Source organism: Peromyscus leucopus, chromosome 13 (genome assembly GCF_004664715.2).
Source record: "Peromyscus leucopus breed LL Stock chromosome 13, UCI_PerLeu_2.1, whole genome shotgun sequence".
NCBI classification, from domain to species: domain Eukaryota; kingdom Metazoa; phylum Chordata; class Mammalia; order Rodentia; family Cricetidae; genus Peromyscus; species Peromyscus leucopus.
The window spans coordinates 9702505-9842246 of record NC_051074.1 but is presented as its reverse complement, the minus strand read 5'-3'; the positions used below and the strand labels follow the sequence as shown (position 1 = coordinate 9842246).

The 139742-nt window shown below is 52.4% G+C and overlaps 5 protein-coding genes across 9 annotated transcripts in view; 1 reads left to right on the top strand and 4 right to left on the bottom strand.

Moving 5' to 3' along the window:
- Positions 1-5590, bottom strand: part of Capn10 (calpain 10) — a 14762-nt gene extending 9172 nt beyond the window's left edge. Inside the window, exons 1-2 of one of the 2 annotated variants that reach the window (XR_005092634.1) lie at positions 4226-4541; positions 805-936 (exon numbers count right to left, since the gene is read on the bottom strand). Coding sequence is in view for 1 of the 2 variants with exons in the window: in XM_028890642.2 (XP_028746475.1) it covers positions 805-936; positions 4226-4366 (273 nt within the window). In the remaining variant the exon portion in view is untranslated. Of the gene's footprint in view, positions 1-804; positions 937-4225 lie in introns of both variants that reach the window. The other variant, XM_028890642.2, reaches the window with a different exon arrangement.
- Positions 5591-17039: 11449 nt separating this feature from the next.
- On the bottom strand, positions 17040-27235 carry Rnpepl1 (arginyl aminopeptidase like 1). 2 transcript variants are annotated; one of them, XM_028890637.2, is made up of 11 exons: positions 26607-27234; positions 22738-22878; positions 21998-22149; positions 21497-21613; positions 21021-21256; positions 20695-20808; positions 20215-20327; positions 19835-19943; positions 18803-19033; positions 18580-18722; positions 17040-18051 (listed from the first exon to the last, which is right to left on the bottom strand). In XM_028890637.2, the coding sequence occupies exons 1-11, from the start codon at positions 27117-27119 to the stop codon at positions 17758-17760; spliced, it is 2163 nt and encodes a 720-aa protein (XP_028746470.1). In that variant the 5' UTR covers positions 27120-27234; the 3' UTR covers positions 17040-17757. The 2 variants fall into 2 exon arrangements, with proteins under 2 accessions (XP_028746470.1, XP_028746471.1); XM_028890638.2 differs by lacking the exon at positions 20695-20808 and having other exon boundaries at positions 26607-27235.
- Positions 27236-29927: 2692 nt separating this feature from the next.
- Positions 29928-31548, bottom strand: Dusp28 (dual specificity phosphatase 28). Its single transcript, XM_028890632.2, has 2 exons — positions 30910-31548; positions 29928-30754 (listed from the first exon to the last, which is right to left on the bottom strand). The coding sequence occupies exons 1-2, from the start codon at positions 31276-31278 to the stop codon at positions 30632-30634; spliced, it is 492 nt and encodes a 163-aa protein (XP_028746465.1). The 5' UTR covers positions 31279-31548; the 3' UTR covers positions 29928-30631.
- A 4777-nt stretch (positions 31549-36325) lies between these two features.
- On the top strand, positions 36326-88925 carry Ankmy1 (ankyrin repeat and MYND domain containing 1). 3 transcript variants are annotated; one of them, XM_037210127.1, is made up of 18 exons: positions 36326-36396; positions 36649-36808; positions 41171-41360; positions 44547-44690; positions 51531-52003; positions 53938-54154; positions 54293-54451; positions 55285-55748; positions 56697-56868; positions 63181-63321; positions 63971-64111; positions 65736-65843; positions 66701-66832; positions 67932-68045; positions 68374-68539; positions 74874-74946; positions 75691-75851; positions 88303-88925. In XM_037210127.1, exons 2-18 carry the CDS (start codon positions 36666-36668, stop codon positions 88449-88451), a joined length of 3147 nt encoding a protein of 1048 aa, XP_037066022.1. In that variant the 5' UTR covers positions 36326-36396; positions 36649-36665; the 3' UTR covers positions 88452-88925. The 3 variants fall into 3 exon arrangements, with proteins under 3 accessions (XP_037066022.1, XP_028746466.1, XP_037066023.1); XM_028890633.2 differs by having other exon boundaries at positions 74871-74946; XM_037210128.1 differs by lacking the exon at positions 88303-88925 and adding an exon at positions 77022-77233 and having other exon boundaries at positions 74871-74946.
- Positions 88926-89496: 571 nt separating this feature from the next.
- On the bottom strand, positions 89497-118141 carry Gpc1 (glypican 1). The gene is made up of 9 exons (XM_028890630.2): positions 117689-118141; positions 96179-96337; positions 94329-94720; positions 93508-93673; positions 92562-92692; positions 92340-92459; positions 92106-92239; positions 91674-91849; positions 89497-91388 (listed from the first exon to the last, which is right to left on the bottom strand). Exons 1-9 carry the CDS (start codon positions 117852-117854, stop codon positions 91156-91158), a joined length of 1677 nt encoding a protein of 558 aa, XP_028746463.1. The 5' UTR covers positions 117855-118141; the 3' UTR covers positions 89497-91155.
- Between the last annotated feature and the right edge of the window lie 21601 nt (positions 118142-139742).

Below are 139742 nucleotides of genomic sequence, written 5' to 3'. Positions count from 1 at the left end.
TAAAGGCATGCACCACCACACCCCACTTCTGTAACCCAATTCTCAACAGACCTGGCTGTAACACAGGCCTAGCAGCCCTTCCTGCTTCTCAAAGCCAAGTGCCCCAAACTGGCCAGTCACTGGCCCAACCAGGCCTACTGGTCGCTTCTGTCAGCAGGCAAAAGCAGGCTCTGCACCTACGAGACTTAGTGTGGTGCTGGCTTCAACACTCAGCAAGTGAGGAGCGATGATGGCATCAGCATCCTCTTTTACAGAAAAGTTAGATGTCAACAAGGCTGTAGGGAGAGGTAACAACAGCGATGAGCTTAGCCCAGGCCCAGGACACAGAGAGGCCATACATGGGTTGCCCCTCAATGCTGTTGTCTTAACTGAAAACCCTGAGCTAAAAGCCAACCTAAACCAAGCAGCACTGTGAGGAAGGAAACCCACAAGGCCTTTCTATGGAGTCTCTCTGTATCAGAAGACAGTTCCAACGACATTTTCCCTATTGGTATTTAAAACCTACATATGAAAAAAGAAAGAAATCAATCCAGTAAAGAAAACAAATTCCAAACCAGAGACACAAGATGCCTCTGCTGACCCTGTTCTACTTGCCAGCTTGGCCTGTTTTTGTGTCCTAAATGTGTAGGTGGCTCTGGTCTGGTGGACAGGACACACTTGGGTCCCTGTCTTGGTGCCCTGACCTGTTCCCAGCACCCATGCTGCGCAGCCACAGATGTGCAGCAGCAGGCCCTGCTTCGGGAGTAACTTCCTGTACTGTGCAGGCAGAAGGAACTGAGTGGAGGAGCCCGAGGCGGCTTGTACCTGGTCCAGGAGGTGCTGACTCTTCTGCAGGGCAGCGCAGGCACACAGGAACCAGCAATCCCCCAGCAGCCCTTGCTTCACCTGTCCTTCCCATGGGTTATCTGGAAACAGCTGAGGTGTGGCACAAATTTCCTGAAATCAAGTTGTCCAGAGTTATCTCACGCCTGTGGTTACTCTTTAAGCTAAGAACCCATGAATCCAAGGCAGACACTGTCTCGTTATCTGAGCATGGGCACAAAACGGAAGAGGAAGCTACTCCCCCGTCACCCCTACCCTTCCGCATCTCCTTGGCGACAGTTCTCCCATGGAGCATCGCTACACACTTTCCTCAGTGGCAAGCCCTCAATTCTGGATGACCCTTTTTGAAACAGCTAAGTTTAGCAATCAGCTCTACTTTATAAATTCATGGTGACAAATATATCAAATGGGTCCTTGCACCGCTTCAGAGTCTACTGCGCCTCTACAAGGTTCAATTTCCCACATCCTCAGACAACCTCACGCCTTCCCCTTTATCTCTCTTCTCAAAACATTCTCATCCCCTTTCCTGCACACCTGAGCCACCAACCTGTCCTCCCGCTGCAGAGAAGCCACTGGGCATGCACCTTCTGCTACCCTGGAGTGGGACTCGTCCTGTTATACCCTCTCCTTTCTACATGTTCAGACATCCCACTCCTGGGGCAGACCACACCAGCATGCTACCAGGACAGAGCTCTCCCATTTTTAGTATCTGGCAGCACTGTACCCCCTTCCTAGGCTCCCTTTAATGACAGCTTCTCAGAGAAGCTGCCGAGCCTATTGCCCCTCCCCTTCACTCTCATCAAAGTCTGCTCCTCAGTCAACCATGCCCCTCCTCGCAAATGCCTCAATTTCACCTTCGCGATATGAACTACACTGGGCATGCCTTGTCATTGAGTAACGTTCAGAACTGCTGACTGTCCTCTAACCCTCAAGGACAAGAAAGCTCCCATCAGCTTCCATGGTCGCCGCTGCTCCTCTGGTACTCTCCCTCCCTGATGCATCTTGCCTGTTGCTGACTACCTGTTAGGGTGCTCACTTGCACACTTCTGCATTAAGGCTTCCCTCCAGGTCCTGAGTGGCTGGTCTAAGCTGGACTGAAAACCATCTATCCCATCTATCCCACTTATCCCGAACTTCTGCCCCATCTACCTGACAACTCCACCTGAACAAGGGAGGCAAACCAGGAGCTGCCGAGGACCGAGGACCACACCATCTATCACTCTGGCCAGGAATCAAGAAGCATTCTTTTTTTTTTTTTTTTTTTTTCATCTATCTATATAAATTATGCCTGTTTCCTTGTGACACAGCCTGAGTATGAAGGTCAGAGGCCAACTTATTGGAGTGTGTTCTCCTTCCATCATGTGGGTCCCAGAGATCAAACTTAGGCCCTTAGGTTTGGCAGTAAATGACTATCTGCTGAGCCGTTTCAATGGCCCAAGCACTCACTTCTGATTCATACTTTGGCTTTTACTTAGACAGGCAATCCTTCCGAAGTATTCTCAAAGCTGTCTACTGCAAAGTCCCCTCCACCCAGCTGTCAGGCTAACCCACACAAGACCAACTTCCAGCACTACTAAAGGGCAGCCTGCTTTCCAGCCCTGACAATCATCTCCCTCCCAGGAGTGAGTTTCTTTCCCACTGTTCTTTTTCTGTCCTGTTTACTACTGTTGGTACAATTATAAAGAGGCTACAACTCACATGGCTAAAATATAAAATACAAAAAGATATTATCCCTGTGTCCCTTAACTGAAAACCCTTTACAGGTCTCTCATGGCACCTGAGATCCATTTACTAATTTTTATTTTATGTGTAGGAGTGTTTCGCTTGAATCTGTGTCTGTGGACTCATGTGCATGCACTGCCTTCAGAGGCCATTAGGGACTGTTGGATTCCCTGGGACGGGACTTACAAAGGGTTGTGAGCCACCATGTAACACTCATTTTTTTTTTTTTAAGTAAAAAAGAACAACAAAAAACCCTCAAAACTCTCAGTGTTGCCCAAGAAAATTCAGGCTTCTTATCAACACCATTGAGCCAAGCAGTACAGGCTGCACAGGGGCAGGCATCCATCCAGTTGTCATGGATACAGCAGCACTAGATCCATGTGGGGCAGGCTGTTCCCTGGTCAGTCTTGGTTAACAGATAAGCCACATCAAAAAAACACCAACAAAAGCACTAGGCCCGGGCATCCATTTCAGCTGCAAGAAGTCCAAAACATCTACCACAGCTCTTTGTGGCCACAAGAGGGTAACACTGCTGTGAGGAGAAGATCTGAGCGGACACAACAAATGACCAAGACTGATGGAGGCTGGAGAGAGGCAAGAAAGTGGGGCTGTGCCTGTTATAATGACCAGGTGGTCTACCAGTTCTTATGCGACTCCACCTTCAGCTTCTGGATCAATCAAATAGATTTGCTCCTGCAAGTTCAATTGTTCAATTGAATACATCTGCAATAAACTGACCGGTCGATCCAGAAACTGCTGGTCGGTGACCAGAATTTTCCTGTCTATTTTACAATACGTAGTCCCACCTGCCTGTACCATTTAAGGGCGTCCTGAGAAGCCAACAGCAGCAGCCCCTTACGTTTTCCCAATATGCACTGGTTAACCACAAAGATCCCTCTATTCTGTGCCATCTCTTGGTGTTCATATCCCAACGCCAAGAGCTACTAAAATAAATGTAAGCAACGTACAAAGCCAAGAAAGATATGTCGGGGCTGAAGAAGTGGGTCAGAGGTTAAGAGCACTGGCTGCTCTTTCTAGAGAACCCAAGTTCAATTCCCAGCACCCACATGGCAGCTCACAACTGTCTATAACTGCAGTTCCAGGGGATCTGACACCCTCATACAGACATGAAAGCAGGCAAAACACCAATGCACTTTAAGAAAAAATAAGGCAGGCGGCAGGCAGTGATGCACACCTTTAATTCCAGCACTCGGAAGGCAGAGCCAGCCTGGTCTACAGAGCGAGATCCAGGACAGGCACCAAAACTACATGGAGAAACCCTGTCTCGAAAAACAAAAACAAAATAAATAAATAAATAAATAAAATAAAGAAATGCACATTGAAGAAGAAAGATTTGTCAAAGTATGCTGAATTACACCTGACCGAACTTAAGTGGTGGGACCTGGAATTACTGCTTCTAATCTTCAGAGTAGAACACTTTGGGTCGTAGCATATTTTAGTACAAATATTCCAAAACAACATCTAAAAGACAAACCGTCTAGTTGCTTCCAATCTCCTGACCTGGAGGAGCTACCTCATCTCAACCCTCAGGGTTAGCTAGTACCTTTCTGAATGGGCGTGAGGAACTACCGGAGTGGGCGGCGGGTCCTGCTAACCCCAGAGCCCACGTCTGTGGGAAACTCATCCGCAACACCCGCCCAGGCGAGAGACCCGGCTGCACCTGGGGCCGTCTCCAAGTGATGTCCTCCCGAAACTGGGCCAGGGGCGTGGACAAGTTGAAAAAGAGCGAGGAGTCCGAGGCGGGGAATGCGGCGTCCCGGAAGAGCTCCCGCGCCGCCGTCTCGGCCCGGACCGCCTGCATCTTCGGCGCCCTGGGCTCCCATCTGCGGCTTGTGGACTCGGTCGCCGCCCGGGAGCGAGTGCGTGACCGTCGCTGCTGCAAACCCGGTCAGCTTAGCCCGCGAGACCTCCTGGGGCTGACCCGCCCCGGCGCCGCAAGCTCCGTTGTCCCGGTAACCCGTCAGCGGCCAACCAGGCGCCGTTCCCGGGTCACGTGACACAGCCGCCTACTCGCGCACGCGCTTCAGCTCCGAGTCCGGGGGGGGGGGGGGGGGGAGAGACGGTCAGATTCTGCTCTCGCGAGAGTTCGTCGCCTCCGTTTCTTCCCCGCCGGCGCTACCCTGATAAATCTGTGTGAGTTATTCTCAGGACGGCGCCGCTGCAGTCGCGTGAGCTCGACGTCTAGGGGACCACAGGAAGCTTTGGTGTAGGTCGCTTGGCCCACTACCGAGCCCAGCATGCAGCTCCGTGCCCAGCATACTTCGCGGATCACGGGAGCCGCCTGCTTCCCAGCATGCGTTGCTCCTTCCGGTGTCCGCCGGGAACTTGGCGTGCCGCTGGTTTCCTCCCTGTGTTCTGAAAGATCCAGTGGGGACGAGGCTCGGGAAGGTCCGTTGTGACCCCTTCGCGGCCGACCCAGTGTCTGTGCCGTGGTGACTTACCCGGCTTGGGCTTCCGTCTCGAAACTTTTTGATATCGGACGCTGTGGATCCTAAAGAGGGTCACGGGATGCGTCTGGAGCATTCCTTGAACTCCCAAATGGCCGGGCATATGGTTTTGTTGGCTGGATGGTGACTACCTGGATTTGCGGCTCCATTCACGGTGCCGCGGGGAGACGAGGACAGTGACCTTTTGATCTGCTCGAGAATCCACTCTACTGCAGGGGCCGGCCTTTCAGTTCCCTGGAAGGACACACACCTGCCAGAGGATATTATTCTCTGTTGCTTCTCCAACCGTGCTTCGTCGAGGGTCGAGGGTTAAGGGAGGAGAAGCCGCCTCACACCTTCGTGTGACAGCTGCCTGCCACCCATTAGGGCTGCCCTGATTTTAGCCTCCGCGGGGCCCCTTTAACTCAGCATTGGATAAAGGGTAGTCCGGTTGAAATCTGTTTTGTGCACATAGGTAGACAAGTGTCCACTGCTGGAAGAGGAACAGCCTGCTCAAAGAGCTTCTGTCCTTAACCTGACGTTTCAGGGCCTAGACAGGTGCCCCTTCTTCCAGTGAAAGGCTGTGTAGCTCAGCAATTGTTGCTGGGGCAGGACACTGCTACCTTGACTCCACTAGGCCTCAGCACCTATGATTTGAGACAGGACACTCATCTCTTTGCTGAGGTTGTCAAAGGAGTAGCCACATAGTCCAGCACATCTTTGAAATGCTTTTTACTTTGTACTCATGGTGTTAACCCAGGTGATTCTGCCTCTGACCAGCTGAAAGCCGCAGCCCAGTTGAAAGGAATCATTAAGGGTCTGGGTTCTGTTTTATCAGGAAGTCTTGAATGATTGTGATAAATTATCCCCAACTGGGAGTCCTCTACAACTGGTTCACCCCAGAAGTCTCTTGAGGTGCAGGGGTTAGGTTAGCTCAGGGGAACAAGCAACTTCCTGAGGCCACATCCAAGTCCAGGGCTTGGCCATACCCAGAACCTGGAAGGAACAGTGTCTTAGGGTTACTAATACTGTGATGAAACACCATGACCAAAGCAACGTGGGGAGGAAAGGGTTTATTTCACCCACAGTTGCATATAAGTTCATCATCAGAAGCAGTGAGAGCAGGAACCTGGAGGCAGGAGCTGATGCAGAGGCCATGGAAGTGTGCTGTTTACTGGCTTGTTCAGCCTGCCTATAGAACCTAGGACCACCAACCCAGGGATGGCACTACCTACAATGGGCTGCACCCTCCCCATTGATCGCCAATTAAGAAAATGCTTTGCAGCTGGATCTTATGGAGGCATTTCCTCAACTGAGGTCCTCTTCTCTGATGACTCTAGCTTGTGTCAAGTTGACAGTAAGACACATGGGGCCGGCTAGGCAGTAGCCTAGGCCTGCAGATGCTTGTGCTTTAGTCAGAGATGGTGTTAGGGCAGCTTATCCATTGACTTGTTCTATTCCAGAGCCCTGTGGTCTGTTTGCTCCCACTGTAGCCATGCTCCCTCAGCCAATTTGGAGAGGGCTTTCTTTTCCCTCCTGGCCCATCTCCATTCCTGGGCTTGGATCCTAGGGTACCATGAAAGACTAGAAAGAAGTAGTCTAGGTGGACAGAAGAGGAGTGTGGAGGCAGCTGGCTCTTGGCATAAGTCCCTACAACTGAGGGACCTAAGCTGTGGCGGAACACCTACAATCCTAACACTCAGGAGGCAGAGTCAAGAGGATTGTCTCAAAAGCTCAAAAACCCATCAGCCGAAGGTTCTTCATGCAAGGGCCTGGCAGCTCATGTCACAGCATCATGTGGGAGTCCCTGACTACACTGATGTTCACGGTCACTCCAACTTCCAGTGGGAGGACTGGAACATACAAAACACTTTCTCTGCAAGTCCATGGATGTCTTGGGGGCCTTTGAAATCTTAACCCTTGTTGCTGCTTTCTTTCTGAACCCTTCTTTCTGCCTGCTCTGGTCTTTCAAGGGAGTATTCCCCGACTTGCTCAGGAGATCCTTTTCTGAACCCTATACGTCCACTGTTGAGTGGTAACAGCCAAGCACTTCTATGCTGGTCATTGCATTTCCATGGAGATACAGAGATAAAACATCTCGGTTAGCTTGCAGATTGCCCAGGTTAGACTGAGGGTAGTGGTGGGGAACAAGAGGCAAACTCCATCTTGGAGAGGGGACAGTTAAGGTGTCCTCAGTGAAGGTACAAATAATAACTGCCAGAGAAGACAGTGACTACTGAGCCAAGGGTATAGTCTTGGGCAGACTGCCATGTTTACTGTTTACTGGGGACCCACCATACAGTGTCTATCCTCTTAAATAACCTTGGTTTCAGTTCTTTGTTTTCTGGTAACTAGTGACATCTTCCTAGCTCTGAGGTCATAAATAGAAAGGAGGTGTGCCTCAGCTCTAGATGGACAGTACTTTGGGATAGATAGCTTCCAAGGTAAAGTGCTTGTTGGAGATGCACGAGAACCTGAGTTCCATCTCTAGCACCCACATAGAAAGCTGAACATGATTGCATGCTCTTATCATCCCTGTGCTGGAGAAACAGATTGGGAACCCTGTGCTTGATGCTAGTGCAGCCTAGCCTAATCAACAAAGCTCAGGTCCCAGAGAGAGAGATTAGATCTCAAACAAGGTGCATGGCATCTTAACCTATTCCCTAAAACCTTTCATCTAACTGCCCACACACAGAGCCCAGGGCCAATCACCTGTTCTGCACCCCATTTCTCAATCCTCAAAACTGCCTCTTAGGTACTACAATGAAGTTGTAGATAAGAAAGCAGCTGGACACACACACGATGTAGTCTGATGCCTGCTGAGGTCTTATCTATTGTGTGCAGAAGATACAAAGACTGTTCCAGCCTTCAAGTGCCAACATGTGCAGCTGGAGTGCTTCCAACCACAGCTGAAGTCAGCTTGTAATCACATGGTGACATGCCAGAAGACAAAGACCAAGGTACTGAGAACCTGGTGCAGACAGTAATACCGCTAAGTGCTCCTGTTGGTAAAGTCACCCCACTTTGCAGCTCACTGAGCTTGTGGTTACTTTAGACATAACTGTGCTGTTGAAAGCTTTGTGGTCTTTGTGGTAAGACATGCAAGAATTTTGTTTGCATCATCTACTACATAACAACTAACACTGTCTCACAGCTTTCTCAGGCTGGGAACTGGGAGCAAGTCATTTGTGGTTCTGATTTAGGATCTCTCTGAACATAAGGTCAAGATGTGTGACCAGGGCTGAACATGTCTGCAGGCTTGTCTGGGGCTGGAGGATCCACTTCAAATGAAAGTGAAGACTTACTTCCTCACCGTGTGGCCACCATGATTCATCTTTGCTGATTACCCCAAGGCAGTTTTTTGCCAGAGGAAATTTCAAGAGAAGGAAGAAGTGCAAGCCACTATGTTTTGTGACCCACCTCAGATGGCAAGGTCTGTCATCACAAAGAGAATAAGGACTCTAGTTGTCATTTAAGAATTATATATCACACTTGCCATTGGGATCAGAGACAAGCTCTTTCCAATATCTGAAGCGTCAGTGTAGGAGACCTGTTTCCTAGAAGGAGCATGCTGAGTCTTCACAAAGGGCGAAGTTGTAGCTGGGTGTGGTGGAGCATCCTGTAACTACAGCGCTGAGGAGAAAGCAAGAGGATCACAAATCCAGACCGGCCTGGACATCACAAGCTCAGGCCAGCAAATGTTAGAGGTTGGGTGTCAACAGAGAGAACCTGCCAGGTCCTGCAGGATTGGAAGACAAACACACCATCCGTTTAGGAAGCTTGTGAAACAGAACGGTGTAAAAGTATCGTGATGGGAACTTGGGTTAGGCACACGTACAGTTACTTGTACAGATCTGAAATGCTTTAGGCTTGTGAAGGAGTGGCAGTTGACACCCAGCATCCCATATGGGTCATCTGCGGAGCAGGCCTGGTGCCCTGTCTCTCTGAGAAAGGCCTTACCTCTGGGCCCTATAAGGGACTTAGTAGTAGTAGGCTGGTATGGATTTTGTGGGTTTCCCATGTTGTCAGGTCCTGAGCCACAGGTCCACATGTACATCCTAGAGCCCTCCAAGTATAAGAGGTGATTAGAGCATAGCACCCACTTCGGTGGACCTGAAGTGTGTCTAGAGAAGCACCCTGGAGTCCCAAATCCCCCAGCTTGTTTCAGGGTATAGGTAGTGAGGTGAGGTTCTTGGGTCTTGAGTAGTAGTGGAGGGTGACTGGCAACCAAATATGAATTGTTCTCCTGTGGAACGGTCTCATTTAGGGTTCAGTGGGGCTGAGGTCCTGGAAGCTTGGGCTTCTCCCCTTCCTCGGCAGACAGTTTCCAGCTAGAGGCATCCTCTGGTCAATACTGGGGCAGAGACATTATCTGTCTTTCCTGCAACCTTCCCTGGGGAGAATGAGGAGAGGCCCACCTGGGCAGATCCTAAGGCTTCAAGGGTCAAACCATGTCGACATGTTGAGATTCTGATCCGTATGAGCCCCAGATGCAGTTATTCCCCCATTTTATGAATGAAGAACCTGCACTTCAGACAAAGCAGTCGATGACTTGGGAGTGGCAGCTTTGGGGAGGGCAGCAAACCAGGCAAGCTGTCTTAGTTAGGTTTTCTGTTGCTATGATAAAACACCATGACCAAAAGCAACTTGAAGAGGAAAGGTTTTACTTCCTCTTACGCATCCAGGCAACCGGTCAAAAGTAGCCGCATATCAGCTGTGCACCTCAGGCAGGGGACATCACCTCTCCGAGCAAGTCTTCACATCCTTCAGATGAGTACAGTCTGGTTCCCCTATGTCTGTCCCTGAGGGAGGTTAGGGCAGGAACTCCAGCAGAGCAGGGATTGATGCAGAAACCGCAGGGGTGCTTCTTGCTAGCTTGCTCAACTTGCTAAATGTACAACAAAGGCCCACATGCCTAGTGAGCTGGGCTTTCCAACATCCATCAGTCAAGAAAGTACCCCTATGGACTTTCCTATGGAGGCGTTTTCTCAATCAAGATTCCCTCTTCTAAGATGACTGTAGCTTGTATCAGGCTGAGGAAAAAATCAACCAGGACAATTGACCCTTGTCAACTTGGCCCACAAACACATTACCATTTAACTGTAACCTTCCCTTTTTTGTTCATACCCAAGATCTTGTATTAATATTAATAGCACCATACAAAACATAAATAACTTTAAAAGTTCCACAGGCTTTAAAACCTTCCATCACGTGTAAGTCCAACATCTCTTTGAAATTTTAGGGAGACTGTGAATGTTTTAAAGTTTCTCTAAAATACCCAAGGTCTCATAACTGGGGGTCTCATAAGTGTCAAAAAATGAAAGCAAACTTTTTTTTTTTTTTTTTTTTCCTCTCACGGGGAAGAACCAGGTCACAGTTACAAATCATAGCAAAACCAAAGTGTAATGCTCAGTGTCTGACTTCCGTCATAACCTTCTGAGCTTTAAAGGACTTGGGGGCTCCACCTCTCTGGCTCTGCCATCTATAGCACACATAGCTTGTCTCAGAGACTCAAGCCAGCTCCACTCTACAGCTGCTGCTGTCCCTGGTGGTCATCCCATGACACGGGTATCTGGGTATCTTCAATATGCTGAGCTCTCCACTGTAACTAGGCTGCACCCTCACCAATAGCCTCTCCTGGGCTCTCTTCTGGGACTCTGACCCTACCACACAGTGCCAAACCTCAGCTGCTTTCCATGACCCCTTCATGCCTTCAGAACAAGCATCACCTGGGTGACTGTACACATTACCAAGTTCAGCTTCCAGCATGAGACAACAGCCTCAGCCTCCTCTGGACCACAGCTTCTGTGTGCTGAGGAAATACTCTCACAAGATTTCACCTCAATGATACTGGTCTCTTCTTAGTCACCACTAATTTCCCAGCTCTGGCTAACCAGCACCAATTGTCCCAGAGAAGCAAAGGTTTCCTTTTAGTCATTCTGGTCCCTTGTTAATCACAGCCATTTCTTCAGCACGAGCTGACCAGAAACACAGATTTTTAATTCAAGAATCACTTACTCGAACGGCCCTGGTAGTCTTTACTTCCCTCTGAAATGCCATAAGCCAGGTCCTGTCATCTGCACTGCTCTTAGTATTATCTTCCAAGATCCCACAGAAAGCCATTAAGCTCTGAGCACTCCAGTGAGGCCACGGAGGAGTACTGCCTACTGGCTTGCTCCCCATGGCTTTCCAGCCCAAACTTCAAATGCCACCACATGCCTTTCAAAAACACACAGTCAGATCTGTCACAGAAATACCCCACTTATGGTACCAATTTCTGCCTTAGTTAGGGTCTATTGCTGTGACAAAACTCCATGGCCACAAGCAACTTGAGGAGGAAAGGATTTACTTTGCTTACACCTCCACATCATAGTTTATCAATGAAGGAAGTCAGGGCAGAACTGAAGGCAGGAACCTAAAGACCTGATGCAGAGGCAATGGAGGAGTACTGCTAACCGGCTTGCTCCCCAGGGCTTGCTCAGTCTGCTTTCTGATACAGCCTAGGACCATCTGCCCAGGGTAGCACTTCCCATAGTGAGATGGACATCCATCTTTAATCAAGACAATACCCCACAAACTTGCCTTCAGGCCCATTATATGGAGGGGTTTTTCTTAGTTAAGATTCCCTCATCCCAGATATGTCTAGGTCTGTGTCAAAGTTGACAAAAACCAATTGGTATACTATCTATCACAGAGAATTCAGGACAGGAACTCAAGCACAGGAAAGGAAACTGGAAACAGGAACCAAAGCAGACACCACTGAGGAATGCTAGTCTTGCTAGTCCAGACCATGAGTCTTGTCACTGTGAGTATTCTAACAAATTTTTAGTTTAAAAAATTTCTATATGGCCCTAGAGCCAAAATGGCTGAAAGATTTAATGTAATTCCCATAAAAATTCCAAGGACATTCTTCACAAAATAGAGAAAATATATCCTCAAATTCATATCATAAAAGATCCTGAGGAGAAACAGCAAAGCTATTGGTATTACTGATTTTAAATTATACCACAGAGCCATAACAAAAACAGACTCATAGACCAGTAGAAAAGGATGGAGGACCCAGAAATAAACCCATTTAGTCATCTGATTAAAAACACAACTCACTCGCCGCCCCCCCCCCGCGTGTGTGTGTGTGTGTGTGTGTGTGTGTGTGTGTGTGTGTGTGTGTGTGATGCGCGCACGGCATGATATACACATAGGAAGGTCAGAAGACAACTCTGAAGTTGCTCCTCTCCTACCTGTAGAGGGGTTCTGGGGATTGAACCTAGGTTGCCTGGTTTGTATGGCAAACACTTTTGCCTGCTGAACCATCATGCCTGCTCAGACCTCTGATTTTTGACAAAGGTGCTCAAAACACATGCTAGAAAAGACAGCCTCTTCAACAAATGGTGCTGGGAAGGGGACATCCACATGTAACAAAATGAAATTAGATCACTGTCTCTTGTCTTCAACAAGAATCAGCTCAAAATGGATCAAAGACTGTAATACAAAACCTGAAAGTTTCATACTGCTGGAGAAGATCCTTCAAAATCTAGGCACAGGCAAAAACTTTCTGGAGGATTCCAATAGCCCATGAAATGACAAGAATGACAGATGGATTGTATGGAAATGGATTAATTTAAGCTATAAGAACAGTTAGCAAGAAGCCTGCCACGGCCATACAGTTTATATGCAATATAAGTCTCTGTGTTTACTTGGTTGGGTCTGAGCAGCTGTGGGACTGGCGGGTGACAAAGATTTGTCCTGACTGTGGGCAAGGCAGGAAAACTCTAGTTACAGGATTGCACAAAATTAAAAAGCTCCTGTGTAGCAAAAGAAAGTGAAGAGACAGCCTAGAGCAGAAGAAACCTTTGCCCACTGTACATCGGACAGGAGACTAATATCTAGCATCTATAAAGAACCCAATTGGATAGATACCAAAACCCCACCCCACACAAATCATTGAATCGTCAAATGAGCAAGTGAACTCAACAGACAGTTCTCGAAGGAATAAATACAAGAGCAGGGGAGATGACTTGATGGTAAAGGTGCTTTCCATCAAGTCTGAAAACGGAGTTTGATGTGTGGAACCCAGACAGAAGAAGGAGGGAGTCTATTCCTATAGATTATTCTGACCTCCACATGCACCCAATGCCACAAGTGCATCCACACACACAACAAGTGAATACATATAATAAAAATGCAAATGACCGATAAATAGATGAAAAATCTCAACACCTAAGCCATCAGGGAAATTCAAATTTAAAACTATATTGTCATATGTAGCTATCTAAAAACACACATGCCCACCACCCCACACCATACATTAAGATTTTATCAGCCAGAATAATTAATATAATCAACAAAACAAACAAAAATTGCTGGAGGTAATGTAAACTAGTGCAGCTACCATAGAAATCAATATGGAAGTTCTTTAAAAAAATTAAAACTATAACCACCAAGCTAAACCACTCATGGGTTTGTATCTGAAGGAATATGTCAGCCTACAACAGAGTTACCTGTGCATCTGTTTTTATTGTAGCACTGTTCACTACAGTCAAGATATGGTATTAGTTTAGATGTCCATCAACAGATGAATGAATAAGGGAAACATGGAAAGTAAATATAGTGCAGTATTATTCAGCCACAGAGAAGAATGAAACTATGTCCTTGGCAGGGAATTTGCTAGAACTAGAGATTATCATGTTAACAGAAAAAAGCTGGGGTTTGCTGGAGAGATGGTTCAGAGGTTAAGAACCCTGGCTGCTCTTGCAGATGACCTGTGTACATAGAGGCAAACACTCACATGCACAGAATAAAAAGAAGCCAGACTCAGAAAACTTGTTTTCTCTAATATGTAGAATAAAGAAAGGAGGGAAGAAGGGAGTGAGTGAAGAAGGGCATGGGAGGAAATTTGTTTGGTGGCAAAGTGGGGCATGAGAAAGTAGTGAGTACAATATACACACTATGAAAACACCATCATCAACCCCAGTGTTCCCATATAAATTATTAATGAAAAAGTCCAAGGTCTCTGGCATTTCTGTTACCACTGCCACTGTTTCCCAGGGCTTATTGCTATCTGTGTAGTCTATTCTACACCTTCTCCTGTTTATATCTGAGCCCTGTGTTCTCAAGTTCTCTGCCAGTGTTCCACAGCTGTGTCTCAAGTGCAAGCTTGATTTGTTCCATGTTGTCCTTTGCATTGTTGGCACTAACCAGTGGGTGACCTCAGTTGTGCCTTGTCTTTATGCCAGAAGTTCCCCAGAAAACTTTCCAAGTCTCTATGAAGGAGAGCGCTAATGGACATTCCAGACTGCACAGGACATGGCCTGAAAAAGGATCTCAGAAAACTTTATCTGGGCCCGAAGGACCCGAGTAAAGGCTCTAGGTAACACAGGGACTACATGCAGACCCACCATCTCCTCATACCACTGCCTCAGGCAGGCTTCAGGTCTCTGTGGATTTCAGTCATTTCCATCAGAAGCCTGGCCTCTGAAATGTTTTTAAAATTCATTTTACATTTATGGGTGTTTGGTTTACATAAACATCTGTGCACCATCTCTGAGCCTGGTACCCAGAGAGGCCAGAAGAGGGCGTCAGAACTCCTAGAACTGGAATTACAGTTGCAAGTAGCTATGTTGAGTGTTGGGAATGGAACCTGGGTCCTCAGGAAAAACAAGTCTGTGCTCTTAACCACTAAGCCATCACTGCAGGCCCTGGTCCATTTTTTTTTTTTTTTTATCCTTACACACAGCTTCATTGACACCACACTTTTGAGGTGAAATATCCCAACCTTTCAACCCCGGCTCCTTAACTGGTACTGCTAAATAATCCTATGCACAGGCCAGGGTGGGCTATGGGAGTACAAATGAGACATGACCCCCTCCCTCTATGGCACATTTTAATCCCTGGCACACTGCCTGGAAACACATGAAATCCTCTCCATCAGCACAGGTCCCTGTGCAGCCCCCGAGGGAGAGAAAGACAACCAACCACCACCATCCCTGTGTGGCTCTCACCATCATCTGTGGTTGGAGTATACGTTAGTCCTTTACGCAGAAGCCCTCTGGGAGGAGGGATGCTGGCCGACAGGACACTGGGCATGTGGTATTGACTGGGGTAGGCTGTGGATGGCAGCAAACATTGGGATTGAAAATGTTGGTTTGCGCCATGGGATGTGAGGGCAAAGCATCTGCTCAAGCCCGCCTGCGATGGATGACCCACAAGGCATAGTGTATGGAAGAGTGAGCTGGGCACAGCAGAGGAAGCCGGGAATACTGGTGTGAGTGACAGCTGCAGGCTGCCCTAGCCAGATATCACAGGGAAGAAACTCCAAGGCAGTCCAGCTCCGCCAGCTGGAGAAAGGGCACAGGGCACCCAGGAATTCGTGGATGTGGTTGAAAGCATGCTCCTCTGTACCTCTCATGGCAGGCACACAGAGCCACGGCAGATTGACATCAAGGATGGTATTCTAGTTCCATGGTTGTAACTGTGGGGAGCCATTTCTGATTTTGTACAGATCGAAGGAGTGTCTGGAGGACACGTGTGGATATAGCGGGGTGGGGGAGTGGGGGGGTGGCAGGGGGCGGGCACCTAGAGTTGGAATCCACGCTCTGGGAGACCACAAAGGTGTCAACTTGACGAAGAAATGAGACGCCTAGATGAGTCTGTGGTGACAGACTTGAAAGCCGTGCTAGCAGGAACAGGTTGAAAGCAATTGTGCCGTTGAAAAGGGCTGTGTGGACACCTTCAGGTGTGACCCCTCTGGATGGTGGCCCCTGGGCCAGGGAGAGCAAAGCGGAGTGGAATACCCAGGACTCTTGGCCATGCCACCGGATGAGGCTTGATATCAGAATACAGCCCCCAGCCCCCCATTATGTTTTAAATCTGAAAGTGCCCCCTGCCCGCAATCCAGGCTCAGATCTGGAACACCTGGCCATCAGTTTATGGCGCTGTTTTGGAGGCTCTGGAACCTTTAGGAGACAGGGCCCGGCTGGTGGAAACAGGTCCCCAGGGGCTGGCCTTCCGGTTCTGTTTGCCTGCAGCTCTGGATTGTCTCTGCTAGGTCGTACTGAGGAATCTCAACAAGCCCCCACTGCCACTGACAAGCTTCTGCCACCATTCCTTCCCTGCCACTAAGACCTGAAAAAAAACAGCCACAGCAAATTGTTCTTTGTTTCCACCAGATACATTGTCACAGCAGTGAGAACAGTAACACCTCTCTTCTGTGAGGCGGCCGTCACTGCGGGTGTCCCCTGTACCCCCTGCTGGTTGTGACGGGTAGAGCCTCAGGCCGTGCCGTGGTGGGCACCGTGCACATAAACTGCCCAAGGAGAGGTGGCCCTAACTCCTGGACTCGTTTGGGGTGTATGACTAGAGGACACTGGCTGCCTCTGCTGAGGGGATCCCTGAAAAGGAAGGAAGGGGAATGGGACATTTTGTGGCTGGGGGGTCACTGGACAGTGGGTGGAGGCTTCATTATTCATTTCACTTTTTCCTGGGACCACGTGTGGAGCTGGCTGTGACTGGGTCTGGCAGTGGGCCGGGACCAAAGACATGCTACAGCACACTGCCACCAGCTTGTCTTTGAGAAACCACGAGATGTGGCTCCACTTGACACCCCGTGAGCGCAGAGCTCCCCTTTGTCAATAGATCTCTAAGGCCACAGCTTGCCACGCTCGAGTTCAGTCTCGGCACTCCCGGTGAATCCCCGTCACTCACACCTCCCTTGCACCTCGGTTGTGGAGGTCTGGGTGCCCCAGTGCCACGCGGCAGAGGTGTGGTCAGAGTCACAGAGGTGAAGTCCAGAATGAGGGTGACAAACAGCCTCTTTAGGGCCCTGAAGAAGTCATGCTCAGCCAAGCTCTGAGCGAGGAGCTGAGAAGAACAAGGGGCCACCCACTGCTCCCCATCTCGGTCTCTGAGGTCGGTTCCCACCTCTTTCTTGATGTTTGTCTATTGGGGCAGGCTATGACCATGACTCCTGTGACCAGCTCTCAGCTCTTCCAGCCCTACCGCTGGGAGCTGGGTAGGTACAAGAGACAGGGTAGTGATAAACAGGAAGGGAGGTCAGGTCTGCAGAGTGGAGATTTAATGGGACAGTCATCATGATTCCCGCTGCAGTGGTCCCAGGCTGAAGCCCACAGCCTAGTGCCTCTCCCAGCAGGCAGGCACGGAGAGCACCAACGGTACCCAGGTAGCCACAAGGACAGGCCACTCCCTGTACCTCTGCGGCCTGGACTCCAGGTGCAGAGACTGAGGCCTGCTTGAGAGGTCCATCCTCTCCTTCTGTCCCCTGCCCCTACAGTGATGGGATGCCCGTGTCCTTGTCCCTCTGTCCTGTCCCTCAAACAAGTCTAGCCCAGGGGCCAGACACAGGCTCTGCAGGAAAGCACACTTCCAGGACCACGCACCCTGGGCCTCTGGCATGTGTAAGGCACATTGTGGTTGTTGCTGTGGGTCTGCTGGGGTCACCGTCCCCAGGGCAGTGTTTAGCAGATGCTGGCTTCCAGGGTGAGACATGGCTGTCAGTGTTGGGACAGGAGGCATGGTGGGTGTTGGCCAGCCCTGGGGCCTGCAGTGCAAGAGAGCAGGGACAGGGTGGGCCCTCGTCCACAGGCCTCAATGGTCACAAGATCCTTTCCCCACGCCCCTGGCCTGGAGCCAACGGGAGGGGCCTATGGTCCTGGGCAGAGCTCGTGGCCAGAGCCAAGGCGCAGTCATGGCGGCCCAGACCACAAAAAGGCACAATCGTGGTGTCTGAGAGGTCACGGGTCAGTCACCAAGGCTAGGCAGACACGTTGACGTCCCTGAGAGAGATGGTGCTACTGGGGGCCTCGTCCCCGAGCAGCAGGGCTGGCGAGTCTGGGTTCGTGTCTGCCTCAGCACGGCCCAGCTCCGCGCTGGTCTCTGCACTGGCCTCAGCACTGGGGCCTAGCCCCTGGGACAGGATCTGCTGGATGGTTCTGCGCAAGTTGGGATGCAGCCGGCCCTGTGTCTGGTAGAAGACCTCCAGTGCGAAGGACTTGAGGGCCCCAGTGCAGAGGTCCTCATACAGTGGGATGGTGTACATGCGCGACATCTGTGGAAAGCACCTGGTCACACCGGCCGGCTCCCTGGGCGCCTTCCACCACCCAGACCCAGATGTGCCCCAGCTGCTCAGGAGGACTTGGGCCTCGACTCACATGCTACAACGCCCTCATCAGGTTCACCCTCACCTCTCCCTCTAAGCTGTCTCCTGGAGTTTGGGGCTGGAAGGACTCGGCAAGGGATGGGGATGTTGGCATCTGCTTGACAAGCTTGGATGGCCCCTGCACCCAGACCTGGAAGGTGATAACCTACAGGCCTCAAGTCCAGCTAGTTCAAGGCTGATGCCAGTGGAGAGCCCTGGACTCTGGTACCCAACTTTTCCCTGTGGTGGAGTTCAGGCCACTCTGAACTAGTTTTGCATTCTTCTCCCACCTCACCTCTATTGGGACCTCTCTACTTTCACTCTGGGTCGGATGGCTTCCAGTCCCCTCTCCAGAACATGCCTGGCCTGCCCGAGTGGAGATCCGATGGGGGGAGATGCCCTCCTCCCCCCCGTCATGCCCCAGGCATGTAGCTGCACCTGGCTCTCCAGGAAGCGGCGGACCCTGTGGAGATCAGGATAGTAGTCATTGCGGACGACGATCTGCAGCCAGCGGATGCGGATCTCAGCATTCATGGAGTCCAGCAGGGATGAGTAGCATTTGGACAGGCTCATCACCACCTCTGTGGGGGCAGTGGGCAGGTCAGGGCTAGGGTGGAGCCACATCCCTTTCCCAGGCTACCCTACTGACTGTGGGACCCACCCTGGGGCAACGGGGATCCATCTAGCAGCCGGTCCAGGAAGAGTGCTGTCTGGAAGGTCCTCCACTTGGAGATGTCAATGGCACTGGCTGAAGCTGCTGCTTGCTCCAGGGGTTCTGCAGTCCACAGCTGGAAGAGGGTCTCTACAGGCCGGGTTAGGCTGGACCCCTGAGACAGGTCTGGCTCAGCCAGTGGTGGGCCTGTGGCATTTAGCCAGCGCTCGAACTCCAGCCCTGCAGGAAGACCAGGCCTGGGGTCCCTGCCTGGGCTTGGAGGGGCCACTGGAGCAGCCTGCCAGGGAGACTCCAAGCCCAGAGGGTGTCCCTGGGGAGGTGGTCTCTTCTAGGACCCAGAGCCCTCAAAGAATATGAGAGTTCTCCAGAAGTTTGTGCCTTCCCCCCGGAGCCACTAGAGGGGGCATGGGAGGCCGGGAAGCCTGGCTTGGTCACCAGAGGATTTCTGCCTGCTACATGGCTGTCCTGTACCCAGCACCAAGGCCAAGCAGGCTCTGTACTGTACTGTTCAGTAAAGCACACGGACTCTGAGGACCCTTACCAATCCCACACTGTACTTATATACCTTCCAAACTTAAGGTCACCATTCCTAAACCTTGAAATCCTCTAGCAAACATTAGTTTTCTCTGGATATCCAGCTCCTCCAGTGTCTCCCTTGGTCCTCAAGCTATCAGGCCCTAAGAGACCCCCTACTATGCCCAAGCAGGGTCAGCTAGTCCCAGGGTCAATCCCACCACCTTGCTGATCCTCCTCTAAGAACTTTGCATGCTCTTTCCATGGCCTTTTCCTACTGGCTGCTTAGCTTGGCCTGCTTCGCCTGGGGGTCATCTCTTCCAGGACGTCTCTGTCCCCTTCTCCTTGCCATGGTCCTTTAGACTAGGAGGTACAGACTCCTCTTTACTTTTATGGCATCCTGACCTAGAGCCTACACTGTGTGGTAGGGGCTGACAAGCTTTCCTCCAGTCATGGCTGCCATCTTGTTCCCGGCCCTTAGGCCTGCAGGAGGGTAGTTGGCCTCACCTGCCCGGCAGTCCACGCTCTGCTCCTTCAGTTCGGGAAAGAAGCTCAAGAAGGAATCCAGCAGGTCCTGGGCCACCACACTGGTGAATTTGTATTTCTCCACATAGGCCTGTGAGATGAGGGCATGGCCTTAGCAGGTGTGGAAGGCTGGGGATGTTTAGCTCTGGCAGAGCAGGGCTGGCCACTGGGACATCTTCTAAAGATGTGCATCACAGTCCAGGTGGCCCACAGGCCCTGCTGAAAGGGTAGGAGAGGGAGGGAACAGTGCCTCAGGAGGCCAGGTCCCAATCCAGTCCCCAGGCCCCTTCTTCCCAGAGAAGGGACAAGTCTGCCGGCTGGAAGAAGTTTGGGCCAGGAGGTGGTAGGGCCCACGTGCTTACTCGAAGAAAGTCGTCAAAGCGCTGGGGGTCTCCGCAGAGCTGGGACAGGTAGTAGACGAAGCAGTAGCCCTTCTCATAGGTGAACAGGTTCATCAGGTGGCTGGGATTCACTCCTGCAGGGAGACACCTTGTCTGGGATGCCACCTGATACCTGTGCCCTGCAAGGTGGGGCTGGGGCAGAAGTCTAGAACTGAGGCGTGGTTAAGTGCACAGTCCCTCAGATAAGTACCAACGTCCTGGGTACACAGCGACGGAGCTTGCTCTGCCCCCATGGCAAGCCCGCTCAGACCCTGTGGGGGTGTGGCAAGCCAAGGGCACCTGAGAAGTCTTCCCTGGGGCTAAGGGCACCCAGCCTGGCCTTGGAAGGAATTTAGGCATGGTGAGGTAGAGGAGCCCCAGCAGGGCAAGTGAACAGCAGGAAAGGAGGGCCTGGGGATGGTATGCATGGGTTCCCAGGAGTGAGCCTGGAGTAGAGAGTACCTGGTTCTAGCTTGACCTGCAACTTGCTAACTGGACTATCCTCCCCAAGAAGCCGCATCTGCCTATGCAGGGCGTCCAGGCGGAAGGCTGTCTCTAGGCAGGTGAAGGCAGCCCCTGAGTGAAGCCAGAGTAGAGAAAAGGTGGAAGTCAGGGGGGGCTGGAGCATCTACAGCAGGGTTTTCACTCTCTACCCGCCACCCAACCCCAGAGACTCTTAGATGCTGTCAAGCCAGAGGCTAGGCAGGCAGGGCTCTGCGCCCCTGGCAACTGGTGCCTAAGCCGACCCAAGGCTACTCCACCCTGGCCGTAGCCGCCCCAGACAGTACCATAGGTCTCCGTGGTGATGCGGCGCTGCGCATAGGTGGCCAGGCCCTCGCTCAGCCACATCTCCTCCCAAGTGGCGTTGGTGACGGCGTTGCCGAACCAGCTGTGGGCCACCTCGTGGATGACGTCAATCACCAGGAACTCGTCACTCTCGAGGATGGAGGAGATGATGAAGGTGAGGCACGGATTCTCCATGGCCACGATGGGGAAGGAGGGCGGCAGGAAAACGATGTCGTATCTGTGCCCGTGGGTGCAGGGTGAGGGATGGGAGGGCTCCGACCGCGACCCACCAGGCTCACAGCTATACTTCCCGCCTGGGACGGCAGCCCAGGCAGCCCAGCCCCCACAGGAGCACCTCCTTCCCAGGAGACAGAGGCCAGGGGGCCGGGGCTCAGACAAGGAGCGCCCAGTCTGGCCCTACCTCCTTCTCTACGGGGAAAGAGCGAGGCCAGCAGGGAAACCAGGGGACAGGACGTACCTGCCCCACATGTATGGCCCGTACAGTCGCTCTGCGGCACTCAGCCACTGTTCCACCACGCCCGACAGCTTGCTGGTCGCCGTGGGCAGGAGGCATGGCTCAGCCCACACACGGCTCCTGTCACGAGGCAGAGAAGGTGGGCTGAGGCGGAAAAGCCTGGACCTTACCTACCCCACTGGATCCCCCCTATGCCTTGTCTGGCCCTGGTCCCTGGATGTGGCCCTCCCCATAACAGGTAGGGGCACTGCATAGTAAACCCAAGGTCTATTCAGATCCTTTTGTCAGCGAACTGAAGGAACGGGTTACCCGGGAGGGTACGGCTGGTTGTGTGGTAGCCCCGGGAGTGATGACAGACTGCTAGGCAAGGCACTGGATGGATCAGTTAGCTGTATGTTTGAAGGGAGCCGGTGAAGGGGCATGGTAGTCACGCGCATGGGCTCTGGGCTCTTCCTGAGTCCCAGCTGCCCAGAACAGTACAGCAGGGTGCAGAGGGTGCCTTACCTGGGCCCAATGTCTGCTGGCTTGAGGTCTCCGGCCACAAGGGCCACGAGGTAGGCAGGTACAGGGTGCTCCATGTGGAAGTGGTAGACGCCCTCCTCCTCCATGTACACGCTCTGCGTCGCACTCATCAGCACCTGGACCCCTAACGGGGCCTGCAATGGGCTAGGCTGAGGATTGGTAGCCTACAGGACACAACCACCTCCCAGGGGACTCCACAACTCAGGTCAGAGGACCCCTTATCTGTGACAGGGAACCTTATGGCCCTATCAGGGAGCCCTCCACACCCCCAGAATGGACCACCACAACCCAGGTTGGGGAACTCCATGTCCATGAGGAAGCCCTCAAATCCTTATCAGATAGCCTCTCAGGTTGGGTCAAGGAACTATGTCCCCTTCAGAGGACCACACACAGGAACCCCAAATCTGCCTCACTTGGAGGCTGCCAACTATGCTTTGGCTATAACTCAAGAAACCTCATCAGGTTCCTGCGGATTTAGAGGTCCTGGAACCCAATTGTCAAGTACGTCCTCATCGGTGCTGCACCCTGGTCCCTGCTCCCGGCCTCCCTGAGGCTTCTCTGCATGACTGTCCCACTAGACAATGACCTTTAGCGGCTGGGATCCTAGTCTAGGCAGGCAGGAAGAGTCCGAGGCGGTGGGCCAGAACTCATCTGCCCGCTGTACGCGCTAGCCTCTTACAGTACCGAAAGGGGGCAGGAACAACGCCAGCCGTGATCCTGACCTTGACGACGGCTGAGTAGGTGCACTTGACGGCGGGCGTGTCGAAGCATGGGAAGAAGGAGCGGTTGCACACAGAGTGGCCCTGGGTGAAGACGAACGGCTTGGCATTGCCGTAGGTCAGCTCTGGGTCCAGCCACCAGATCTGCGGGCAAGGGGCAACATAAGCAGACGCTGTCACCTGGTCCAGGGCTCCAGGTCTGGAGCCCGGGGACAACGGGTGCTGGCAAGGGCCCTCGAGGTTTTTGTTACAGGCCCACGGCTGCCCCTGCAGTCTGCAGCCTGCACACCTGGTACACTCACTCCCCTCCCCCGGCAGGAACTGTCGATCCGGTTTGTGCATGCCAGACACCAACCGGCCCTGTTCCAGACAGGAGGCCACATGTCTGGAGCTGGCCCACGACATCTCCCAGCACTGCCCGGGGAAATGAGGAAAACTCCCACCATGGTATTAGCCGAACTTGCAAAGGGAAACTGAGGGACGGTCAGCACACATGGGTTCCAATTCCCATAGGCTGGTAGCTAATCTGATCTTAGGAGCAGGGAAGCATGGGAAACGAGTTCTTCCTTACATCGGCACAGAGGGAGTCAGCCCCAGTGCTGGCCAACCTGTGGGGCTAGAGTGGAGGCTAGACACGCAGCTCTGGAATGACGGGACAGTTAAAGGGAGGGTCTCCCAGGCCAGCGCCTTGAGGGAGGGGCTGCAGCAGAGAGCAATCCCAGTAACTGCTGTCCCCTCTGCCTGCCCTCTCAGGGCCAAGGTCGCTGGCCTAGCCCACCTGCTTCCAGCCATGGCTGTTGAGACATTCTGAATCTTCCGATGTCCAGACCAGGCCCCGCCCCCACGAAGGAGCTCCAGCTACAAAGCAATGTCTGCCCCCACACTACCCTCTGCTAGGACAACAGGAATGTTGAAACAAAGTGAATTTTTCATTTTGGTGATCAAGGGCACATGGGTCCTCTCAGGACAGGAAACACCCGCGACACTTCTCTCTGAGTGGACAAGCGTGCAGTCAAGGCTGACTGTCATCACGGGGAACAGAGTCCGGACTCAGCAGGGCCGACACCTCCCAGACCCCAGGTGAGGGATGGTGGTGGGGCTGCTTCTTCCACAGGCCTTGTGTGTGTGGGGGAGCCATCCATCCGACAGATCCCAGACCCAGAGAGAGAGAGATGCCTGCTTTCAGAGCCCAGAGCTGTGTGCGAATGAATGCCTGTGCCCAGAGGCCCCAGAACTGGGGCACTGCCTGCCTACAGACTCGCACTGGGGAAGGAGGTAAATGCTTGCCCACAGACCCCAGACTGAGGGCGGCGGTGGCAGTGGAAACTATGCTAGAGACCCTAGGATCTGGGGTGCTGTCTTCATAGAGACCCTAGATGTGCCTTTTGGTGGGAGCCCGTTCTCGGGTTCCTCATGGCTTTACCCAGCAGGTCCACATAGAGGATGATCAGGACCACGGGCCTTGAGTGCAGGTGTCTGAGATGGTCTGCACTTGGCTGTGCTGGGGGAGGTCGTCTTTTGCTCCACCCCTTGGCGTCTCTATAAATACCCTGGGGCAGAGACGGTCGGGGCCCATTGGAAAAGTTCCAGGCCCTCTCCAGGCTATCCTTTATTTTCTGTTTATCTCCACAATCTAAATCCTTCTATCTAATATTTCCTGCTGCTCGCACTCAAGAAAACTCTGGGGAACTGTGGGGTTGGTGGGTAAACGCCCCACACTTTTCCCAAAGTCCCAAGACCTGGGGAGTAATGCCTTGCTTCACGGGCCTGGGGGTATGCCTAATTCACAGACCCCAGACCTGGAAGAGATTCCTGCCCCTCTAGAGACAGATGCCTGCCCCACAGACTCCACACCCAGGAGCTGCCTGCCAATAGGTCACAGATTTGAGCGGGATGCTTGCCATGTAGACCTGGTCAGGCCTCTGCGAGCATTCGGGGACCTCTTCCAAAGTCTTTTTGACTGGCCCATCACTGTCTTCTCCCCAAAGCAAGTCTGCAGATGTATCTCTCTTTTCTGCTGGGGCGCTGGTTCCAAAATGTAGCCTCCAGAGGCTTGGGACCTGGGACCTGAATAGGAGACCGTCCCTGCGGTGGATCCTGTTGCCAATGGGTTGGTTCCTGATCCACTTTTGGAGGACAGACTCCCAAATGCTCTTCAATCTCTACCTTCTCCCCTTACACCAGCTAGGCTTCAGGGGCAGCACTTCCCACTCCTCGTCCATTGAACCCTCGGGCTCTGCCTTCCTCCTACCCTATGGTTCCAGCGGGCGGGCTGCCTTCTCCAGACACCAGCGATAACTACCTTAGAGGGATGAGCTGGACTGGGCCCCACCCCAGAGGTTGGAGCCTCCAGGGCCCAGCAGCTGATAATCTGGTAGATAAGGAATGGGCCAACCAACTTCAGATACTATAGGGCAAGAAAAAAAATCTGTTCTTGCTGGGGTGGGGATGAACGAACGGCTGGGGAGGGGATGAACGAACGGCTGGGGAGCAGAGGAGCCCTAGAATCCGCAGCACCTCCAATCTGCCCCCCCTGGAGTTGGAGCCCGCTGTCAGGGCTTCCTGGGAAACCTAGATGGCTCCTGCTACATCCTCACTAGGCACAGGGCAGACAGGGATGGAAGCCCTGAGCTGCTCCATGCTCCATTGCAACAAACAGCAGGTGCCTGAGGTTAGGAGCCAATGTGCTTCCACGGGTGTGGGTCAACTCTGGCGCTCTGGAGCCACGCAGTCCGTGAGGACCATGCAGTTCTTCCCTGTCTGGAGCCACCACAGCCCCATACATCAGGCCACCCTTGTCCACCGGCCTTGTATTGCAGCCCAGTGAGGGCTCTATTCCCACCACTCGGCTGTCAATGGGCAGAACAAGCACACACAGGACATATTCACAGGTAGAAACCGGGAAGCAGCTCGCCCCTCAGTTTTCACCTGGCATCTAATAATACCTGCAGAGGCCCTGCCCAGTAGGCAGAGGGCTGAGCCCTGAAGACCAGCCCATGGCAGGGACTCTGCAAAGAGGTGGCATGTCCCAATCAAGACTCCTGAGAAGCGTGCAGGAAGCCCACAGATGTAAATCCCATCTGGTCTTTTTCTGCCCAGAAGTCACCTTGCTCCTTTGTGGCTCCCCAGGCAGTGGCAGATGGACTTTCTAAGGGCCCTGCAGAGCTCTCTGTGTGCTATGTATCCATGGTAGATGTCACATGAGCACGCTACTACCTGGGGAGCTGGAGGGAGGCATCATACTTCTGGAGTCAAAGGTCCTGCTCCATTCTGCACTAGCCCTTTCCACCAGGGCCTGTGGGATGGTGGGCGCCTGTACAGAAAGCCTCAGCAGAGCCCTGTGTGTCTACCGGGAGGTGGGGCACACCTGCCCCAGCATGTCACAGTCCAGCTCAGGGAGCCCAAAGCCCAGGCACCACAGGCTACAAGGAAGGCCTCTCTGCCACCCACTGTCTCTCATTCCACCTCCAGAGAACAGAACCGGGTGTCCTCAAGCCATCTGAAGGTCCAGGTCATAAGTGGGCCCTTCTGTATCATGCACTCCCAGAACATCTCTCAAGGCTGGACTCTTACAGCTGGCTGAGCTGGGGCCCATCAGAAGCTGCTCTTGTATCCAGATAGGGGCGTAACGCCTGCCGGGAAGTCTCCCCCAGATAAGAAACATGCTATTGAGTATCTGGGGCTACACTCAAAGGTCCCAAGAACTTGCAGGCAACGTATTACCATGGGCACCAGGCTCCTCCTCGCTCTCTGTAGGTGTCCCAGAAGCAGGGTGCAGATTAACATCGCCTGACCCAGCAGTAAAGCGAAGGGTGCCTGCAGGGCCCCCCCTGACCACCCACAGACCTGGCGCCCACCCGGGCGGGACTCACTGCGGGGGCATCGGTCGAGGTGTAGCGCAGGATGACCTGAAAGGGCTGGTGCGCCTGCAGCTCGGGAGGCAGCGTGACGGTCAGCGAGGAGCCATAGTCGGTGAACGGGTCCAACCTGAAGGCCAGAGGGCAGCCGGCGGACTCGGCGCCGGGCGCATCGGCGAAGGCGGGCAGCGGGGGCCCCAAGCCGGGGACAGGGAAGGCGAAGGTGCAGGGGGACTCGGAGGCGGCAGGGGCGCGGCGGAACGAGACCGAGTGCAGGCGCAGGGCCGGGTGCGCGTCGAGCACGAGCGCGCGGGGCGCGGGCCGCAGCGCGCACAGCTCCAGCACCAGGCAGCCGGCCAGCTCGCGCGCCTCAGGCCGCAGCTCCAGGCCCAGCTGCAGGTGGCGGAGGCGGAAGAGCTGCGCGCTGGAGGCCGAGGCCACGTCCAGGGCGGGCGGCGGCTCGGGCGGCGGGCGAGCGGGCGCGGCTTCGGCACCGGGCGCCTTGCGGCAGCAGCACTGTGCCGCCATGGCCACCGGCGCTAAGTGAAATCCATGGGCGGCGGCCGCTGCAGGCCGCGGGTAGTGGGCGAGGGACCCCGGGCGACGGCGGCGGCGGTGGTGGCGGCGGCGGCGGGGCGCGGGCACAACAGGAAGTCGCTCCGGGAGCCGCCCGGCCGGCCCGCGCCGTGCGCCGCCCCGCTCGGGCTGGGCTCGGCCGCCGCCGGGGGCGCTGTGTACGGCCCCGCCGGGCCTGTGCGCCGGAGCGGCGCGGAGCGCGAGGCCGGACACCCGGGGAGGCTGCGCGTCCTCAGCCTGCGCCCTGCACTCGTTACGGCTCGGAGGACGGCCAGGGAGGCGGGACCGTCGCTTTCCCAGGGACGCCGGCGGCACCTCGGCCGTCGGTTCTCTTACTCCGAGAATGATTCTTGTGGTTCCCCTGACGCGATTCCCCCGTGGGTCCTCCTGTTGGCCTGGGCAGTGGCCATGTGGGTGCCAAGCGGCTCGGGGAGACGCAAGGCTGTCAGGTACTTAGCCCAGACAGGTGTGGCTATTTAGATTCAAATTAGGCATAATGAGAAGCTGTCAGGTGCCCTGGCCGTGTGTTAGGGTCGGCTTTTTTGTTGTCCGGGTGTGTGCCAAGTGGAGATATGCTGTTGAACACAGTTCCATCTCACGGCTCCAATGTAAGTAAGGGCTGCAGGCTCATTTTAGGCTAGCGCAGCAAGGCTGCTCAAAGGTTGAGCTGTCCAGTGCGAGGGCCAACACAGGGTGTGGACAGAGGTGTCCTGCTTTTCATCGGCAGGAGGCAGGCACAGATTCTGAGGGAGAGGGGCTTTTAGGGCTGGGGGAATATTCAGGAGAGACACACTTCTGTCTCCTGCTTTGATGATGGTGTGTTGCCGTGTCACTTCTGGGGAGTGCTCGGCTGTCTGGATCCAGTCTCCCCAAACGTAAGTCAAGTGGTCTGGCCTTCCTCCCGCCAGTGAGAGGCACAGCTAAGTGGAGAACAGGCCACTGGTGCAGCCCAAACGCTGAAACATGGTTTCCTCTCGGGTCTCATGTGATCTCTTAGCTGGCAGTACGTGGGATCCCTCCCCATTTCAGACTCTGGAAGAATTCCAAGGCTCATGCCATCATCCAGAGGCAAGGGCTAGAGGGAGGGAGGAAGACCGGGCTGGGAAAGCACTTGGCATTCCAGCAGCTGGGAAACAAAAGCATCAGTTCACAGTCATCCTTGGCTGTGTGTGGACTGTGGGAGGCCAACTTGCGTTACTGAGAGCCTGTCTTAAAGATAAAAATATTTTTGGTTGTGAGCCTCGGTGGTGGCGCACGCGGGAGGCAGAGGCAGGCGGATCTCTGTGAGTTCGAGGCCAGCCTGGTCTACAAAGCGAGTTCCAGGAAAGGCGCAAAGCTACACAGAGAAACCCTGTCTCGAAAAAAACAAAAAAATATAAATAAATAAAATAAAAAAATAATAAAATGAGTGAAGAGACCTGGAGTTAAGGTTATTGCTGCTTTCTGGTGTCCAGTGGCCTGTCTACCAGATTGTCTAAAAAGGCATTCCCAATTCATTTGCACTGTCCTGTAGGCCTGGGTTCCTTTTGTCCTTCTTGATGTAGATTGTAGGGGTCTCCCATCCCAGTCTCTCAGATTGTACCCCCAGAAGTTGGGGTTGTATCCATCCTGTTCTGGCGATACCCCCTTTTGCAAACAGAAGGGGTGATGTGGGGCAGCCTTGATCCAGCTATTCCACTTCTATAAGTGGGGTGGGTGTGCCTCCACCCCATATTTACAAAAGGACCTAACAGTTCTTTCAAGACCAACAGGACATTTTGCACGGTGGAGCCAAAGAACCTGTCCCCCAACACGGATAAGCTACTGGAGTGCCCCCTTGTGGTTACAGTCAGCGTTACATCCCCAGCCCCAGAGGAAAAGTGTGTGTGGGGGTGGGGTGGGTGGATGGGTGGGGGTGTCCTGTAGTCCCGGGGCAGAGGTTTGAGAGCTGGGCCAGGCCAAAGCTACAGTCGCATAGCTCCCAGAACTGAGCGGGTGGAAGAGAACGTACCCGATACACTCCACAGATATCCTTCAACCTGACCTGGGCATTATGTCGCTTGCATCTCTGTTGCCTCTAGCTGACTTGACTAGCCCAGTCAGCAGGTTAGGCGGTGTGCCCTGCCCTGACCGGAGGGCAGCGGCCTCTTGGAATGCGTTGTGAACAGGGATTGGCTACACACACAGGGGCCTGGAGCCCTGTTCTCTGCAAGCCACTGCAGCCTCCGTGGTTGAGTGGAGACAGCAGCACCGGCTCCTTTAAAGGGATGAACATAAGGGACCTGGTGGAGGAAGCTCAGAGGCCAGATTAGCCAGCTTGTGCAGCAGCCCTGGGACGGACAATGCCAGTTTGCCCACACCTGTAGGGCTGGGTGTTCCCTACAAAGTGTAGTGAGCATTTTGAATCAGTGCCCACTGAAGTGCTTGTTTATTACAGCCAGAAACCAGAAGTGCAGGGGCAGGTGGGGGAGATGGTGGTTATTAGCACCCCAATGCCTCGACCATGAGCCGTGTGCCTCATGCCCCCTCAACTTTGGGTTCTGTTAAGTGAGACGGTGTCATTCTTCATTCTAAGGGAGAACCCTCCACCTGGGGACCCAAGTGTGTCTCACTGCATAGAGGCAGGTATGACCAAACCCTTTAGTCTCTTCAGGGGCAAAATGGGGCTATTCTGTTGGGTGGTGACAGACCATGACCTTCAAGAAGAAGCTGGATGAAGCAATCTGATGACAGCCTACCCTGGCCCCAGAGACCATAAGCAGGGAGAAGGGAAGCCATACATACCAACTCTGGGATTTTATTCACTAACTCATATTTACTTGCAAATTAACCAGTGGCCACACATCTGTAATTCACACACATAGCCCAGGTTTTTCTTTGCTCTTCATTACTTCTTTAAATCGTGACTAAATTTCCAGGGCTCTTAAAGAAGCAGGATGCCTAAGAGTGGCTGAGTCTGAACTAGAAGAGCAAGCAACACAAGGTGGCAACCGGTGGGCCTACCTGCCGGCTGGGGAGGATGCTGCACAGGGAATAATGGCATTGATACAGGTTAAGTAAGGTGATGATGGGTGGTGGACGGATGCCTCTCTCCCACGGCACAGCAGCTGTAAGACTAAAGATGGTGGGCCCAGGACTAAGCTCAGGTCTCAGAAGGGACCAGAAAGAAGTCCAGGAGGCACAAAAAGGTTCTGCCTGCCATTCCCTTGGAGGAGGCAGCTAGCCAGGACTCTGGTCTGTCACTCCCTATCAACTGTCAGCTCCCCAGGCTCTTACAAATCCTTTACGCATTTTCTCTAAAACTTCGCTGGTTTGGATTTGGCCAAAGCCTGATGAATAAACGAAGTGCCCCTCCTCAGCAGACACTCCCGTACTGCCATCAAGAGGGGGCAACACCCGAGGCCAGTTGCCTTTTGTAAAGAGGAGGGAAGGAACACCTTCTTTCAGTGTACACGCTTGGCCACCCAGCTGCTGAACGATGCAGCTTACTCGGGATCGCCGGGGTCCCGGGGCAGGAGGGCCTGGGCTTGGAGGGTCTGTTCGTACTTCTGCAGCTGAGCCCAGAAACCCAGATTGGGCTCGGCTACCGGGCGAGCGCTCTTCACCATCTGTAACCAAGAGAGCTACAATGAGAGGGACCCAACAAGACAGTCCAGAGCGCGGAGGCTCCGCCCTAGGGTGAAGGGTGGGGCCCGCCCCGGAAGAGCCTCTCTCGAGGTGGGGCGGTGCCCGCCCCGGAAGACCCGCCCTCGGAAGCTCGGACCTGGAATGCGCGCTCCAGGCTCTGGCCGCGGTGCCGCATGAGATAGGCGGTGCAGACGGCGGCTGAGCGGCTGCGGCCGTTCTTGCAGTAGACGAGGCAGGAGCCGCCGTCGCGCACCGCGGCCTCCATGGCGGCGCAGGTGGGCTCCAGGTGCGTCAGCAGGTCTTCGGCCGGGTCGTCGAACACGGGTACGCGCAGCTCGGCCACTCCGGGCGCGCGCGGCCCGGGCTGCTGGCGGGAGACGTTGACGCACAGGGTGATGCCCGCGCGCCCCAGCAGCTCCGTCGCCCTCGCGGCTCGCGCATTCCCGATGAAGAGCGCGGGGGCGACGCGCGCGAACGCTGGCGGTGCCACCTCGGAGGTGCCCATGACCCCAGCGGCCCTAAGGTCAGCAGCGGGCCGCGGGCTGCGCAGTCCTTGCTCTGGCCGCTAGGAGGCGACCGCACCAGGTCGTGGGGCGGAGCCTGGGCTCGGCGTCGGCTGAATTGACAGTGGGCGGAGCCTGCAGTGTTGGTCTGGAGGGGACACAGCGGGCGGGCGACAGTGGCAGCTTTATTTCCTTTGGTTAAATGCTTTCTAGTAAAGTGCCCCTTGGCACTCCCGACGTTTCCTTTGTAAAACATGGTTCATATGCAATAAAACTACCACTATGAGTTCGTGTTTTTTTTTTCTTAATAAGTTGTTTAGGTCAGTACGTTGACTTCCCAAAGCTTATTTAGAATTATTTAATGAGGCCGTGGAGATGACTCAGTGGCTGAAGGCACCTGTTGCCAAGCTTGATGGCCTGGGCGCTATTCCTGGGACCCACATAGTTGGAAGGAGAGAACCGACTCTTGCAAGTTTTCCTCTGCCCTGCACATGAGTGCCCTTATATATACAAGCACTCACAAAATAATTTTTAAAATTAGAAATAGAGGTACTTAGTGTCTGATAGTCAATTTTATTTTTTTGGTGTCTAGAATTTTAGAGGAATAGTCTTTTGAGGCACCAGCATCTCACAGCCATAGACAGTTAATTTCAGTTTCAATTTTGTTACAATAATGAAGACTTTTGGTTTCATTTCCATGCTTAAGATTTTCAACCAGAAGTCAATTTCCATTACTCCTTACACCTGGAACTCGCTTTGTAAACCAGGCTGGCTTTGAACTCACAGAGATCTGCCTGCCTGTGCTTCCCAGGTGCTGGGATTAAAGACGTATGCCACCACTGCCCAGCAGAAAGTTTTTATTGTAGGTGTGAGGGAGAGCACAGCCAGAGGCATCTGGAAGAGTCTAGAGCAGAGAGAGAAAGCAGTAGACTGAACATGTCCAGCAGGCTGGACTTGGCCGTGAGAGGAGAGAAAGAGGGAGAGCAGGAGAGGAAGACGAGAGGATTATAAGGACGATGGGAAGCTGTGGGGAGGGAAGCCCATAGCTGGAGAAGCTTGGGGTAAGGGACAGCATGAGAAGAGCCAGGATGCCAGCATGGACTCTAAAATGTTTCACAGGTACTTGTGATACTGAGAGCCTAGAGGCCAGCATGAGCTTTGGTATACTACCAGGAACCACAGATAGCCATTTGTCCCTTCTGAGCGATAAGAAAACGGTTTCTTTGGTAGAGGGGAATTGGCTTCACGAGTTCTAGAGGAATGCTGGCCATTGTGAGGACCAGATGTGGGCAATGAATGGTCATTAGGATTCAAGAGAGCCCGCAATTGGTTAACTCTGGATTTGTGACTTTCCATCTCTCTACATAGTCTGTGTTCTAATTGTCCAGTCAGCCTTGTGTAATCTTTAGCTAAGTGTAGGTTTGTTTTTTTTCCCCCCTACTGATTCTACTCCCTCAATTTATAGGAACCGCTCACTCAGGTGTACATTCCTTTATCTCTAGCTCCATCTTATAGCAAGCTCCGGATGCTCCCCTGTGTCAGGGAAGCCTCACACCCTGTGATGGTGCCTTAGTTACTTTTCTATTGCTGTGCTAAGAAGCCATGATCAAGGCAGCTTACAAAATGAAACACTTAATTTGGGGCTCAGAGTCACAGAGGATAGAGGAGTCCATGGCCATTATGGAGGAGAGCGTGGAGCAGGCAGGCAAACACAGTTCTGAAACAGTAGCTGAGAGCTTCCATTTTGAGACAAAAATCACAGGAGGGGAGGAGCAAGTTCACTGGGAATGTGGAGGGCTTTTGAAAGAGCAGATCCCATCCCCAGTGACTCCTCCCCCAACAAGGCAACACTTCCTCATCCTTTCCAAACAGTCCCATCAACTGGCAATCAAGCATTCACCCATAGGAGTCTATAGGGACCATTTTTTTTTTAATTTTTATTTATTTTATTTTACAATACCATTCAGTTCTACATATCAGCCACGGGTTCGCCTATTCTCCCCCCTCCCACCCCCTCCCCTTACTCCAGCCCACCCCCCATTCCCACCTCCTCCAGGGCAAAGCCTCCCCCCAAGGACTGTGATCAACCTGGTAGACTCAGTCCAGGCAGGTTCAGTCCCTTCCTCCCAGACTGAGCCAAGTGTCCCTGCATAAGCTCCAGGTTTCAAACAGCCAACTCATGCAATGAGCACAGGACTTGGTATAGGGACCATTCTTACTCAGACCAGCACTGATGAAATAACGCTTTTTGTACACTATGAAGATGTGTCGTTGCCAAAGCGCCTTCTGATCAGTTTAATAAAAGGCTAAGTGGCTAATAGCTAGGCAGGTAGAGGATAGGCGGGACTTTCAGACAAAAAGAGAGCATGGGGATGAAGAAGGGCAGGGTTACCAGCCAGATGCAGAGGAAGCAGGAGATGAACATGCTGTGCTGAAAAAAGGTACTGCCACGTGGTAGAGTGTAGATAAGAAATATGGGTTAATTTAAGTTGTAAGAGCTAGTTAGTAACAAGTTTATTGACCAAGCATTTAGAATTAATAACAAGTCTCTGTGTGGTTATTTGGAGAGCTGGCTGCAGGGACAGAGGAAGTCCACCTACACATCACATATGGCCCCAGGGGTGGGGTTGGGCTAATGGGAATGAGGAGGGTTTTTTCTGTCCTATCCAGTGGTCAGCATGGAAGACAGCTTTGGGCAAAGGCGGTGGAGCTGGAGAAACTGAGTCACTGGTAGAGTTTGGCAGCACTGACTCAAACAAAACTTGGAGTCCTACTCTGGGGTTGCTTCTTGTACCTCCCTAGAGGGAATTTGAGGTGGACGTTGTTCCAAGGCTTCTGGCCTGCTATCTCGTGCTCAGCTCTACTGAGCTCATGAGATGCTTACCAAGTCTGTCTACCTCTGGGCTGTTCTTTCCTCTGGATAGCTGGAATATACTTTTTGAAGCTGGGCTTTCCTGGAGGTGAGTCGTGACTCTGGCAAGTTGTGCTGATTGACCATTAGTGTGAGTGGACAAATCAGTTTCATAGGTCATGACCAGCAATTTTTTTTTCAATAAAGATAGAAAAAAGAACAGACTACAGACTACTAAATAATTGGGTGTATGTATGTAGTGGATGAACTCTTTTTTCTTTTTTTTTTAAATCCTGGCATGATTGGACACAGGATGGCCTGGGAATTGAACCTGGTTCACCAGTCAGTGCTCTTAACCACTAAGCCATCTCTTTCCTCTGTGGATGAACTCTTTATGAACCTTTCTGAACTTTGTTTTTCCATAGTATAAAAGGGGTCTTGGCATACTGTCTTAAACATTCTTAATGTAGGCTGAAGACAAAAAGTTTAAGCCCCTGAGAGAACACACAAGACAGCATGCACTTAGAACTGTTCTGATGTTCCTCCTTTGGCCTGGATTTTGAGGTCCCTCCTGTACTTCATACCACTTAATAGTCCTGAGTGTGGACCACATTCCAGCAGCAGCAGCATGTGGGAACTGCCCACAGGTGCTGGTTGCCAGGCCTGCTGAAGATCTGTGAAATGAGAAACGCTGGGGTGGACCCAGAAAGCCTGCCTTGGTATGGCTTCATATGTGCTGACATCATTTTACCCATCATTTAGTTAATCTTAAGTTATTTAAGGTCAAAGAGCTAAAACAAGTGAAACACACACACACACACACACACACACACACACACGCACGCACGCACGCACGCACATACACACATCACAGCACACCTTAAACAATGGAATTTTTCACTTAGTACATGTCATTTATATTCATGAGCTTTTCTCTGATGACAGTTTTGAGCTAGGGCCAGGTGATGGGTAAGCATCCTTAGTGGCATCTAGTACTGTCTGTCTTCCAGTTTTGTGAGAATCTAGAATCACCTTCCAGACAATAGAGGGCGAGTCCTGTTAGAATTTCACTTTTCCCGCCATTGCTTCCAAATATCAAACTTGGGTTTAGTATGTGATTTCAAGTGATTTTCTTTGCTAATCTTTCAGTCTTAACAGTTTTAGTAGAGAAGGCCCCATTCACAGCAGCCTGTGACTCACTGGATTCCGTAGCAGCGGCTCAGTAGGCGCCTTCCTGTTTGCAGATACCCATTTTCGCAATGCAAGCCGCTAATTTGCTGAAAGCAAGTTGGCCGGAGATCAGTTTCCAAGTATCAGATCTGTGGAATCTGCTAAGTTTACCGATTCACCCAAATTTAAAAAGCTAATGTTACTAGGTTTTCTTAATGAATGTTACCATATTGTGAAAACATTCTTTTTGAGTAACTTGGGAAGGGTTGGGAGTTGAGAAGATGCAAGGTCTCTGTGATCCAGGCTAACCTCCAACTTGCAGTGATTTTTCCTGCCTCAGCCCCCTAAGTGTTGGGATGAGGGGCTTGTGCCACTGTGCCTGGTGGACGTATATGACAAACTGTGGAAATATAGCTTCTTGGCCTTTGTGTCCCTGTATATACATTTATGAATATAAACAAAATTTCAGCACATCATGTGTTTTGGCCCAGCATCACCACCTGCATCTCTTCCCATCACTCATGGCCCGGGCCACATTGGTACCCAGCCCCTCAATGTGGCTCTAGATTCGCACTCCAGTGCATCCCTTCTCCAACCCTGTTCTAGAAGCTCCTCCTTCTAGAGGTCATCCTCTCTGCCAAGACCAGGCTGCGGTCTAGGGCTTTGCTAACGACCACTGCATAAAATTGGGCGTGGCAGTCAGGCGGCCTTAATCAAGCCTTGGCCCCAGGCGGTCTTTCTCTTCAGGAATGCTGGCAGCTTCTGGCCCCAAAGCTAACTGGCAGCGTGGGGCTGACACACCGAGCCAGCTTTCACAGGAAGGCTCGTGGCGGTGGTGGAGCCAGCGTGGCCAGCTCAGGATTGGCGGTGGCTAGGAGGAGGCGTGGTAAACGCAGCTCGGTTCGTGTATTGGCCGAGGCTCGTTCAGGGGCGAGTCTGGGGCGGAGGGATGGGGGAGGGTCAGCGCAACCTGGCTCCGATTGGCTGGGGCTGGGAGCACACCGTGGGCGTGGCCGTCTCCAGGGCAACGTGACGCGCTCCTGTAGCGGGTCTACACCGCTTGGTGCGCCCTGAGATGCTTGGTTCAGTCTAGGCCAAGGTGCTTGTCTGGCTGAGGGTGACTGGAGGTCAGCGGGCTAGATTCCCATGTGGTCCCGACGGCCCTTGGTGACGACTGCTTTGGGAAGGCGAGGGAACCCCCCAGGAAGGCCAGTGAGCCCTCAGGAGCTAGAGGGGTCTACTTGGAGACTCCCAAGAGGGTCACCCAAGACGGGTGGGACTGCGGGCGGGTCCCCTAGCTGCCACTGTCCTCGGTCCTGAGGGCGAATCGTGAACACAGATTTGCTTCTAGGTTTAAAGAGGAGAGACATGGACGACGTTCGTTCCGTGGTCACTTTGGACTCCCAAGGCTCGAAAACAATCAGCTCCAGAGGTCTGGAGGGGCGAAGTGGTCAGTCTCCTGACACTGAGAGCCAGGACTCCGTGAGGAGCTACACCTTCTTCTCCAGAAGGTGCAGGGGACCCGCTGGCAGGAAGGTGCAATCAGCACCACAGGGCCATGTATCAGCTGGAATTCAATATTGGGGCAGGCCTTAAAGATCGCTAAAGGGAGCCTGGTGTGGTGGTACCCTCCTTTAATCCTAGCATTGGGGAGACGGCAGCTTGCAGATCTGTCTGTTCAAGGCCAGCTTGGCCTACACAAGGCAATCCAGGTCAGCTAGGGCTACTGACTCCAATACTACTACTACTACACTCCTCCTCCTCCTCCTCCTCCTCCTCCTCCTCCTCCTCCTCCTCCCCCTCCTACTGAATCTTTAAAGCCTCTTTTGCCCTCCCTAGCCTAGTCTCTGGAGAGAGAAAACTCTCAATTATACCAATCCAAGAGGAAAAAGGATGGGCAAGTAGTAGCAGGAATCCCATGTCTGTTCTTGAGGTTGTTAGCATAATCCTGTTCACTTCTAGGCGGCTGAAAAATGGCCCTGTTCCATCCTGTTACCAGCATGGCTCCTTCACTACTCAGTTGACAACAGTAGGGGCTGCTTGGGCCAGGAGCCTCAGCAGAACCTTTGTACTTGCCCCTGCTGTGGGTTGGGGTTGAATGCTTACGCACCTAAAAATTCATGTTGACACTCTAAATCCTAATGTGACGATGCTTGGAGGCTGGCTAGACTTGGGAAGGCCATTAAATTCAGAAGAGGTCATGAGGGTGGAGTCTCATGATAGGACTAGAGTTCTTCTAACAAGAGAAAGAGGGACCGGTCAGATCTCTGCTCTTTTTCTCTCCACCCTCTCTGCCAACCTGAGCTCACACCCACAAGGCTGTCGGAACCAAGCCCTTAGGAGCTCAAATACGCCGCTGTCTGAGCCTTGGACCTCGAGCCCCTAGGACCAGGGAAGTAAGCAAGCATGGGCGGTTTGCTGCTGCAGACTCATACAGTCCCCATCTCACAGATGAAGAATCGAAGTCATGAAGGGGCCCCGGAGCCCAGTTAGGAAAAGCAATAGGAAGTGGCAGAGCCAGGCGACTGTTTCTGCGCCAGCTGACCACCTCTGATGCCGTCACTGGGCTTATACTCACACAGCTGTGTTTTATTTCTTCTTTTCTTTCTTTCTTTCTTTCTTTCTTTCTTTCTTTCTTTCTTTCTTTCTTTCTTTCTTTCTTTCTTTCTTTCTTTCTCTCTCTCTCTCTCTCTCTCTCTCTCTCTTTCTTTCTTTCTTTCTCCTTCCTTCTTTCCTTCCTTCCTTCCTTCCTTCCTTCCTTCCTTCCTTCCTTCCTTCCTTCTCTCTCTCTCTCTCTCTCTCTTTTCAGGAAAATTTCCCCTTCTTTCTTCTTACTGGTGATAGCCTTTCCCAAAAGTTACCCAAGTGGCCCCTGAGCCATGTTGGAAAGAAGGAACTGCAGGCCAGGTCTCACTTTGCTAGGATCTCTGTAACAAAGTGTTAAGGCCAGATGGTGCAATACTGGTTCCATCCTCCCACCGTTCTGGAGGTAGATGCGCAAGATCAAAGGGCCTCAGGCTCGATGCCCTTTCTCCCTCCCGGCTTGAGTATTGACTCATTCCTTTGTCTGTTCACTTCATCTCCCCTGTGTATGGCTCTATGCCCAAATGAAGGTTTCCTTTGTATGAGGATACTAGTCACACTGGCCTGGAGCCCACCCTGATGACCTCGGTTATCTCTGTAAGGACATTTCTGAGCTACTGGTGTTTAGGACTCTAACGTGAGAATTTACATCTCAGGGCTGGGGATGTGGCTCAGCTGTCTGTCCTTCATGCACAAAGCCCTGGCTTCAACTCCCTACACTGCACATCCTGTCGTGGCCGTGCATGCCTGTGGTTGCACACCTGGGAGGTGGAGGCAGGAGGATTGGAAGTGCAAGATCATCAACGGCTGTATGTTAAGTCTGAGGCCAGCCTGTGCCACAGGAAGACCTGCTGGAGAGAAAAAAGGAAAGGAAAGAAAGAATTCAAAGCACCTACCACAGTGCCTTCAGCCTCACCAGGATAGTTTGGGTGTCTGTCCTTCTTCACTTCTTTCTGTCTGTGTGATTTACCAAATGTGGGTTCTGTCTTCTCAAAGTGGGATACTTTCTTTAGCAGGTAGATGCCGAGCTTAGATTTAGTGGCCCTTAACAGGTATTCAAGGGCTGGTTGGTGGATTGGGTTAGGGCTGTGTTAGTCAAGGTTCTTTAAAGAAACAACTGACAGAATATATGTGTGTATGTATGTGTATACACACAGGATCCAGACTCTGTGTATTTCCCATCTTTACGTGGCTTTTTTCTTTTATATTACTTTATTCCTTTTTTAAGGCCTCTCTCAACCCTTTTTCTCTTTTCTCCCAAGCCTATGTATATTTTTAAACACACTGTAACCCATTTATAGGTTTTTCCCATCTGAATCTGTCTTTACTGTGTACCTGTAAGCTTTTCTGTCTGCATGAGCAAAAGCCCTAAACCTGCCATGTAGCATGCTGGTGGGACTCTCAAGTCTACAGGCAGCAGCTGGGAGAAGCCTCTTTGTAGTGCGGCACATGAGAAAGACTTGGTGAACCCGCCATGCTGATTGGCTCATAGTGGTCGTAGCCAGCTCCTTCTTGCAGGCAGCTGTCGGTAGATGAGTCTCTACATTGTGCCTGGCGTGAGACTGTGAGACTAGGAAGCTGTGTCTGGCTCCATTTTTGTGTATTTAGAACATTTTTAAAGCTTTTTCATGTCTTATGTGGATCTACACTGGATGGTGGGCACCATTTGTAGGTAGATGTTTCCTGTCCTGACCGCCTGTTCCCAAATAACCAGCAGCCACTTTCCAAATAACTGATTCAGAGACTTAATATAAATTATAAATGCTTGGCCAATAGCTCGGGCTTGTTACTTCCTAACTCTTATGTATAAATTAACCTGTATTTCTTATCTATGCTTTGCCACATGGCTCATGGCTTGCTAACTGGTTTTCTACATCCTGCTTCCTCAGCAGTTGGCTGGCATCTCTTCTGACTCTGTCCTTCTACCCATCCTTCTCCTAGTTTGGTTGTCTCGCCTAAAATTCCTGCCCGGCTACCTACTGGCCAATCAGCATTTTATTAAACCAATCCACATGACAAATCTTCACAGTGTACAAAAGGATTATTCCACAGCAATATATAATAGTACAATGCATATACTATATACATATGATTTTTTTTTTTTTTGAGATAGGGTTTCTCTGTGTAGTTTTGGTGCCTATCCTGGATCTTGCTTTGTAGACCAGACTGGCCTCGAACTCACAGAGATCTGCCTGGCTTTGCCTCCCGAGTGCTGGTACCACCTCCCGGCATACATATGATTATTAAATGTACGTACAGGCTGTGATCTGAGTAGTCCAACAATTTGTCTTCTCAAAGAAAGGCCAAGAATCTTGTAGTTGTTGAGGCCACAAGGTTTAGCTGATCTTTGGTATTTGTTATAACACCAAAGAAGTGGGTTCTCATAACAGCAAAGATGCCTCAGCAAGCAGGATAGACGAGCTTGCCAGCATGAGTAAGGGCAAACAAGCAGACGCAAAAGCTTCCTCCTCCCATGTCCCGGCTGCTACCAGACAGTGTGGCCCAGATTTAGCATGAATCATCTCTCCTCAAACGATCCAATCCAAAAAATCCTTCACAGGCATGCCCAACTGCTTGGGTTTTAGTTGTTTTCGGATGAAGTCAGTTTGACACCCCAGGTTAATCATCACAAGGTCTGAGGGATCCCGTGTTGTATGTGTGCTGCCAATCTAGTCACCAGCCAGACATTGGGATTGGTCTCCAGAGCACAGGCATCAGCACACAGCATCCTGAGAGAGTTGAGAGGAGGCTGAGAGGGGGAGTGTCATGGACTTAGGCTGGGATCCTTGTCTAAGTCACAACTCATCCCTTCAGAACCCAAGGATGAGAGGAAGGCAACCTGCCTTGGACACACCTCTCCCTACTGTGGTTCATGCATCCTGCATCTGTCCATTTGTCCGTCAGTTTGCTGCCCCTCCAACTGCTCTCATACCTTTCCCGGGTCTACTTGTGTGTTCGAGTGCCTGTTTCTTGCCCATCCTGGGGCTGATGTTGCAGCTCAAGAGGAAGCACTGTGCTGTGGGCAATCTGTCTGGAAATAGCTAGAGGCACTGACTGGTCCTATCTCGGGGGGGGGGCACATTTACTCTTGTCAGTTTGTACCCTTCCTGTACAGTTCATTTCCTGTGCCACCCCACAATCACTGCATCTTCTGTGCCCCGGTTTCCCTTGGGGAAATCTGGAGCCTTGGGTTATCTGGAGGGTGACATGAAGTGGAGGGGTGGAACTCCACACATGGTCACTCTTACAGTGTTCCTGGTTGCTCTTTCTTTAGTTCTCTGTCTTCCTAGGAACACCTCAGTGGACCCCAAGGAGGACGAGGAGGAGTCTGAGAGCCCCCTGAGAGAGCCGGACCTGAAGGAGGCCTACATCGAGCTCGTTCAAGGGGTCCAGGAGTGGCAGGATGGCTGTGTCTACAGAGGGGAGTTCGGACTCAACATGAAGCTCGGATATGGCGAGTTCTCTTGGCCCACAGGCGAGGTAGGTGGCTTGAGCAGGGGTCCCTCTCCTGAGAGCAGGTGTCGGGAACCTTTGAAGCGACCCATAGGATAGGGTTAAGGCTTTCTGCAGGAGAATTCTAGAGGAGTTCTCTGCCCATTTCTGCTTCATGTCACCGTTTCCTGGGGGTCACGCATGGGGTTTGGGAAGCTGTGACTGAAGAAGATAATTTCTTACAATAATGTTTTATTATCTAAAATATTTTATTTATTATTCGACAATTTCATACGTGTATAGAATGTATCTGGAGCATATTTACCCCACTCTCCACTCCCTCCAACCCACCCAATGCCCCCTTCCCATCTTAATGTCCCCTCTCTCTGTTTTTAAAATAGTTTACTGAGTCCGATTAGTGTCCCTCACATTGGCATGGGTGGGGGGCCCTCCACTGGTACACAGGCAACCTACCAGCAGCCACACCCCCAGAGAAGACTGACTTTCTCATCCTCAGCAGCCATCAACTGCCAATAAATAGCTCCTCAGCTAAGGGTGGCACCCCGTGAGCCCTCCCCTCACCCGCTCCGGACTCTTAGGCAGGTCCTGTGCAGGTAGCCATAGGTGCTGTGGGTTCACGAGTGTCACAGCCATGTCATGTCCAGAGACCAATACTTTACAGCTCTCCCCATTAGCACATTCTCTCCCCACTTCTTCGACAACATCCTCTGCGCCTTGAGGGTGGGAGATAGATACAGACGTCCCATTAAGGGCCGAATACTTATGAATCACTTATCCCTAGCACTTTGACCAGTTATGAACCTGCACACTGACTGATGCCCACTGCAAAAAGAAGCTTCTCTGACAAGGTTGAGGGCAGCACTAATCAATGGGTACAAATATAAACATTTAGAAGGTAGCTTGACAACATACCGATTTGGCAAAGCAACAGAAGTAGGCTCCCCCCAGGTGGGCAAATATTTTAAAGTTTCAAATCACTGCAGAAACTCACATATTTGACCTTGTTGAAATTGCTTGCTGACTAAGATTAAAATGACGGCAAAGGATATTCTTAACTATAAAATGGAAATGCACCTAGGCCTCCCCTGCTAGGCTATGCCCAGGACCTAAGTGAAGATTTCTTGGAGGCAGGGACCCCAAACTGGGGCCCATGACCAAATCTGTTTGTGTTTCCTGGGTCACTGGTTGGGTACAACAGCTCAGTGTGCAGCAAAGCCAAGGGTATGCTTTGTCTGGAAGCCTGGCCAGGTCACCAGGGACGCAGCGCTATGGAGACTTCTGGAGGTTCTGTCTTCCTCTTCAGGTAGAGGACTCGGATAAAGTCTAGGACAGTGTCTTAGGGTTTCTGTTGCCGTGAAGAGACACCATTTCCACAGCAACTCTTTTTTTTTTTTTTTTTTGGTTTTTTGAGACAGGGTTTCTCTGTGTAGCTTTGCGCCTTTCCTGGAACTCACTTGGTAGACCAGGCTGGCCTCGAACTCACAGAGATCCGCCTGCCTCTGCCTCCCGAGTGCTGGGATTAAAGGCGTGCACCACCACCGCCCGACCACAGCAAATCTTATAAAGGAAAACATATAATTAGGGGGCTGGCTTTCAGTTTCAGAGGTTCAGTCCGTTATCATCACGGCTGGAGCGCACAGCAGCAGGCAGGCAGACATGGTGCTGGAGAAGTAGCTGAGAGTCCTACATCTTGCAGGCATGGCAGGAAATGGTCTGAGGGTCACACTGAGCAAAGCTTGAGCAAGAGACCTCAAGGCCCGCCCCCACAGTGACACACTTCCTCCAACAAAGCCACACCTAACAGTGCCACTCCCTGTGAGGTTATGGGGGCCAGTTACATTCAAACTGCCACAGGCAGTCTAAGAGCCCAGGTACTGGAGCCTTTCCAGTCTGGTGCTGCTCATGACATCTGGGGGTCATGGGCTCCTGTTCTGCTCCTTTGTTCCAAGTGTGCCTTTACCTCTGGCAAGGGCTTCTCTAACTTAGTGCCCACGGCTGGGGTTATCTGGTCCGGTCCTCCCTCTCACATCTAGTCCCTCTCATTTGTTCAAGAAACAGTAGAAGGGGCAGGACTTTCCCAGCCTCGTTTCTAAAGTCCCATGAGCCCAGCTCCAGTCAGGACCTGGCTGTGTTGACCCAGGCAGCTGTGGCCTGGGGCAGGACAGAGGTAGGCACGCTATGACCGTCTACTCTTTCTGGTGAGAGCATTTCAGAGCAGGGGTGTTACATGGGGTGGGGGTGGCTATGAGTCCCTGGAGGTACACTTGTCCAGAGGAGGGTAATGGTTGGGGGAGAGAGCCGCTGTTTAGGATGGGCTCTTAGGAGAAATGAGGTGTGGGGATGGGAAGAAAGGAGTCCTCTGAGACCATGAATGGGAGCAGCTGTGGGCAGAGCCTCTAGCCTAGTCCTAGAACTCAGGGATGTCAGGAGCCAGTGTGGGGCTCCATGATGATGGTTATACCCATGTGTTTGTGTCTCAAGTCTTCATCTGGTTTCTCATTTGCCCACTGTTCATGACTTCTTGAGAAATCATAGCTAAGAGCTCCTGGCCCAGCCTCTTCTGAGGAGGGAGATGCCACCTCACCGCATACAAGTCAAGTACAGTGCCTGGGGGATGGGTGACACCCTCCTTTCCTCTCCCACGCCCTTTGAAACACCCATCTGACGTTCTCACCTGAAGGTGAGCTCTGGACAAGGACACCGAGGCTCACAATGGACCCAGTATTGAGGAGCCATAAGTCAACCTTACCTTGTTCTCAACTAGGCCCAGGGTCCCCACCCACGAGCATCCTCCAGCCAGCCTGGCCTCTGCTATCTGATGGAGAGCTCATTAGGGTGGGGCCAGGACTCCTAAGAGGGGAGGGCTCATCCAAACCCAGGGTGGACGCTGGCCTGGCAGCAGCTCCAGGCAGTTCTGACAGCCGGCCCCCCAAGTCTGTACCAGAGCAGCGGGCAGGGAGGGTGTACTCATAAGGATGGCTGCCTGGAGGCCTCTCTGGGGATTTGGAGTGACCAACCCCAGTTATCACATTGGTCACCTGGACTGAAAGAAGCCTTGTGTCTGGGTACCCAAGAAGGCTATTGTAGTCCTGTGGTCCTCATTTTCTGCCAGCCAGGTGTGGTAGCCTGACTTAGCAGTTGCTGCAGGGTTGGGGTTCCAGAGGGAAGTGCCTTCTCCCAGAAGGGAGGTTCACTAGCCTCTCTACTCCACAGACCTACCGAGGGCAGTTTTACAGGGACCACTGCCATGGTGTGGGCACCTACAGATGGCCAGATGGCTCCAGCTTCACAGGCATGTTTTACCTCAGCCAACGAGAAGGCTACGGCACCATGTTCACGAAAACGAAGTTATTCCAGGTGAGGAGATCCTGTGATCATGTGATAGGCAGGATCACTCTGTGTGTTCATGAGGGGTCAGGCTGTTGTGTGTTCATGTGAAGGGCAGGGTTACTGTGTGTTTATATGAGGAGCTGCTATGTGTTCCTAAGGAGAGAGGCTACTGTGTGAAAACATGTGAGGGGTAGGTCTCTGTGTGTTTATGTCAGGTGGGGCCTGTGTGTGTTTGGATGAATAGTGGATACAGCCATTATCTAGACCACTGGAGAAAAAGATATTTAGGTTCTTGAAAAGTTTAAATAGAAGTAGCTTTCTTGGGTTGGGGATTTAGTTCAGTGGCAGAGTGCTTGCCTAGCAAGCACAAGGCCCTGGGTTCGGTCCTCAGCTCCAGAAAAAGAAAAAAAGACACACCCACAGAAGTAGCTTTCTTATTTTAGTGACTGTAATGTTACCAATAATAAGGATATAAATAAAAAATAAAAAATGAGCCGGGCGGTGGTGGCGCTCGCCTTTAATCCCAGCACTCGGGAGGCAGAGCCAGGCGGATCTCTGTGAGTTCGAGGCCAGCCTGGGCTACCAAGTGAGCTCCAGGAAAGGCGCAAAGCTACACAGAGAAACCCTGTCTCGAAAAACCAAAAAAAAAAAAAATAAATAAATAAAAATAAATAAATAAATAAATAAAAAATAAAAAAATAAAAAATGCATCTATCTATTCCCAGAAGGATGTTATCAAGATATGTATCTTTTGAATTAAAAATAAGATAAATGTTTATTTTTAATATATAAAATGGGTCTTTCTTATTCATATTATTTAAAACTTGCCTTTCTCCTACCCCCTCACCCCCGGAGGAAAAAAAAATACACATGACTTTCCACCCCTTCATTATTATATATCATTCACAATTATATACACTCTATTAATAGAAAGTTTTGAACGTTTCAACAAGCGAAGATTTGTGTGTTTGGGGTACAAAATGGCTCCCTTCCCTCACGTCGCTGCCCCGTGCCTTTGTGGTCAATGTTCAGTTCAGCCGTGGTAACCTAATGCCTGTAATCATGCTTTTGCAAGAGAGGGCCACACGGTGGAGCCCTGCAGAGCTTGGGTCCAGGGTCTTCCTCTTGGACCCGCAATGGCTGATCCCGCCCCACGGCTCAGTGTTCCTGTAGTTTCTTTGGTTACCGAAGTTTCCACGGTCTGAAGCCACCACAGCTTAACTGAACGTCCTTTAGACTGTTTCCTGTCTGGGGCAATTGTGAATGAAGCTGTGGCACACACACGTTTAGTTTGCTTTTGTGTGTGCACGTAAACATTAAATGCAGGTTTTCATTTCCCCGAGAAAACTTCTCAGTGTAGCCTGGGGGTCCACGTGTTTGAATGCTCCCTGTCTATGATGCTTTGTCCCTCGCCAATGGCTGCGAGATGCCAGTCTGCATGCCGTGAACACCCCGTGTTGCTAGTGATCCTTGCTAATAGCGGTCTGCGCCTCATTGTGGGTGGGGCTAGTGTCTTCCTAACGGAGAGCCAGCCTATCACGCAGTCCCCTCCCCTTGGCCAGGTGTTTATCAGTTTTGTTATATGTTTCCCTCAGAGAATCAGCTTTTGCTCCAGCTTACCTGTCCGTTTGGCTCTGTCAGTCTCTTCCTGTCCACCCTCTCTGTGCACCCCTGCCCCCAGTGGTTGTCTAAGCTTTTCTCACTTACCGGTTGCCTGCTTTTGTCCGATGTACACATTGGCTCTATGTTCCATAGTTTCGATTCCCTCATATTGTCACTTCCAGTCATTTCAAAGTGCATTTTAATTTATGCGCTGATTGCTTTTTTGACTCGTGGTTCCTTGTCATGAGTATTGTTTTTCACATTCAGATTTTGGCTTCTGCTGACCTTTTGCTACTGATTTCCTGTGTGCTTGCTTAATTTGCATGATTTTGGTTCTTTAACGGATACAGGCCTTTTTCACGGAGTCTACCCAGCATGGCTGACTTTGTAGTGTTTGTTTTTGTTTTTTAAATCTGTTTGTTCACATGAAGGTCAGAGGACAACTTTGTGGAGTTGGTTCCACATTGACATGGGTTCAGGGAATGGAATTCTGGCCACTCGGTTTGCATAGCAAGTCTCTATGGCTGTGACTTGTGTGATGACCTAGACCATGGTCAGTTTTTTTGTTCTTATTTTTGTGTTGCTAAAGATTAAACCCAGGGCCTTGTGCATGCAAGGCAAATGCTCTAATGCTGAGCTACATTCCTAGCTCCCTTTTTACTTATTGTGAGGCTGGCCTTGAATTCACTCTGTAACCCAGGCAGGTCTTGACTTTGTGGTTATCCTGCCCAGCTTCCTAAACAGCTGGGATACAGGCCTTTTTCACGGAGTCTACCCAGCATGGCTGACTTTGTAGTGTTTGTTTTTGTTTTTTAAATCTGTTTGTTCACATGAAGGTCAGAGGACAACTTTGTGGAGTTGGTTCCACATTGACATGGGTTCAGGGAATGGAATTCTGGCCACTCGGTTTGCATAGCAAGTCTCTCTACCTGATGAACCTCTCTGTGGCCCAAGGCCAACGTTTAAATGCATTTCAGCAGTTGTTGACCACAGTGTTTCCTGAGTCACATATTTTCACTTTGTGTTGCTTGAAGGTGAAAATAAAGTGGGTTTTCTTTTTTTGGTTTTGTTTTTTTTTACTGACCCTGCCAGTGTTTGAACATGGTGAGTTAGAATGTCTTACCAAAAAGGAAAAAATTTAAAATACTCCTTACAGTGCCACATTCAGCTTTATATTCTTTGAGACTATGTTACTCATTTAATGAGTAAAATTTTAGATATTTACTGGTATTCATCTTTTGCCCGCCCCTTTTATAATGAACTGATATATCCTCTTTAAAAACAATCTCTTCAGGCCAGGGTTAGTCCTAGCACTTGGGAGGCAGAGGCAGGTGGATATCTATGAATCAGAGGCTGGCCTGTTTGTATAGCAAACACCAGGATAGCCAGGACTATAGAGAGAGACTGTCTCAAATACAAACAAATGAAAAAGACAAAAAACCAAAACCAAAACCAAACCAAACAAAAACCCTCTTCAATATTTCATGACCCAAAGTTTAAATTTAATGTTAATAAAGTTATATATACATTTTGGGAAATTATTTTCACTGTGGTATATCTGTCACTATAATTTTAAATAATTATAGATATTTCTTCTCTTTATTTTTTGAAAATGTGTGTGTGCTTATTTAAATTTAGTTCAATAATGGTGACTGGACAGTTAGATCTGCCTTGTCCCATGCAGTGGCCCAAAGCCATCACTATGGTGTCTACTGAATGGGTGAGGTACGCTCTCCAAACTAAGGTGTTCTGTAAATGTGGAGCACACACCAAAGTTCTTTATTTTGGCAGTGCTAGGGTGGAGCCCAGGGCCTTACACATGCCTGGGAATGTGCTCTGCTGAGCTATACCTCAGCTCCTGCAGACCAGATCACCAAGACTTATTAAGAAAAAAAAAGTAAAATACCTGAAAAGTTTTCAACATTAGATATATTTAAAAGTGATAATTTGGAAAGGTTGAACTAAATGTAAATAGTACAGTAAAATGAATTCCACCCCAGGACAGGAGATGCAGCCCACTCAGCAGAGGGCTTTCTCAGCACTCACAAAACTTCGAGTGTGCTCGGCAGCACCACATAAACCAGATGTCAGAGTGCATGCCTGCAATCCAGGAGGTGGAATCAGGAGGGTCGGCAATTTAAGTCCATCCCTGGCTACTTAGCTCAAGACCAGCCTGGGATACATGAGACCCTGTCTTGAAAAATAAAAATAAAAATAGAATTGGACCCAGATTTTTACTTTTTGTGGTGTTGCTACTGGCAAATTTGGAATCACGTGTTTAGCCAATGGTTTCTCACCTGCCTCTGACCAGGCACATTGGGCATCAGTAGAAGGACATTCGGGATGAAGACTGTGCCTCGTGTGTGCTGTGCTGACCCCACCGTCAGCATTTCCCCTCTCTCTTCCAACCCTCATTTGGATTGACAGAAGATTTTTAAAACCAAAAGCATTATCTTATTTTCAGACTATTGGTTTAGAAGTTTTACACTCCTAATCCTTTTAGGACTCCATCCCCCGCCCCAACATCACAGGATAAGTTCTTGGTTTGAAAAAACGCTAAGAATGAGTTTAGACTATTTCAACTCCATTTTCCTGTTTTGATTTATATACTATTTTTAGATATATTAAAAGTACATATTTTCCAGCTGTTTTTTTTTTTTTTTTTTTGACGGCATGTCAGGAGATGCATAGTTTGTTTGTTTTTTGGTTTTTCAAGACAGAGTTTCTCTGTGTGGCCCTGGCTGTCTTGGAACTCACTTTGTAGACCAGGCTGACCTTGAACTCAGCGATCTGCCTGCCTCTGCCTCTCCAGTGCTGGGATTAAAGGCGTGCGCCACCACTGTCTGGCAAACACACACACACACACACACACACACACACACACACACACACACACACACACACAAGCTCTTGTTCTTTTTTTTTTTTTTATATCACTCTTTACACTCTTATAAATGGAATCATGCTGTGTGTAGTACTTCCTGTCTGCTTTCTTTTGTTTAGGGCATGATTCTTTTGAGACTCGTGTGTTTCTGTGTTCCACTTAGTTTTATTGTAGATAAGTATTTCACTGTGTGGCTATCTCTTGGTTTTGGTGTTGCTGTTGATGCTTGCTTGCTTGCTTCCCTTTAATTCACCAATAGATGTTGCATTTTGGTTACTTTGAACTGAGAGACAATTGCTAAGAACAGCTACCTCTCAGACTTCATGTAGACACACACGTTTGTTCTCACTTGCACAAATACCTAAGAGTGAGAATGCTAGTTACAACAGTAAGTGTGCAATTATTTTTCTTAGAACCCTCCAAAGTGCTTTGCAAAGTGGTCAGGCCATTTCAGCCATCAATAAACGTTTCAGTGACTCCATGCTGTCAGTCCATCTTTTTGACATTAGTATTCTTGTGGGCACATTGTGACATCTCCTTGTGGTGTGGCTGGGAGCGCATCGATGGCAGGCGATACTGATTCTGTCTCATTCCTGCTTGTTGTCTGTATATCTTTTGGGGTGAATTGTCTGTTTACATGTTTAGTTAGTGATATTAATGGGGTTATTTATGTTATTACAGTTAGAATGCTCTTTATGCTAATTCTGCCATATGAGTATTTATCAGTGATTCGATTTAAAAATATCCCTCAGCACTGGGGTGTCTTTTGAAGAATATGTTTAGTGCAATTAAGGTTAAACCTAGGAATTTGTGCACACTAGGCAGTGTTGTGCCAGAGAGCTACATCCCCAGCCCTCTTTTTAGCTTTTATTTGGAGAGAGGGTCTTACCTAGTCACCCAGGCTGACCTTGAACTCACCTGCAATCCAGCTTGGCCTTGGATTTGTAGTCTCCATGTCTCACACTGGAGTAGCTGGGAATACAAGTCTGTTTTGTCCTGAGGACGCAGCCTGTGTGGCTCTGCTGGTGTTCGGATGATCTTCTTGAGTTGTTTGCTATCAGGAAGCTGCTGGGTCTCGAACACAGGCACTGTGGACTCCACGCACACATGTGACAGCTTCTTTCCCCTGGGGCGCCTCTTTCCCTCTGGCCCTTGCCTTGCTTGGCTCCCTAGGGTCTCTTCTGACCCACTTGCTCTCATAGCTGCTACCCAAGCTGAGCTTTCCAGATTAGGGTGCTGCCTCTCTGCTGGGCCCATCGGGCCTGCGGACCACCGGGCTCCTCACTATGTCCCACGCCACCACCTCGGCCCCTCGCAGGGCCTTCTGGAAATGTGTCTGCCGCCCGCCCCATGCAACACCCCCGTAGAGTGAAGCCACCCTCAGACACTGTACTCCTCCTTCTCACAGTCCACTCTGTCAGGCCGCGGACCTTCACATCACCTAGGCCCACCTCAGACTGAAGCCGGGAAGCTGAGATGAGATCGTCTTATGGTGGATGAGGGCATGGCCGCCTTTGTTTCCGTATTTAAGGCCTATGGCTTTGACCTTTGACTTCCCCATGACCTCCAGACATCTTTTAACACTGCTTTAGAAGAGGCCCGTCTCGTGGGAAGGCAGGACTTTATGTTGACCCCTGCACCACACCACTGCTCACTGTGTCCTTGTCTGAGATCCTTTCTTCTCTGCACACCCAAGGCGGGTAGTGATGGAAGCATTTAGAACAGCCTAGAAACTGCACTCTCCCTTGGGGTCATGGAAAGCAAAGAGCAATTCCTCTCCTCTTCCTCTTCCTGTCCTCTTCCTCCCTCCTCCTCTTCTCTGCTCTGGAGTGAATCAGAGTGACAGATGGAATGGCGCTCGTTCCTAACAAGCGTCTCTGAAGGACCTTATCCGAAGTAAATAAATAATAAGACTTTGATGTTCAGTGAGTGCAATATCACAAGTTGTGGTTTCTCTGTCCTCCTAAGCATAGAAGCTTGTAGATAACATCGCCTGACTAGTAGCTGACTTGAGGCCTGCAGGAGTCTCTTGGGAGTGAACACACCCACACGTCTCCCTCACAGCTTCAGCTTGTAGCCCTTTGTCGTGTCCTTGCCTTAGAGAGGCCACTCCTAGCCTGGCCCTTTGTCTTCCAGCTTGGCCACAGCGCCCTCTCCATGCACCTACATTCTGTCTGAACATGATGGCCTTGTTCTGTCCTAGTGCCCAGCACACCTCATACTTCAGTGTGTGTGTGTGTGTGTGTGTGTGTGTGTGTGTGTGTGTGTGTGTGTGTAGTGAATGAGTAGGAGGGTATTTTCTTTTGCTGATTTTATGAAACTGCAACTAAGTAGAAAGCTCAACTGAGTGTCTCTCTTGGCCCTGTGGGCTTCCCCTATAGGGATTGTATAAAGAGGACCTACGGTTCGGACCAGGCATTGAGACCTACCCAGATGGCAGTCAGGATGTTGGACTGTGGTTCCGTGAGCACCTCCTTAAGCTGGGGACAGAGGTTCCCAACAGCTTCTCCTTGCTGAACTATCCAGAATTCTTAGACTTCCTCACAAGCTCAAGGGGGAGAATCAGTCTCTCAGACGAGGAGAAGGCGGAGTGGAGTCTTCCTGAGGAGCAGGACCCTTTCTTCTATGAATATAAACGGTTTCTCCTGAATGATGACCTGACGCTGCCTCCAGAGATGCATGTCTATTCGACTGACAATGACCACCTGCCCATGACAGGCTCCCTGCGCAGAGAGCTGGATGACCGCATCTTCATGAATGAGATCCCTCCATTCATTGAGGATGAAGAACCCTGGCTTATAACAAATGAGACTCCTCTGTTGGTCAAAATCCAGAAGCAAACTTACAAGTTCAGGTGACCAGCCTGGTCTTTCTCCCCGTCCTGTCCCCTCGTTGAATAGGGGTCCCCTTTGGGAAGGGTTCTGATGTTCCCCTTGGCTGGGCTGCGGCTAAGGGCCCGAGTACCTCTCTGCATTTCTTGTTGAATGAACGTGAGCACAGCATTTGCTTCAGTGACTCAGACAGCCCCCACTGTGCTGTGAGACTAGACAGGTACCCTGAGGGTAGGGAGCCAGGTAGAGCTGTGAGGCATCTGTGACCGTGTAGGGGAGCAGGGACTCCTGGCTTCCATTAGCCCACTCTCTGGGGGAGGAGTGTCCAGGAATAGCTCATCAGTGAGCAGCTGCTGCAGTCCCAGAACAGGGGCGGACCCCTGAAGGGGATGTGGCTTAGGATAAACTCCCGAGAAGACCCCTGAGGGCAAACCTTGGCTTTTGGACCTGTGTATATTCCCTCTTCTGTAAGCCAGAGCCTGGACACTTTAAGGCCAGGTTCGTGCCTGCCATTAGAGGCTCTGTGAGTGAAGTTGCTACACACTAACATAATAGAAGAGATCGCTATTACTATCCTTTGTTAATGAAGGGTCTGGCAGAGAACTAAGGGTTGGATTCGGGGGAGGGATGGGGGCTGCAAACTGATTAGACCTCTGACCTTTGCAAGGAAAGCCATGAACACTGGCACTGCTCTGCTGTCTCTGAAGATACCCTCTATCACCACAGCCCGGGGAAAGTCAGCACCCACCCAGGGAAAAACCGTTTACCTTAAAAGTTAAAATATTCAAGTACCTTCTACTATTCTTACATCCTTAAACATTGCCATCAGATATCAGTGAATATTTTAGAATGCATTTGATGGGCTCACATAACTACTTCCAATCCATCTACCCATCCATCTATTCTTCCTTCTGTCCATCCACCTACACACCCACTCCATTGATTAATTCACCCACCCACTCATCCATCCTTTTACCACTCTTACATCTACCCACCTATCTATCTGCCCTTCTATTGATTCGATCCACTTTTTTCCACTCCATCTTCATCCCCATATCCATCTTCCTGCCCATTCCATCCATGCATTCACCAATGCACCTATCTATCCATCCACTTACATGTATACTTTCATTCATACATGTATCTATTTACTCCATTCATCCACTCATGCACCATCCATCCATCCACCCATCCATCCACCCATCATCCATCCATCCATCCATCCATCCATCCATCCACCCATCCATCCACCCATCCACCCACCCATCCACACATCCATCCATCCATCCATCCATCCATCCATCCATCCATCCACCCACCCATCCACCCATCCACCCATCCATCTACCTTTGTCATCCATCCATTGTGTAACCATCAACTGATAAACACTGACAACTATTGAGTGAATAAAATCCATGGGTTCTTGATTGTGAATTGTGTTCTGTGCACATAAGAAGATTCAGTGTGGCCATGGGACACTGAAATTCTCTACTCTAGCAGAAAGCAAATGAACAGAAGGTGGGATGTGTTTGCTAGGCTCCAACACTGGAGCCACGTGTATGCCAGCTTTCTGCTCACTCATGGTCCTGCATTGAGAGCATATTTCCCCGTAAAACTGTAGTGATTCCAAGGAGCCAGACGTACAAGGCTGCAGTTCTTGCTGGGGCAGACCTAGCATGGGCACGTTACCTCTAGGTCACATGTCTCCCTCACTGGGTACTCCATCCTGATTGTAACTGGCAGGCAGTGCAGCCATTAGGGCTCAGGGTGAAAAAGAAGTGATGGACACTGAGGGAATGGAGCACCCAAGGCAGGAAGGGGAATTCTGAGGGATCAGAAGAGTGAGGGGTAGAGGAAGGCAGCTTCCTTCCAGCCCCCGCTTGGGCTCTTTCTTGTGGAAAGTATTGGGTCATCCAGATTCCAGTCTAATGCCAACGAAGCCTGTTTGGGTTGCCAGGAACAAGAGTGCTCATACCAGCTGGAACATAGCTGCCATCCTGGAGGGCAACCGCAGCTGCTTTGGGCCCACCGGCCCTAAGGAGGATATTTCCAGGGAGATGATCCTGAAGGCTGAGGAAGGGGACTATAACTGGATTTTTGGAATCCTGAGGGACAACCTTGCCTGTGCTGACGTGGCCGACTCCAAGGGCTACACTGTGCTTGCTGCTGCCGCGGTAAGTCCTTTCCCCAAGGCCAAGTGTCAGTGGTGTGTGTCCTGCTACGGTGCAGCCTTATGGGGGCAGCATGGATGCCGGGTGGTCCTCCTCATGTCCCGCTCCTGTATTCACAAGTCTGGCCTTGTCACTCTCTAGGTCAATTCTCACCGTGACATTGTCAACCTTCTCCTGGATTACGGGGCTGATGTGAACAAGCTCTCGGATGAGGGCCTCTCGCCCCTCAACATGTGCTTCCTCCACTATTACCCCAGCAAATTCTTCCAGCCCAACGTCGCTGAGAGGACCCTGCCCCAGGTCAGCCCCTGTTGGCCACCACACCCTCATCATCTGCCATGCCTCCCATTTACCTAAATGTCCACAGCCACCTCCCTGATGTGTGAACCAGGCCCAGATATGGCAAATGGAAAGAGAAGTCTCGTGAGGGAGGGGTCAGAAGAGAGAGCCTGGGAACTCCCAAAGGCATCCTGAGCCATGCCACATGTGCTAAGGGGTGTGTGCTCCCCATGAGCCACATGCACAGCAGCCTGGGGTCCTGAGACCTCCCCCAGCAACATGCTGGAAAGGGGGACCTTCTTGACAGCATGGCTAGGGAAGGGCCAGGGAATCTGCATTTCTAACAGGTTCCTAGGTGTGTGGTAGTCATCAGTGTAGGAACTTCTCTTTGAGAGTTCAGGTGCCTGAGGAGAGAGATGGGTAGCAGCACCACGGGGCAGAAATATAATTTAAGCTGCAACACGAGTGTATAATGAGAATTTTTGAGTGGTGAGAAAGTAGTGAAATTAATTGTAACGATGTAGTTTTAATTAGCATCAAGTATCCAGTACCAGCCCTGCCCCGTGTGAAATCAGTATGAAGAAGGAGAGCTATCCTCGGCTTGCACAGCGATGCTTGCTTCTAGGCAGGTCATGTTCCGTCAACTTAGGAGGCACAGGCAGTGTTGTGAGCCCTGAGCAGTGGCTGCTTACTTCTAGCTCTGGGCAGTGACTTCAGAGTTGTCCCTGACCCTGCAAGGGTGGGTAGACTGTGGAAGAAGTCTCAATCCACCACTCCAGTTCTTCCTGGGGCTGCTGTGGAGAGAAGAACCTTAGTTCTTTCCTCTAATGAGAACTTTTTGGTGCTTGCCATAGGAACCTTCCAAACCCTTTATCACCCACAAAATTTCATTCTTGTTTGGAGAGCAAAACATGGATTATTTCTATGATTTGGGCATGCCCACCCCACTTGGAGAGGACTATAAGTCATCGCCACCCCTCTCAAGCAGCCTGGATGATGCCCTGGTCCTGGGTCCTGTACAATCTCGAGATTCCATCATCTGGAAGAGCAATGTGGCTCACAAGCGAGACACCCCCTCCGTGAAGAGTCCCAGCAGTGACATAGAGAAAAAAACAGAGGACACAGCAGAAAATGTGGATGCCAGCACCATGTACAGCGTTGACACAAACTTTGATTCTAACGTGTGCATGCGAAACTACTCTATCCATGTCTCGAAGGACATCCTGGAGAAGAGTGCCCAGGCTTATAGCTCATTGCTAAACATCCCCTCCTGTTCAGACAAAGGGACTGTGAGGAAAATGGCACAGACCATGGCTGAGTGAGTCACTGATAACTCTGTGGTGGGGGTGGAGGACTGCTTCCAGGGTAAGTCATGTGTTCAGTGGGTACCCATCACGGCCCTGCACCACCACTAACGGCTGTCTCTGGAGACTATGCCCTGTTGTCTGGGGATCTGTGACGACTCGTTTCATATCAATTGGACACAAGCTAGAGTCATTTGGGAAGAGGGAAGCTCAAACTAAGAAAAATGCCCCACCGGATTGGACGGTGGGCAAACCTGTGAAAGGGCCCAGATCCTTGGGCTGGTGGTCCTGGGTTCTATAAGAAAGCAGGCTGAGCAAGCTATGAGGAGCAAGCCAGTAAGCAGCACCCTTCCATGGCCTCAGCATCAGCTCCTGCCTCTAGGTTCCTGCCATGCTTGAGTTCCTGCGCTTGCTTCCCTCAATGATGGACTGTTACCTGGAAGTGTAAGCCAACACAAACCCTTTCCTCTCCAAGTTGCTTTTTGTCATTGCGTTTTAGCACACAGAAAGGAACCCTCACTAGGACAGCATCCTTGCAAGGGCACCGTGGTGGGGCTGCATTTTCAGCACATGGGCAGTGGTGTGTGTGTGTGTGTGTGTGTGTGTGTACATCCACCTCACTGTCTGGTACCCACCTCAGTAGGGGCCTGTCCCCATCTCATGACAAATCTCAGTGAGGTTAAGGGACCCATGCTGGACTGAAGCCTGGCAGGACCACAGCTGAGGTTGGCTCGGGTGGCCCAGACAGGGAGGTCTGATGTTAACTATGTTTCCGAGCCTCCCAGGGCCTTGGAAGGGCTGACCTTGGGTATTTTCAAGAAAGGCTGGATACTGGGGTGCAGTGTGTCTATGCTGTCAGCACCCCCTGTCCCTTGTGTGGAGGATCCTGTCCAGATCATAGGAATGACAACCACCCTGTCCATTCCTTCCATCTTGTGACACTGTCCTTCTGGTACCTACAGACGTAGAAACCGCTGGCTGACCATCAAGTTACTGCTGCGTCGAGGTGCTGATCCCAACCTGTGTCAAGTGCCCATGCAGGCCCTGTTTTTTGCCGTGAAGGCTGGGGATGTGGATGGGGTGAGGCTGTTGCTGGAGAGCGGGGCCCGGACTGATATTCAGTATCCTCCACAGGTAGGTGTCAGTGGCCAGAGGGGCCTCTGCGGCACGATGGATGTGGGACACCCACAGACTCCCAGGTCCTCCTTCACAAACAAACGCCCACAGCTTCTCAGGGCCAGCCGTAGAACTGGCCCACCCTGCCTGTAAACACCTGGTCCGTGAGGCATTGGTGACATCATAGGAGGAAGGTGGCCTCCCGCTGAAGTTTCACGGGGTCATTAGATACAGTTATGAAGGGGTGTTATTTCTCACAGTGCGCCATGATGTGTGTAGTTTTCTTTCTTTCTTTTTTTTTAAAGGAAAGTATTATTATTTTTTTAAGATTTATTTATTTATTACATATACAGTGTTCTGCCTGCATGTATGCCTGCAGGCCAGAAGAGGGCACCAGATCTCATTATAGATGGTTGTGAGCCACCATGTGGTTGCCGGGAATTGAACTCAGGACCTTTGGAAGAGCAGCCAGTGCTCTTAACCGCTGAGCCATCTCTCCAGCCTGATGTGTGTAGTTTTCTAATGCATCCCCTTCCCTGTGTGTGAAACAAAGTAGGATGAGAGTTGTGAGGGGAAGCAAGGGCCAGACCTACCCTCTTTCGCAGTGGCATCAGCTTCATGGAGAGACAGGAGGAACTGAAGCAAACTGCCCCTGAAGCTCTTTAGCCCAGCAAATCCAGCCAGCTGAAAACCAACCTGGGTTTCCTGCCCCGTACCTGTTTCTGTGGCTCCCTTAGGCCATGCCCTGTGTCCCTTCTGCCTCGCTTACTCTGGCCCCTCCTGCAGGCTGAGCACTGTCGCTGCCCACACTAGAAGCCCTTGGTCTGGACAGCACTGCCAGGCGCCAGCCACTGCCCGTGCTGAACGGGGCTCACCTCTTGGGGAATGTGTTTGACAAGTGTGTTGCTCTTGATACATGAACCTGTGGGCAGTGCTGGGACTCCGAGGGTGAGAACTCGGGGCTGCCACGGAGTTTGTTGGTGGACGCTTGGCTTTCCGGGCTCCGTCTGTTGCTCACATCCAGTCCACCTGAGCAGTGGTAGCCATGCAGCCCTACCCGGTCCTTCCAGCCTTCCCCAGGCCACAGCTCTGGAAGCACCTTCCTCAGCACAGAACCTATACTACCTCAACTCCCAATGTCGCTGGAAGTCACCCAGGCTGTGTGCCCTAGGAAGCAGGTCAAAGTGAGGCTAGGTCTCCCGCGCAGTTCCAATCTGACCCCAGGGTCCCTCGTTGGGCTGCCCTATGAGACGGGGTAAAGACGATCACTGTTTTGTTCTCTTGTCTGAACTCTGTGGTTCAGACCTCAGCAAGTCAGAGAGGAACCTGGGTAGGTTGCCCGAGGACAGAACAGTCATACACAGTTGGGGAAGAAAAAGTTAAAAGCAGCCTCAGCTTAGTTCATGTGGTTAGAATAGTTTGTCCTAAAACTTGAAAAACACAAAACAAGAAACAGAAACACAAACCAAAGCTCTTGCCTCGAGAACTTGAAGATTCGAGCCCACAGCACAGTGCCTGGGTGGACACAAGGCTTTGGCTCCCTCCTCCTCCTCCCTCTGGGTGGCTTCACACTGTACACACTTTCCTGTATTATTATCATTTTGCCTCTAGTATTTGAGTCAGAGTATTGTGCAGCCCCAGCTGGCCTCAGACTGGATGTGTGGTGGAACTAGTTCTAACCTTGTGATCATCCTGCCTCAGCCTCCCAGGTAGCTGTGATCACAGTCATGTATCAGCGCATCCAGCTAAGGAGGTTGTGTTGAAAAATAACTTTTCAGAGAGCCTAGGCCAGTTCCCAGGCAAGCTCTCTGGTTGGCAGTTAGGTCTCTGTGAGCCCCTATGAGCCCAAGCTAGTTGATTCTGTGGGTTTTGACTGCCCTCTGCACACATATTACAGTTGTGTAGCCTGGTCTTCTTGTGGGGCTCCTAACAGTGGCATCAGGGGCTGTCTCTGACTCTGTTATCTGTTTTGGGGACCTTTCCTCCTACTGGGTTGCCTTATCTAGCCTTAATAGGAGAGGAGGTGCCTCATCTTACTGTAGCTTGATATGTCCTGGCTGACTGATAGACATGGGAGGCCTGCCCTTTTCTGAAGAGAAAGGAGGAGGAGTGGGTGGGGATGAGGGGGGGGAGACTTGTTCTGGTTTTAAGACAGGGTCACATGTAGTCTAGACTAGCCTCAGATTTCCTGTGTGGCCAAGGAGGCTCTGGACTCCTGATCCTCCAGCCTGAACCTCCCTGATTTCAGAGTTGTAGGGGTGAGCCATCATGCCTGGCTCTTCATTAATATAGTTGTGAACATGTGCTAAGTTGAGGGACCATGAATACATTGATGGAGACATGGTACATGCAGCTACTGCCAGAAGATGAAGCTCCCTATGGTGATCTTGCTCACTGTGTATCTGCAGTTAGGCCTCATGTGGTGAGAGCCCACTGTTTCCCACGAACTGGATGCTCACAATCCTTGCACTTCCATGGGCGGAAGGTGGCACCTCTGAGGTTTAATTTTGCATTTCTTCCGTTTTGGGTCAGATAGAACATTTGCTCATTGTGTTAGCAACTTTCGGTGATAGGAATGAAGTCTCTAGTGCAGTTAACTGTTAAGGCAGAAAGGTTCATGGGTTTAGAGATCCTGTACAGAATTCTGCAGCTTTATCACTTGGGGCCCGAGGCTAGTGCTGTGTGAGGGAGTACATGTTGAAGCAAACTGCTTATACCAAAACCCTGGAAGCAAAATGGAGAGAGGGTAGGCTGAGGCCTTGCTAGCCTCTTCCAGGGCATGTCCTCAGTGCCCTGAGACCCACTGCCACCCCCATTTCTGAAAGGTTCCACCCCCTTCCAGTAAAGCCACCCAGGGGACCAAGTCTCTTTAACACTAGAACCTCTGGGGGGTCACTTCCGTTTTCAAAGACAGCGTTTGTGCATTTAAAGCTGCCAGTGCCTCCTTATACGGCGGAGCGCCCAAACACTACCCATTTTGCTGTTAGGGGTGTGGAGACTCTTCGTCCCACAGCACACAACTGAGGCTCCTTGGAGACCTGGGCATGGGGACATCAGTGGCAACAGAGCAGTCACATGCAGAATGGCCAGGACTTCCAAAGAACTGCTGAATGTAAACACTGCTGTCAGCAACCTGAGCATAGAGCATCTCTAAGGGCCACACTTTCCCAAGGCTGACACCTGGAGTGAAGAACAGTTTTGGTCCCCAGAGATGGAATGCCTTAACACTGCACAGACTGCAAATAAAGCAGATGAGAAAATCCCATCGAGACTAGCTGGAGAACCTCAGATCCTGTATTTTGCCATCCTCTCCCACTACACGGGTGCATTCCTGGCATCAGCTACCAGCATGATCCCACCTGCTAATACATTTTAGGGTTTTGCTCTGCATTGGATTTTGCACCTGTAAGTCCCTCCTGGATTCCTTGTGTCCTTCAGATCCTGGCTGGTTCTCCAGCAGAGAACATCAGTAGCAGGAAAGAATTGCAGTATCCCTGGGAATCCTTTTTCTTCACCCTCTTGAACAGCATTCTGGGTTCCGAATTATCTGAGGACTTTTTTCTTTTGAGATGGGGTTTTATATATGGCCTGGAACTCCCTATGTAGCTGAGGATGACTTTGCATTAAAAAAAAAAACATTTATTTTATGTGTATGAGTGCTTGCCTGCATGTATGTACCACATATAGTGTACCACATGTATATATACCACATACATGCAGTGTTCATGGAAGCCAGAAGAAGGCATTGCATTCTCTGGAACTGGAGTTCCAAAACTGTTGTGAGCAGCTTACATGGGTGCTGGGAACCCAACCTGGGTCCTCTGCAAGAGCAACAAGTGCTCTTAACCATGGCGCCATCTCTCCAGTCCTGAATTTGATTTTTTGATCTTCTTGCTTTTATTTCTCCAGTCATGTGACTGCGGGCGCACGCACCACCGTGCCCAGTTTATATGGTGCTGAGGATGGAGCCCCGGGCTCTGAGTATGCTAGACTAACATTCTACCAACTGAGCCACATCTCCACCCAGTTCCCAAGAACTTGGAAGCAGCCCCTATTAGGGTTTGCTGAGGCCATGCTGCGGACAGAGGGTGAGCAAGACTACTGTGGGAGTTTAGTCCGCTAGCAGGAGTCGCTCGTGCCATGCCTCTATCATTGTATGCAAGGCATCTCATCTCAGCATGTCTCAGCACAGAACTTCTGTCGTCTAGTGAGAAGGGTGGACCACTTGTGCATTGCTGTGAGAGGCCCTGGCTCCTTCTGCAGCGGGTCTTCTTGTTTGGGGTGCTGGACGTTCCTTGGCTCATCGCGTGAGCGAATCTTTCCACCCTCGTCTCTCTGCTGTTCTGGGGCTCACCACTGGCTCTCATGTGTTTGCTAACTGGGGAGAGAGGAGCAGCCTGGTTTCTCCACCCCCCTGCCCCGTTATTTGGGATGCCCACACAGCCTCCTCCTCTCCTGACCTTCCCTCCACCTGTGTCTCTTCTGCCACTTGCTTCAGTGGCTAAGTCTGAAACGTTGGAGAACCTCAGTTGGCTGTCGATGTGATCTCCTGGGATCCACATCAGCAGGAAACTATACTCTCTGCTGTATCCACTCATGTGTGTCGGTAATGGCACCTACCCTCCTCTGTGTCAGTAGTCACTGACGATGTGCTGGGGCTGCTGGCTGTCGGTTGTGGGTACTGGCTGTAGGGGTAAGGCCCGGTTGTAGGTTTTTTTTTTCTTTTTTTTAACTCTTTGGGGGCCCACTACCCAGCGGCCAAATAAAGAAATACATGGAGACTTATTCTTACTTATGAATGCCCGGCCTTAGCTTGGCTTGTTTCTAGCCAGCTCTTCTAACTTAAATTATCTCATTTCTCTTTAACTACATTTTGCCTTTGGGCTTTTTTTTACCTTTCTTTATTCTAGATATCTTTCTTTCCTTCTTACTTTGTAGCTGGCTGGGTGGCTGGCCCCTGGCATCCTCCTCGCCTCCCCCCCCCCCGGGTCCTCATCCTCTTCTCTAGATTTGTCCTCTTATTTATTCTCTCTGTCCACCAGCCCCACCTATTTCTTTCTCCTGCCTAACTATTGGCTGTTCAGCTCTTTATTAGACCAATCGGGTGTTTTAGACAGGCAAAATAACACGTCTTTGCATCATTAAACAAATGTTTCACAGTATAAACAAATGTAACACATCTTCAGCTAACATTCCAGAGCAGCTGGCTGCTGTTGGCCTGTGGAGACCCCATGCCTGAGTCAGCGGCCGCAGGGGTGTGCCCCAGGTCATGTGCCATGTAGAACTAATGTTACCTCGCCACCTTCTGACTGTCGGACTATTCCCCTGCCTCATCACAGCCACTTACTGTGGGCTTTTTCTGCTTTCCAGGCTAATTACACCCCCACCTTCAGGGGGTTCTCGAGGTGCTTTTATTCAGGGACACCTTCCTGTTTGAGTGAGATCATACTGAGGGGAACTGGGCTGGGGACAAGTGGGGCATGTCTTCCTGGCCACAGCCTGGCTGCGCTGGCTGGGCTCTCTCAATTGCTGGTATTCACTCTGAGAGCAGGGTCCTCCCCGCCCCTCACAACCATGAGCTGCTGGAGTTCAGAGACAGTCCATCGGGGACCAACTTCAGACAATGGGGAGAGGTATAGCGAGAAATCCACCGAGTCTCTTTAAAGGGCAAAGGATTTATTAAGGGGAAAAATTCACTGTACAGAACAGAATTGACACAGGTTCTGGACCGCTGTTCCAGGTGCCTGGATCAATTCTGAATCCAAGTCCCCTGAGGGAGTGAAGAGAGAGCGAGGCCTAAGTGCATCTCAGGTTTCAAGGGTAGAGAGAGGCCACGCCCAGGGGCATGATAGACAGAACAGCCATCCACTACAGAGAGGAACACCATAGGGAGAGTCAGAAGGGTGATTAGGAGCTATATGGCTGTTAGATGGTGGTATCTGAACCAGAGCCTGGCAGAGACAGGAGGTGGTACTCATAGAAGAGAGTGTCAGACAGACAGCCTAAAACCAGCTGGGATCAAGCCAGTTGATTTTCATGCATTTACAGCTGTGACCCTGGATGGCCGTGGGTTACGTGGCATGTTGAGAGCATCCATCCAGTCCACCCTTTGATTGTGGGTATTTGTCTGCCTCTGCCCTCCTGGGCCTCCTTGTCCTGCACCCATTGGCCTCGTGAGAAGGCAATGGTGTTGTGGGGACCTGAAACGGTTGCAGTAAGATATGCATCCTCCCATCTGCTCAGGCAGCAAGGACCCCGACATAAGCCTGACCAGGGCCTCACCTGCCTGGCTGCAGATTGGGTTTCACCCCTGCCACACTCCCTCTGCAGCTGCAGTCTCTGACTCCGCTCCACATCGCAGCCTCACTTCCCGGGGAGGAGGGCGTCATGATCACGGAGCTGCTGCTCCATGCGGTGACTGACGTGGACGCCAAGGCAGCCGACCAGGACTACGTCTACAGAACCGGCAAGGTGTGGTTCTCTTTGGATCTGCAACTGTGCCTACTGACCGGGGGTGTGGGCGGGGCGGGGTGGGGTGGGGAGGGTGACAAAAAAGAGAGTCACATGCAGGCTCTGATCATTCTGCTGCTGACCATGGTCCCTCCTAGTGTGGGCAGGCCACGTGGATCAGCACCCAACAGTGGCCATGGGAGGAAGCAGGGTTGACACACTTGGGAGACGCCGGGTAAAAAGAATTGATGTAGCCAGGCACGATGGCCTTTAATTTCCCAGGAGGCAGAGGTGGGCCGATCTTTGTTGAGTTCCAGCACAGTCTAGTCTAAATAGCAAGTTCCACAGGGAGACCCTGTCTCAAAAAAGGGGAGGGGCTTTTCCTAGCATTCTTTGGTGCCACCATAACAAAAACTCCACCACCACCACCACCGCCATAACAAAAACTCCACCACCACTACCACCACCATAACAAAAACAGGCTTGGTGGTGCATGCCCGTGAGTCCAGCCCTCTAGAGGGCGTTGCTTGCTGTGGGAGTCACAGCGGGCTCTGGGAGGATTCAGAACAGTGTGTGGAGGGCTCTGTGGGGAGATAATGCCACACCTAGCATCTGTCGGCAGGCACTCTGGGACACGCAGGACCTGTCTCAAGCCTCGTGTTTACCGCAGATTGACCTCCTGCCCTCAAGTCTGAAGCTCAACAACGAGCCAGGCCCACCCAGCAGCTACTACACGGAGAGCACGTTCATCCCCGAGGAGGGCGGGCGCACGGCTCTGCATGTCGCCTGTGAACGAGAGGACAACAGGAAGGTGAATGGCCATGGGGCTCTGACCCGGGCTTGACTGTGTTGTCAGAGTGAGCAGTGGGACAGTGGGACAGGAAGGGGCTGAGCCCCGAGTCCTCGGGGCTGCTGCGTGAGGGACGTTAGGCCAGGCAAGGGCTGTGTTCAGATGTGATGCGTGTGCGTGCGTGCGTGTGTGCGTGTGTGTGCGTGTGTGTGCGTGCGTGTGTGTGCGTGTGTGTGCGTGTGTGTGTACGCGTGTGTGTGTGTGTGTGTGTGTGTGTGTGTGTGTGTGTGTGTGTCTATAAGCTTTCGCCTCTAAGTTGGGGTGTGTGTGTCCGTGTGGCTACAGAGGTGAGTACTAGCGTGTGCATGCTTGTGTGCTGCATCAGGCACATGCGTGTCTCCGTGGTAGGTCCAGGCAGGAGAGGGCAGCTCTGGTGTGAGTGGACACTCTTGCCATGCTGGCTTCTCAGTGTGGGAGTCCTGGCTGCTTCTGAAGCTGCTGTGGTGGGTTTTCCAAACTACCACAAAAAAAAAAAAATCCAGCATTTTCCAAATGGAGTTCAACGGTGTAGGTTAAAGTGAATGGAAAATACGAAAAAGGGTCCATGAGTACCCATGCCCCGAAGAACTCCCCAGCCATGCACGGACCCACATCTTGCTTGGCCTTGGGTGCCATGTGAAGTCGCTCTTGCACTTGGGTCAGACATGCTTGGGATCCAGGGGCTACCACCCCCCCCCAGTCATCCTCTTACCCCCGCCGCCTGAGTCCCCCCTAGCCTTGTAGCCACTTGGCTCCCATCTGCCTTGGAACTCAGTCTGGGCAAGGCTGGCATGGGAACTTCTCAGAAGAGCCTGAGTGGCCGGGGCAGGTCAGGGAATCGGGAGGCTGTGGGGAGGGGGTTTCTAGGGCCTAAGAGTGCAGGCTCCTAGGTCATGCTGGGGAGAATGGGGGGTTGATGGAGAGGTGAAAGGCAGCCACTGGGCCATCAGATCAGAGCTTCCTTAAGGGGAAGAGAAGGAGCTGGACTTTGGGTCTCACCCTTCTCTCCAGAACCCCAGAGGGCAGCAGGGAGCTCTAGAAACAGGGGCAGGGATGTTTCAGGAAGGCAGGCTGACCAAGGCTCTGGCCAGTGTGAGGCATGGGCCCGAGCAAACACTTTTCCGCTCACGTGTATTTCGGATTTGGAAGTTGTGGAAAAATAAGAGGCACCAATGTGGCACTGTCGCAAGGTCATGGAGACATCAGTGGTGAGGGCATGGAGGTCAGAGGCCATGGGTGAGGGCGTAGAGGCCGCAGTAGTCCAGCTACCACACCTGTATTATCCACTAAAGATGGAGAAGCTTTCCCAAGAGCGCCTCCGCCGATTTCGGGCATCTCATTGGCCAGTTGCTGAGGCTGCAGGGAAACAGGCTGGCAAAGGAGATTGGACCCCAGCTCCCAGGGTTTGGTACATCCTGAGGGTATAGTGTCGGCAAAGTGCAGTTGAGTGACCGGCTGGATTTTAAAGGTGGCAGTTGGGTTATTGGTGGTGTGTGTGTGTGCGTGTGTGTGTGTGTGTGTGTGTGTGTGTGTGTGTGTGTGTGTGTGGGTGCTTCTTGGGAATGGTGCCTCTGCTTTCATGTGCTTCTGCCTTTTCTTCCCACAGTGTGCCAGGGACATAGTCCGACTCCTTCTCTCACACAGAGCGAATCCAAACGTGCTGTGGAGTGGCCACTCGCCGCTCTCCCTGTCCATCGCCAGTGGGAATGACCTGGTGAGCCTGAGTCCTGTGCGCCTGGACACCCGGTGCCTGTCTCGGGCACCTGGCCTCTGTGTATTTGGCTCTCATGCACCCAGCCCCTGTGTACACGTGCACCGGAAAACTGGGCTGTTTCTGCCACCGTTGACTCCCTTCCTCCAGTCAGCTGCTGGGGCTCGCTGTGTCGTTCTCCCACGCCTCAGTCTACTGGTTGGTTGGTTCATCTACCCAGTCTCCCATTTACTAACCCATCCACCCACCTACCTGCCAATCTAGCCATATAGCTGCTTTCCCCCACCCACCCAGACATCCAGCTTCCTACCCACCTACTCATCCATCATCCACCCTCCCACCGGCCTACACAGCCTCTCCCCCATCCTTCCTCTTCACTTAACTTGTGCTGACTGAGCACCTTCCGTGGGAAGGCAGGCACCGCTGTGAGCAGCAGGTTTTGAACGGGGTGTCTGCGTTAAGGATCCCCCCTCCGCACATTATAGCTGGGGGGAATCGGGGCCCTATGTCGGCGTCCAGCACGGTTTTAGATACTGATGAGAGCTGTGAAAGAAAGAGGAGAGCCGAGGAGGAGCAGCCAAAGGGCCCGGGCAGGATGTGCTCCTGGCCAGTGCTGCGTGCATGCCCAAGAGCCGTGCTCTTTCCTGGGCTAGAAAGGGAGACAGGAGCAGCAGCACCTGTCAGAGCGGCTGCATTGGTACGCGCACCAACACAGCGTCAGAACCAGGCCCTGGCTAGAACTGCAACTCCTCCCTAAGGGGCTTGGCCACGCTCCTTCCCACCCCTCATGTTCCCTGTGGGGGGAACCTGTGGATAGTACCCAGGGTCGTGGTTGCTCAGGAGTCTGTCTGTGTGTCCAGGTTGTGAAGGAACTCCTGTCTCAGGGAGCTGACCCCAACTTGCCTCTGACCAAAGGCTTGGGCACTGCCCTGTGTGTTGTGTGTGACCTGGCCTATGAGCAACAGAGGAGCATCGAGAACAAGATTGCCCTGGTGAGGGGAAACACGGGAGGATGCTGGGGATGAGGCAGGGGGATGGAGAGTCCTGGCTGGGTTCAGGGTGGGATAGGCTGGGCCGTCCTAATACCATGTCTTGACTAAAACAGACGAAAGGACATAGCATCCAGCACCCAGCACCCACCTCCCACAGGGCTTGGGAAATGAGGTGGTGTTAATCTGTCGACAGTGTCTGGACCTGGCAGGTCTGCTTGTGCATTGTTGGCTTCGTGTGTGTGTGTGTGTGTGTGTGTGTGTGTGTGTGTGTGAGAGAGAGAGAGAGAGAGAGAGAGAGAGAGAGAGAGAGAGAGAAAGAGAGAGAGAAAGAGTCTTGTTCTGTAACGTCACCAGCTTCAAATTTGTAATCTTTTGCCTCAGCTTCCTAAGTGCTGGCATCACAGCTGTCTGCCGCCCCCCCCCAGCTGGAATTTATTGAGTGACAGCCACATCTAGTCCACAAGCTGCTGCTCGCCACGCCCCCCTCCTGATTTCACTTGTCAGTCCACTGCAGCTGTCACGGTTTCTTTATTTGTATTCCCGTCTTCATGGTGACCTTTGACAGCGCCCAGGTCACACATTGCACTTCACATAACACTATGTGCAGGCTACGCAGCGGCTCAGACACGGGTCTAGGAGGTTATACTGAAGCAGAGGCCGTTGTACTTCCTGGTGCTGACGGGGCCTCTGACTTGTGTACGCTGGATATGGCTTTTGAAGGCTCATGGGTGCTCCCCTGTGTGCTCATGCCACATTCTGTTTGTCCATTCACGACGTGACTGTGGCCACGAATGGAGTCGGGGAGGGCTCCCATCCAGGGAGTGGCGTTTTAGGATGGGGCTGGAAGGTCAGTCCTGTCTGTCGTATTGGTCTCTGATTTCCTCACACATCTGGGGGCAGGCCGCCACTGCGCTCTCCTGCTGGGCGGTGTCCTTCGGCCGCCTTTCAGCTGTCCAGCAAGTGTGTTCGCAGGACCCGAGAGCCATGCACGTCCTGGCGTGGTCACGTGTGGAACTGCCCCTGCACAGTCCAGGGCTGCAGGTGGCTCGTGTTGCCTCTCCAGCGGCCCTGTGCGCTCAACAGATTCTGTGTCCTGCAGATTGACCGGCTCATTAGCTACGGGGCTGATGTCCTGAAACCTGTGGTGCTTACGCAAGGGGAAAGGACGGCAGTGGGGACGGCCGTGGACTATGGCTACTTCAAATTCTACCAGGTGTGGCTTTGTTCTCTAAGCCAGGTCCCGCTGAGACCTGGCTTCTCTTGGGTAGATCTAGGAGTCCACAGCCAAGGCTGGTCTTCTAGGACAGAAGACCTCATGATGGTAAACATGTGTTTTGGGCACTTGTGAGCAAGTGTCCTGTGTTGAGCAAGTGTCCTCTGTGTCCTCACAGTCATCACCAAGGATGGAGAGGTGGCCTGCTCACTCAGTTACTCTGCAGTCTGGGCTGGGGGTGCTCGGAAGTTATTGGTGACCCTCGGGTGTGCCTGGCTGGCAAGTGGCAGCCCCCAAGGACTTGTAGTGACCCTGTGCTCTGTCGTAGGACCGGAAGATCGCCCACTGTCCCTTCCATGCTCTGATGCCCTCGGAGCGGGAGACGTTCTTAGCCCGGAAAAGGCTGTTAGAATATATGGGTTTGCAGTTACGGCGTGCTGTCCTCAGCAAAGAGAGTCAGCTGGACGTAAAGGCCCTGTACCTGAGCAAGAGAGGTAGGTGAGGCTCATCAGGCTGAGTGCCCTAGCCCTGTTCTGACCCCAACACCCTCATTCTCCAGACCTATATCTGCTCACCCACGTCCTTTCCACACCCACACCCCCCGACAATGTCCCTGATGGTTTCATTCTCAAAGTCACATCAGACTGTAACCCTCACTGTTACAACTTTCTCACACATGTCCACCTGTCCACCACTCTTCCCCAACACCCCAATTACCCACCGTGCACATACATCTTTATGCCCACAGATGCCTTCACTCACATTGTCCCTAGTGTACACCCATCCACCCACAGGAACCACCTGCCTCCACCATACACCTACATCCATATGCACCAATACCTGCCACAAAAACGTGTAGAATCCACGTATCCACACCCACCCCTGCATATATACCAACCTGTACACCCTCCTGATAGCCACAAATCCAGCCACAGTTAAATACAATCAGCTCTTTCCCCTGCAGAGTAACCCACACCGACCCCACAGCCACGTCTGCTGCACACATGCATGTCTACCCACCTGCACACTCACACGCCAACATCCTGAACCCCTACACATGCTTATCCTCCCAACTCCCATACCCATATCCACCTACCCCTGTTCTCCACAGATAGTTCCCAGCTACATGCCCACACTTACACACAGCCAAGTACACACCCAAACTTACACACTGGACTACCACCCTCTCTTACACACACAACCAGCGTCCCCCACGCACTATTCACAGTCCCACCCATAAACCTACTAGCACTCCACATTTATGCCCAGAACCTAATTATCATACACATACACATCTACACACACAGCCACTATTTCTGTCCCTTTGTCCTGCCCACACGTACTAACTTATCCTGACTCAAACTGCTGTCCCATTTGGAAAGGGATGAAGAATGTGGAGGCTGAGTGCTGGCTAGTGTTACTGGGAGGCGATGCCTCTATTCATGTGCATACTCTACCGTGGGCCACAGTCTCTGCCTCTGCTCTTAGATACCATTGAGGATGCTGGGCCTCTGATCTCTCCCAACAGCTCATAGGCAGGGGGCCTGGCCGAGGGAAGCTGGCTGGGATCTGACCACACAACCTCTCCTTTCCATCACTGAGTAGATCCTGAAGTGGGGCTCTCACCCATGGAGGGGTCTGCCTTCCACACTCTGTTTCCAGAGCCTTGTCACCATGCCGTAAATCACAGGGAGCTTTGACAAAGAAACAGACTCAGTTTCAACAGCACATGAACCAGTTCAGGCCTGGGGGTGACAGGCACCTGTGAGGGAGGTGATCCACTGGCACCCCAGGCTGAACTACAGCATGGCTTACTACTAGAAAGAACTAGAAGGAACCAGAGCAGGGGAGCAGTCCAGAGTTTGAACAAGCCTTCAGCACTGGCCTTGGAGACTTTCCCCTCAAATAGCTGCAGAGTGATCGACTCACTCTGAGGGTAATTTACGTTCCAGGAACACCTCTGGAGCCAGTGGAACGACCAGCCCAGCACTGGTGGAGCTGATAGCTAGGCAGTCATGACAGAGACAGAGAGGTTGACTGTGGTCATGCCCTAGGCTGCCCTCCATGTGGAGCAGTGTCAGGAGCTTCCTGCTGTGGAATGGGGACACCTCACAACTCAGATAGCCACTAAACCAATGACCAGCAGCAGCAAGCCTGGGCTGGGGTGTGGGATTAGAACCTACACAACACCAGGACCAACACAACAAGACATGCAAAGAAACGAGTGTGACCCATGTGCTGGGATGAACCACAGACACTCCTGGGGAGGGGCCCAGACGTTAGATTTAACATGTTCGAAGATCTAAAACACATGGCAAAGAAGTAGAGGAAGGGACCCTGGCAACACCTTGCCTAGTAGAGACTATCAGTAAAGAGTAGAAATTATCAAAGAGAACCAGGTGGGAATTTTGGTGTTGACAATCAGTCCAGCCCCCAAGTTAAACATTCACTTAGAGGGTCTTGGCTGTAACTGAAAAAGAAATCATCAAGCCAGAGGACAATATAGGGATGAGTTCAGTCTGAAGAAGAGAGAAGAAAAGTACCAAGGTAAATGAACGGAGCCCAGCAGATGGGTGGCACCGTGAGCTCGTCAGCACGTGTGTGATGGGACTCCAGAAGAGGAAGAGAAAGGAGCAAGAAGCAGCCAAAGATGTGTGAGCTTGCAGGGTCACAGGGACTCTGAAGGTGCTGATCACTGCATGTGAGAAGGTCAATCCCAGGAAATCTAAGTGCAAAGAAATCCAGAGACACTTTATAATGAAATGTCAGGAACCCGGAAGACCAGGAGAAAATCAGAGCATCAAGAAAAAGATGGCTTAGTATTTACAAGGGAGTACCAATAGTCAGCTTCTCATCAGATGTTACTCCTCTGTTTTAAAACTGTCATTAATTTTTTTATGTGTATGATTGTTTTGTCTGCACACATATATGTGCAACACCTGTGTGCCTGGTGCCCAGAGAGGCCGGAAGAAGGTGATGGCTCCCTTGGACCTGGAACTGCCATGTGGGTGCTGGCAACTGAATCAGGCTCTCTGAAGAGCAGCCAGTGCTCTTAACCACTAAGCCACAGAAATTACTCCTAACTAAGACTTTTTTTATAGCTAGCAAAACTATTTTTAAAAAAAAACAAAAAAACAAAAAAACAAACAAACAAAAAAGGCGAAACAAAAAACATTCCCAGATAACAGAAGCCAGGAGTTGTTAGCAGACCTGCTTAATGACGAGTGTGAGTAGTTCTGAAAGAAGGAAGGGAGCTGCTATACAAGGACACAGTTCCTCCTCCTCCTCTTACTGATTGATGTAGATCGCATAAAATAACAGGTCTAGTGTCCACCTTTGCCATGGTAGCGTGGAATCGTCTGCAGACCCAGCACACACACACACACACACACACACACACACACACACACACACACACACACACATACACACACACACACACACACACACACACACACACACACACACGCACACACACCCCAAAAATGCAACACCTGCCTATTTAAGGTTTCTGCAAGTGGCTCAAAGATTGATTATATAAGGTGGAAGGGAATGATTAGTCAACAAAATCCAGTAAGTTCCATGCAAACAGACCATAGTATTGAATATTAAACTGGGGTCCACTTTTCCTCTTCATGTTGCCAACTCAGGGAAGCAGGAAGTTCACTCCAGGCTGGCATAGCCAAGAAAGCCCCAGCAGGAGGCCTTTCCTTGCAGAAGTCACAGATGCCAGCAGTCTTCATGCTGTCTTTAGGTGCCTGCTTCAAAGGCTGGGCTCTAGATGGAGTGCACTTTCCACGTGGCTGAAGACAGACTCTACTGTTGCACCTAGCCTCCCTTGTGGGCCACAGAGAGGTACAATTTCAGTGTTGGTGGGCGTCCTGGGACTCTGACCACCTCATCCAGTTGGTAGGGCCGAATTCCATGCCAGGAGAGGCAAGCTGGGAAGACCTCCTTACTCAGCACTGGGTACTCAGTTCCTAATGTGAGGGTGTCACTAGAGAGATGTGTGCCATCGTCTCCACCAGCTCCAGGACCTTAGCTCAGAATTACTTGGAGGAAAAGCCGTTTAACAGAGAGCCCGAAATCTCTCTCAAGGATGTAACTTCAGAGACTGGCCTGATGGTGTCCTCCGAGCTCCTGGAGGTTTTGAGGGCTATTGTGAACAGAGTGACAGCCCCGCCGGAGGGACAAGATGGACAGCTGTGGCCAGCTGCTGGCGAGTGAGCGTGGGAGAAGTGGCTGAAAGAGCAAACAGCCAACACTGAGCTGGGGCTATTCCTGCTGCAAGCCCTGCCTTGACTGTCGGTCTTTTGAGTAAGTTCTGCCAGGAGGGAGCACTGTTGGAAACCAGGGGCAACCAATGAGCAATTCAAAGACTTGAACAGCCAGGTGTGGTCAGGGAAGAGCCCTGTTCAGGCCACCATCACCCTGTGGTGACCACGGAATCCTAAGGCTGCACCTTCCATGGAGCAGCCTAGTACGAGGAGCAGGGGAGAGTAGATACGTCGGTTACCTTTCTCGTCGCTGTGACCAAAATCCTGATGAAAGCAACTTAAAGGAGGAAGAGATTTAATTTGATTCATAGTTTAAAAGGGGAATATAATCCATCGTGATGGCAAGGCATGGTGGCAGGAGTCCTGTGAAGCAGCTGGTCACATGGCATCTGCAGTCAGGAAGTGGAGAGAGGTTAATGTTGGTGCTCTGCTTGTTTTCTCCTCTCTATCCATTGGTTATTCATTCATTTATTGACCACAGCCCAGGGGATGGCACCGCCCACATCAAGGGTGGGTCTTCTGGTGTCAGCTAAACCTGTCTGTCTCTTTGGTGATTCTAAATTCTGCTGCTTGCTTGTCAAGACTAACAATCATGAGTCAACTTGACCTCTAGACACATGACTCTTTATTTTAGTTTTATTCATTTTTTTATATTTAGAGAGAGTGTGTGCATGTGTGCATGTGTGTGTGTGTGTGTGTATGTGTGTGTGTGTGTGTGTGTGTGTGTGTGTGTTAGGGAGTGAATGTGGCACACATGTGGAAGTCAAGGCAGCTTGTAAGAATCAAGAATCAGTCCTCTCCTTTTACCATATGGGTTCCAGAGATTGAAGTCAGTTCTTGCCATCCCTAGAGACTCATTCTCATAGTGCATGGGATGAACATGCCCATTCTAAAAGGGAGGACCAAAGATAGTGTGGTGGTTTGGATGGCAGTGGCCCCCATAGGCTCATGGGTTTGAATGCTTGGCCCTCAGATGGTTGAACCTCTTGGGAAGGACTAGGGGGCGTGGCCTTGTTGGAGAAGGTATGGCACTGGGGCAGGCTTTGAGGTTTTCAAAAGTCCATGCCATTCCCAGTTAGCTGTCTCAGGCTTGTGATGTGAGCTCTCAGCTACTGCTCCATCACCATGCCTGCCTGCCTGATGCCATGCTCTCTGCCATGATGGCCACGAATCGAACCCTCTGGAACTGTGAGCCCCAAGTGAACTCTTCTGTAGGCTGCCTTGGTCATGTTGTCTTATCACAACGAAGGCAGACAGCAAGAGGGGGTCGGAGTAAAGAAGACCAAATCTCAACAAGACAAACACTAAGCCTACAGCCCCACGTCTAAACATCTGGGGATTTTCGAGAGTTATACAGATTCTGAAAGCGTTGGCTAGCCCCACCTCGAGTTCTGCTGCAGCTCACACGGCCTCTCTCCTGCCAGCTCCGCTTTCCCCACTGAACTTTCTGCTCTCTCCTCCTGTTGACCTGAATAAGAACAGAGACCACACCACAGCCCAAGTGCCATGCTGTCTTCTGCCAAAGAAATGTCTACGTTAGGCATTGAGCCTCCCCCACATTCTGAAGACACGGGAAGAATGAAGCTGGACTCTTTGCCAGAACGTAACCTGAATGGACTCACGTCCAAGTCTCAAGAGAGTCCTGATCTTCATGAGCGGAGTCGCCGCTGTCCATGTCTCTTTCTTTAGGCATTCTGGTTTTCCAAACTCCCACCAGGAGGCTCCGCTGAGCTCTGTTTGCAGCAGTTTAGGACTTGTCTGTCCTGCCGTTCCAGACTCTTCCACATTCCTCCCACACACCAGTTCCTCCGCATGACCAGATTTGTCGCAGCGACAGCCTCACCCCTGGGCACCAGTTTTCTGGCTTAGTTACTTTTCTTGTTACGACGACAAAACACGCAACACGTGCCACCTAAGGGAGAAAGCATTTATTTTGGTTTACAGTTCAAGAGGGAAGTTGTGCTGACGGAAGCCTGAAGCAACTGGTCACCTTAGAGCCTCAGTCCGGCAGCAGAGAGAGACCAATGCTGGCTCTCAGCTCATGTCTTCCTTTTTATTTAGTCTGGGCCCCTATCACACAGGATGATGCCACCTACATTCAGGGTTGGTCGAGCCACGTCGGTTAAACCTGTCTGGAAACGCCCTCACTGACATACTCGGAGGTCTGTCTCCTAGGTGATTTTTAAATCACCAAAGCTGACACGATTAACCACCGCTGTTGACTCCACACATTTAGGTTTCTGAGCAAGTGACAACTGGCCTCTGAAAGAGAGCAAGGGAAAGTAATCAGGGCTTCGGAGACAAATGGGAGGTCCCCAGGGCGACTCCTTCAGAGAGTCTGCGAACGGGGCGAGGCTGCCTGGTAGCCTTTAGTGGTGTATGTAGCAAGGCAAATCCTGAACAGAAGTGGACGACGAAGGTAAGATCTAGGCAGGGGCTGCAGGTGGGTAAGCTCTGTGCAGGGGCGGGTGACAGCCACATGTGATGGCTCCTCCCCGAGCTGCAGCACTCTCCTGGCCACCAGGCGCTAATTCAGACCTCTTTGCAGTAGAGCTGTCCCCCAGCCACAGGCTGAAGAAGAGGACCTCCAGCCTGCCCAAGAGCTCAGCCGCAGAAAAGCAGCCGTGAGTGCTATGGGCTCTGGCCCTGCCGGGCCGCCTTCTCTCTCTGCCCCGAGTAGCAGAGCCTTGGCCAGGCAGCCTAGCACCCAGACCCAGGCTCCAGGCAGAACAAGGCTCACAGATGGGGTCTCAGGACTCAGCGAGCTGGGTTATCTGGGTGGGGCACCCTTGAGCTCCGCATCCTCAGGAGGGTGGCCACCTCCCATGGCAGAGCACAGCCCAGCTCAACCACTGTTGTTCCAGGAAGTCCCTGCCATCCTCGTGCAGGGTGTTTCTGTGGCAGAGGCGGCCCTGTAGTCAGCTGTGTACCCTCTGGGAAGGACCCAGGCATATTCGTGGGAACATCTACACCGTTAATCCCAAGGGACGGGGCAGGGCTAGAGAGGGTGATGGGGAGCATCTCCCCGGAAATGGAGGAAGCTGGTGTTGAGTTTCATCCCAAACACAAGCTCTGAGGTCTCCCTTCCGGTAGCTGCCTCATCGCAGCAGCGGTACTCACAACCCATTTCCCCGAGCTTGTAAGCGCCCCTGGTCGCCATGTTGGATGCATAGCATTTGCTCCAGCAGCCTTTACAGAGTCTGTGGTGGGCCCAAAGGCAGTGTGTATTAACTGCTCAGAATAGCCACGTGGAGACCATTTTGGGTGAGGACATCAGCGGTGGCTGCTCTGCCTGGTGGGAAGTGCAGCCATGACTGTCTTAGGAGCTGGGGCGTGGGCACAGACCTGACCTTGGGGTTCCGTTACAGCCTTGCCTTTTACAAGTTTTGCTACCAGTGTGGTCGCTCCATTGGGGTCCGCCTCACCCCCTGTCCCCGCTGCTATGGGATCCTGACCTGCAGCAAGTACTGCAAGACAAAGGCCTGGACTGACTTCCATAAGAAGGACTGCAATGACATCATGATCATGAGTAGGTTGGGTGCCATGTTGGGATGGCCTGGCGAGGGGGTCTACTACCGATTCCCAGGACAAAGACGCAGGCCTGGGGAGTGGGTGGGGGAGAGAATCACCATCACCCTTGAAAGCTCTTCTGTTTCAGGATGCTTTCCCAGAATTTACAGCTGGGACTGAATGGGTTGTTGTGTATTTGTGTGTGTGTGTGTGTGTGTGTGTGTGTGTGTGTGTGTGTGGTGGTAGTGGTGATGATGGTGATGTGGGTGGGTGTATGTATGAGGGTGTTGTGTGTGTGTGTGTGTGCGCGCGCGGTGTGTGTGTGTGTGTGTGTGTGTGTGGTATGTGGTGTGTGTGTGTGTGTGTGTGTGTGTGTCTTGAGGGTGTAGAATGGGAAGGATAGAGCAGGGAGCCATCCTGGGTCTTCATCTGTGGTGACATCACTATACATGGTCACTTCCTGGAAAGTGGGCATGTAACTTCCTTGCAGAGCTGAGACATGGGTGCCAGGGGTTTGCTGTCACTGGGGCATCTGCTGGTCACATGTAGGACAAGATGGAACTTAACAGGAGTGTCACTTAGCAGTCCCCTTAGAACATCTAGCCATGTGGGTCTCAACAGGTGTCTGCTTCTATAGATGCCCTTCCTGTTCCTCCCCAGACTCCACGCCCATCCCCTCCATCCTCCTTCCCTCTGGCTCTCCTAAAGTGGTGAAAGGCACGGGGCTCTGGCTGTATTGCAGCTCTGGTATTTTAGGGGCATTACCCACTGTCCGGGGCTTGGTTCCTGCCAAGTGGTTGGGCTACTCTTGTATAAAACCAGGACTTGCGGTAACAGGTTCCCTCAGTGGGGTTTACCCAGAATCTGGCAATAGCCTTGGCCTTGCAGGTCTTGAGGGAGTTGTCTTTGAAGGGTGGCTGTGGCCGACACTTCCTTTTGCTGCAGGCAGCACTGGGCAAAGCACAGAGAAGTTGGTTGTAGGCCGCAGCTGAGCGAGCCGGGGGATCTCCTCACCCCCTGTAGAGCAGGGGAGGCCCAGGGAGAGAGACATTGTGGTCCAGGTAGCAAGGCTTAGTGGTCACAGCTCCTGGGCCTGGCCTCCTAGGGACAGTCAAGCTCATCTACCCCTTGAGTCTCTTGCTCACTTAGACTGCCATACTCCTCTCTCTGCCTCCTCTTATCCATCCAGTGCCCCGTTTGGAAGAAGAGTGTTGGAGGGAGGTAGAATCCCCGTGAGGGGACAGTGCTCGGTGCTGAGCCTGAGCAGGAGCCTAGGGTTGTGACCCCTGCTGGCCTCATGCAAGAAATGTCTGTGCTACTGCAACTGCACGTCACAAGCTGCATGTCACAGCAGTCTTGTCCTCCTGACTTGGCAATAAAGTGACCTATGGTGTGTTTTCACATCTGTGTCCTGGGTCAAGTCTCAGCGGGTTATGCCTACCTTGTTGGTCTCTCATAAGGCCTGTGCTGTACTGTGCTCAGTACTTCAGGAAAAGAGAAGGGCTAGTAGACAGGCAGGTCAAGGGTCAGAACTGCTAGAGAGCCGACTGCGGGACACTGGCTGCTCCCGGCTCGTGCTGGCCCTGACGTCCCCAGCTGCAGGCATCCCCTGGTCCCAAGGAAGAGCCATTCTCCGTTGTCCAGGTTCCTTCCATGGACCCTAACCCCCTGTGGGGTCCAGGGTGCTCTTGTAGCACATTAGTTGCCTGTCTGCCATGTGCTAGGCTTGTGCTGAGGCCACAGTGGAAGTCACAGGGACTGATGGGGGTAAAGGGACGGGACTAGAGCAAGGGGGGGTGGCCGGCTTCCAGGGTGAGGGAGAAGGCAGGCAGGTAGGCAGCGAGGGCTGCAGCATGGCCATTGCCTGAGGGGAGACAGGCCTAGGGGTGTCTGGGGGAGGGAGTGGAGCAGAGAACAGGCTGATCAAGCACAGGACTGGGGAAGGGGCGGGGAAGGGGCGGGGAAGGGACGGGGAAGGGGCTATAGAGCCCGGGAGGACTGGGGAAGACCACGGCTGGCCAGCCTTTCCCCTGGCAGCAACACAGCAATACTGCTGCCTGGGTTTTGATTTCTACTCCAAGGAGGAGGTTCATAGCGGTGGCGGGTAAGGCTTATATATGCAGGTGAGGACGACCATGGAGGAATGAGCTGTTCCTTCATGGAACTCCGCCACAGGTGGCTTTCTAAGAGCAGGGCGGCTCCTGACAGGCAGGGACTCAGTTGTCACCTGGGTGAGCTAGCTTCTTGTTCCAGAGTGCTAGTAATGGTGGGCCTGACGGGTTGGGGTGCCGGTGCCCATGTCAGCAGCTGGGTGCGTGGGCATCCCACGTCTACTCCGTCTATTAGCAAAGAAGCTTCTACACTCCCTATGTAAAGCAAATGTGACAGTTACCCCAACATGAGAAGGCCAAGGCCATCCCTTGTGTGCCCTCCCAAATGGGCCCACGCCTCTCCAGACACGCAGGGGCTAGCCAGGCATGCACACACATGCACACACACCCATGAATACACACGTAAGGGCATTCCGCTGTTCCAAACAAGGTCGTGGACACCTATATTTGTATTTTTCTACATTTCCTCCAAGTGAAGACCCTACCATGTTTTACTCTGTTGAAAATATGTGCTGTTTTTTATCTTGTATGTTTTGTCTGCATGAATTTATAAACACACACATATTTATGCATATACACCCCCCCCCCACATGCTTGACTGATAACTGTGGGGGCCAGAAGAGGGCACCTGATCTCCTGGAATTGGAGTTACAGATGGTTGTGAGCTGCTGTGTGGCCGCTGGGTATTGAACCTGGGTTTTCTGGAAGAGCAGAAAGTTGGCTCTTTAACTACTGAGTCAGTTTTCTAGTCACCCCTAATGCTTTGTTTAAAAGGAGATAATAGTGACAGCCATATTAATCCCAGTGTCCATTCCAAACATTTTGGAGAAGATATTTAGATTTTAATCTGTGGATGCACAAGGCACACAGCCATGCACACATGCACACACACTTCTCTACTGATTTTTGCCTTGAACAGTATGACAGTTAATGTGACCTAAAGCTTGGTTTCTAATGTGCTGGTCCCATAATTTCAAAATCAGTCTTGGAGATTGGCTGGAGTGCCAGACTGTAACTCAGGCCATTTGTCCTTCAGCCTACAAAGGGTCTCACACACACATGCCCACACTCACTGGGCTTTTAACCCTTCCGTTGGTTTCCAGGAAGCCTTCCCTGTGTTCCGAAGTGTGCTCTCAGAGGCTATGGTGGTCTGACAGAGATGAGGGCCACAGAGTGGCCTTGTGTGACATCTGTCCACGTTGGTGTGACGTTTGTGTCCTTTCGCCTCCTTTCTCACACCCTCTGACACGGAGCACTCGGTGGCACCGCGACTCCTCTTTCTGGCTCACCTGGAACGCAGCTTCTTGCAACCTGAGCTGAACCACACCAAAGCTTCTATTACTCTGTCAGATGCATCCGTCCCTGACAGGCCGAGGGAGCGGTCTCCCAATGAGACTGCAAGCAGGGGTGACTTAGCCCAGCTGTCCAGAGCTATTTGAGTATGTCACTGTGTGATCGACTCACGGTTCCATCATCTGCCTAGAACTGAAAGGTCCCAGGTCTTCCCTAAGATGGTCAGTGGTGGCTGGTTTTCATGTCTCTCCCTGTTGGGACCCTGTCTCTTGTTGGGACTCGGCAGTTGACTAGTTTTGGGGGAGACTGGGGGAACCTGGAGGTGCTGAGCCCCCCAGGTTTGATGTGAGGCTACCCTTCTGTTGTCTTCTTCACCTGGGATTCGTTGATGGCTCCTCTCTGGCTTCCACATCACATCTTACCTGCGGAAGTCAGCTTATCTCTGCCTTCAAGAGCAAAGCCCAGTGGAGTCCCGTCCCTCCCCTCCTCCCTACCCCGCACCGATGTTCCTGGCTTCTCTTGTCCCCTCCTGGCCTTACTGCGGAGGGGCCTTGTGACCTCTCTGCCATTCCAGCACACACCCACCCAGACGTGCTGGCCCCTCGTGGCTCCTCGCAGTGCCCACCTCCACAGGGTGGCTTTCACTGAGTCCCTGTCTGTGCCTTTTCTGCTAGCCACAGACTCAGAGATGTATGGTCTCTTCTGGATCAACTCTGCTGTGAGCCCACACCCTTTGGGTCATAGGCCGGGGTGGCCTGGTCCCTGTGCCTCAGGGGCCCACATTCCAGTACACCCGGTTACATTTGTCGTGTGTTGGTGGGAAGAAGGGTTGAGGGTGAAAGGGGGGGTAGGTGGGGCAGTGCCTACATGGATGGGGCTGCTCCTCAGAGCAAGGAGAGGCCATCTGGGCCTGGGCATATATTCTAGAAAAGCCCCTCTTAGCCGGGAAAGTTGTCTCTAGGAAGAAGAGGTGAGATACTAGGGGAGGGGTGGGGCTGGAAACCCAGGAGGGACTTGTACTTGTGCTCTTTCCAGGAGCGGCCCCTCCCTATCTTCTCAGGGCCTTGGCAATCCCTGCAGAACTGTTAACTTTCTCATGGGGCCAGGTGGCTTGTACTCCAGAGCAATTGGAGGCCTGAACTATGATGTCAGGGAACAGAGAACAAAGGGAGGACATTCCAAAGTGGTCATGTCCCATGCTGCCGCCTCTCCCGCCTGCAGAGACGAGAGGTGGCGCCCAAAGCTGTGTTGAGAGCAGAGCCTCCTTCCTCCTCCCCCTCGGCAGGGCTGCTGGCTCCAGTGCTGTTGGGCTGGTTGTGATCCAAGCGGTTATTCTGGGGCAGGTGGTCTGTGAGAGCCGTGGGTTGCTTGGAACACATAGGACAGGAGTTCACACATGGCCAGATGGAGGGTGGGCCTTCTCTACCAGATGCCTGCTGTCTACTGGAACCTCAACCCAGCCCTCTCTAAGGGAAGGCCAAGCACTTGTCCCAGCATCTCAGAATCCATCCTGTGGCTCGTGCCGATGGCGCTTTTTCTACCTTAGGGGCCTCCTGCATAGTACTGAGACCATTGGATGAGCCGTCTGCGCTATCCCAAGGTAGGGGCAGGACAGCAGAGGAAAGGGATGCTGCAGACCCCAGCAGATGCTCTGTTCTGTCTCTGGTGCTCTCTAGCTGCCTGTGCCTTGGCTACTCAGCTGCCGAGCCTCCACCTTGAAACTAAATTCCATCCCTGTTGGGACATGTGTTCCTTCTCTTGTTCTAGGGCTGGCACCCCCCCCACTCCCCCACCTGCCCAAAGTAACCTACTCAGGCAGGCAGCCCTAGGGTAGTCACAGCTCTCCTGGACCTGTCCTTCCTGGGGAACCCCAGTGGGCTGAAGCAGCATGGGCTCAGGATTCGGTTTAGGGTCCAGCTTGCTTACAGAGTACACGTGCCTCCATCAGGTACCCCAAAGTCAGGGAAGGTGCTGAGGATTCCCATGAGCAGAGTGGAGCCGATGGCTTGTCCCAATGGCTTCCAGTTGCTGCTAGGAACCTGGATGTGTAAGGACATAAGTGCATGTCCAAGTGCTCCCCACTCAGCAGCGGCCCATGTGCCCCTGTTCCTGGAGATTTGGGGACCAGCTGCTGAGATGAGGACGACAAAGGGGAGAGACTGATACACTTGACGAGGCAGAGGCACCTTGGGAGAGAGGAGGAACCCTTTCTCTGGAGGCCCATCTTCCCGGGAGGGCGGTGTCTTAGGTCATCCTGGAGGTGCCAATGTCTGTGGGACCCAGTATCTCCACCCCTGTGCCCCCAGAATCCCCTTCTCAGTGCTCACCTGGAATTTTGGGTTCTCTTTTGGGCTAGACTCAGCTGCACCGTCCTTTCTGTCTGGGTAAAGGTGCCCTGCCATCCACCTGAGCCCCCAGAGGCCCACAGAAAATGAGGCTGAGGCCAGGAGGCAGGATGGTGCGATGTGGGGTATGGCAAATGACCAGACAGTGCCTTTAGAGAAGACATAGACTCCGTGTGGGAAATGCAGACAGAGAGTTTTAGGGTGCAGAGCCAGGAAGTGATGTACGCAATGGCCCTGGCCAGTAAGCAGGATAGAGACAAGTGGTGTCTGAAGGGCTCTGAAGGAGGCAAGACCTGGCAGGCTCCGGACACAAAGGGATTTTTTGGCTCCACATAGACTAGGAAGTCGATAGGGAGCGGCAAGAGAGGACAGGATCTGGGAGAAGGGGCTAGCTAGAGTCTAGCTGTAGACCAGCAAGGATGGGCACCTCTTTTCAACACCCTCCCACATCTGGCCTTTTGGGAGAGTGGGCTGCTGCCAGAGTCCGTGGTCAGGTGACCATCCAGAACTTCGGAGGAGAGGCAAAGGAGCTGTGGATGAACCTGAGAGGGCCTCAGATAGCAACAAAGAGGGTAGCTTGAGTCGTGATGGAGATGGAAGCCTAGAACATGGGTGCCAGGGTTCCCTGTGGAAGTTTGGGGACCTCTGTGTTCTCTGGAGAGGGAGAAGTGGGAAGCTAGGGTCTGGGCTACAAGCGGTGTAGCTGAGGCCAGGGCTGTGGCTTCCCTTGCTGGTTCGTTCCCTTGAAGCCTGGGAAGGGCATCCAGTTCTCTTGGTCTTTCTGCAGGTCCTGGCTCCCCCACACTGTGAAGCCAGGAGACCATTTCCGGCCCCACTGCTTATGGGAGGGCATAATTTCCCTGCTGTATTCTCCTGGCCTTATTGAGTAGCTGGATGTGTATGCTTTTGCTAATTCCTGGGCTCTCCTGTGTTCTTACCCATGTCGGTTCTTACCTGGCTACGGCTACTGTTTTCATGACTTTAGTTTGTAACAGTTTTAAATAGAAAATGGGACACCTCCACATCTCAGCAGTCTTCGTTCTTAGACACAGCTTTGGCTCTCAGGGTCTTTTGTACTTCCATATGAATTTTAGGATTGTCCTATGAAAGATATTATTGGGATTTTGATGGGGATTACACTGAATCTGTAGATTGTTTTGGATGGTATCAATATTTTGGCAGTATTAATTTCCCCAATCCAGATCATGATATATTTACTTTATTTACTTATGGCTTTTTAAACTTGTTTGTCAATGTTTTCTAGTTTCTAGTTTTTCACCTCCTTGGTTATATTTATTTCTAAGTGTTTTAATGTTCACGTTATTACAGGTGTGGTTGTATCCTTAGCTCCTCCCCTTCCTCTTCCCTGCCTTCCCTTGTCCCACCCACCCCGCTTTCCTTCTTGGCTCTGAGAATCAAACCCAGAGCTTTGCATATATGAGACCAGCGCTCTACCTTTGTGCTGTATCCCTAGACAAAGCCTTGCTATGTTACCTAGTCTGGCCTTGAACGCTATCCTCCTGCCTCAGCTCCTGAGTGCTGGGATTGAAAGTGTGCACCACCACCTCTGGCCTTTTTAGTTTCTTTTCAGATGGTTCATTGTTTTCACGTAGAAAACCAATCGACTTTATGTCAGTTTTGTGTCTTAGTGCTGGGCTGGGGTTGCTTGCTAGCTCTGAGTTTTGGGTAAATCTGTAGGGAAAGACACATGGCGCCTGCAGGGAAGATAGTGCGACTTTTTCCTTTTTGAACTGGATTTCTTTATTTCCTTTTCTTGCCTTTGGCTCTGTCTAGGAGTTCCAAGAAATAAGTTAAGTGGAAGAGGTGAAACAGGATCCTCATCTTGTTCCTGATCTTAAAGAGAGGTGTCTTTGTTTGTTTTTTGTCCATCAAAAATGCTGTTCGCTGTGGATATATATGTGGATATCTATATGGATATATCCACATTTAGTATATATATAATGCCATCCCTCCTAATAGCCTAATTTTATTAATTGTGAAAGTATGTTAATTTTGTCAGAAATTTTTTTACATCTATTGTGATTACTGTGTGCTTTTTATCCTTTATTCTGTGACTGTATAACGTATCACACAGATTTGTGTGTGCTGAACCTCTCTGCAGCCCAGGGAGGTAGCCCGTCGGTAGTATTCCATGATCCCTTTAATGTGCTCGTGACACTGACTGTGACAAGTTCACAAGGACTTGTGGATTTTCTTATAGTCCCCCTTTCTAAAGTTGGTGTGAGGGAGATGACTGCCTTATAAAACGAGTTTGTAAGACTTCCTACCACCTTCCGTTCGGCTTTTGGAGGTGTTTAATCCTCCTTTAAATGGTTTGTAGAATTCATCCACAAAGTCCTCTTGTCCTCCTGTGCTTTCATGTGGGACTGCCTGTCACTGCTGATTCAGTATCTTCAGTTGTTAGAGATTTGTTCAAACTCTGTTTCTTCATGATTTAGTCTACAGAAGTTGTATATTTCTAGGACGTTCTCCATTTCTTCCAGGTTGTCCAAGGTGCAGGTATAAAGTTAGTACAGCAATCTTTTTATGATCCTTTCTATTCCTATAGCATCTGTTGTAATGGCTCCTCTTGGTGAGTAATTCTGAGATCTTTTTGTCTAACTAAAGGTTTGACAGTTTTATCACTTGAGAAAACCAAGTTTCATTAATCTTTCGTTTTTCTAGTTTCTGTTTCATTGATTTCTGCTCTGATCACTAGTTTATTTCTGTTTTATGTATAGTTTGTCCTTTTTTTGTTCCTTGAATGACGTTAGCTTGGCTGGGTTCTTTTTTCCTACTACAGACATTTGTCACTGTAGATACTTCGCTTAGAACTGCTTTTGGCGCACCCCATAAGTTTTGGTGTGTTTTAATTTTTTCATTTGTCTTAAATAGTTTTAAATTTCCTTTTTAATTTCTTTTTTGACCTGCTGGTTATAAAGGAGTATGTTATTTATTCTCATATACTTGTGGGAATTTTTATAAGTTCCTCAGAGTGTTGATATCATTTTATAACACTGTGGTTAAGAAAGACACTGATAAGATTTTAATCATGTGATCTGTCCTGGCGATGTCCATGTTCCCAAGACACACATGAACTCTGCTGTGGATGGAATCACCTGTGTGCATGTTAGCCACTTTAGTATTTTTCAAGTCTGTTGTTTTCTTGTTTTTCTGTCTGGATTATAAATCACCACCACATGTGGGATGCTAAAGTTACTGTTTACATTCCCCTCTGATCTGACAGAGTCTGCTTTGTGTATTTAGCACACATTTATCTACAATTGCTCTATCTGCTTGATGAACTGCCTTCTTTATGACCACACGGTGACCTTGTGATTTGGACTGGAAATCCATTTTGTCTGGTTGACAGAGACCCTTCTGTTGTCTTTCAGATACTGTTTGCAAGGGATATATCTTTAAACCCCTTCTCATTTGGCCCATTGGTTGTCCTAGTTACTTTTCTAATATCACAACAAAACACCACCACCAAAGCAACTTGTAGAAAAACATTTATGGGGGCTCGTAGTTTCAAAGTGTGAGTCCATGACCATCATGTCGGGGAGCATGGCGGCAGGCAGGCAGGCATGGTGCTAGAGCAGTAGCTGAGCGCTTACATCTGATCCATAAGCATCAGGCAGAGAAAAGAGCCAAATCTCAAAGGCCCCAGTGATCCACCTCTGCTAACAAGGCCACACCTCCTAATCCTTCCCAAACAGTTCTACCAGCTAGGGACCAACACATCCAACATGTGACTCTATACATGCCATTCTCCTTCAAGCCATCACAATGGTGAAATGAATTTCATATACAATGTATAATTGGATCCCTCTAGCCCAACCTCATAGACCTTGTGTGTTCCCTATGCTGGCTTCAGAACTCCCGGTCCTCCTGCCTTTGCCTCCCAAGTCCCAAGTACAGTTAAAATTTTTATGTAATTATTTTGTGGTTCATACCTGAGTACTGCATTTACATCATTTCCACCCCACCTTCTCCTTCTTCTAACTTCTTTCACATCCTTCCACCCCCTCTCAATTTCATGACCTCTTTTTTGTTATTGTTCTACAGACAGACATATACACATGTATGTATATAACATACAGCCTACTGAGTCCATTTAGCGCTGCTCATGTATATATGCATCTTGGGCTGACCACATGGGGTTAGATAATCTATCCCTTTCTCAGAGGCCATTGATTGCCTGTAGTTTTTAATCGAGGGGTGGGGCCTATTGAGATTCCCACCATCTATGTTAGCATGTCAACTGGTGTTGTCATTGTGCAGGTCTTGTTTCAGTGAGTATAATTTTGAATGTTCAATGGGTGCAGCTTCCCTGGCATGTCTAAAAGGCACTTTCTTAGCACATGTCTGGGTCCTCTGGCTCTTAAAAATCTTTCTGCTCTATGTTCCACAATGTTTCCTGAGCCTTAAATTCTATTTTAAATTGGTAGTAACTTTTTAGTTGCAAAAATTATATTGCTATTCCCCACCCCATTTTATGCTAGTCTTTTTTTATATTGCATATCCATTAACAAAACCATTGCAGCTACATAAAAAAATACATTTGTTTGTTTTCACTCCTGAAACACTACCGTTGTCAATGGTTTAAGCTCGGTGCACTTCCTTTGATGGAGAGTGGCATAGCTCCATGTTTTCACGTTGCCAGTTGGTATCATGTCAATGTGGAGAGTTCCCATTGGCATGTCTCATTAGGCAGGTATAGACATGATACCTGGGAATATCTTTATTTTGCATTCATTTCTAGGTGGCAGCTTTTCTAGGTATGTTCTTGGCTAGAAGTTATTCTTTCAGAACTTTGGTTTCATCATCTCATTTCCTTCTGCCCTCCAAGGTTTTAAAACTCTGACACACACACACACACACACACACACACACACACACACACACACAGAGAGAGAGAGGGGGGGGGAGGAGAGGGAAAGGAAAAGGAGAGAGGGAGAGGGAGAAAGAAAGGGAAAGAGAGAGGGAGAGGGAGAGAGGGAGAGAGGGAGAGAGGAAGAGAGGGAGGGGGAGGGAGGGAGGGAGGGAGAGAGAGAGAGAGAGAGAGAGAGAGAGAGAGAGAGAGAGAGAGAGGTTCCTTGTATGTGATGGATCTCCCACTGCCTTTACAAGTCCTCATCTCTGGCTTTTAGTTTGATTATGTCTCAGGCATCCATCTTCAGGTTGATCTTGCTTGGAATCCTTTCAGCTTCATGACTCTAGATAACCTACCAAGATTTGGATAATTCTCAGCTATTATATCTTTAAGCTTTCAGACTCATTCCCTCTTCTTCCGGGGCTTCTCTAGTTCCTTTTTTGTGAGCACCCACAAAGGCTTGTCCTAACCTTATAGCTTCGATTTCCCCCCTTTCTCTCTGATAGTACTTACAGTTTCAGTTTGCCTGTGATATGGTTCTCAGGGTGCTGGATTTGGTGGTAAACTGTTTTTTTTTTTTTTTTTTTTTTTTTTTTTGCCATGTTGTGATCTTACAAATCTCAGCTTACTTTACCAGGGTTTTTCTATTTTTCTTTCTCTGTGAGGATCTCGCTGCTTCTCTGTGGGTGACCCCAAGTCTTTCGTGTTTGCTCATTATACACTGTCATCAGCCACTGACTCTTTGTGGTGGACCCTGGGGACGAGCATATGCTTTCTTTGTCTCTCCTGAGAAGCAGGGCCTTGTGGCTCCAAGGTCTGTCACTTGGGGACTCATAAACCTTCCACCACAGGTTTATGTCTGAATCTGACACACTAATCTGCCTGTTTACTGTAGACTCTCAGTGCCCACCCCAACCCCGCCACAGAGTTTATCTGAAATCTCATAGAGGTTGTTGGCTGTGAAAATTCACGCCTCCCCTATGTTTTGATATATGTGAGGAAAGGGGTTCATCTTACAGTCTCCTGTGTTCCTGTAACCTGTTCGAATCCGTACTTCACAACACCTCAGCATGGCAGGGTGGTTGGGATGATTGCCTGGACCAGTGCTTCACATTCTGAGGACCTAACACGTTTGGCTGGCTCATTTCAGATTGAGCTTAGATGTAGGTCTGTGCTGAAAATGAGTGGTCCTACTCATCCTTTTGGGATGTATAAAAGGAAAGTGTTTAGTTACTGAAGTCTTGCTTTTAAGGGCAATTCATTTGTCCCCAAGTTGTGTGCACATGGGGTTGTCCTCATCTGAGAAGAGTTCCTGGCACAGAGGGAAAGCCTGCTGGGCAGTGACTGCCCCTATTCCTTACCACACAGTCATGGTGTCTCAGCAAAGCAGCTTGTGAACTGGGAAGCTTTGCTGCTAGGATTCCTAGCGCCCCACCCTCCCACCCACCCACCCACCTACCCAGTGTCACCTCGATGGCTCTCTAACCTCCTCCTCTAATGGCTTGGAATGTATGGGCATATGTATGGATGAGCATGGGTGAGTGCATATGTAAGGACTAAAAGCACCACATTAGTCTGCAGGATTGCCTGCAGGCATGTGGGATGCTCATGGGGGAGCTGGCTGCTCTGTTACAAGGCCGTTCAGGATGCCCAGTGGATGGCAGAGAAGGGACTACTCTTTAGCTAGCCTTGTTGGCAGCACTTAGATGCAAGGTGCTGACCTGGCATTTGTCTGGCACTCAAAGGGCAAGGCCATGGGAATCACTGAGCTAGTCCTGGCTTGGGCCTGGCTGCTGACTCCTGTGTTGGGTACTGGTCTCATATGTGTTTTCCTGTTCCTGACAGGGAGGGTGACCATCCCGCTCCTAACGGACCAAAAGCTGACATACAAGGCGCCCACTAGTGTCCAGCTCAAAAAGAACCTAAACCAGAACAAGGTGTCCAATACGAGACCTCGAAGCCGAACCAGGCGTCCACGAAGGCAGACAACCTAATGGACTGCTTGACACAATGTTCCAGCTGCACTCACCAGTGAGCACCTGACTGCCCAGCTCTCTCCACAGGGCTCCACTGAGTCTCTACCTCACTCCATGGCTGTCTATCCCGGCCAACTGAGGGGAGAGGACTATACACCCTCCCTCTCCCAGGGAGGAATCTGGGCCACCTGGCATCAGGGCTTCCCAGGACTTGCAAAGAGGCAGAAAGTGAGGATGCAGTTGCCACCCTGGCCCTGGGCACTGCAGGTATCCTTGGGTAGGATCTAATACCCAGCAGGAGCTTGCCCTTTGGAGAAGCCTCCCTTCTGGAAGCTGTTTGGAGGTCTCCTTGGGATTTCATGGCCAAGCAGCATTTGTGGGGTAGGGCTCTGTTCTGTTCCCTCATGCTTGAATAGTAACATTGTAAATGTATTCGGGCAGCAACGTGGGCCACAGCTCCCAGATAAAGCAGACATGCCACACCTGGCTGAGCAGGGCTTCTTTTGAGTCCTGCTACTGAGCAAGCTTCCTAGCCATGGAGGCTGGCACTGTGTGCTCAAAAAGGCACAGGTCAGCTCCTTGAAGTGAGGGTGAGCCAGCCCTAAATGCCTTAGGCTGTTTAGGGTCCGTCTGCAGCTGCAGGATACCCCAGAACAGACTGGAGTGGCAGGACATCCCTGGTCCGAACACTGTTCTCCTGGGTACCTCAGAGTACCTGGCAGGAATGAGAACCTTTCTATGGGGAAGACAATGATGTGCACTGAGGGGGCTTGGAGAGGTACGAGGTAGGCGGGGCCAGTGCAAGCTGGCATCCTTGCCCTGGTATTCTGGCTCCTTCCTCCCATGAACTTTGGCACATTCAGTTGGCACAGGCGGGCATCCTCCCAGGCAGGAATTGGAGATGTTCAATGGTCACCACCCCATGGAAACCCTAGGACCTTGCTACAGGTGCAAGCCACGCTCAAACCCCTTCCAACAAGCCCTGATCTGTGCCCTGCTGTTGTGCATGCCACGCTCACATACACACAAACGCAGTCTCACCAGAGTTACATGAGGTCACGTCCACTGTAGGTCTCCAGCCTTTAATTCATACAAGGACTCAAAGAACACACGTTACCCACTGGCACTGAGTGTCAGGGAGCCTCATGGAGGAAGGACACAGTAGCTTAGCCACCATCCTGGCTGCCCTGTACATCCCGGGTGCTGCTGTCCTGACATGTAGGCACTCACATCCCAGAGCCCAGATCTGGCTTCTGCCACCCCTGCCTGAGTGGCACTAGCAGAACTGTGGCAGGATGGGTGTGCTCAGGGAAAGGACCCAACACATCCACAGACCCCACTGCAGAGAATACCCATCCTGGGTCAGGGGACCGACTACCAGGCAGACCTTGGTTCACTGTGCTGGCAATAGCCTCCTTAACCCAGTGGCCAAAAAAACCAAAATAACAAAACCAAAAAAAAAACAAAAAAAACAAAACAAAACAAAAGGTTGGTAAGCAGCCTTTTCCAGGCCTTCTGCACGTCAGGACCACTGTCTTCCTAGCTACAGCAGCTCAGCATCCCCAAGGCCCTGGAAGAGAAGAAGCTGTGACAGCTTCGGTAAGCCAGGCGCCCCCAGGTCTCAAGGCCACAGGAGGATTACCAGGTTCCAAATGGTGCCCTGAGCCTCTCCAGTGCTGTCCAGGAAGACTGAGATGTCACGCTCAGTGGACAAGGACACCGAGAGTCTGAATGTGCATGTCTGTAAAAAGCCCTTCACTGTTGATGCTCCCCTAGTCCTACAGAGTTGCCTGGGTCAGGAAGGGGCCCAGGCATCCTCCTGACTTGCCGTACCAGGTCCCATTGACCCTGAGCTGAAGTTTCACCAGCCACCCAGCATCCCTGTGGCCAGGGGAACCTTTAGAAGTGGGATTGAGGCCTGATGTGGCTGGCTTATCCCCCTGAAGTGAGGTTCCTTGTGTGGACCTCCCCCCCCCACCCCAAGGCCAGACTTTGTGAACCCATGTGAGGGGACAGAACACACCCTCAAGCAGTGTGGCAGAGCTGAGCCTAGTGTGGCCATGCCAGCTGCCACCTACGTCACACTCAAGGAACCCCACAGAGGGTCTTCTTTGAGGACCACATTCCCTGGGCTCCACAGGGGCACAGGGTCCTGGCCTGGTATGTGTGGGGATCCTGGCTGCAGAGTTTCTTCTGAGTAGAAGGTTTCATGCATAAACGTGAAGGCCCTGCCAGAGCCTGGACAGCAACATACAGGCAGCCCCTGCGGGCTTCCCGGGAAGCTGCGGGATGGGCCTCAGTCTCTGACATCTGTGGCCCTTGGGGTCTGGTGGGGAGTCCCCAGTGGGAAGAGGCGGGAAAGGAAGGCACAGGCTCACTTGAGGTCTCCGATGGGCTGCAGCCAACAGCCGCCCTTCTGGTTGGCCTCACGAGCTTCTGGAGTGGTGCAGGAGGGTAAAGGAGAATATGTGCAGCCAGAGGTGCCCCTGAGGTCCCTGAAATACATGGCTTGTGGGGACACTGGCTCGCAGCTGACCTGATACGAAATTAAAAGCTAGGGTGACAGGCGCGGTCAGACCCAGAAGGCCAGCACCCCATGCACCCTGCCCCAGCACTCAGAGCTAACTGTCTCCTCATCCTGCCCTGGGCCTCGAAGGCCAAGGGAATTAAATATTGTCTGTTGCATGTTTTGGCCAAGACAGTCCTTGGGGCTAGGGCGCAGTTACCGCCACCTGGGCCTGGCTGCTGCAAGGACCAAGGTGACGAGGAAGAGCAGGAAGAAGCTGTGGGGCTCTGGGCAGCTGGAGGCTGAGGTCTTCTGTCCTTCCTGCTCTGACAGGCCGGGGAGGGCATGGGTCAAGGAGGGCCGGGAACTGGAGCTCTTCTTGCTGACCCTCCGGCCACAGGTGTCGTCTGGGCAGCCACCTCCACTGCCCGAACCACTGCCATCATCACCTGGGGGAGGACAGGAGGCTGCAGGCCAGCTCTTCCTACCAGGGACCCGGGGGCCATGTGACACTGGGAGTCGGAGCCCTGCTACACCTGAAGACTCAGCCCCTAGGTCTGCCTCCTGCTGTCCCCACCTGCTCCATGATAGCCAGACGGGCATCCTGGCCGGGCTTCACCTGTGCTGCAAGGACATGGGGCCTTTACAGCATCCATGAGGGGGAAGGGCTGAGGGGGTCTGGAGAGGCCTTATACCTTCCCTCCCCAAACCACCCTACCCCTGGCGGGCCTCACTAGCATCCTGGAAGTCCACGTCATTGCCGCCGTAGGCGCCACGTAAACGGTTGGTCATGATCTTGAGCTGCATGATCTGCTGCCGGATGGTCATGTCAGGCTTGGTGATGTCCACTTCCACCTCAGGGTTATTGATCTGGTTGGCCAGTCCATCACCCATCACCTCAGGCAGGTACCTAATAGAGCAGGGTAGTCCGAGCCACGACTCATTACATCAGCTTTTGCAAAGGAGTCAAACCATGGTGTACCACACCCACCCTTACCACACCCCGAGGGCCAGTGAACCTCCAATCTATTGGCAACCCATGCAGGCCCCATGGTAGGGGATATGTGCTCACACTGCTGGGAGCTGGTGAAGGTGTGTGATCCTCTAGCCCAGCTTCCCATGCTCTGGGGCATTTGTGAAGAACGTGGCCAGTGGTGGACACCTACCGGCCCTTGGATATTCCGTTCCAGCAGCGGTCATCACTGGCAGGGCTCATGGCCATCTTCTCACTGCACAGCGTCCCTGGGAGGCTGATCCAGAAGTCCTGGATGTCTCGGAGCTGGGCCTTGGCCTCAGAGACCTGTTGGATGGCAGTCAGACCAGTGAAAAGCCAGGGGACAGATTGCCTGGGTCCCCTCTCACATATATAGGGCTATAGCCACTGAGACGGTTGAACTTACCAGCTTCTCCAGAGTACCTGTGGGGGCCTTCTCCTGCAGTGCTAGTTTGCCACGGCGACGCTTCTCCTCAGGCCCAGAGCCGTGGGGATTGACCTTCGGGTTTCCGCAGCCCTGGATGACCTGGGGAGATAGCGAATGGGTCTGGAGGGGTAGCAGGGTTTCTCCGGCCCAGATCTGGACAGAGCATTGGAGGGCTCACAGTGCCTCCCAGCCCTCACACACCTTGGCTGTGAGTGTGTCCTTGTTGTCCTGCAGGTTGTTGATGGCTTCCGCCAGCCACATGTGTATACTGCCAATGACATTCTCCGCACCCGACGGGCCCCAGAACTTGTCAGTGATGAGCACCATGGAGTCTGGAAGAGGTGTTCATATATATGCACATACATCAAATGTGCACATTAATAACACACAGTCTTGACAGTACCAGTAAGAGGTACTGGTCAGTAGAGGGTCACATGAGCTCACATTCAGACTGGGCCAGCATACACTCGTGTAGCTCAGAGCATTAATAATGGGATACCCACATACATAGGGTTCCATGAACACCACGGGACATCTGGTAATCTTGCTGGCCTAGTTCATGTCTATACATGTCCATGTTAGCTCATGCAGATGTTGAACATGCATGAATAACTTCTGGCCCACCATGTGCCCACATAAGCTGATGTGTATGCATGCAGATGTGCCGCATACCAGCTCCCGTACACATTTCATACAGCACAGATGTAGTCATATGTGCACACTGGCCCATAGTGCCAACACATCTGCCAGACAGATGATGATCAGCATACTAACCAGCTCATACCAGCTTTGTACCAATGCTGACATGTATGCATGACAACTTGCCCCATATCAACAGATGTACACAGTGATTCATACGTATTGTTGTATGTCAATGTGTGCAGCATACATACATGCCAGCTTGCATTGTCAGTGAATGTACACGCACTGTCATACATCACCTATGTGTTGCTGTGTATATGAGGTTGAGAAGCTATTTGACCACACCCCTTGGGGCAATAGAAGAATCTGTCCCTTGATCCCACCCACCCACCCACCTCTATCATGCCCTCAAACTTTGTTTGGCCCAAACCAGGGACTACTGTCTCCCAGGACCCCTGCATGGTGCTCCTAAGGGCAGGCCAGGCAGCCTGGGGGTGGGGCTCACCCAGGAGGTTCCTCCACTCAGCATCCAGGTCGGCCTGATTGGCAAGGCAGCCTTTGAGCACATTTCGGCAATAGTCAGGGCAGGGCCGGGCACCAGGGACTCCCCGGCAGTGGGCACAGTACACCAACTTCATGACGGCCCGAGAACACTCTGGGGCCAGAGGTACCTGGAGGACAAAGGCAGCCTGAGCCCCGCTGTAGTCCTTGCGGCCCCGGGTCACCAGCTACCCCTGAAGGAGCACCAATAAGAAGGGCTGGAGATGCAAGCTAGAACATCTGCGGGCAGCTCTAACTGGCTGTGGGACTCCGCCTAGCTCAGGCCATCTCAGGTCCACCCAGTGCCAGGACACCATGGCACCCTGCTGTCACTAGGCTTCACTGCAGATAAGGAAACCAAGGCCCAGAGGCTGGGAGGTAACTTGCTGGACCAAGCAGAGATGGGGCAGTGCAGTTTAAAGCTGGTACCCTCTCCATCCCCTTCCCCGGGGTGGGGGGTTGGGGGGTGGGTCTGTCGTGTGCTGCCCCATGCTCTGAGCTACCATGCTGGCCGGCAAGGCCCAACGACATCATTTTCTTATTTCCTGTTTCCTGAGCCCAGCAGCCCAGTGGCCCTCTCCATTCTGCCCACAGCTTCATTTTGGTTAAGGACCCGGGGCTGGACGGCAGATGGACAGGCTTAGAGTGGAATCCCATCTGAGGGCCTGCTGTGAGCAACTGGTGATGGGCTGGAGCGGTGAGGCGGAGGGTGGAGGATGCCAAGCGCCTAGGCCCAGCATGAGGGACTCCCAAGGGTCTGCTCAGAGCCTTGGGTAGTACGTGTACCTGGGCCACCTTCCGGACTACATCACTGGCCACACCCAGGCCCTGCACGAAGGAGCGTGCTCCCACAAAAGCACGGGTGGCCCTGAGGCGCAGCTCCCGCGGGGCGTCTCCAAAAGGCCGCAAGGCCTCTGCCTGCTTGCCCAGGCAGTCCAGGTAGTCGTCAGGTAGCAGCAGCTGGGGGTGCAGCTGCTTGAAGAGACGTTCCAGCAGCCGGGTCCAGAACTCGGCCAGTGTCTCCTCCAGGTGCAGGTTGGCGCCGCGGTAGTACAGGCGCAGCTCGGCATACAGGTCCCGGAAGGCCCGGGTGTTCTGCGTGTACAGGTCCCCAAAGGCCCCGGGGAAGGCATCCTGCAGTGTGCGCTCCGAGTCATTCAGCAGGCGCTGGAAATGGTCTGTGCACAGAGGAGAGGCATTACCCCTTGAGGGGGGTGGGGCTCTGCCAATCCACCCGTGGGCTAGAATAACCCCTGCTTTACAGAATCTGCTTGTACAGTCAGTGAAAGATGGGCACCATATGGCAGAGGGTCGCTCGGGCTCTTGGGGACGTCTCCCCTCACGAGTGGTGCAGAAGTCAGGACTGTCCTCTCTAGGGTCATAGGGCCCCGTGGACTCTAGCTGGGGCTCCAGAGGCCATTTTTGAGTTGGGCTTTAGGAACCAATAGAAGCTGAGATTCAGTGATTCCGGGAGGGGCGGGAGTGGGGGGTGAGTGGGGGAACCAGGGTGACCCTTGCTTACCTGCCAACTGCCCCGTCTCTCCCACTATCCCCGCCCCTACACCCCTCCCCCTGTGCTCTCAGTTGCTCCAGGCAGTTCTTCTCCTTCTCTTGCCAACCCTGTCCCCAAGCTGCAGGTCTCAGGAGCAAGCCTCAGTTCTCAGACTCTCCTGCAAACCAGCACCTCAGATGGGCACTTCCTGGCGAGGTGTGAAGATGTGCATCGGATTCTAAGGGTCAGGGAAACGTCACTGAACTCCACATCTCTGCGACGGCATCCCCTTCGGAGGGGAGACCTAAGGTCCTCGACTCCTCAGCCCCTCCCCTCCATGCCAAGCAACAAAGGAAGGTTTAGTAATAAGTGTCAGAGTATGCAGACGGTTAGGGGCAACTCTGATATTTCCGGGAACTTCCAAACCCTGGAAGCTACACTCCAGCTGTGGGTAGACTCAGGGCATCCATGCTTTTCCTCTACAGATTCACAGTTCCCCATTTTCCCAGCTCCACCCCACGGCAGGGACCCCATCTCTGCCTGGGCCCTGTACCCCTTGTGAAGACAGTGAAATGAACCTCATGGCCTAGCTTTCTAGGGGGCTCTTCTGACCCCACGGCACCATATAATCCCTGTCGAACATGCATGCCATCACTGTTGGGGCTACTATTCTCTGCCCATATACAGTGAGGTCACATGAGGGGTCCATAAACAGATGGTGCTAAAAGGCAGCTGACCTGGCCTCTTGAAGCACACAGGAGTCTTTCTGTCCTTGGACAAGAGGTAGCCACCTCAGGGCAGGCCCTGGATTCTTTCAGCCCCCAGTCTGAGCTCTCTGACTAGGGGATGGTAGCTGGGAGAGTGGCCTACCACAAGGGCCCCAAAAGGTGAGATGCAGACAAGCCCTCTGTAGGTCCTCAAGGGAACTCTGCTTGGGACACAGCGGCACCCCAAGAGCAGTTCCCCACCTGAGGGGCAGGCCCACATTCTCCCCAGGTCCCCTGATAACGACTTGGGTTCACTGTTCCGTTTAAGCCCTGCAAGAAGAGGGACATCCTTCTGCTGACATCAACCATCCAAATCCTAGCCTTGGAGTCCTGTCCCACACCCGGAAGTGCCCACCCTCCAGCCCCTCCCTCCTCACCATCGATGCCATGCAGCGGGGTGGCCAGTGTGGCCTGCAGGGCACGGCTGCTGTCTTGGAGGGCCATCTCTAGCTCCACACGGCTACGGTTGGCCAGGTTCTCCTCCATCTCACTGGTGCAGCAGGTATAGCCCTGGGGGCAGATCCGCAGATGTTCACCTGTGGGATGGGAATGAAAGGATGGTGGGACGGGGAGAAGTGGCCCAGGATGTGCTGCCCAAGACAGGGCTCAGCTCAGGTTAGGAGTCCTTTGTGAAGGCAGAGACAGGGACAGGGGAGGGTAAGGCTGGGCTCCTGTGGCTCTGACCTCCCAGGGCCCCAGATAAGACTCAGGGGATCGGGTACCACAGGTGTCTTGAGTTAGCAGTGGGCTGAGCCTCAGTACTGTGCAGCGTATCCCAGCATCTCAGGCACACAAGGAGAGCCTTTTCAGGGCTCCCAAGCAAAGAGCCAGCTTGGACCTTGCATGGAGAGGGAGAGGCTGTCTGACAAGATTGGAAACCTTGCAGAGACTTTCAAGCCTGGCAGAAGCCTTGGCCCAAGGGAGGAAGGAGGAAACCAGCCTCTTCTTGGCCCTTCCCAGTCTGAGGCCACCTAGCTCCACACCTGATTGACAGACAGTAGTAGACTGCCTGGTGAAGATGGCTCTGTAGGGCCAGTGGCAACATCCTGCCAGACCCTGGGTACCAATCTGGGGTGAAGACTGTGCTCTGTGCAGGCGCCGGTCCCAGAGGCCACCCAATCCTGGCCTAAGGCTCCCCCCCCCCTCCCCCGGCTGGACACATTCCCAGTTCCCAGGGTTCTGGCGGACGCCTCCCCGCTCCACTGTCTATCCGAGGCTGCTGTGCTGAGGGGTCAGCTCCCGATGGCCCTGCAGTAGCACCATTCAAGACGACACTGATTCCCACTTGCGGACAGAGGGTGGCTTTGGGTCCACAATCAGCTGCGAGGTGTCCACCACGGAGCCCTTACAGCACACGCTAGGTAGCTTCATACCCAAGAGAGTCTCCTGGTATCAGAAGAAATCCTCAATGAGATGTGTTAACCCCTCGGCTAAGGTGACAGCGACACCTTTCACAGGGAGTCTGAGGCTTGGAGATTAGGTTTTGTCCCACTTGGGGGGCGTGGATCTGAGTTGCTCAAGACCCACTAAGGCCTGCCTGACCCCAACCTGTCCCATTTCCTCCCCACAGGTCTCTGAGCTAGAGAAAGCCCCACAACCCGGCACAGGACTGGCTTAGGTGGAGGGTCTGGGAAGAGGGAGGGGTCAGCAGGGACTCCAGAAGCTTCCCTCAGCCAGGCCCGCTGACCACGATGCTACAGCTGTAGGGCTGAGACCAGAAAGCCAGTGAGATGCAGAGCTTCCAGAACCTACAGCAGGTGCCAGGGCTGGTCCCTGGGTGCCAAAGCCTGCCCTGCCATATCCTTGTGAAGGCTTTCGTGGAAAGGTGGGAGAGGAGTGGGAAAAGGGAAGGTGCTGAGGACTCTAGGGTGTGATGTTGTCAGACGCCATCAGGGGGTGGAGGACTCTGAGGTGAGCCTGAGGGAGGGAAGTGGACAGCAAGCAGTGTGTGTGAGCAGGCACCTGCTACCTCAGGAGGCGATCATTGTGTGTTGGGGGCGGGGCGCAGAGGCCCCTCCTCCTGCTCCCTGAGGTATGGGAGCCTTGCCTCATCCCAGAACCCTGTGGGGACTTTCTGCCTCACGAGGTGAGGCATCCCATGTGGTCTCAGGGTCCCCAAAGGCCCACAGACAGGGCAGCGGCTGACAGCGGCAGAGGAATAGAAGGAATTGTATTCTGATTCAAGGGTACTCGGGGATCAAGAGAAAAGGGACCCAGGGAGGGGAGGCACACACCTCTGGCCCTCCAACCACTTCCCTGCCTGAGCCCCACCCTGCTGCCCAGGGCACCTGCCCCTTACAGGGGCTGAAGGTCCTGGAAGCAACATGGTACCAAGCACCAACCTCAAGAAAGGGCTAGTGTGGGGCCCAGACAGCTGGGAGCCACAAGCCTGGCAGAGATGGGGCCCTCCCCATGGACCCCCTACATCTGTTCTAATCCCTTCCTTCTAGAGTAGGGTAGAGTAGGGAGGGCTGGGCAGAAGGTTATCCACCAGCGAGCAGGCTGCCTCCCCACAAGGGGCAGGACTGAGAGCAGGACCTTCTTCTTGCTCTCCTCCAGGCCATGGCCTGCTGGGCTAACGTGGTACACAGCCCACATCTCTCTCTGAGTAGAGGAGAGCTTTAAGGCTACATGCTGGGGTCACTTCTACCTGAGGAGGATCCGTCCCTGACTCCAGCAGGGAGCTGGGGAACTAGCCCTGGGGATGGAGGCTGCAGGTGTGTCCGTGTGGGGTCCAGGGGACATCTTGGGCTCAGCTGTGACGGGGCACTCGGGGCAAAGGCATGTGTGCAGGTGGACAATTCGAGGACCAGGCTGCACAGTAGAGCACTGGAAGGACAGAGGTGGGCACATCCTTGCTGGCCCCTCCCACTCTTCCCTCTCTCCTGACACCCTCCACCACCTTGGTGGACCCAGTCGCCACCCCTCACCACGTAGATGGGAGAATCAGGCCGAAACAGGAAGAGGGTAAATAAGGGTCCGCACTGGAGAAACAGGCACTTTGCTCGCCCCACCCCACTCCCACGCCACTGCAGGTTCTGGGTGGCTGGGACTCGTGAGACCCTTGGCCAGCCACTATCGACACTCTCCATCCAGTGGCCCCCCCTGCAGACCCCCTGGCTCTGCCTGGCCACCTCGCCCAGCCAGCCCGGTGACCTGCGCTGTTCCAGCTGCCCCAGCACCGCCCCCGTCCCTCCCTCCCTCCTCGGACAATCACGGGAGTGAAGACACGGAGCCAGAGCCCGGGCACCGGCCTGAGGGCCCCGGGCAGGCTGGGCCAGGCTGCCCAGAAGCCCACGCAAGGCGCAAGGCGGAGCTGCTTGCTGGGGGAGGGGGGGAGGGGGAGGGTCACAGACAGGAGGCTTTCCGAAGCCTGCCTGCCTGCTGAGCCCCAGCTCCCCAGAGACTAGGGCCCCAGGTGACAGGCACTCCGCATTGGAACAGCGCAGGCAGCCTCTTCAAAGCCGTCCACGCTTCCAGAAAAGCACCGGAGTACATGGCAAGTACTTGCACAATCTCCGGGGAAAGGTAATTGTCTACTCTAAGGGGATAAGCCCATCAGCAGCTTTCTCCTTCCCAGCCCCGAAGTGGGGGGGAGGGGGCTGCAGTATCGTGCAACCCCCCCCCCCCCCCGCCCCCGTTCCACCCATCTTTGTCGGTCAGAGTTGATTTCATTCTTCCAGATCTTTTCCTCCTTGTTTTTTGGGACCCTCCCCTCCCCTCCCCCGGTGCTCCCAGGTTTTATTTGGGGGCAGGGGTTATTTGTTCATAGCAGGTTTTCCCCCACCCTAGTCCCCTTTCTAAACCTTGCCCCCAAACCCGAAGCCCCCCCCCAATTCCAAGGCCCCTGGCTTCTTGTGACACCCAGCATGGCACCCCCTGGCAGCAAACCCACAGGCGGCAGCAACCTGTTTGCCTCCTCCCAGATTCTGGCAGCCGGTCTCCCCTCCACCCGCACTGTTCTCCACAGCAGACAACAGCCTGTGGCTTCCTACCTTTCAGGGTCACACCCTCCTGCCACCTGCTGACAGCCGCAGCTCCTGCTCCTCCCCGGCAGGCAGCCCCTCTCTTGGACATCAGCGGTCACCCTAGGGCTTCAGCCTACCCCCGTATCCTGAGGGCATTTCCGACGCTGTCCACAGACCTCTCTGACCTGACCGCTCCTGACACCTCAGGGACCCACTGCCCCGAAACCCTCCGCCCTCCTCAAGAGACTGGAGAGTCATGCCACCTCCTCGAGCCCACATGGAAAACCTGCTTCCCTTACCACCCCTAAAGACTCCCATTTCAGCCTGCATGGCTTGGGGCAGTGTGGGAACGCACAAGAGGATAGCTCTCAGCCCCACGGCTGCCACAGCCAAGGGAGAGCACAGGCTACCCCCTCTACCCAGGGTTGGCTCTTAGACCAGGCCTTTCAGGAAAAGTAAATCAGCCCCCCCCCCGTTCTTTCCAGCCCCAGAGGCTGAGCGTCTCCAGCATATGACGGGTGGCGGTAACAGAAACAGGAGCAAATGACCCAGCTTTCTTAGGGACTACCTGCCTCCCAGGACCCAGGGGGTCTTCACTACTGCCAGCTCCTGTCCCCCAACAAATCTGGACCTGGCTAGTCCCCAAGGGTTACACCTGAAAGAGGGCATTTCAACCCCATCTCTACAAAGTTAGAAAAGCATCGAGCACAATCCTCTCCCTTCACTTCCAATACTCCCACCCTCCTGGATGCCTTCATGACCCCCAAGCCCCTGCCTCAGTTTCACCCAGATGACAACATCACCAAGAAGAGCCTCCATCACGAACGGGGACCCCCTAACTGGGGAGCATCGGGCTGCTGGCACTTGTATGGGCTCGGTAGGAGGGGTCATCTCCGGGCAGGAAAGGGCTCCCATCAGTTGCCTCTCCAGCATCAGGCCAGGCCCAGGCGAACAAAGCCTAGGCGACACCTGCAGCTCCCACTTCTGCCTCCTCCACAACAGGGACAGTTCTGCGCAGCTGGAACCGGCAAGCAGGATCTGCAGATGCCGGCGGCCAGCGCCGCGCCGCGCCGCGCCCGGGCTGGCTGTGCGGTGAGGAGGGGGCGCTGGTGCAGTGGGTGCGGCTAGCGCCGAGTGCTGAGCGCTGCGGCAGGCAGAGGGGGCACTTGGAGGGGGGCTGCGGCAAGCGGGAGATGGAGGGAGGGGAGAGAGGGCAATGTGATTGGCGGGGAAGGGGCTTGCCGCAGTGGGCGAGGCAGACAAGGGAGGAGGAAAGGGGCGTGCTAAGGCTGGGGGTGGGTTCAGCAGAGGAAGGGGGGCTTGTTGCAGGAAGGGGGCTGCGGCAACTAGTGGGGGTGCAGAGGGAGGGATGGGTTAGGGAGGGGGTAGCCAGGATGGTGCAGGACAACTTCAGAGAGATGGGGATGGGACGAAGGTGGGGAGCTGGAGAGACATGAGTGGAAATCGGGGCTGGGGACAGGGGTCTTGATGGGAAGGGGGTGAGACACAGGCTGTGGTGGAGCTGGAGATGAGAGGTGAAAGCGTGGGGGAGGGGGGAGGAATGGTGATGGAGATGGCGGCTAGCAGACTCAGCCTGGCACCAGCTTAGCAGGCACCCTCCTGGCTTTAGGACCCCCCTTCCCGGATGGCCGCTCCAGCCGTGTCCCCAGCTGTGGACGCACTCCGGATGGCAAGCGCGACCGACTCCGAGTGTCAGTGCAGGGGCCCCGCAAATGCAGAGCGGCAGGACTCAGCAGGAAAAGGCCGGGATGAGGCTAGGGGCACGGGCAGCAGGCAGCAGGGTGGACTCCGCAGCAGCCCAGGGCAGCGGCAGTCTTCATTGGCCCACACGGCCGGCCGAAGGCGGCTCCCTGGGACGCGCCTCCTCCCACAGCCTTCACTGGCGCGTCAGTGCCGCCCCCGTCTCCCTGGAAACAGTAGGTGTTTGCGGAGCACCGCCCCCCCCCCTCGGTGATGCCCCGCATTTCTGAGGACTTGTGGATCAGGCCTCTTCCCTCCAGCCCTAGGCCAGCGGTAGGGGTGGGGTGCAGCCGGTGCTCTGGCTTCTTGGCCTCAGCAGGACAGACTCATGGGAAATTAGGGCCAGCTAGGGAGTCTATGGATGGTCAACTTTCTCAGCCGCAAAGTGTTAGCTGGCTGCATTGAGGGGGTCCCTCTCCAGCAGAACACCAGATCTCCACTGCTGTCTGTGCACTCAAAGGTCACCATAGTTTCCCAGTCCTTCCTAATATCCCCTGCCCCGAGCGAGGATCCATCCCCATTAGGGTCTGCCTCCAGTTCCCTAAGCTTCTCTCAGCCTTACCAGCCAACCTGGAACCAAACTCCTCCCAGACCACACTCTCCATCTAGGGCCCTGGCCCTCCTGGGACAATGGCAGCTCTCCCACTCTGCTGATCACCCCCCCCCCTTTCCAACCTTTGCTTCCAGTTGGGGAAAGCCACCTACTCACACTTCCTCCCTGAAATGTATAGGTCCCCTCAACCTTCCTAGTCTCATTGCTGGGGACACAGGAATCTGCTGGGTGAGCAGCGCTGTTCGACCAAGGGGCGCTGAACCCCGAAGATTCCCTCAAAGAAAAGGCTCTACCCCAAAACCCTAATGGCTGCCCCCTAAGCTACCTACCTACTCTCTGCTCAGGCCACCCAACCAGTGAATGCCAGGTAGGAGGTGCCTCAGCATGGCAAAAGGTCCCACTGAGGCAAAAGGTCTTGCCCCAGTATCCATGGCTCATGCTACGCTCTTGGAACACGCTGGAGATGAAGAGGACCTTGTGTTTATGTCTACCAAGACCACGTCCTTGTGACTTGGCTGCGGGGCAGAGCCCACTCAGAGCTCGGGGCGCTGCTCCACCAACTCAGCAAACCTCAGCCTTGCTTTTCTGTTCAGAGTCAATCCCCGAGTGGAGATTCAGGCAGGATGTACGGGAAAGGGAGGGTTCATGCCTTGTCCCAGGCTCTACACGGTTTTCTCATCTAGCTGATCCACCAGTCTGCTTCTGGGCCACAGGACAACGAAGAAGGTGTCCAGCACAGACTAGTCCTGCTTCCTCAGATGTGTCTACACGGGATAAAGGGACGCAATCCAGGGTCCTCCTCAGCCCTGTAAATACCGAACTGGTGGTCACAACCCAGCCAGGATGGAGCTGGGGGCAAAAGCCACTGGCTGCCAGCCCAGCTGTTCCTACTGGCCTGGTAGCCACCTTCCTGGGCATATCCCCTACCTCACTGCAAAGGCTGCTCCCTTCTCCCTGGCAGCCATGCCAGCTCTCATATTAAAACACCTGTAAATACAACGGGTAGGGGCACCTTTGCCCAGTGTGGGCATTTCTGGAACAAGGCTACTGCTATAACTAACTCAGAACTTCTTCCTCCAAACAGGTACAAGAAGCAGGACAGCCAGAAGCTTGTGGTGTAAGGGGAATGTCTTAGTTAGGCTTCTATTACTGTGAAGACACCATAACACCACAACTGTTATAATGGAAAACACTGAATTGGGGTGGTTCACTGACGGTTTTAGAGGTTCGGTCCATTATCATCACGGTGCTACACGGTAGTGTGTAGGCAGACATGGTGCTAGAGGAGTCCTACATCTTGTAGGTAACAGGAAGTGGTCTGAGAAACTAGGCGTGGCTTAAGCATATGAGACCTCAAAGCCTGCCTCCACAGTGACATACTTCCTCCAACAAGGCCACACCTCCTAACAGTGCCCCTCCCTTAGGGGGCCATTTTCTTTCAAACCACCATAGGGAACGTGGGAGATGAGTTCTCATCCATAAAGGCTGTTACTCCTAGCACCTGGTCAGTGTCACACAAACTAGGGTTCGGGGTTAGAATCACTTTATCAATACAACTTGTCTACCACTGACATGGTGGCATACAGACAGCCAAATCAGCACACCCAAGGTCGGTGGCTGGCAATGGCCATGAGAGCAGTGCTGGTCTCCCTAGATTCCCATCCCAGGGGAATTCCCGGGCGGAAGCTAAAGACTGCAGCAGGAGTCAACACGCTCTGTTGAGAGGCAGCTTCCCTAGGCTGGGCTGCCCAGGCGGCACCTGTGTTTGCCCAACAGGGGCATGGGTGTGGCTTCCAGCTGTGGTCCCACCCTGCCCTGCAGGCACAATTAGAGCAGGGTAGAAGGGAACCCGGATGTCAGTTACATTTTATACTTTATTTCTTACATGCATTTGTAAGTGTATGTGCCTGTGCATGAATGTGTGTGTGTGTGTGTGTGTGTGTGTGTGGTTAGGATGTCAGTTACATTTTATTTATTTTTATATGCATTTATAAGGGTGTATGTGCCTGTGCATGAGTGTGTGTGTGTGTGTGTGTGTGTGGTTAGGATGTCAGTTACATTTTATTTATTTTTATATGCATTTATAAGTGTGTATGTGCCTGTGCATGAGCGTGTATGTAGGATGTCAGTTACATTTTATTTATATTTTACATGCATTTATAAGTGTGTATGTGCCTGTGTGTGTGTGTATGTGTAGGATGGCAGTTACATTTTATTTATTTTTTACACGCATTTACAAGTGTGTATGTGAGTGTGTGTGCGTGTGTATGATGTCAGTTACATCTTACATGCATTTATAAGTGTGTATATGTCTGTGCCTGTGCGTGTGCGTGTGTACACACGTGCCACAGAGCACTTGTGGTCAGAGGACAACCTGCAGGAGTTACTTCCCTCCTTCCACTCTGTGGAAGGGAATTCTGACATACAATAAGATGGATATCATGCTCAGTGAAAAAAGCCCAGCGAGGTCCCCAGGGCTGTCAAAATCACAAGAGACAGAGTGAAACTGCATGTTCGAAGCAGGGGAGAGGAACAGAGAGTTTGTGAGTTTTGACTTTCAACTTAATACAATCTAGAATCATCTGGGAGGAGAGCCGTAGTGAGGTATTATCTAGATCATATTCTCCTGTGGGGATGTCTATGGGATCCAGTCCACCGTGGGCGGCACCATCCCCTAAGCTGGGCCCCTCGGCCTGTGTGAGAGTGAAGTAAACTAGTGGACAGCAAACAAGCTGTCAGCAAAGATGCATTTGCTTCTCTCTGCTCTTTCCTGTGGATGTGATGTGTCTAGATGTCTCAAGTGCTTGCTTCTGATTTCCCTGTAATCATGGTCTATATCCTGGAAATGTAAGTCAAACAAACCCCTTTCATTCCCTAAGTTGCATTTGGTCAGGGCGTTTTTACCATAGCAACGAAATAAAACTAGAACAGGGGATTAGTGTTTAACGGGACAGAGGTTCAGTTGGTGATGACACACCACGCTGGGAAGCCAGTCACTATCTACCCAGTGGGGTGGTCCGCCTTTTCATGGCTGCCTGCGTCTTGCAGTCCTTTGTGGGGTGCATGGGGTGCACTGGTTAGTGTTGTGGAATATTAAGATGTGTTACATTTGGGTATGCTGTGAAACATTTGTTTTAGTGATGCACAGATGTGTTGCACTCTCTTATGTTGCATTTGTTTAACTCTGTGAAGCTGTGATACTTTGCCTGTCTAAAACTCCCGATTGGTCTAACAAAGAGCTGAACAGCTGACAGCTGGGCAGAGAGAAAGGCTAGGAGGGGCTGGCAGGCAGAGAGAATAAATGGGAGGAGAAATTAAGAAGATGGAGGATGGAGAAGAAGGAGAAGGAGTAAGAACAAGGAGAGGAGGAATCTAGGGTCCAGCCACCCAGCTACACAGCCAGCCACCGAGTAAGAGTGAAAGATATACAGAATTAAGAGAAAGAGGCAAAAGGTAGATGCGATAATTTAAGAAAAGCTGGCTAGAAATAAAGCCAAACAAAGGCAGGGCACTTATAAGAAAGAATAAGCCTCCATGTGTGATTTATTTGGGGGCTGGGTGGTGGGCCCCCCAAAGAGCAAAGAGTAAAACGACCAACAACAGGTTAGTTTTTCGTCAACTTGATACAAGCTAGAGTCCTTAGAGAGGAGGAAGCCTCAATTGAGAAAATGTGTCCATAAGATTCAGCTGTAAAGCATTTTTTTAATCAGTGATCAATGGGGAAGGGCCCATTGCGGGTGGGGCACCCCTGGGCTAGTGGTCCTGGGTTCTGTAAGAAAGCAGCTGAGCAAACCAGTAAGCAAGCACTTCTTCACAGCCTCTATATCAGTTCCTGCCTCCAGGTTTCTGTCCTGCTTGAGTTCCTGTCCTGATTTCAGACGAACAGTGATACAGAAGTGTAAGCAGAATAAACCCTTTCCTTCCCAACTTGCTTTTTGGTCATGGTGTTTCACTGCAGCAATAGAAACCCTAACTAAGACATGAGGTGTGGCCTAACTGAAGTCACTGTCACTAACGGACATCCATCCACAAGCACACGATTCAGAGGGGATGACTGAGGTTCCCAGCAGTGAAGTAGTGAAGTGACCCACCCACGTCAGACTCCGGGGCCAATGCTGTGCTTTCCCCCTGGCCCAGGCTTGGCTGGTATGAGAGACCTCTGGGGACCTCATTTAGCCCAGCAGCAGTCCTAGGGATGCAGATGAACCCTCACCTGCAAAACCAGGGCCCAAAGGGCCTTGCCTGGAGCCAGATGTGGCCTGTGAACAAGCCGGCACAGTTCCTGTCTGGTCTTGACCAAGCTTTCTGAGAATGAGGCCTCAGGCTGCTAGCAAGTGCCTGCAAGGATAGGGAGGGCCATCTGCCCTGCCACTGGTGACGGTCTTACAAGCCACTCCAGAAAGGCCCCTCCCAGCCCCGCCAAGCACTCCTGGGACTCCTACCTAGCAGAGTCTTGTCTTTGTCATTTGCACAGCCCTACTCTCCAAAGGTCAGACCCACCCTCTGGGGTCTAAGGAGCAAGTGGCATCATGGGACCACTCTGCCTCAAGTGATTCTCAGAGATGCTCACACAGCTGTCTTCTGAGTGGTGTCTTGGCCCCACCTTGTCTATGCTCAGGCTCTTGCCAGTGATTACTGGCAGGCAGAGGGACACAGGGATCCAGTGGCACTGCTCCGTGGGAGTGGAGCTCAGGGCAGGCAGCTTGGATCCCCGAGGGAGCATCAGGAGTGTGTCAGAGCCATGGGATCCAGTACAGAGAAGCCCTCCCTGCTGGCTGCTCCCTTGACACTCTCCTGTTCCTGCCTGCCTTTCCTGGGACTGATGGTCCCAGGGGCCCCTTCTCGGCTTCTTTTCTACAAGTCAACTTCTACTTTTCAACACTGGCCCTGAGAGTGACTGCTGGCCTCACAGCCCTGTCTCCTCTGCTGCTGTATCCCGGGGACACTGCTCTCCTTGCAATTCCTGGCTTTCCATGATGGGAAGCAGCTGAGTGGCTGACTCGGCTTCAGGAAGGAGCACTGTGGGATGCTGGATCTCTCCCTGCAGCCAGGACCTCCCTGCCCCCATGGCTCCCCAGCCTCCCTAGATGCTGACCTCTGTCTATTGAGGTTCTCCCACTCGCACCCTGCCTGGAGAAACCAGCACTGGGGAGGAATGGACCTCCCTGTTCCCCAAGAGGGGCACAGAACACACACACACACACACACACACACAGAGGTACAGCAGTCAGTACAAAGTCACATAGCCAAGTCAGCATAGAGCTGCTCTTGAGCACAGATGGACTAGCATGGTCCAACAGACCAGGACTGGATTCTGTGGGGGTGTCTCAGTGCTAGGATAATGGCCGCTGAACAGGTCACTGTCCTTAAGAGGTGGTTCTCCGCCAAGGGTGTGGCTTTCCCCAACAGCCCAGCCAACACATTCCTTCAGAGTGTCACTGTGCCATTGCACACAGCACAAACAGCCTTCCTGTCTCCATTCTGCATGGCTCAGATGCCACCACAGTGACCCCGGACTGTCCACTGGGCCAAACAGAAGCTCTGGAGGTCTGGGTACAGAACCTGGCTACATCCTGACACCCAGAATGGACTGTGTCTTCCAGGGCAGTTCAGGGAGCTCTACTCGAGGAAGGAGGCAGAGGTTAAGGTACCCACACTGGATCCACAGAGCTGACTTCCAGTCCGGCCCTGCTGTAGAGACAGGCCTTATACTCTCAGCCATTGGTGTGACCACCACCCTTGTGTTGGTTAGTATATCGATTTGACAGGACTTAGAATCATCTAGAAGATAAACTTCTGGGTATGTCTTGAGGAAGTTTATAGATTGGGTTGAAGTGGAAGACCCATCCGACATACAGGCAGTACCATCTCTTGGGCTGTGGTTTTAGCCTGAATAAAAAGGAAAAAGAGGGTTGGGGAACGCGATTAGGCGGTAGAACACTTGCCTAGCATACATAAGCTGTGGGTTGGATCCTGTCCTGGAGAGTTTTATGCCAACTTGACACAAGATAGAGTCGTTTGGGGAAAGGGAACCTCAGTTGAGAAAACGTCTCCTTAAGAATGGCGTGCATTTTCTTAATTAGTGATTGATGAGGGAGGGTCCAGACTATTGCGGGTGGTGCCACCCCGAGCTATAAGGAATCAGGCCGAGTAAGCCTGGTGACTTTTGTGGGAAACAGAGGCTGGCTTCTCAGGTCAACGCAAAGCTCTAAGTGCCCAGCCAAAGGCAAGAATTCCACAAGCTAACACAGAAGGCTGGGACCTTCATAAGCTGACTGGACGGGTAGCCAGGACTTCTTAGGCCATCTTGATGATATGTCAGGAGAAAGCCAGGGCTTCACAGCAGGGCAGTGGTCTGGGAGCCCTGGGCCTGTCCTGTGCAGCCTAGGGTTGGGTCACTCAGGCAGGTGTGTGGCTGTCAGCCTCAATGCTGACAATCTGATGCCTTCCTCTTTTTCCAGCATTTTTTTTTTTTCTGGTACTAGGGACAGAACCCAGGGCCTTGCATGTTCTAGGCCAGAGTTCCACCGCTGAGCCACGCTTGTACCCTCTCCCCGCCCCAGTACTTATTATTATTGTGTATGTATATGTGTCCATGTGGGGTGTGTGTCATGGTGCTCCATGGGGAGGTCAGAGGACAACTTCATGCACTCAGTTCTCTCTTCACTTTTACATGGGTTCTGGGGATCAACCAGGTCTTCAGGCTGGTGCAGCAAATCTGTTTGCCTGCTGACCCATCACGGTGGTCTCCGGCACCCCACAACCATGTACTTTTAAATCCTTTTAGATGATCTCAGCAACACACTGGTCATGTGCCAAGCAAGGCCATGTTCAGAGGGAAACTGACATCTGCTTGCCTTCGCCGACCCCTATCAGACGCACAGCCCGAGGGTGCTCCGTCTGCCGCCATGTGTCAGCACCAAGAACAGCGCCCAGCACACAGTAGGTGCTCCAGCAGCAGCGCTGAGGTTTCAGAGGACCTTGTGAACCTCCCAAACCTCATCACTGTCCAGACTGGTCGTCACGCTCACTGCTCAGCCCAGCTCTCGCAGTGACAGACTCTCCTGGTCAGATTGGCCCTGCCCCACCAGGCTGGTTACACAGTTGGACGTGGTCTCTGTTCTGGGCCCTGGTGCCATCTGGTGGAGGCTGTCAACTCCTCAGGACTGAGTTTAGTTTTGAAGCATGAAATGAGAGGACTATGGAGGCCATCTGGGGGCTTCTCTTTGCCCCAAGGAGCTAGCCTCTATTTCTTATAAAACTCAGTAAGCATTTATCAGAATATTACAGAACACAGTGGTGCACCGTGAGTTTCCCATGAGTACACTGTGTTGTGAGACCTGGCAGCAGGTTTAATGTCCACTGGAGCTTTCAACTTGTGGTGGTGCCACATTCCAAGCTGTCTGCTACAAAAGTAAAGGGACCTGCCATTATAGGTGGTTTCTATACTGGCCAAGTCCTAATCCTATTGTTCCTAGCAAGGACATGCTGCAGCCTGGTTGGGAGCCAGTCTCCTTAGCCACATGCCTGAACTCTGAGTTCCATTTGTGTTCCTGTAAGGACTCCTGGCTTGCACTACCCTGCTTACTACCTATTTGTCACCCTTCTGGATTCAACTCTATTTCCTTTCCCCGTCCCAAGCTTCCCCTGCCTGACTTTGGGGCCTACAGCTTCCACGCAAGTGCTTCTCCGGGTGCTGATGGTATTGGTTGGTGGAAGACGCTACCAACACCTGGAGGTTGGTAAAAACAGCACCCATTAACGGCTAAGAACCGTGTACTGCCAAAGTTCCCCACAGTGGATCCTGGAATATCACCTCACTCATGGAGTGGTGTGCCCTGAGCATCTGACCTAGGGCCATTGGCCCAGAGCTCTATATGCATACATATTGGATGAGATGTGCCCACCTGGAGTCCTAAGATAGCAGGATGTACAGAGAGTCCTGGGTACTGATCCAATAAGAGCAGGGGAAAGGCACAGGTCAGAAATGGAGCATTACTAGGAATTTTGGTAACTTATTAAGAATTACAGCGAATTACTAAGAGCCTCATCCTTTTAGATAGCTGTGTGGTCCAGTGTGTCCCGAGCTCCATGACAACTGCAGACGTGTAAACGCCTGAGCCAACCCTGGCAGCAAGTGGCATCAGCTTTCTCCCCAGAGACTGGCAGATGGTCACAGGTGGGCGGGATGTGGTCCCTGCAGCCCTCGAGCCTCTGGTGGGCACTTGTGGCCAAGACGCTTGAGGGAACGCTCAGACGTCACCACCGCTCACCACGCGGATGGACTCAGAGGACCACAGATAGCCACAGACAACGAAGACGCCCCAGACACAGCAGGAAGGATGGCCACTCACAGATCACAGCCTGGGGTGTGATCCACAGCTGTCCTTGGTGGTTAGGAACCCCTTTGAAGGTGTTTCTGAGGCTACAGTGAGCCAGGACAGCTGACAGGGAGGGGGCCATCTGCTCGAGGCCTCACCAGTACCCTCCAGCCTCACATTTGGTCGTGTTGCAACCCAAACTCACCATCCTCACCATAGGCCAGTGGGTGTGGCTGAGGCTCAGGACCACAGTGCTGTAGTCTGGGGATCACTGGATTTCGAAGGTCCCGGAAGCCCCAACTAAATTTCTCACTAGAACTTAAATGTGTTGAGTCAGGGACTGAAGTGGAAAACAAAAAGTCTTGTGCCTTCCAGCCTGGCCAGCTTTCCACTGTCCCTCAGGAGGAGGCAGGCCAGTTTGGCTCAGGCATCTGTGACCGGCGAAAGGGCCAGCTCTGACCTTAAGAGATTTACCTGGGTGTGGCCAGCTGAGGATGGGCCTAGCTTGTGCCTCTATCCTCTCAGTCAGCTCGCCAAGATGATGTGTCCCCACATGGCCCCTGAAGATCTATACCCTCCGAACTAGATCCTCCCAGTACTGGCTGCTGATGCCTTAGTCCTCTGCTCCTTCTTGTACCTGAGGGAGTCTGTGTCTTGAGAACCAGATCTCCACCCTAAGATCTCACACTACGCTCAGCACCTATGAGACAGGCCCACCTGAAGGTTTCCTGTGCTTCATTCACAGTGCCCAGGTTAGCACCATCAGCGGGTACCCACACAGGCACTTGCCAAGTCTGGGCTGGGACAGTGACTTACCCAGAACGGGAGCTGATTAGTGTGCAGCAGACCTCCAGTGAGGCTCTGCCCTGGGCTCTGTCTCTGGGACTCAGTTTCCCGTGTGCATGCTAAGCAGTGCTCAGCCCACCAGGAGCTTGGGAACATCTATCCCCTAGGCATCTTGCAGGGGTTCCTTTCTGAGCTACCCAGACACAGGCCACTGCATCGACCAGGGCTAACAGCTTGCTTCATCCACCTGCAGTGGCCACACGAAGACACAACAGGCCGACCTTCTGGCACTGGTCTCTAGGTTCAGTTCACAGAGGCCTTGGGCTCTGTCTCTGTTTTCCTCTCTGTCATGGCCCTGGCTTTCCCAGGGTGGGGGGAGGTTGGGCAGATGGCCAGGGAGCAAGATTGACGGAGCCCCGAGGGGCTGCCCTGTCACCTGGCCAAGTCCTCAGAATCTAGGGAGCATTCTGCACAAATGAGCAGCAGCCTGTTTGGCTGGCCCTTGCCCCGGGGGAGGTGGCCTGCTTGGCACGCTGTGGGACTCTCCACCAAACCCAGTCTGTCCCGCCCCGTGCTCCTCAGCTGTCCTCTGAGAAGCTGGCCCCAGAGTTGAGCCTCCCACCTGGCTTGGCTCTTCTGCTCACAGGTGGCCTGTCTGAGCTACACCGGTACCACAGAGTGCCAGCCAGCCGGGGCTCTTCAGGCCACAACCTCGTTACCCACCCACCCATACCACAGTGACATACCACAGAGATGTGTCACTGGGTTAACACTGCTCTGGCCACGGACAGAGCACTGTCAGATCTAGAACATCAGAGAATCCTGGCCTGCCACCCGGCATGGAAGGAAGGTCCTTCGGGGAGGCAGGGGCAGCCATGGGGACAGGAAGCTCTGCTGAGAAGGCTTCAGGCAGGCAGGGCATGGAGCAGGTGGGGAGAGGTACGACTCCAAGACAGAGAGCCCAGGATTCCTGCAGCCAGATGGAAATGCCCAACAAGTGCTGAGAACGAGATAGAGGTATCATGGTGCCATTCCTTGCTGAACTGAGTCCCCAAAACCTGCATGTGGAAGTATGACTCCCCCACCCAAACTCAAGAAGGTAATTTTATTCTGGGTATGAGGTCTCTGCGGATGTTAACTATGAAGAGCATATGAGCGGGCCCTAACCCAAGATGATTGGTGTTCTGATAAGGAGAAATTCAGTGATAGATATATATGGGAGAAGCTATGTGAAGGTGAAGATGTGGGTTTGTAAGCCAGGGGCACCAGCAAATGTCAGGATGCTGGGAGAGGCTGGACTCACATGTTCCCACAGCTCCAGAAGGGGAAGACCCTGCCTGGTGCCTAGGTCTCAGCTTCCCAGTATCCCAAACCACGAGGCAATACATGAAACATCTGCGGTTACATCTGTTCGCTGCGCTTTGGTACTGTGGCTCTGGGAAATGGAAAACACTGACAGTTTCCAGGGCTGGGCCTCTGCTTGGCACACAGGGAGAATTTGGAGCATTCACCACATGAATGGACCTAAGTAAGACCTGCTCAGGTGAGATTCTGATCAGGAATGTATGTGCCCGTCAGGGAATATTGGGGCCAAGAGTGGCGGAAGTGCCCCTCGGTGGGTACAGGAGTCATGTGCCAGGGGAATGAGCAGCCAGTGGGAGATAATGCTGAGGGCATGGGCAGGGGAGGTGGTAAGGCTGGTTGGCCCCTAAGGAGTCACCAATGGGGTGGCAGTGTGTTCCTCTCACACTCAAGAGTGTCCCTGACGTGTAGGTGATGACGGAGAATAACTGAGAGGTCTAGGCACCCTCAGCTCACCCCTGGCTGCCCTGTGCTCTCACCCAGAACAGCAGTCTCTTTGTGGGGTGGGGATGAGTGGAGCTGAGCCCGAGGGAGGGAGGACCATACCAACCCAGGGGACTGTGCCCCAACACTCCCACGCAGGAGACTTCAAATAGTCCAGGTGCCTGCCCAGGCCTTCTCTCAAATACCACCAAGAAAGGCTGGCAGCAGGGCCTCAGCAAGGTGCTTGGGCATGGCGTAGGAGGCACTAAAGGTGAGCAGCATCCTATGCCAGATGACTGTGCCCATGGCCAGGTTAGGTCAGGGCTGGATAGAGACTCTAACCTGGGGGCCCCTCAGCCTAGGTTCTGACATAGGAAAGACCCCCAAATCACTCTAGACCCAACCTGAAAAGGCCAGTCTGGCTTAAGGAGGAGTCTGCCTTTCCTTCCCCATCCCTTACTTCACAGGTGATAGCTGTGTTACAGGAACCATGGCGTTAGAGAGGGGTGTGCACACACTGACTGCACCTACCTGGGTCTGAGCTCAGCCCTGCTGCTTGGCATGCATGCCCGTATATCCTCAGTGCTTCGAGGGTGGGCTGGGGGCTCCCAAGGCCATGAGCAGGCCTGTCACTAGAGGCCTGCCCTAGCAGTCGTCTGGGGCCACTGTCATCGGCAGACCCACCCCATACTCCGAGGCATCTGCCTGTCTACTAATATTTGGGGACTTAGCTCCAGGTAGATCAGCTTGCCTCTCCCAGTGGTTGACAACCCGGGGGTCCGTCCTTGGCTGACAAGAAGCACAGCCAGGGTCCCTCTATGCATATTCCGAGGCCACCTGTGTCACAGGCCTTGAGCCTGGGAAGTCATTCTGGTCTGGGTAGTTAAAGGAATTTCTAGACCCTAAGAAGGAGCTAAAGGCAGAGAACCAGAGCACAGAAAGCAGATGTTAGGGCCCACCAGGCTTGAGCTGCCAAATCCTACTTCAGGTCTCTAAGCTGAGAGAGCATGAGACTTCCAGAACACAGAGCCTGGGTAACGGAGGTCTGCTCTGGTAAAGGAGGTCTGCTCTGGTAACGGAGGCCTTTGCTGAGGTACAGCTTCCAGCGCAGGCTTTGGGATTAGCCAGACAGGTATGTGGCCTCTCTGGCCTCGATGTTCTCTTCTGTCCAGTGGTTCACATGGGCCCTTTCATGAAGTGCTCACGGGATGGTTGTGAAAAAGTCTTTGGGCGCCCAGTTCACAACGGACACCCTCGGCTGACGGACACCATCACCTCTGCAGTGTGTGCTGACTCTACACACATCCCCTGGAGACCGAGAGAGGGTGTTTCCATGGAGAAGCAGGATGGCCTGTCCGGCACGGGAGCCTCAGGGCTATAGCAAGGACCCAGGCCATTGCATCACGCACACGGCCCTGCTGGATCATGGCTCCCTTGGGCACACGGAAACCCAGCGTTGTGTTGGAGATGATGAAAGACAAGCTTCTAGAATCACATCAGGGGATCTGGACCACCTTGGGGTTCATGCTGAGCCACAAAGGGGGGTCTCTCCCTGGGTGGAGGAATAGGACACCCAGAAACTTTTGGTCCAGAGTGGGGAACGTGCCAGTGACTTCTGAGAGCCAGGCCTCACGTGAGGGAGAGATTCTGTTGGGTTCTGGAGAAAGCCAGACAACTCTTAAGAGGTGGGAGAGGCCCGCGGGCCCAAGGACCTCAGATTCTCAACTACTGTTACTGCACAGAAGGCCAGCCCACAGAGAGAACTAAGAGTCTTGTTGGGAGTATCTGGCGTGAGATGCCCACCCTCGCTGGCAGGCAGGCAGGCAGGAACACTGTGGCTCTGGGGCACAGGAGAAGCTTGGCAGTTCTAAGTTCTTCTGATTCTGCCCAGGCTGGAGACCCCAAGGAGGGCTGCATGTGCTCCGCTGAGGCCTTACCCATCCTCTATTCCCATACTGTAGTACAACTGCCGTGAAACAGGAGAACCAAGTGTCTGCAGTCGTTCACTAAGAACCTACTTGGGGCCAGCGGACTGGACAGGCTCTGTGGTGGCAACAGAGACCAGGCAGGGGTGGTTCCTGACCCTAGAGGCCAAAGTGGACACCCTGGTGCAGTCGTAGCCATACAGGGCAAGCTCAGTCATACGCATGACCCAGCATAGTCCTGCCAACCAAGAGAGACCTGCTTGACCATGGCTGTGACTCATCAGTGGGCTCCTAGCAACTTCCCCCAGACCTCGCCCCCCTGCAGCGCCCTGGCATAGAGGGAGGACACCGCCATCGTGGCTGCCTCCCCTGGCTGCGTCTCATCTATGGAACGGGACAGCTGTCGTCACTGCTACCTGGCCAGGCCGCCCAGAAAACTAAACAGGGGCAGGAGAGGGCACCCCTGTGCCCATGGGCCACCCTTCCTCTCTCCCAATCACCCACGGACCCCAGTAGAACCTCAGCAGGTATCTAGCCCCCGGGGGATTGCCACAGTCCTCAGAGGAGAGCGCTCTTTGGAAGTCTAGATTGGGGACTGCAGAAAAGGGTTCACACAGGAGTTGGAGCTCTAGGGAGGACTTCGCCACCAGGGGCCACCAGAGGGCGCCTGGTCCTTGGAGTCCAGGGCTGGTGGCACAGAACCAGACGGGACCCTGAGCTTGGCTGACCCTTGGGCTCCAGCTATCTTGGGGGCCAGCCTGCTCCTCTCAGTCCCTGTGCTAATGCTCTCTTCAGGGTCCTGGGGCTTGTAGGCAATCCCTCTCTCACTCTGAGGGCTGTGAGGTGCAGCCCAAGGGGTCCCAGGGAAGTGCGGCACCAGTTCTGAGGGGCACCAGTAGGGACGGCGGCGGAAGAACACAGTCCCCAGCCTTGCCTGTCAGTAAGTGGGGTGACCCTGGACAAACACTGGCCCCCCGCTGGTATGACTGCTGTAATTTGCAGGGTTCCCACACACCCCAGCTGCATGGACAGCAGCCACAGCCTACACAGACATCAATGCATTCTGCTGGTCTTAAGCTCCTAATTCTCCACATTCCCCAGCCCCAGGGCAGTAAGACCCAGGGCCTCTGGAAGGGCCACACCTCTGCCTCTTTATTTTGCCCTCTCCATGTCCTTGTCACGGCCCACACTGCCAGTTCCTGCCTGCATGGGCACAGTAGCTGTGAGTGGGTACAAGCTCAAGAAGGTCCCCAAGTAGGCATTAAGATGGGGGTGGGCCTGGCCATGCCATGGGGAGCTGTAGGCCGGAAGGTGTCAGACTGGTGTGTGTGGGGAGCTGGCGTCTGGCAGGGATCAGAAGTAGGCAAGGATGCCCGGGATCAGTTCCTATTTATGTGTGTTTGGAGGAGGGGAGAAAGCCAGCAGGCACCAACCAAACTATACTGGTACCTTCTGCTGCCACGCACCCAGGTGGACAGTGCCCAGAGAAGCGCAGGAGGTGTGGCCTTGACATGGCCGGGCTGTCTGCAGAGAGAGGTATAGGAAGGCCTGTCCTGGGGGTACTTGAGGGGGGAGGCTAGCCAAGAGACTCAGGCCAAGCAAGGTGTCTGTGGTTCTGTCTCTCCCCAGGGCCTGGCTATTTATCACCACTCCTAAGCAAGATAAGGCCACAGGCCACCCCCTCCGGTTGTCCTCATTCAGAATGCCTATAGTTCCACTTGAGTTTGGCCTCTAGCCTGCAAGCGCCCTCAGTTCCAGAAGAACCCTACAGCAGGAATTCCGTGCTCACCACGGCCCTGGTGTTGCCTTATTCAGGGGAACTCCGCACACATTTAAGGGTGAAGCCTGGGGCTGGGGAGGTCCTTAGGACATTGCATGGGCGCTCCACGCTCATAAAGATTCGGTTCCCAGAGCTCCTGAGGCAGCAGGGAAGGGAAGGGAAGGGAGGGGAAGAGCTGCTCTCAGCAGCTGCAGGGCCGAGGCCGCCGCCAGGAGGGCCGCTCTTCTTACAAAGAGATGACAAGGCCCCTGGGCGGGATCCAAGACGCCGACCACCTGCAGCTGGGCTCGCAGCTCCAGGCGGCCCCAAGTGCCCGGCCCGACCACGAGTGCGCTAGGGCCGGGGCGCTGGCGGGCACAAGTTCCAGGGTAGGAATCCCCGCGAACCCGGGGGTCGCCTGAAGCCCACAGCCGGCTCACATTTCTTTGGAATCCAGGCTTGAAGGATAGGATCTCCTCCCATAAGTCCCACTTAGGCTGCTCGTGCCGTGGACCCGCGGGAACTCCTAAGCAGAACCTTGACGCCTCTGGGAGAGGTCCGCATAGAGAAGTTCCTAGCCCGCTGCCAGTGGGAGCTGTGCCCCAACAGACCGCCCCACAGCTACCGCTTGATCCACCACAAGGGCGGCAGGCACGCTGCCCCGGAGCTGGGATTGTCGCCCCGGCGGCACACTGGGCCAAGCCAGGGGCTGAAGACGCCCAGCTCCAACCCTGACCCAAAGGGAGTGCACCGCGCCGGCGTCCCCTCGTCCCTAGCCGGGCCAGAACAGCGCTATGGGGAAGGGACTCCAGCGCGTAGTGACCGGGAACTGGGAAGCAACAGAGCGGATCGGAGCTTAGAGTCGAGGGCCGCGGGGTACAGAGCAGCTGAGGCGCAGGAGGCCACTCCAAGTCTAGGTGGCGGGTTCTGGCGCCCGGGGCTAGCTGCGGCGCACGGGTCAGGGGCCCAGAGCAGACCTCCTCCTAAGTGCTGGGGTCCGGAGTCCCGGGACGCCGCACCCTTACTCACCCGAGATCTCTGCCTGGGGCACGTCGCTCAGGCTAAAGCCCTTGTCCCCGTAGATCTGGCGGACTTCGCTGCAGCTCCGGCTCTTGCTGGCGGGGTCCCCGCGGGCGCAGGCGACCAGCGCGGCGATCGCGCACAGAAGCCACCAGCCTCGGGCCCGGAGCTCCATGGCGGGGGCCCCGCGGCTCCCTGGCCGCCCGCGCGCGCCTCCCTCGCTCCCGGCCGGCCCGCTCAGCCTAGTCTGCGAAGGGCAGAGCCAAGGTCCCGGCGCGCGCGGCTCGTGGTCCAGAGGCGGCGGCGGCGGCGGCCGAGGAGGCGGAGACAACAAAAGCCGGCTGCGACTGCGGCGCGGGGCGCGAGGCGCGAGGCGCGAGGTCCAGCCGCTCAGTCGGGCCGCCCAGAGCGCGGCGGGCGAACGCGCAGTCCCGGCTCTGCGCCTCCCCGCCGCCCGCCCGGCCCCACGGCGGCCGCGGAGAGGGGCAGGGAGGGCGGGGAGCGCGGGCGGGAAGAGGGAGCGCCCGGGCGGGGAGGGGCGGGGCGGGGCGCGGCTGGGGGCACGATCGGGGCGCACCGGGCGCTCCTTCGCTCTTGGGAGGGGGGAGGCCCTTCCAGTCCACGTGATGTGCTCGGTTGCTCTAGGAGGAGGGGGAGCCTGGAACGCAAAGCTGAGTCCAGGGTCCTCGAAGGCGCCACCCCCTCCCCCCAAACCCAGCACTCAGGGCGGAGGCACCACCTGTGGGGGCGGGGGCGGGGCGGGGGGGGGGGACCGCTGAGGCAGGGCTTCCCTCGCCGGACGTGACATCACGTCCTCGCCTGGCCAATCATGGACTTCCCCGCCCCCTGCTGAATTCGGCACCCCTTTGCTCCTCTCCATCCTTCACTGTACCCGGCTTTCTCTCTCTGCGCTTCCACCACTCTGTCCTGGTCCCTCGCTTCTCTGCTCACCTGCACCCCCACAACAGCTCCTACCTCCCTACGCCCTTTCTAGCCGCTTCTGCAGGGCTCCAGTTCTCATCTGACGTGTTTTGGAGGAGGGTGAGGGGGCTGAACGCGGGAAACTGGCCAAAAAAAACTAGCCTTCACCAGCTCGGATGACTTAATTGTTGCAGATTGTCAGCGGGTGTTTCGGTCCCCTCTTCGTGACTCCTTAGGAGCTCGGGCGACAAAAGCAATGGGGTAGAGGCAGGTCTGTGGGCTTGGATGCAGGGTGGCAGGTGACCTCTGAAAAGAGCCGTGTAGTAAGGAAACTATGCAGGGCAGCTCAACCCCAGACATGCTGTGGCGGACCATCAGCGGCCAAGCGGGTCCAGGCTGCAGGGATGATGGGGAGGAGGGGAGGGTGCCTGGCACCCCACCTGGGCGCTGGTGGTGCTGGGTTCCGAGTTTCTTGCTTGGCTGCTGCTGCTGGCAGTGTCCCTCCTTCTCTTCCCTCTACCCTGTGGGTAGAGGTCATCGTAGCTGAGGTCAGACTGTGGACCCAGGTACCTCATCTGGAAATGGGAAGAAAGCAAACGAAAGTCGCCCACTTGGTTGAGGGTAGTAAGATAACCCCAATGTGACAAAAGAGTGCAGGGCTCTTGGTTCGGCTGGGTCAGGACCTGTGGGTTTGTGACAACACCCCTAACTAATCACCCATGCCTCAGATGCCCCTCCCATCAGGGCTTCTACACGCTTGGACTGTTGCTCTCAGGAGGCTGGGTTCCCTAACTCCCATTGAAGTTACCCCGTGCACACAGTTATTGCTTAGGAGCAGCAATGGAGACCCAGTCCGAGAGGGCAGATCTCCTCAAACCCCTGCGCCATAACACTTTTCCTGACTCAGCAACCCCTGCGCACTGCATGCTGAGCCCTGCTCCTCCTGGTCAGGCCAGCTTTGGCCCCTTACTGCCTTCAATAGGGTACTTGCAACTGGCCCAGGCTCCAGCTTACCTTATGTGCTTTCCATGTCGTCTGGCCTCCCGCCATGTGCCTGGGGATTGGGAGGTGACCTCCTTGGTGGCCTGGGAATTGACTCGGGGTTCAACTTGGCTGAGGCTCAATAGAGGCCCCATGTGTGACCCATCACCATCACCACTGCATGCCTCTTTGTGACTTGACCAGACTAGATAGTTCCTCAGGGCAGGTTTAGCGTCTGAGCCACTTCTGGGCCCCAGATGGCAGATCTCTAGAATATGGCGACCCTTTCTGTGATGCTAGCTCAGGTGATGCTCTGTATAGGGTGGCTCCCTCTCCTAGGGACATCCTTATCTCTCTGCCTGCAGAAGTACGGCATAGCACCTTCCCTCAGGTCACAGTACTGGCAGCCAAGACCTCCCTCCAGAGGGATGCGCCTCTCCACACTGGATTCTCCATAACCTTGAGGGACCTGGTATGTGAACAGCTCAGGGCCTGCTGTGGAACTGACAGGGAGCGAGAGGGCAGCATGTAAGGGCTGGCAGGTCCCCAGCAGCCTCCCCTCCCTTTGCAGGGTAGGGCACCAGGAATGGCAGTGGCCTTGTGGCCCCCAGGGAGGGGCCTTCGGATGGGTATGTTACACCAAGGTGATGTTTCTATTCCTGCTACCTAGTTAGGTGGCACCTGAGCTAACTCACTTGCTTCAGCCTTGGATAAAAGGAAACAGACATGGGACCCACCACTCACCAGCTTCTTGAGTAGGACCCAGCTCACAGCATAGCACCCCTGTCCTCTGGAGGTGAAAGGAGTTCTTACCACGACATTTGGGATATACTGAAGGTGCCGGAAGCAAGCTGCCCCATTGCTGGGTGCTGTCTTTAGAGTTCACGGTGGTCCTTCGTCCTTACTGGGATATACCGTGAGGCCCTTCCACCATCTCAGCCCATGTCCAAGACAGACTTTAAGCCAAGAGGCAAGGCGGGACATAGGCAATCTAGTGCTCTCAGCTCTAGGTAGGCAGGACCTGTCAGAGCCTTGGTGAAGGAGAACAAGGGGGCCGAGCAGGGAATAGTTGTCCAGGCGGCAGGAGCGGAGGGACCTCGTGGCAGAGGGGACTCTGCTGAAGCTGCCCAGCTGCAGTCAAAGTGACGAGGCCTTGGGAGGAACAGAAAGATGCTGCCTGCCCTCCACCCCACCCTGCATCGCCAAGCCCTGGCTGCCGGAACCGCATTATTCCTGAGCTGACAGCTGCATCCACCAGACCCTGCCTTACCTGCCCCTGGGCTCCTGGCTGTAGAGATGCAGTCACGTACGAGGCAACACAGGCAACAAACTAACCATCCCTCCTCAGCTAGGCCCTGGCATAGCTTGGCCCAAGTCCCCCTAGGGCATTGGATGCCAAATACAGGCTTTAACTTGGTTGGGCCTACCTCCTGTGGCAGCTGGGAATGGGGTTACAATGAGAGATTTTGGAAGGATGGGTGCTGGGGCCATTGTATGCAGAGCACGCAGGGATGCCTCGGGGTTCTTGCCTGCCCAAAGTATGGTATGGATGTGAGAGAGAAAGTAGACGTGAATGGGGTAGAAAACAAATCAGAAAGAGAAACTGCATTCCTCCAAGCCAGATGAGGCTAGGGCCTACATGTCTATTGTCACATAGTATGGAGCTGAGGAGAGAGTGCTTGGTCCCAAGCTCCCAGCTTCCATAAGAGTCCTGAAGGGATCTGGGGGGGGGAGGGGCGGGGTTTTGAGCCCTGACCACTCAGAGGGACACCGGGACAGGCTGGAGGTCTTGCTGGTTCCTAGCAAGTCTACTGGCCTCCCCCTTTTCCCGTGATTTGGCGCTGCCTCCCCCAGCCGGTGCAGCCACCATGTTTCATGTTCTCTTTGGCTTCGTGAGCATCTTTCAGTGGCTCCCAAAGCAACTTCCAAAAAGACAGCCGTCAAAGCCACCATCTGTTAACAGATGCAAAGTGGTGCCAGCCGGCCGCAGGGGTCAGAGGCGTGGGCTAGGCTCAAGTGACAGGTGATGGCACTTTGGCCTCTTAGGAGGTGGCATGGTGCCTGGGAAATATGGAAAAACCTAGGGTGCCCACATCTCTGTAGGGACCCCACCCTGGGTAGCACCCCGAGGAAAGAAGCAGATGCTGGTGGGAGAAAAGTGGCCTCCAGGAGCGGCTGGCAGCATGGCGCAGCTCAGGGGATCCAGACAGCTACCTCCCTAGAGATATTTCGGCAAATGGCCGAAGGAAGCCGGACCCTGAGTGGCTCTGCGTAGCCAGGCGAGCTGGCCCCCTCCCTTTCACTGCCCAGAGCACTGCAGTGTTTCCGTTTTTTTTTCTCTCTGTGTCTGGGGGAATGCAGTCTCATTACTGTTAGGTCAGGATGACATCTGGGGTTTCACATGGGGTCTCGGACCGAGGTAGACCCCAGAGATCACCCCTGTATGGGCTCTAGGAAGTATGGTGCTGTTTCCCTCATTCCTCAGACACGAAGTAAGTCCCTGCAAAGTCCTCTTAGTCCTAGATCAGGTACCCAGTACTGAGGCGCTGAGCCTCAAGTCTGAGTTCCAAAACTGCCCTCGCTTCCAGGACTTGGGGGCTGTTGGAGTAGGCATGGGGTGCGTGGGGTGCAGGATGGAGAGGGCATTGGCACATTCTACTCAGGGGTGGTCCTACCTGTACTCACCCCCTGCCTGTCCCAAACCCCTGCCTGCAGGCACTCCACATCAAGGCAGCACTTTGGCAGCTCTACGGCTCGGCTGAATCCCAGGTCCCTTTGATCAGCCGGAAGTCTGGGCATGTCTCCGTACCCAGGCCAGCTGAAAGAAGGCCTGCTTAGACGAGGTCGGGCCACCCATATGGGCTGCGGCTATGCGCCTGCAGAAGCCCTCTTCTGTCTCTGTCTGAGCGCCGCAGCAGGAGATAGCTCCAGACATTCAGCTCTGGGCCCTGCCGTCCTTGTGTCCCTGGAGCTGTTTTCCTGCTTTGCTGCCCTGACTCTGGGACAGGTCACCCAGGAGAGAGGAAACTTGGACATGAGTACCCAGCCAGGTCTGATGTGTTTGGACAAAGCTGTCCACATGACTGATAGGTGCCGAGAGACTAGTGTGCTGATAACCTTGGGGGCCTGCACTGTAGGAGCTAGGTAGTCTCCTGGACTCATCTTCTTTTCTTTGTGTGGCTTCTGCCTGCCTCTCCTGAAACTTTTCTACTTAGACAGCTTCTGGTCCGGTCTGCAATCCATGCAGCCTGCCTTTTCTTTTTGTAAAACCAGCTTCACTCAGAAGAAGCCTGCAGGGACTCTGCCAGCAGAGCCGAGCTCAGAGGCCCGAGTGCATGTGACAGCAGCTGCAGGAGCCTTGTCCACATCTCTAGAAGGGCATGTCTACTGAGTCACATGCTCTCCCGGCCACTCTCAGATTCCAGCGTCCCCTGAGAAAGGCTTCATAGGCACTTCCAGCTCCAGAGGTTTGGAACTGAAGGGTTTTGTAGTTATATAGATAGAGCTCCTGAAACCTCGGGAGGCACAGAGGCCCTCTTGCCTCTAGACCTCATCACTCTTGTGTGATGGGCATGGCTCTTAAGGTGACCTAGCTCCAGGGCTTATTTGGTGTTCCAAACAGCCACTTCGAGGGTAAGGCCAATTTTTGTTTTGTTTGATTTTGGTTTTTTTGAGGCAGGGTTCTCTGTGTAGTCCTGAAACTCGCTCTGTAGATCAGGTTGGCTTGGAACTCAGAGGTCTGCCTGCCTCTGCATCCTGAGTGCTAGGATTAAAGGCATGCGCCACGACCACCTAGTGGGTAAGGGCAATTGAACATACCTGGTTAGTAGCTGTGGAGATAAGTCCTGCCTGGTGGGCCAGGCCTGGCACGACCAGCCACAGCCTCCACGGTGAACTTCCATCTGTTTTAGGAAGAAGCTCGCTGACATGTAGAAGGCCTGGCACCTAACTATTTGGGAGCACCACTGTTGTTTAAAGTGTGGCCTACAAATCCTGGCCATATTGCTTCAGGGCATGTGGGTCAGGGCCAGGGTGTTGTGAAGGTCCCTGCGGCATTCACATGTGCTTGGGACATGTCAGCCTACTCGGAACAAGGCCATTTACCAACATAACTCTAATAGAAACTCCCCTGCCACACCATCCAGACAATGCCACTATCCGGCTTTTGTGTACATCCGCAGATATGACCTAACTCAGGGCCCAGACACTAAAGTAGATGCTATGTGCCAGCTCTGCAGAGGCACAACCACTCTGAGCAGCGTGGAAAGAGGACTCTGCCTTCCTCATGGCTGTTCCAGACGTTGCTGCCCATGGTGAGGTCGTTGTAGGGCTCCCAGCTGTTGCCATCAGGACTAACCCTAGGGAGAGTTACCTCAGAGCTGAGCTGGACAAGGGGCAGTGGCTTGGTAGGGTACCTTTGTCTCCCAGGCACGGAAAAGCAGAGAGCTAGAGTGGACATCCATCTCTGTCTGGGGCTAGGAGCCACAGGCCTGCTAGGAGGTGGTTGTGGACTCAGCAACCCTTGATGGCAGCATGCAGGCTGGAGAGCACTTGGCTGAGGAGGATTGTAGTTAGGTTTTTTTTTTTAATTCTGGCTAAACTTTGGGGGCCTGCCACCCAGCTCCCGAAATTAATACACCGAGGTTTATTCTTACTTATAAATGCCCAGCCTTAGCTTGGCTTATTTCTTGGCAGCTTTTCTTAAATTATCCCATCTACCTTTTGCCTCTGGGTTTTTACCTTTCTCTAGTCTATATTCCTTTCTTTACTTCTTACTCTGTGGCTGGCTGTGTAGCTGGGTGGCTGGACCCTGGAGTCCTTCTCCTTTTCTTGTTCCTTGATCCTCTCTTCCCAGATTTCTCCTCTATTTATTCTCTCTGCCTGCCAGCCCTGCCTATCCTTTCTCTTGCCTCGCTATTGGCCATTCAGCTCTTTATTAGACCAATCAGGTATTTTAGACAGGCGAAATAACGCCAGCTTCACAGAGTTAAACAAATGCAGCATAAAAGAATGCAACACATCTTTGTATCATTAAACAAATGTTCCACAGCATAAACAATGTAACACACCTTCAACTAATACTCCACAACAGAGGACCCAGGTTTGTATTGCATCAGGACTAAGGTCTACACTGTAGGCACTAGAGGGGCTCCTAGGGAAGAGTCTTGTTAAGGGGAGGGCATCGCAAGCGCCTGGAGAGCAGGTTGTACAGTCTCAGTCGGTGAGCTGCGACCCCATGTGTATTCCCCTCTATGAAGACACTTTTGCCAGATGGACCATAGAGGATAAGAGCCAAGGGCAGTAGACCTGGACCGGTGGGGTGTGCAGCTTCTTGACCCTGAGAGGGGGAAACAGCAGGGTCTGCACTTCTCTGTGAGTGCCAGCGTCTTGCTGCAAGAGCAGGGATGTATGCCTACCCGAGAGAAGCCAGGCTGAGCGGCTCAGTGGGAGGGAGGGTCTGTTCCAGATTCCTGGGTGGGTCAGGGAGACCCTTCTTACCCAGCCAGGCGCAGCTGGACGTGGAGGAGGATTCCAGCCCTGGGGCTGGGGGTAGAGTGTTGTTCCCAAATAGCCACTGGCCAATCCAAGAGGAGGTGAGGGAATACCACTGAAGTAAACCCCAGCTGATGATTATAGTTCAGGAAGCTGGGACCCACAGCCTATGGCAGCGACCCGATGAAGAGTGAGCTTGCCAGCTAGCCACACGCAGCTGCATGCCCTAGCCTTGAATCAAACCACTCTTACTCAGGAGAGGGTGGACACAGGAAGTGGAGTGCCCTTCTTAGAGATGGCATTGCTAGCTGGCCTGGCCCTTGACTCTTGCCCTCTAGTGATGGTTTGGCCAAAGTGTTTTTATAGGAGTAGGTATGACAGTCTCACTCTTCCTGAGGGCCTCACGTCTGAGTGCTTTCCTTCTTAAGGTGGAGACCATAGAGGGTGGAAGTGCTGGCCTGTTACATCATCAGGCTAGCCACCGAGCACCCGGAGGAGGTGTAGACTGCTCTCTGAATAGCCACAGTAAAGTCTCCATATTAAAGCTGGAGACTCACATTAAAATTTCACTACAAAGCTGTGGTAATCAAAACAGACATACAGACCAATGGTATTGAGGACTCAGACATAAAGCCTGTACATCTGTGGTCATTTGCCATCGACAAGAATACCAAGACTATTAATGGGAGAAAGAATAGTCTCTTTAACAACTGAGTCCAGGACAGCTGAGGCTAGACTTTCCCTCACATCATACACAAAGATTAACTTGAAATGGATCAAAAGCCTCAAAGAGCTAAAATGATAAAACTCTTAGAAGAAAATCCTAGATGAAAAACCTTTGTGATTTGGGATTTAGAAAAGGATTCCTGCCTGTGATGTTTGGCACAAAACAAAAATTTAAAAGTAGATAAATTTGGCTTCATCAATTTTTTTTTTTAAAACTGTGCACCAAGTAAGTATTATATAAAAAAAAAAAAAAAAAGTAAAAGGACAAGCCCAGAGGCTCAGAGAAAAGTCCTGCAAACCACCCCTGAAAGGGATGTAGTTTTTAGAAAATATAAAGAGGCTTTATAATCAAAGGTAAAAAGGTCAGCTGTAGAGAGGGCAGAGGAACTGAGTAGGTATTTTTTCCCCAGTGATGTAAATGGCTCTATGGTGGTTTTGTTATGTGAATCTTCTTCCAGTAAAGCCCAAGAGAACAGGGTGTTCCTGAGGGGTAAGTTGGTGAAGTGTAGCCTCGGGCAGCCTGGGATGGAGCCAGCTCCATGCAGGGTTGACACTGTCATCCTTCCAAAGTGGCTCGAGCATGGGATACCAGAGTTAGAATGTGGTGGGGGCTGGAGGAACAGAGCCGTGCCAAGGCAACATCCCTGTTCCTAAAAACTGCGGCAAGCTGTTCTTCAGCATGAAAGCTCAGAGCCCCGAGATCTGACCTAAAATGCCCCCCAAGTGCCCTGCGGTGCCACAAATCTCTCCTCAGCAGAAGCTGAGGAGGGCAGAACAGGCCTCTGGAAACTCAATTAGAAGCAAGGAGTGCCCTTGACAGCTGCAGGATAGACCAGAGCCAACCACCAGTGCCCTGCCCCAGGCTAGTCCACCAGGACCTGGTTACAACCAACCAGCCTCTTCCTCACTTAGAGGACAGGAGAAGGAGGCCAAGTGAGCCAGCCTCTTCCTGCTGTGGAAGGGAAGAAGGAGGCAGTGAGCTGGCCTCCTGAGCCTTGTCAATCAATCTGCAACAAAACTCCTTTGTACTGAAGGTTGAACCCAGGGCTTTGTACATGCTAGGGCTTATCAAGTGCTCTATCAATGATCTATGTATTCACAGCCCCTCCACCCTTATGAAGTGTTCTATCAATGATCCATGTATTCACAGCCCCTCCACCCTTATGAAGTGCTCTATCAATGATCTATGTATTCACAGCCCCTCCACCCTTATGAAGTGCTCTATCAATGATCTATGTATTCACAGCCCCTCCACCCTTTCTGTTTTGAGGCAGGATCTCCTTAAGTTGCCCAGGCAGCCTTGAACTTGCAGCCCTTCTGCCCCATTCTCCTGAGTGTTGGGATTGTCTGCACTGTCGGAGGTCATTCCTTTTCCTGTTTGTGAAGGCTGGTACAGAGTATCAGTCTTCACCATGCCGGGAAACCAGCTCTCTTCCGGGCAGGGAAGGTGCCATTTACAGCTAGAATCCTCAGTTTAACCTTAGTCTGCATTGGCCTTCTGGGTGCTAGGCCTTGTCCAGGGCCAACCCTCTTTTTCAACTGTCAGAGGCCTTGGGCTGCACTCTGTGTAGGAGACACTGAGAGTCCTTTAAGGCTGCTCACAGGAGGGAGAGGGACAGGGAGCCACTGAGCTGAGGTGAAGCTTGTCAAGCTGCTGGAGGGGACCAGGCATTGGCTCAGTTTCCAATCTGCAGCCCATTGCTGATTGGTTGACCTTTCACACACCCCAAACACTGCCATGTTGCCATAGAGACCTTGTTGTGGTTTAAATCCCTCTTCAAAACTCATGTGGAAACTCAGTCTCTGGGGCAGCAGTGTTGGGATTGGTGCTTAGGCGTGGCATTAGTGCTATTATGTGAAAGCCTTGTGGGAGTGGGGATGTTGTCTTTCTAAGTCGTGTGAGGATATAGTAGCTGTCTCACGAGAGGACAGTGTACAAGGTGCCATCTTGGAAGACTGTGGGCCTCTTGATCTTGGGCTTCCTGGCCTCCAGAACCTTATAAATCACCTAGTGTGTGGCATTGTGTTAGGCCTGCACCAGTGACTTCAGATGGTAAGCTGTGTCCACACCAGGCCACAAAGCACACTGGACAGGAGTCTGGAGGGAATCACTGGGCAGTCAGGCCTCCAGGAGCCCAACCTTGCTTGACTTGCAAATACAAGCTGAATATAACTTCAGCTGGGTCAAAGAGAGGCTGGAGAGATGCCTCAGTGGTTACGAGCGCTAGCTACTCTTGTTAGAAGACTTGGGTTCAATTCCCAGCACCCACATGGCGGCTCACAACTGTCTGTAACTCCAGTCCCAGGGGATCCAATGGCCTCTCTGGCCTCCACTTTGCTATTGGTAATTGTTTAATCTCTTACCATGCCTAATTTGTAAACCAATCACAGGTTTGTATGTGTAGGGAACGCAGTACACACAAGGAGGGCCACAATTATTGGCTGGAGGCACCCACTGGGAACCCTTCAAATGTTTCCCCAGCTGGTAAGGGGGGCAACCTGTGAGCATTCCTCTTATCCTTATTATTTTGGTAGTTGCACTTCCGTATATTAATCAGAATTTTAAACCTTAAACAGTAACCTTAATATTCAGTGAAAACTGAGAAGCAGATTGGCCTCTGGGCGTGGCTTTGGGGCGTCCTGATTGTGTTAACTGAGGTGAGAAGATGGGCCCACTGTGGATGGGGTTCTCCTGCTGGGGTCGTCGGCTGTATAGTGGAGGATGGGTGCTGAGCAACAGCATCTCTCTGTCTCTCTCCTCCTCTGTCTCTGTCTCTCTCCATCTCTCTCTGTCTCTGTCTCTGTCTCTCTCTCCCTCTGTCTCTCTCTCTCCGTCTCTCTCTGTCTCTGTCTCTCTGTCTCTGTCTCTGTCTCTCTCTGTCTCTGTCTCTCTCTCTCTCCGTCTCTCTCTGTCTCTGTCTCTCTGTCTCTCTCTGTCTCTGTCTCTGTCCCTCTCTCTGTCTTTGTCTCTCTCTGTCTCTCTCTGTCTCTGTCTCTCTCTGTCTCTCTCTGTCTCTGTCTCTCTCTCTCCCTTTTCCTGATGGTGGATGTGATGGGACTACTGCTTCTGGCTCCACATCCTTGACTTCCCCACCACGATGGAAATCAGAATAAACCTCTTCTAGCATAAGTTGCTTTTGTCAGAGTACATTACCACAGCAATAGGAAAAGAAGCTAAGGCGTATGACTATGTTTAATATAAAATATGTTTAAGATAAAAGAAGGGACAAGATTTTAATAAGGAAAAGCCTGTAAGACTTTTTTTTTTTTTTTTGGTTTTTCGAGACAGGGTTTCTCTGTAGTTTTGGTGCCAGTCCTGGATCTTGCTCTGTAGCCAGGCTGGCCTCAAACTCACAGAGATCCGCCTGGCTCTGCCTCCCAAATGCTGGGATTAAAGGCGTGCGCCACCACCGCCCGATGAAGACTTGTTTTAATTAGAAGAAAAAAAGAGTGCTTTTGCCTTAAAGCAATTAATTATGGAATACAAAAAGAGAAGGACACTCAAATGAAACCTGATTGCATAAAATCAGCAATGGTGGATGACACATAACTGTAATCCCTGCGTTTAGAGGTTGAGGCAGGAGGATAGCTTGGACTATAGTGAGACTCTGACTCAAAACTAAACAAATGAACAATCTAACAACCCCAACAACTACCCTGTGCAGAGAGAGCTGAAGCTCTATGGAGGATGAATTTTATTAGTAGTTATATACTAAGACTGACAGCGTTTATTTATGCTCAAAAAAAAAATAAGTTCAATGACACACTGATGGGAAGCTGGAGTGGAGCGTTCACTGTTAAGAGGACAGGGGTTTTTGGAGTTTTAGTTTGATCTTGAATAAGACAGTTTTTTGTTTGTTTGTTTTATTTTATATTTTAAGCAATTGGCCTAAGCAACAAAGATTTTGTATTTTATCAGCTTTCATGTTTATGTTATTTTTTGTTGCCCTTTGCTTATTTAAGGAAAGTATAAAAGACGTAAGTTCTTTGTAGCCTCCTCCATAAGCACCATGTCACTGCATATTGCCATGTCACTGCATATTGCCATGTCACTGCATATTGCCATGTCACTGCATATTGCCATGTCACTGCATATTGCCATGTCACTGCATATTGCCATGTCCGTTTGCCCGACAGTGACCTAGGGCCTTAGGCAAGTGTTTTAAACACCTTCACACTTTTGATAGCTTCCCCAAACCAAATTCTAAATTAAGTCCTTTTAGCCTTGAGTTAACTCTGGGTTTCTGGAACATCTCCAAAGAGTATACTTTCTGACCTTAAAAATAGAGATGTTGGGCTGGCTAGATGGTTCAACTTCGCCTGGAACCAGAGTTTGATCTCTAGAACGCAAGGTGGAGAGAGATAACTGACACCCCAAAATTGTCAAATGACCTCCACATACCCACCATGGACTGCACCATGGACACACACACACACACACACACACACACACACACACACACACTAATAGTAATTTAAAATGTTAGATTAGATAGGCTTCTTGGATGTGGTAAAGTACATAGGTCATAGGACATTCTGAGAAATCTGTTGTGTCTTTTTATGATACCATCAGTCATGAATAGAATTATTGTTGTTAACATACAACATGCTACAAAACAACCCAAACTCTTCTCCCCGTGAAAGATTTTGAAAGCAGTCATAATTCAAAACAACAAGATATTTATTAAAAAGACCCTGGCCAAGTTCAGATTCCTAATAACTTAAAAAATCACACCATTTGACTAAAAATCTCCAAAAACAATGGGAAAATGGGTGGAACTCGGGACCCGTGTGTGGAACTCAGAAACCATGTGGTGGAACTCGGGACCCGTGTGTGGAACTCAGAAACCATGTGGTGGAACTCAGGAACCGTGTGTTGGAACTCGGGAACCATGTGGTGGAACTCAGGAACCGTGTGCTGGAACTCGGGAACCGTGTGCTGGAACTCGGGAACCGTGTGGTGGAACTCAGGACCCGTGTGGTGCTCCAGCTTGATTGTGGGTTGGGTGGGTGGAGAGTTAGCGGAGTTCACCTCGGGGTGTGTCTGTGAGGGCATCTGCAGGGAGGATCCGACCACGAGAATTTGTCCCCTCCCCGAGTGCACTCGTGTGACGTGAAGGCAGGTGTTTGGCCTACCATCACATGCTGTGTTCCACTGCTTCGAGATGTTCCATTTGGTTGACGGGCATGATCCGGGCCACAGCTACACTGGCTACACTATTTTTTTTTTCTTTTAAATACCGTGTTTTACAAAATATATATTTCATACTTTTCAAAGTGCCTTGGCTTTTCTTTCAAATGTTTTCCACATGAAGCTTGGACTCAGCCCTGTCAGTTTCATAAACACACGCTGAAATCTCCCGGGATTTATAGATTATTGCTGAGAGAACTGTGCTCGTCTCAAAATTGAGTCTGCATCCCAGAACTGCTGTGTGTGTCAGATCTTTCCCTTTGGTTAGTTTATTTGATTGCTTTTTAACAAAGTTCCACAGTGTTCATTATATAGACATGCTTACATCTTTCTAGTCTGTCTCATTTAGAGAGCTAAGTGTTGTAAACAATCATGAATTTGTGAGATGGAGTTACACCCTGTGCCTCCATCTCCTAAGAGTGGTCATTGCTGTGTGTGGCAATTGCTGACCTTGCACCTCACAGCGTCACTAAACTGGCTAATCACTTTTTTAGTTGCACTTTCTGATTTCCAGGTAACATAACATCTATGTTGACGATACCTTGGATTTAATAATAATTTTTATTTCTTAATATTTGAAAATTCCATTAGGCATATACTCAAATGCAGACACACATTTTGATCAAATCCACCCCATACCTTTTGCTTCAGTGACCCTCACCAATCCTCCGCACCACGTTCCTCCATAACTCCAAGTATTCTTCTTTTTTCTCTCTCTAAAACCCACTGAGTCTGTCTAGTGCTGTCTGAGTGTGCTTGGGTGTAGGACCATCTGCTGGACCGAGGTAGCCCTCCGAAAGAAAACTCCCCATCCCCCAGCAACCATCAAGGGCCAATAGCCCCTCAGACGGGGTGGGACTTCACGAGTCCTGCCTCTGTCCGGACTGGGATTTTAATTGGCTTGATCTTGTGCAGGTCTTGTGTATTTGTCTCAGTGACTGCAATGCCCTTTTAATTTAAAAATATTTGTGTTTTTCGTTTTTATGAAATTATACTATTTCAGGCTGGACAGGCGGTTCGGCAGATAAAGCGCCTGTTTCCGCAAGCACCAGGACCCGAGTTCAATCCCCCAAACTCCTGTTAAAAGAGCAGGGCATGGTGGTACATGCTTGTGATCCCAACAAAGGGGAAATAGAGACAGGCAGGTCTTTGGTGCCCACTGACCAGCCCAACTGGTCTAATGAGCGAGCTGTAAGCCAATGAAAGATGTCTCAAAATAGGTGGGTGGCATTCCTGAGGGATGACACCAGAGATGTCCTCTGGTTTCCACAAGCATATGCACACAGATATGCATACCTCACACAAAGCACATACGCACGCACGCACGCACGCACGCACGCAGAGTGATTGCCCTGATTGTGCTCATCACTACTCTTGTAGTTTGGATACCAAGTATTTTTGAACGGCTCACGTGTTGAAATCTGGTTCCCCAGTGTAGCAGTGTTCAGAACTAAGCTTTGGGAAGTGCCGGATCATGAGGGTCTGACCTCATCCATGAATATGCTCATAATGTGATGGCTTTATTGGAGATGGTGCTACACTAAGACTTAATTGGAGAGACAGGTCACCAGGAGCTTACCCTGGGAAGATGCTCCTCAACCCCTCCCTCCCCTACCCCTCTCTGCTCTCTGTCCACCGTGATGTGAGCAGCTCTGCTTCTCCACCCCCCTGCCCTGTTGCTCTGTCTCACCCCTGCCCAGAAACAGCAGAGCCAAACAACCACGGACTGGAAGCCCAAACCCATGAGCCAAAACACATAGTTCTTCCTTTAAGCTGTTCCAGGCATCCTTCACACACACAAAAATAAAACAAATAAAAACCCAAGTCAACAAATATAAGAATAGTAGTTAAAAAAAAAATAGGTTGGCTCACCAGCAAGCCCCAGAAATCCTCCTCTGTGCCTCCCCAGGGCTTACAGGTCCATGCCTTTGTGGCCACCTTTTTTCTTGGGTGCTGGGTGTTGAATTCAGCTCTTCATGCGTGCATGACAAACACTTTACTGAGACATCTCCTTAGCCCCCACCATATCTTTTTAAACACTGGCAGCTAAACTCAGAGATGTAGACGTGAGGACTGCCTGGGGGCTGGGGACAGGGACCCCCAAGGGAAGGCCGGGTGCCGGGGCTGGGGACAGGGACCCCCGAGGGAAGGCCGGGTGCCTGGGGCCTGGGGACAGAGACCCCCGAGGGAAGGCCGGGTGCCTGGGGCCTGGGGACAGAGACCCCCGGGGGAAGGCCGGGTGCCGGGGCTGGGGACAGAGACCCCCGAGGGAAGGCCGGGTGCCGGTTTTAATCTCTCCTGGCCTGGTGTGCTTCTGTGCAGTGGTTCTGGGTTCTGAGTGCTTCTGAGCTGATCCGGAAAATTGGATGTGCAGTGGGAGTGAAGACTCCCACCCTCCAGTTCTTTCAGAAAGAGAGCAAAACCACTGCTCAGAATTGTTGATGCTTGGCTCGGAGCCCTAGGGACAGGCCGGCCGGCCTTGTCATTACACATGGGCTTGTGGTTCAGCGGCACCCACAGGGCGTGGTGCCCATCTGCAGATGGCCCAGGGCCCTGGCCATCCCCCCATTGCAGTCATACCAGGGCATGCACAGCTCCAGGTGGGTTGGGGACCAGGAAGTGACCCCAGGACTCTGCTTGTCCCTACAGCCTAGCCAGGTCTCTGTCCACCTGGAGTCCTGTTGTCCAGGCTTGCTCAAGACTGGCTTGGGGCTATTGTCTCGCCGGAGGAGTACCCTTCATCTTCCTGCCCTCTTGGCTTCCTGACTGATTTCCCTAACACAACCTGTCTCAGGCCTAGCATCCTCTATGCCCCAAGGCCTGCTCAGTTCCTAACCCCTTCCTGTGTTCTAAGGATGCTGAGACTTTGGGGCCCCAGGGCAGCATCTGCTTGTCTGTTCCTCCCTGGAGGGATGCTGAGGGGTCCAGGAAAAGGTTTGTTAAGTGACTCTGAGCAGGGCGGAGGACTGGTCTCTGAACTTGGGCCTCCTTTCAAGAACTGCTGCAGGCTGCCCTCACCCCTGTTTCCCATGGTCCCCACACGCTGACTTAGTGGCATGATAGTCGGGGCCTCTTCAGGTCTCACCTGGCCACAGTGGCCTGGGGCTGGGAGGGCTCTAACTCCTTTTAGAGACGACCTCGTTGACGGGTATATATTAAGCAACTAAACTAGCCTACCATAACTAAACTAAACTAAACTAAACTAAACTAAACTAAACTAAACCAAACTACCTAACCTCACCTAAACTGTAAGTACCCAGAGCTGGGGAGGGGCCGCTCCGCTTGGATAATCCCGAGGACCGTGGCAGTAGCAACAGCAGACCGCGGCTCCCTCGGAATGCACGGTGGTTTTTGTCTCTTGTGCTTTTTCCTCCTTTAAATTATAGGAGGGCGGAGGGCTTGGCAAAATACAACTCGAGACTTGCCAAGCCCAAACTATTTGAAAAAAAAAAAAGTCACAAGATTTTTTTTTTTGCCTAAACTCTAAAAAGGATTGGATTCTGCCCGAAATCTGAGGTGAGCGCTGACAGCCCTGAAGACCAGCTTAGCCGTGTGTGTGTGTGTGGGGGGGTGTCTAGGGCTGGGCCCTGGGTGTTAGCACACCATGGCCCTCCCTGTGCGGGACCCCAGGACTCCCCTGCTGCCCTCCTCCCTTACAGCGTGTCTTAGTTGAGGAGCAGTGGCCCGAGGGCATTTGGATGTTCATAAAATCCTCTCCATGAAACAGCTGTGTTGAGATCCCGGCGGGACCTTCAGTGCCCACATGTCTGGGCCTCCCTCAGACACCAGGACACCAGGAGGACCGGACTCCTCATGGTGGATCCGGAGGCCATGGCAGGATCTCGGGGACACAGTCATGGACTGGGAGAAGTCCGTGTGGACCGTGTTTCTTTCCCTGCCTGACTGTGCTACAGGCCTGGATATTCCTCACCCTACGCCTTCCTTCAGATCTGAAGGCTCGGGCAGGCACAGCCAGTGTCTTCCGCGGCGTGGGCCTCCAGGGTGTGGGGCAAGTTCTTCTGAAGCTGCTCGTAAAACTGCCCAGCCCTGCACTGGCCTGGATTCCCGAGCTCCATGGAGCCGGCTGCATGGTTCAGAAGCTGAATGCAGCTTGGGAGACCCCTGCCTTGTCTTTTCCCCACGTGCTTCCTGTCCCCTCCCTAGCCTGAGACCAAGCAGGAGGGAATGGCCACATGTGCCCCATAGTAGGTAGCCGGCCTGCCTCTGCCTGGTGTCAAGAGCCACGATCAGAGCAGAGGAAGGATGGAAAAGGCAGGGGTCCCCCTGGGGTGCTGATATATAGTTGGGACATGGCTTTATGGCGGGTGTGTCATGGCCAGGGATGATTCTGGGGCTGCTGTCTGGGGTAGAGTCTCACACACTGTTCCTCCTGGCTGCCTGAGGCTGGGGCAGGACCAAGTCTGGAGGGCTCTCCCACTCAAATCCACCTTCGGTCTGAGGAAAGACAAGGGCTTGTGTAGCAATAGGTGCTGGGCAAGGGCTGAGCAGGACCCACAAAGGCCCACGAGCTGCCCCAGGGCCTGCTGCGGAAGTGCAGGGGAGACCCCAGGGAGACAGGGACCTCAAAATGGAGCAGCCAGCTTGGAAGTGCATCAGACACATGACAATGGTGGGCTGTGGGCCCGGAGGCAGGACAGAGATGTCATGATGATTGAAGGCTGTCTTAGGGTTTCTGTTGCTGTGAAAAGACACCATGACCACGGCAACTCTTGTAAAGGAAAGCACTTAATTGGGGCTGGTTTACAGTTCAGAAGTTTGGTCCATTATCTTTATGGTGGGGAGCATGGTGGCATGCAGGCAGACATGGTGTGTTGGAGAGGTAGCCTGAGAGTCCTACATCTGGATTGGCAGACAGCAGGAAGAGAAAGATACTGGGCCTGGCTTGGTCATTTGAAACCAGTCTTAAAGCCCACCCCCAGTGACACCCTTCCTCCAACAAGGCCACACCTCCTAATAGTGCCACTCCCTATAAGCCTATGAGGTCATTTTCATTCAAACCACCACAAGGGCAGATTTCTCACGTCGATGGTTAGGGCTGTCCTCGGGGCCAGGTCTTCATGAGCCCAGGAGTCAAAGACGAGAGGCTGCCATCTCATAGTCCCCAGGGGCCAGAGTTATGTAGCAAGGGCTCCAGCAGTAATCTTGGTAGAGTCTCAGGTTCCTACTATCTTCTCTCAGGCATGGACCTCCACAGAGCAGAGATCGGCCACCCTCATGCCCTGAGTAAGGCTGCCCTTGGGCTTGTGATCAAGGGGGGGGGGCTGTGACCGTGGGGTGTGTGTCTGTGGGGGTGTCTATGACCATAGGGTGGGCTGTGACCATGGGAGAGTTGTGTCTATGAAGGGGGGGTCTATGACCATAGGGAGGGCTGTGACCATGGGGGGGCTGTGTCTATTGGGGGGTCTATGACCATAGGGTGGGCTGTGACCATGGGGGGGCTGTGTCTATTGGGGGGTCTATGACCATAGGGTCAGCTGTGACCATGGGTTGGCTGACATCCCTGCCACTTGTTCCAGTTCATACCAGTCCTTACAAGTTTGGTAAACTGTAAGTCTTCTATGTTCCTGCCTTGCAGCTTTGCCAAAGGGGACCCCGTGTGTCTTCCTGTCTTCCCTGGGCCTGTCACTTTTGAGTTCTGGCTGACTAGGCTAATTTACCCCCAAGCCCGAGGTGGGCTGACAGTCAGCTCTAAAATCTTGTTCTCCCAGTTGGGAGCTGTGTTCTCCTATGCCTTCTTCCACCCCAACCGTGGCAGCAAAGGTCGCTCTGAGCTGTGGATTTGGGCTACTTTGCTATGGTTCTAGATTTGATCCCATATGGAATTGTCTCCCTCCAGAATCCAGACATACAAGCATGCCTGTAGTTCTTTGACTACGTTTGGGGCTTTGTTTCCAGTCAGCTGGCCGGGATGCTTTTGCTCCACTCAGATAGAAATCATGAGTAGATGAGGAGAGGCTGTTATAACGCCATCAGTCCTGGGTCTTGTGACCAAGCCTTAACTTAGGTGCCGCAATAGCAGACCCGAAGACTTACAGCTCTAAACTTTGAGTGCTGGGGCTCTGTTACTTCAGGCTTTAGCACAGACATAGGGCTCTCGGCCACAGGTTGGAGACGTATTGCTGTGGGATAACCACGAGTTCTCGTCATCTCTAGTGTCTGTCAGCAGTGAGTGGAAGCAGAGCGGTGGCAGGCAGAGCCTGGGAGGGCTCCTGCTGTTGGGCAGGCCCGTAGGGACAAGTGTTCTAGACTCATCTCTGTTGTCATAATAAAACACCCTGGCAGAGAGCCACTTAGGGGAGAAAGGATTTATTTTCACTCACTTCCAGACTGCAGTCCGTTGTTGTGGGGAAGTCAAAGCAACAGGAGGAGCCTGAAGCAGCGAGTCCTATGCATAGTCAAAATCAGAGAGCATTGGATGCACGCCTGCTCTGGTGGATTGAGAGGAGATGGCCCCCCAAAGGGAGTGACACTATTAGGAGGTGTGGCCTAGTTGGAGGAGGTGTGGTCCTGTTTGAGGAAGTATGTCACTGTGGAGGCGGGCTTTGAGGTCTCATATATGCTCAAGATACCGTCCAGTGTCTCAGTCCACTTTCTGTTGCCTGCATATCAAGATGTAGGCAGTACCATGTCAGCCTGCATGCCGCCATGCTCTCCGCCATGATGATAATGGACTCAACCTCTGAAACTGTAAGCCGCCACCTCAGTTAAAGGTTTTCCTTTATAAGGTTGCCATGGTCATGGTGTCTCTTCACAGCAGTAAAAACCCCAATTAAGACACCTGCTTGTCCTCAGCTAACTAATTCCACCCATTCAGTTCAGGGTTCAAAACCCAGGAATGGTTCTGCCCACTTTGAGGCTGAGTTTTCCCACTTCATTTAAGGTCATCAAGACAACCCCCCACAGACATGCCCACAGGTCAACCTGACCTAGATAATGTCTCATAGAGATTCTCTTCCAAAGTGATTCCATGTTGTGTCAAGCTGACAAATAAAACTAAACACCACACAAGTATCATAACTTTTAGGAGTAGGCTCTCTTAGACCCTTGGCCCTTAAATCAAACAAGATCTCTAGGACAAATACAGTGACCACAGCCCACAGTCTCTCATCTTCAATCACCATTGACCCATTGCCTCAACTTCCTGTGTTTCTAGACACTCTCTGAAGCTCGTGGCTGCTGCTGCTGTCTCCACTGTGACCGTTCTGATGTAGTCCTCTTCCTGTTACCAGCTCTGCCCACTCTACTAATGGTGACGATCTAAAGTGAGAAATAACAGAGACTTTAGAAGGCTAAAACTGGGAGCAGCCAGGGTGTCTCGTGTCGGGTCTCAAAGTGAAGCACAGCCTGCTGGTATAGTCAGAGTGGAGATATGGTAATGGTGCTTGCCTAGATCTCCACAGAACTTCATGCACACAAAGGCTGTGTTTGCACCAATCACAGACCTTTTGCTGGGCCTCTAGGAGAAGTACTGCCTTCTTCCTTGGGTGAAAATAACTACAGAGTCATCTAGATTTCACCAAGGCTTGCGGTGACAAAATTGTGTCCGCGGTAAGCAGTTTGAAGCAGTCACTTCGCCAGTGAGCAGCTGTAGTTCCAGTGTAGCCGCCTCAGGAAGATCGTGGGGTTTTCAGCACAGCTGGGCTGCTGGGAGGGCACTCTTGGCTGATCATCAGGCAGGGGTCTAACAGCTATCAATTAGGAAGTCAAATCAGCTTGGCTTCCAAAGTTCGACAGTTTTCAAAGGAAAAAGGACCATGGAAGGGGTGTGCACTGAAGGCCTACCATGAGCAACAACAGCTATGTAAGTCTTCAGTAGTGCTGGAAAGGCTTAGCACTTTTATTGCCCCAGGGGAGATGAGACCTTCTCATTTGTCTTATTTTCAATGATTGTACCACATTTGATGTTGGCTGTTAACTACCTACCTAACCCTTCTCTAGTAGCTCTAGCTGTCCAGTCACATATTTAAGGTTTCATCTTCCTGACGTGATTTGAAGACTTCTTAATTTCAGACGTGACATCATGGCTAGTTTTTTTTTTTGTCAACTTGTACAAGCTAGAATCATTTGAGAAGAAGAAACCACAGTTGAGAAAATGCCCCCACTGGATTGGTCTGTGGGCAAGCCTGTGTGTGGCATGTGAGGTCCCAGCCCATCAGGGACAGTGCTACTCCTGAATTCCATGGTCCTGGGTTGTAAAAGAAAGCAGGATAAGTAAGCCACAACAAGAAAACCAGTAAGAAACACCCCTCCATGCCCACTGCATCAGATTCCTGCCTTCCCTCAGTGATGGACCATGACAGAGTTGTAAGCTGAAAGAAAAATTTTCTTCCCCAAGTTGCTTTTGATCATGGTATTTCATCACAGCAATAAAAACCTAATTATGGCAGAAATTGGTACCAGGAGTAGGGTATTGCTATAACAGACTTGACCATGATTTTTTTTTTTTTTCAGGATTGTGGAAAGACTTTGGAATTTAGGCTGAAAAAGCCATAGAGTGCTCAGAGTTCAATGGTGGTTCTGTGGGAGCTTGAAAGATCAGAATACAGAGAGCTATAAAGCTTGTGAAGTTTGAGAGTGTTTTTTTTTTTTTTTTTTTTTTTTTTTTTTTTTTTTTTTTTTGGTTTTTTGAGAAAGGGTTTCTCTGGTTAGCTTTGTGCCTTTCCTGGAACTCACTTTGTAGACCAGGCTGGCCTCGAACTCACAGAGATCCGCCTGGCTCTGCCTCCTGAG

What these genes read in the sequence shown, in the direction of transcription:
- Gpc1 (XM_028890630.2), bottom strand. Translation starts at nt 117,854, where the DNA reads ATGGAGCTCCGGGCCCGAGGCTGGTGGCTTCTGTGCGCGATCGCCGCG. An exon ending in CCCGCTGCATGGCATCGATG is followed by an intron (nt 94,721 to 96,178) that starts GTGAGGAGGGAG and finishes CTCTGTGCACAG; the next exon opens with ACCATTTCCAGCGCCTGCTG. An exon ending in AACGGAATATCCAAGGGCCG is followed by an intron (nt 91,850 to 92,105) that starts GTAGGTGTCCAC and finishes CTGCTCTATTAG; the next exon opens with GTACCTGCCTGAGGTGATGG.
- Ankmy1 (XM_028890633.2), top strand. Translation starts at nt 36,666, where the DNA reads ATGGACGACGTTCGTTCCGTGGTCACTTTGGACTCCCAAGGCTCGAAA. An exon ending in AACGAGAGGACAACAGGAAG is followed by an intron (nt 64,112 to 65,735) that starts GTGAATGGCCAT and finishes TTCTTCCCACAG; the next exon opens with TGTGCCAGGGACATAGTCCG. An exon ending in CCTGTACCTGAGCAAGAGAG is followed by an intron (nt 68,540 to 74,870) that starts GTAGGTGAGGCT and finishes ACCTCTTTGCAG; the next exon opens with TAGAGCTGTCCCCCAGCCAC.
- Rnpepl1 (XM_028890637.2), bottom strand. Translation starts at nt 27,119, where the DNA reads ATGGCGGCACAGTGCTGCTGCCGCAAGGCGCCCGGTGCCGAAGCCGCG. An exon ending in GCAGGTCAAGCTAGAACCAG is followed by an intron (nt 20,328 to 20,694) that starts GTACTCTCTACT and finishes GTCTCCCTGCAG; the next exon opens with GAGTGAATCCCAGCCACCTG. An exon ending in GAGCGTGGACTGCCGGGCAG is followed by an intron (nt 19,034 to 19,834) that starts GTGAGGCCAACT and finishes GTCTTCCTGCAG; the next exon opens with GGCTGGAGTTCGAGCGCTGG.
- Dusp28 (XM_028890632.2), bottom strand. Translation starts at nt 31,278, where the DNA reads ATGGGCACCTCCGAGGTGGCACCGCCAGCGTTCGCGCGCGTCGCCCCC. An exon ending in GCCTGGAGCGCGCATTCCAG is followed by an intron (nt 30,755 to 30,909) that starts GTCCGAGCTTCC and finishes TCTTGGTTACAG; the next exon opens with ATGGTGAAGAGCGCTCGCCC.